Source organism: Callionymus lyra, chromosome 6 (genome assembly GCF_982586985.1).
Source record: "Callionymus lyra chromosome 6, fCalLyr1.hap1.1, whole genome shotgun sequence".
In the NCBI taxonomy this organism is placed as follows: domain Eukaryota; kingdom Metazoa; phylum Chordata; class Actinopteri; order Syngnathiformes; family Callionymidae; genus Callionymus; species Callionymus lyra.
In genome coordinates this window covers 21,745,373-21,887,964 of record NC_141823.1, presented here as the reverse complement: position 1 = coordinate 21,887,964, position 142,592 = coordinate 21,745,373, and the positions used below count along the sequence as shown (strand labels likewise).

The 142,592-nt window shown below is 39.3% G+C and overlaps 9 protein-coding genes across 13 annotated transcripts; 5 read left to right on the top strand and 4 right to left on the bottom strand.

Moving 5' to 3' along the window:
- Positions 1–31,272: 31,272 nt before the first annotated feature.
- sbk1 (SH3 domain binding kinase 1) lies at positions 31,273–48,052 on the bottom strand. Its single transcript, XM_087794238.1, has 4 exons — positions 47,698–48,052; positions 37,143–37,360; positions 36,210–36,412; positions 31,273–35,975 (listed from the first exon to the last, which is right to left on the bottom strand). Exons 1-4 carry the CDS (start codon positions 47,733–47,735, stop codon positions 35,154–35,156), a joined length of 1,281 nt encoding a protein of 426 aa, XP_087650364.1. The 5' UTR covers positions 47,736–48,052; the 3' UTR covers positions 31,273–35,153.
- A 4,820-nt stretch (positions 48,053–52,872) lies between these two features.
- LOC148077569 (retinol dehydrogenase 13-like) lies at positions 52,873–55,791 on the top strand. The gene is made up of 7 exons (XM_087793262.1): positions 52,873–53,007; positions 53,425–53,543; positions 53,614–53,769; positions 53,858–53,962; positions 54,070–54,282; positions 54,385–54,486; positions 55,094–55,791. Exons 1-7 carry the CDS (start codon positions 52,943–52,945, stop codon positions 55,390–55,392), a joined length of 1,059 nt encoding a protein of 352 aa, XP_087649388.1. The 5' UTR covers positions 52,873–52,942; the 3' UTR covers positions 55,393–55,791.
- Positions 55,792–56,439: 648 nt separating this feature from the next.
- tpx2 (TPX2 microtubule nucleation factor) lies at positions 56,440–62,613 on the bottom strand. Of its 2 annotated transcripts, none has more exons than XM_087793259.1 (17): positions 62,521–62,613; positions 62,144–62,284; positions 61,613–61,696; positions 61,466–61,514; positions 61,288–61,347; positions 61,093–61,188; positions 59,230–59,291; positions 59,110–59,144; positions 58,839–58,986; positions 58,626–58,764; positions 58,475–58,526; positions 58,311–58,406; positions 57,598–57,762; positions 57,178–57,324; positions 56,992–57,103; positions 56,722–56,918; positions 56,440–56,645 (listed from the first exon to the last, which is right to left on the bottom strand). In XM_087793259.1, the coding sequence occupies exons 2-17, from the start codon at positions 62,253–62,255 to the stop codon at positions 56,535–56,537; spliced, it is 1,665 nt and encodes a 554-aa protein (XP_087649385.1). In that variant the 5' UTR covers positions 62,256–62,284; positions 62,521–62,613; the 3' UTR covers positions 56,440–56,534. The 2 variants fall into 2 exon arrangements, with proteins under 2 accessions (XP_087649385.1, XP_087649386.1); XM_087793260.1 differs by having other exon boundaries at positions 56,722–56,888; positions 62,521–62,610.
- A 2,175-nt stretch (positions 62,614–64,788) lies between these two features.
- Positions 64,789–68,136, top strand: decr2 (2,4-dienoyl CoA reductase 2, peroxisomal). Of its 3 annotated transcripts, none has more exons than XM_087793256.1 (10): positions 64,789–64,850; positions 65,327–65,431; positions 65,525–65,593; positions 66,058–66,109; positions 66,178–66,313; positions 66,608–66,732; positions 66,940–67,033; positions 67,114–67,218; positions 67,342–67,530; positions 67,722–68,136. In XM_087793256.1, exons 2-10 carry the CDS (start codon positions 65,331–65,333, stop codon positions 67,754–67,756), a joined length of 906 nt encoding a protein of 301 aa, XP_087649382.1. In that variant the 5' UTR covers positions 64,789–64,850; positions 65,327–65,330; the 3' UTR covers positions 67,757–68,136. The 3 variants fall into 3 exon arrangements, with proteins under 3 accessions (XP_087649382.1, XP_087649384.1, XP_087649383.1); XM_087793258.1 differs by having other exon boundaries at positions 67,342–67,593; XM_087793257.1 differs by having other exon boundaries at positions 64,832–64,850; positions 65,330–65,431.
- Positions 68,137–68,658: 522 nt separating this feature from the next.
- On the top strand, positions 68,659–91,821 carry rab11fip3 (RAB11 family interacting protein 3 (class II)). 2 transcript variants are annotated; one of them, XM_087794236.1, is made up of 14 exons: positions 68,660–71,062; positions 75,052–75,145; positions 77,567–77,643; positions 80,633–80,805; positions 83,662–83,862; positions 85,620–85,757; positions 86,201–86,236; positions 86,332–86,425; positions 86,509–86,753; positions 87,118–87,199; positions 87,949–88,086; positions 88,181–88,336; positions 88,944–89,084; positions 89,151–91,821. In XM_087794236.1, the coding sequence occupies exons 1-14, from the start codon at positions 69,590–69,592 to the stop codon at positions 89,262–89,264; spliced, it is 3,162 nt and encodes a 1,053-aa protein (XP_087650362.1). In that variant the 5' UTR covers positions 68,660–69,589; the 3' UTR covers positions 89,265–91,821. The 2 variants fall into 2 exon arrangements, with proteins under 2 accessions (XP_087650363.1, XP_087650362.1); XM_087794237.1 differs by lacking the exon at positions 85,620–85,757 and having other exon boundaries at positions 68,659–71,062.
- A 1,548-nt stretch (positions 91,822–93,369) lies between these two features.
- On the top strand, positions 93,370–98,717 carry telo2 (TEL2, telomere maintenance 2, homolog (S. cerevisiae)). The gene is made up of 21 exons (XM_087793255.1): positions 93,370–93,466; positions 93,671–94,052; positions 94,126–94,403; positions 94,988–95,056; positions 95,192–95,339; positions 95,404–95,506; positions 95,565–95,633; positions 95,706–95,847; positions 95,914–96,050; positions 96,206–96,285; positions 96,422–96,520; positions 96,595–96,683; positions 96,766–96,857; positions 96,941–97,057; positions 97,132–97,203; positions 97,417–97,587; positions 97,652–97,743; positions 97,816–97,915; positions 98,078–98,142; positions 98,207–98,322; positions 98,530–98,717. Exons 2-21 carry the CDS (start codon positions 93,706–93,708, stop codon positions 98,655–98,657), a joined length of 2,514 nt encoding a protein of 837 aa, XP_087649381.1. The 5' UTR covers positions 93,370–93,466; positions 93,671–93,705; the 3' UTR covers positions 98,658–98,717.
- Positions 98,718–99,340: 623 nt separating this feature from the next.
- On the top strand, positions 99,341–118,493 carry ift140 (intraflagellar transport 140 homolog (Chlamydomonas)). The gene is made up of 30 exons (XM_087794235.1): positions 99,341–99,431; positions 100,220–100,370; positions 100,438–100,659; positions 100,791–100,912; positions 100,993–101,123; positions 101,203–101,378; positions 101,474–101,565; positions 102,116–102,222; positions 102,295–102,437; positions 102,511–102,714; positions 102,803–102,875; positions 102,954–103,045; positions 103,122–103,249; positions 103,328–103,445; positions 103,547–103,668; positions 103,751–103,886; positions 103,967–104,098; positions 105,071–105,309; positions 114,107–114,284; positions 114,501–114,691; positions 114,759–114,854; positions 115,433–115,565; positions 115,793–115,936; positions 116,049–116,177; positions 116,267–116,449; positions 116,536–116,739; positions 116,817–117,029; positions 117,657–117,823; positions 117,889–118,030; positions 118,103–118,493. Exons 2-30 carry the CDS (start codon positions 100,224–100,226, stop codon positions 118,280–118,282), a joined length of 4,344 nt encoding a protein of 1,447 aa, XP_087650361.1. The 5' UTR covers positions 99,341–99,431; positions 100,220–100,223; the 3' UTR covers positions 118,283–118,493.
- Positions 106,663–113,127, bottom strand: tmem204 (transmembrane protein 204). Its single transcript, XM_087794234.1, has 3 exons — positions 112,006–113,127; positions 111,523–111,678; positions 106,663–107,631 (listed from the first exon to the last, which is right to left on the bottom strand). The coding sequence occupies exons 1-3, from the start codon at positions 112,430–112,432 to the stop codon at positions 107,387–107,389; spliced, it is 828 nt and encodes a 275-aa protein (XP_087650360.1). The 5' UTR covers positions 112,433–113,127; the 3' UTR covers positions 106,663–107,386.
- Positions 118,494–136,638: 18,145 nt separating the features above from the next.
- On the bottom strand, positions 136,639–141,028 carry metrn (meteorin, glial cell differentiation regulator). The gene is made up of 4 exons (XM_087794221.1): positions 140,790–141,028; positions 139,830–140,269; positions 138,545–138,604; positions 136,639–137,753 (listed from the first exon to the last, which is right to left on the bottom strand). Exons 1-4 carry the CDS (start codon positions 140,897–140,899, stop codon positions 137,440–137,442), a joined length of 924 nt encoding a protein of 307 aa, XP_087650347.1. The 5' UTR covers positions 140,900–141,028; the 3' UTR covers positions 136,639–137,439.
- Positions 141,029–142,592: the final 1,564 nt, after the last annotated feature.

Sequence of the window (142,592 nt, the reverse complement as noted above, 5' to 3'; positions counted from 1 at the left end):
ACACGCACACGCACACGCTCTATGAGGTTGGAGGAGAAATTAACTTTTCACATTTTATTGAATTTCTGCCTGAACACGGCCCACATCCAACAATGAACAGCTCAATGTCAAGACGGATTAAATATATCTGCCGCTCTTTGTTTGGATGACTCACTCCGTGTCTGTCATGGAGTCTGATTCAGAAGCTTAGATGAAGATCCTCATGGAGATCTAAGAGAAATATAGACACAAGACAACAGCTGAACTACTTACAGACTCCTTATAGTCTGGTCCGGTCTGGACGCCTTTTCACACCAGGAAGGAGCAGAAAAGTGAAACACCATCCATCAGGATTGGTATAGAACGTGGGATTCACACATGAGGACAGGGACTGTGGGCTGTCATGTCACCTGTGAGAGGTGTTTTTCGTCGTTTCCAGTCAAAGCGGGTGAGCCTGAAGCGTGAGTTGACCTTCAACAGCAGCATGTGGAGGATAAACTCAGCCGCCAGCAGAGACAAACATGAGAGCTGGAGCTCACTGAACACCTCCCACAGTGTGCTGTACAACACACGTGTACAGTCTCAGCTGAAGATCATTTGAGGAAAATATTGGATTATATATTTCACTTAATCCTTCAGAGTCAAAACACATACCCTGGTGGGATGGTGACGAAAACACCGCATTGGGATTTAAATTCAACGGTACAATCGGCCAAAAATGCTAACCGGTAGCTGTGCCATCGGTATCATCCAAAATAAGTTAAACTTTCATTAAGTGTGTATATGCCTGCACACAGTGAATCAGGATAGTTCTGAGGTTACTTTCTATTTTGCGGGCCACATAAAATGTCTTCAGTTTGACACACTATCCTTTTTTCTTTCCGAGTCAATCTCTTGATTCAGCGTCAATGTTCTTCCCTTCATAAAAAACACATCTGCCTGAGTTCAAGAAACCAAACATTTGTGGGTCAAGTCTCAAACCTTCCAGCGCATGTTGTGGTTTGAAGGTTGAGGACGTTTACTCGTGTCAATTGGACCCAATTCAGGTCCTTGAACTAGTGATGGTCTGATGAAGCTTCATGAAGCAGTGAAATGTTGCTTAGAGGTCAGTAGGTGGCGCCATCAGTTTATAAATGATGTGATGTTTCATTAGAATAGTTGTTCAAAACAAAAGAAAATAATGCAGAGACCGCCATCTAGTGGACTCTGATGACATCATCAGACTGGGCCCACATCTTTGGTTTGAATAAACATTAGCGTTCCAAATATAGGAATTGTTTTTTTTAAGTTAACAGTTCATCACAAGTACAGTTTGTTATCTGGTCTTCATTTCTTTAATGGTTTTTAAGTTCTTTCATTTAGTCTGCAAATGAAAGAATGTTACAAAGATGAAAACCAAATGTTAATGAATTATGTTATTATGTCCTTGATACTATAGTATTTTCAAGATGAATTAATTTCAAAATGATTCACGATGACATCTTCTGGTAATAATAACGTTTTATAAAGTGACAAACACAAACAGTGACAAGATTAAAAATGAATTTATGATAACATCAATTGTTATGATGAAACACAATGAGCCAAGGTCTTAAGCAGGCAGTTTAATTTGAAATCTTAGTGAATTTTTGGAAGCTACAGTAGATCCAGTCGGTAAACTTAACCCTACCATCACCTCACACAGTAAATAGAAAAACTGTGACGTTAATGTTGTAACTCTGTGATGGTAAAGCGATGGAAACGTCAAACTCTTTCAGACATTCTGGGCAGAAAAAAATCTTTAATATTTTGTGATAAATGTATGAAAAATATCTTAAATGGAGTCAGTCTCGACCATTATGGGATAGTAAAACGGTTGTGAAAAATGACCTACATGAATGTCATAATAAAAATATCATAATATTTATGCCTGAGGTAAGAATTTTTTTTTTAATCAAAGTAAAAAGCATGCCAAAGTGTAACATTTTCCGAGTCATAAAACAATGATAACCGAGCAAAGCAAAAAATAATAGTTGTTGATATGAGCTTTGTCAACTGAGAGAGGCTCAGAGTAGAACCTTAGAGGCACAAATATCTAGAGATGGTCAAGATTACGCCTCACAGTCAGGACATTAAAAAAACAGATGCTTTTGTGTTGTTGTTTATATGTGTTTTGAGCTCATTTCCTGACTCACTCCTAGACTCTTCGGATTCTTCATATGTACATAAGTGCAGCCAGACCCGTGTTCATTTATCTCACCCCAAATTGCTCTGCATGCAGTTGATCCTCCGAGCCTCCCCCGGCGAGCCTCAATTCTTCAGCTCATTACCTCGGCCAGACATTGAATCTGGGACACTATGGCGACAAAGAGGGTTGGTGTCCGAACGCAGGGATGGGAGAGTGAAAGCGAGAGTGGGGGGAGAGAGGCGGGGGAGGCGAGGTGGGAGGGTATGTTTGTGTGTGATTCAGATGATGGCTGGGAATGAAATAAGAGCAGGCAGCGATCCATCACTCAACCCAGATACCGAGAAGGATCACAAGTGACTGCAGAGATGATTTGGCATTGATGAAGTGCGTGTTTTCTCTCCTTCTTCCCCGTCCTGCAGGCACAGAGGAAGCTTTTTTCTACCACCCGGAGAAACTCATCAGCATTCAGCTCGCACCAGCATCTCCCTGCATCCAATCACGTGAGCTCGATGCATGTGTGCCGGTAATGATGGAGGGAGCGAGAGAGAATCCCCCTCTGTTGATAGAGAAGCCCCAAGGTCAGGAGTAGAAAAAAGTGGCGAGCCAGATCGTGAGGCTCCGGGAATTCACTTAATGTCAGTGAAGGCATCACTCATATGTTTTCTTCCACAGCAGATGTTTGCTGGATTATTGATCAGAAGGTTTATCTCTCTGAGCTCTTTATGTTAGCAGGACCTGTTCTTGATGAGCGTCCGCCCTCTAATCTGGCCCGAGTAATCCCAAAAGGTTGACCCCTGTGAGGGGATGAGAGGTGTCAAGGCAGAAGCGCCACTGCAAGTCGATTCAGCTGCGAGGCTGCAGTCATGTTTGATGTAGTTCCCATGGCAACCGGCGACGGTGCCGCACCTGACCTACATATGTGCCGTATGTACACAAACAAGCGCCCGCCGTCTGTTACGGCAGCACGAGCGTGACTTTGAGGAACCGCAGCATGAAGATATCTGTGAGTCATGTGGACCGGAGATGCCAGTCACATGTTACTGACTTCTGATCCAACACTTCCCCTGCCACTCACCCTAGAAGAACGCCTGAGTTATGTGCTATGGAGCTGCAACTAGCATATCCATCGTTTCATACGAAGCCTCCTTTGACTTCTTAACTCAACCAACTTGTGTGACCTTGGTTGAGTTTCCAAGATCAGGTTGTTTTTAAGGACTTAGGGGCTTTAAGAAGGAGAGCTAAGAAACGGGTGTTACCCAAACGCCTTCTTTACTTCCTTCTTAGGAGAACATTAAGATCACAAAAAAGAACATTCATAAGAAGCTCTTTGCGTTCAAGTTTCCTTGATATTTGAACTGTTGGAGTGTTTTTACGTATAGTTGTTAGAAACCCATATATTTCATAAGTTTGATTTGGTTTTGGAAGTGGAAGTTTTAGTGTGTTTTCTTGTATCGTATATAAAATTCCTACGCCCTTAAATGCATCGTTCGTAACTGTTGCTGCAGCAAAAGTTGAGGCGTGTTTCTTCCAGTCTCAAAAGCATATTGAAAGCATGAAAAGCATGTTGATGTATTGAATTTGTAGATGCAAACTGATTCGTTTAATGTTGTTTTAAGGATTAATTAAGATGATTTCATGTTTAACTTTTTAGTCATGGTAGTCTTAAAAAAAATTACTAAATAAATGTTGATTTTTTTTCTTCATTGAGCATTGATTAAATATTTATAAAAGTGAAGGATATACATTTCCCGGTTGATCAATGAGTATTTGGTCATATAAATTACATTACTGTTGGAAAAATGTTTAAGTGAAGTATGTTTATCAAATTTTCTTAACCACATATAACAGTATTGTAATTGTATGAACGCTGGTATTGTTTGTCTGCTTCATGTGTGAGAAAGGAATTTGGGGAGATGTCTGTGCCAGGAACTGGACTGTAAACACCACCTCTGACCTGAAGTGTAATAAAACTTGTGAAGAACTGCGCTGGAGATATAACAGCAGTCCCGCCTCTTTATCCTCACGAAAGATTTGGACACGGACCTAAAAACTCTGCTGGCCCTGCTTCCTCATTGTAATGACAATTAAAATGTGTCATTGTTTAAAGCGTTAACTCAGTTTTTAATCTGACAATTTCCTTCTTGATAGAATATCTTCTTTAGCTAAGAGCAACTCTCAGAAACACACCCTTCCTTCCATTTCACTCCTTCTCGACTCACCCTCATGTCGACTTAAGGTAATTTTAAGAGTAATCTGTTCCTTTAAAGGAGTCATAGACAAAAATGTATGTTCATTTTAATGTAGCGACTGGAACTCAGTTGTCTTCTTCTTTATATTCATCCAAAAGTTAAAAACATCCAAATACTTCCATACTGCTCGTCTGTAACATTCATCTTGTATTGAAGCCTTGACATACGGAATTGTTCTGCAAAAAGTCTATATTTTAAGCTTGTTTGTATTTACCCGGAGTACTTCCTGTCTGTATAGCTTGTTATACTTTAAGATTCTGCTTCAAAACAATCTTAAAAGATAGATTTATAAAAGTCTTTCCGGAACAATTCCTCGTGAGCATGAGGTATTTGGAGGGTTTTAAGTGTGTCTTTTTGGACAAAGATGAAGACAAAGACAACTGAGCTCAAGTGGCTACATAAACATGAAAAAACATCTAACTCTAAAAAGTGAAAAGATTATTATTCAAAATAATCCCAACCCTTAGTCGACATGAGGGTGAGTAGAAAGAGTCCAATATTATCAGTTGACAAATGTCAACAAATGTTTTAAGGCACTGCAGAGACAAAGAGGTGCAGAATGATCGTCCACGGGTAAATAAACATGATGTGTTATCATGTTTTTTTATAGTGACCACGTCAATACAGCAGGTGGAAAGTTTCTATTATCTTCATGCATTCATCATCCCTTTCCACATCCCTCTTCTCCTCCATGTTTCATCGATTCTGCACAGACAGGTCAGGAGACCATCTTCCCCCGTGGAACACTTTGGGTAATAAATCTAAATCCTCGCTGTGGCTCATGGGAAAAGTCTGACCCACTTTTCGCACCGGACAAATATATTCACAAAATTGGGAAAAGTGGACCATCAATGTGTGAAAGTACAGCACCAAGAACAGAGCCTTCTTGCAAAATAGTTGTGTAGTTGCATGAGTCTTCCTAGTGTCCTCCAACCCCTAAGGTGTATTTTGAACAGTCATACAATATGTGTACCTGCAGAACTCATCAGAACTGTGACACAACTGTAAGGTTGGTAAACAGAGATGTCCAAAAAATCCCAAAACATAGTTTGACCGAGAAAAATAGAACAGAGCCTATCACAGTACTTAAACAGATTAAAAAAGTATTTTTATTTCCACTTTGAGAACTAAAAACACCAAATTTGTTTGGTACGCATGTGGTCCTAAACTGGTCTGACACCCCCTTTTCAAAAACTGTGGCCAAATCAAGAAAAAATAAATATATATATATAGCAAAAGAGAAATTGATGTTTGAACCTCACATATAAGGCAATAGAATCATTTAAAACCAAATATTTTCCCATAAAATGATCCAATTAACCCTTGTGTCTTCTCTCGGGACAACACAAGGGTTAAAGCAGCTTCACCCACTGTCGAGTCCCGATCCACCAGTTGAACTGAACTAGAATCTACAAAACAGGTATATTTCAGTAGCTATTTAAAGTTCAACTAATGTGAAACTTCAACTCTACTGACTTCAAATGTTTAAAATGTTGAAGTCTTCCTATCCAAGATGCAGTATGTCCCTCATCATGACAATGTTTTAAAGTTATTACTTTAAAGCGTTCTTCCCCGCATGAAGTCTAGCAGAACGAGAGGTTACGAGAGCGGAGTCCATTATGATGTAATAAAAGGCTTTGTTTATACAACGACGACACTGCACTGATAAACCTTGATGCTTGACCAATCACAGCAGAGTGGGTGTGGTTATGGTAAACAAGATTTCATCTCTGGAAAGTGGTTTCAGTGGGCGGGGCTTAAGTACATTTTCTAATGTAAATATTTCAATAAAAAGAGAGTTTTGTACAAACATACTGACGATACAATAGAGTCCAAGATCTATTTAAGACAAACTTAAATCAAAACATTAGTTGCCCTTTAAGCTTAAAATGAAAATGAATCATCACATTTGTGTTATTAACAAGAGTGTGTTACTGTGTGTTAAAAAATAAATAAATACAACTTATACAACAATTAAATAATGTATTAATTCACACCACTCCCTCTTCTCTTTATTATTTTCTAATCTGTTAAGCTAAAATCAATCTCAACCTATCTCAACCGAGGACACCACATGTAAGGGATAAAACTCCTGTGTTGTTCTCTGTGTTATCTTGACCTTTTAAGTATATCTTTTATTGAGCATTGTTTTGATTGTTTAAGCTCTTTATGACCCTGGTCTGGAAAAGCGCTCATAAATATAAATTACTTACTTACTTACTTACATGTGGATCTGCAGCCTTGGGTCAGATTCTACTTCAGATGTATAGTGAGCATCTAACTGTCGCTCATCTTCAACAGATACAGCCGTAGAATATGTTTTCCTGAAACTTGTACCAAGTGAAATGTGGTCCACATGTTTGTATGATTCAGTTCAGGAGAAGACGAATACAGGAGATTTTATTTGTGTAAAACGACAGGCACTATACAGTGGGGGGGGGGGAGGGATTTTGAGCTCCAGAGATCGTGACTTGCCATTGATGAGTTTGGTTTGTTTTTGTTTATTCTTCAACATTTGATCTCATTTTCCATTGTGAATTGAAAAGTGGGAATTTTGTTCAATCAATGCCAGGAAGTGCTCACTCACCAGATGCCCACTGAAAATACTTTGTTTTTCTGGATTGGAAAACTTGTTGACCATAGGTTTGTCACAGCACATCATCAATCCTCCACCTCCAACGGACTCATTGTATAAACAAAGCGGGTGTGATTACAGCTGGCTGGAGGAGTAAAGGCCATAATTACATCATAATGGACTCTGCTTTCATAACCTCTCCTTCGCTGAGATTTCATACGAGGAGAACTTTATAAAGTAATAACTTTAAAACATGGTCATGATGAGAGACTTACTGCATCTTGGAGAGAAAGACTTCAACATTTGTGTATGTGAGTGAGTCAGTAGAGACGGGTTTTCACATTAGCTGCCTTTTAATAAATGCGAATTTAGTGTTTGTTTGAAATGATGATAATTGCTGCATAGTTGATGGACTTTTCATCATGCAACAATATCTTGATCTCAACAGCATTTAACCAACGATCTCAGTACCGGGTTCTAACTAGATCAGCTTTACCTGGACTCTCTCACTGAGTAGGCATTGTGTGTGTGGATGTTTTTAGCTAAATCTATGTGTGGTATAATACAGTAAAATGTAAATATACACCATCTTTTCATAGAGAGACTAAAAATAAAGGTTCTCTCTCCGTGCTTTATCCACCCACGGCCTTACAAGAAAGGCAAGTTAAGAACTCGCACTGACTGACAAATGTTTCTGGATCATTCATGACTAGCAGTCCCCCCGGACACGAGGGGGGGAGTGTGTGTGTGGTATCTACATATACTGAGAAATCCATATTATGAGTCTTACTTAAAACCGATTCACTTACTTACTGAGAACCCCACTTGACATCAGTTCTGAATATATAATTTGATAATGCAGGTGATGTAATATTGAATTGTTATCCAGGTGACCAACGGGGCTTAAACACTCATCTTCAATGACCTTTTGGGAAACACAGGTGGCCATAAAAGCCATAAGATTATACACCACTGAATATGTTTTGGGATTTTAATACTGACTATAAAAAATTCATAGAAGTGAACTTGGATCCAGCTGTCTTAGAATTTTCATTTGAAAGTTCATTTATAATGGTTGTATTTGGCCTTTGACTTTTTGAGCCAGAAGACAAAAAAAGAACTAAAAAATGCTCAATTTGAAATGATTCAGTAAAAGCAAACCGTTATAGGACTTGTTTTTTCCTCTGATACACAGAAACTGACATTGTCTTCTGTCCCCAAGAGGCATAGCATGTGTACCTAGCACTGTATTTTTGGAGATTTCATCTGAATTTTTAAAACAACACCACATTTTTTTTTCTCAATCTGGCAGGTAACAAGATCTGATCGGACAAGCTTTGTCTCCTTGTGGACAAGGCCTCAGTATCTGCCTCTGCCTGACGATGTCTCTGTCTATGCCTGTCTGTGTTAAGGTTGATCTGCATTATTTAGGTGTTCTCTCTCTAGGTTTGACAGAAAAAGAGTAAAATAAAAAGAGGAAAGAGACACTCGTTTTTAATTTGACACAATTTAATTAAAGCTCTTTATGGTTTTGTTATTAGAGGGCTTAACTCAAGCCAAACATAAAATGTCTTTATTACATTTTAAATTCTCTTTTAAAGTATTGGAAAGTTTCCAAACTGAGTAGAGTTACTTTATGAAATTCATGGCTTTTTTAAAAAAAACCCTAAAGGCTCCATTATCAGCAGAATGTAAATTGTATGATTCACTTCCAGTGACTCCTCTGCTCCGTCCTCTCTCCTGCCAAAAGAAGCTTTTTTTCCTTATCATCATTTGGCTTGATGAAAAAATGTGAAAGAACAGGAAACAGAAAAAAAACAAACCATTGATTTATTAGCAGATGTTGCATAACGTCTGGGTCATAATCATTATGTCTGGTCACTGGATTATTGGCAGAACAAAGAGACGACCAAACTAACATCTGTTCTTTTTATAAGTTTTATATGATGCTGTATGATGATGATATATATCATTAAATAAACTGGAAACCTGTTCATCTATACAGTAGTGCATACTACAAAAGTGAATACCCTTTAAAAAAAATATGCAGTACAACAGCAATAGAGGCAGAACAGAAACAAATCAGTTTTCCTTTGCTTAAGTTCATACATACATATTTAAATTTACATTTTTCTCCTCCTCTAGGAACTAGTGGCGTATCTAATGCAGCTTAGCTTTGGGTGCTCCGGGATTCTTCCTGCGTCAGTGCGTGACAATAATTAAAAATGGAAACTTTAGTCTAGAGAGAAAACATGTCTAGTGGTCCATTAGCTTTTAATGTGTGTTTTTTTTTAGAATGGAAATAGAATGATATTACATAAGATGATACATCACATGTGACGTCACTGAGGAAAAGCAACATGAGCGGTCAATGAGTTCAATACGTTTGATCAAATCAAAGCTACTATATTTGCCTTCAAGATGTTTTCAACATAAAATACAGATGCTCACATGAGATGTTAAGTTTTCAACCTCATTTTTCCTTTTTCCTTTTAACCTCCTTTTTCTTTGTCACATTCTGAATACCTAGGGACCCCAGTGTGAGGTGAGAGTCTCAAGCAGACAAAGAAACGGTTATGATTCATATACAATTTTATTTATAAGTCCAAAAACATCATCAATAAGAGTTCACAATCTCATACAATATCTGGAGTCCAATATCTCATAAATAACCAAGGTGACCTATGTCTCACAGAATGTCCAAAAAACATCTAGCAAGTCGGGGAATAAACAGGAAATAAAACTGTAAAAGGGAATAATAAAGGCACCTGGACCAGCAAGGCAAACTAAAAAAAAAGAACGAAAAACATGGAATAGCATAGAAAGATACACAGAAAATCTGGTTCAGAAGCAGGTGACTATATTAGTCTATTGCTGATCAACCCCAGTTGTGTATCATCTGTCAATTCCATGAGTAGAGAGGGAGAGAAATCAGCAAATGACAAGACCAAATTAAACCAGAATAAAGGGAAACTTAACACTTACAGCATAATTCAATAAGTAAATAAGACACTTTCAATATCTGCTAATATCTGACGTTTTGATCGGAGGGCAGGCCGGGTTACTCGATACTTGTCTCCTCTTATTTAACCGGCTCTTGTCAGTTGACGGTGACTCACGCACATCTTCCACAGCTGTCACCAGATATTATAACACAGATTTAAGACAATGGCAACGTCTATTATTACCTCTCGTCTATTTGCAGGGGAGATGATTTAGTCGTCGATCTTGCAGCGTCACAAATCTAAATACATTACATCGACTTTGGCCCTTTGGTCCTAATGTAAAAGCTTTGAGCTGCTGATGTAATAACAGGCTCCGGTTTTATAAGAGGAATCTGAGGCTGACTACTGAAAGACCAGACTTCCTGTAAAAACCCAGGCAAAAATGACATTTGATCCCGAGCTCCATCTCTTGACCGAAATCAAGCTAAACCGGAAGACTGCATTTTAAAGATGGCCGTGACTGTGGATTGACTCCAAGACCGTGGTTTAAAAACAGACGGATGACATCAGATAATGCATTTATTTTTTATGTTTTGTATTGGACTCTCTTTATGTGTGTCTGTTTGAGATCTGGTAGCTGGTGTAGGGAGTGGATGGTGAGAAAAGTATCTTCATAGTGTGTCAAAGCTGGATAATGTGATTATGTGTTTCTGGTGGTTTATCGAGAAGATCATGATTCGTTTTTAAAATGAAACATGATGTCAATCATATTCTGTATCTGAAGAACTTGCGCAGCCATCTTATTATTTTCCATTGTATGTGAAGAGTCAATGCAATCATGACTGAAGTGGCTGCTGTGTCTGTGCCAAGAAAAAAGCTGGTGTTATTCGGCCACAGAGACTTTCACTTTGTATTTACAAACAACGGTTACCTCCGGCCTCATGGCACGACAAAGAACAGGCAGTGTTTTAGTCAATTCTATCCATGATTATGCATTGTCTACTGGCAGCAGCATCTGATAAGAGTACCGACTTCACACTTAAAGACCTAGTGATTACGATTCCTTCCTGCTTCGACAATGCCCGACTGACAAAAGAAAAACACTGTTCGGTGAGATGCTTAATGCTTGGTTCGTTATTTTAGATGCTTCTCTGGATAATGTCATTTGGCTGGGGAGGTAAATGGGCGGAGAGGACTAGACTTCTAGCTGTCTAGCTTCTGCAGCTGGATAATGAGATCTGCTGTAACGTTCAAATGAAAGCTCGCTTGCTTTACGTGTACAAGAAGACCAGAGAAAGATAGTTATCTTTAAGGGTTATGACCCATTTCTATAAAGCTTTTCTCAGGGTCTGAAACAAAAGGTTCACACTGCTCTCTTCCTGGAGAACATCTTGGATTGTTTACCAATAAATAGCTTGTGTTCTTCTTTTTAAGATGGTTTCATCCTGTGAGTCTAAAAATATATGTCAATAAAATCAAAAGAGTCTGCGATCGGAAACTTTCCGAGGTGACGTGAAGTGAGACTTCCTGTTGAACGTTTGTTCCCTGCTGTCTAATGAGTTGTACAAATTGAATCATGTCTGGGGTTATTTAGCTTTTGGAGTGAGAAGGACTGCGGCTTATTTCCCTGCAGTCAGTCACAGGAGTCATGAGTGACTCTGTGCTTGCAGAAACTTAAATACCTAAATAAATTCCTTTTCTGGCCTCTAATGGTTTATTTCTGTGCACAGTTGTGATGAATCAATATCGGTGGCTGTGGCTGTTGTGTATTTATAATCTGCAAAGTAGCTTACATAACTTCTCACTGCATGCTTTTTTATCTCCAGCGTGATTTAACACGCTTTGTTACCAAGTGCTGCTGCTGATTTATTAAACGCCTTCCAATGGAGGTGAGACTCCTCTGCGAATATTCACTGAAGACTGTCTCATGTTTTCTCAATGAGCGAGTTATTTTGGTGGAGCGGGTTCTTCCAGGTCATGATGAAGATTAATGGAATAAAATATTTAGATGGTACGTGTTAGTTTGGACTTTAAAAATTGTATTATACTTCTCTCTTCTTATGTTTTGACGGAGGCTTGGATGTTCAAACTCTGGAAAACATTTCTTTATGTAAAGAAATACTATACTTCATTTTTTGTTCCTGGGTCACAGGGGCTGAACATCAGCAAGCCTCGGCGAGGAAGACTTCCCTATTCCCAGCCACTTTGTCAGGCCCTCCCCGGAGGACCCTTAAGGCATTTTCAGCCCAGCTTAGAGACATCGAGCATGGGCTCTACTCTCTGAGCCTCTATCAGATGGCTATGCTTCTCAATCTATCTTTAAGGGAGATTCCTGCCATCAGGGGAAAAGATATTTCATCTGTCTTTATCTGAAGATCGTGTTATTTCAGTCAATACCCACAGCTAATGTCCAGAGGTGAGGTGAGGTACCTGACCGGATGAAAAGCTTTGCCTTTTGGCTCAACTCTTCACTGACTGGAGCATCAGTGTTGATACTGCAACAACCCACCGGTTCTTCTCAAGCATTTTTCTCCCACCAACTCTCTGATGTGCTCACTCACTATAGATTGGTACTCATTTGATATTTAAAAAGGACTTGTTTTACAAAATTCTTTGCAGTCATAAAAGGTTTGTTTTTCTTCTATCCAACCCTTTCCAACTAGGGCTGTAGCAAAACACTAATCTCAAAATACGATTCAATACGATATATTCAGCTCACGCCAACATACTGTATATCCAGCTTACGATACCATTCGACACAATATTTGATTTAGATACACTTGCATAATTTCCCTAGCGAATTTTAGTGGCATCTTGTAATTGTTACACCCAAAATAAACAAACACGGTGTATTTGCATGTCAATTGAGCAAATATACTGCAGATATTAAGTTAGGAGTATGTACCAAGGCCCTTGTTCGCATCTTGTATTTATAGATAAAACACAGTTTGAACTAGAAAAGAGTCTGTAAAGTCTCCTTAAATGCTCACTAGCTTTCATATGCATGTAAAAGTTAATTTGTAAAAGTTGTCCACCACCCGTGTTAGGGATGTAGTTTTCTGTTGACTTACCATGAAAAGCATTTTTTTATTAAAAAGCTATTAAAAAGCTAATTTAGTTTATAGCCTAATTCACTAGGCAATAGCATGAATGGATTAACGACACTATGTTGTTGACGGTTATGTGGAAAATACTAGATAAATTCAACATGAATTACAACATGAATACTATAAGCATTTCACATAAGATACCTTTAGCCTTTGTTCAGAAAAAGATTAGGCGAAATATAAGCAGTCAAAAGGTAACTTTTTTATCTTCAATAGTGGGTTATCGTTTCAACATAACTTGTAGAAAAAACAAGAATCATCCCTTCCTCCCTGTTCATTTGTATGCAGCGCCTCATTTGCACTCAATATCTAACCAACACATCGTAATGACATGTTTCATGTCGAGGCTGCATCTATTTCATCACTTCAGACGTATGTGTTTCCACCCCATATGTCCTGGAACTATTCATAGTTCAGAAATGGCGCCAAGATAAAATCTGCCAGCAGCAGATGGCACTTCCTTTGTGAGCTCCAGCCTTACGATGATCAACATGACATAATAACTTCATGAAATGTTGCTTCTTCAATGACGTCGCTATATCTGCAGATCATATTTTCGCTCTCCAGATTGCAGCCTCAGTGACACTGATCGTGATGTAAGGCTTTTGGTCGAGCAGTGACAGCGAGGGATCCATCATCGTTTCTCTGCGACAACACTTTACTTGCATTTCAGTGTCACCTTCTGGAATGATAAACCTTTTAAGCTTAACTAAATGACAAGCCAGGCGTCTGAGACAGTTCCAGCTGAGAGAACTTGCTACTACAAATTTTAGCAAGACAAAATAGTTTTTTAAATAATGTGCAGTTAGAATAGTAAGAGTTGTATTTTCCAAGCGATATTATACTTCCTATCTTTCGGCAGTTTGAAAAACTCTTGACTTTCAGTGCATCCATTTCGGGAGTTTCATTGTCCTTTGAAGATAAAAGAGATGGAGAAGCGATTAATGAGATAACTCCCCGAGCGATAATGGTAGTCAATCCTTTCTTGTTAAGGTTGACTTTCTTCTCTGCCCTTTCCTGAGATGCCTTTTGTTTGTTGGCTTTTCTTTTGTACACTATTTAATAGACTCCGAAAAAGGTGAAGCTCAATATTAAGCCAAGTGTTCATTTTTATGAAGAACATTTTTTACTTGTCATGTGTTTATTACAACATCGTTCATTTCACCATCGAAGGAGTCGTTGGTTGGTACGATGGTACTGACTAAACTGATGTGGAGGTGGTTGTGGAGTCAAAAGAAAAAGGGAGGGAGGAGTGGGACGTGGAGGAAGAGATACGTGACGGACAAAGTTGGAGAATCATCTTGCTTCAACTATTACTCAGAGAAAAGGTACAGTATAAACTCACGTATATTTCCGATATAAATAACTTTCTCTTTACCCAATTGAGTCACACACACTGTGTAATGAGCTGTGTACAGGCCATATTTTGAACCGCTTGTTACTATGAAAATGGATTAATATGCCGAAAGACTCTGCACACGGTACACAAAGGTGTGTCTCAGGATGTAGTACACGGAAGTGTATACATAGCCTTTTACACTTATTTAGCATAACTTGTTGATTATATGAGATAATTTCGTACCAAACTTTTATATCTTACTCAACATTGTGTCACAGTCCCTTGAAGGCTTCATTCATTCACCGCCTTGTTTGAGCACTATCCCAGCTACATAGGGCATGTGGCAGGAGACAGACTGGACAGCTTTACAGGATTGGCAATATAGATGGATAGATAAACTTTATTGATCCCTCTGGAGGTCCCCTTTCGGGATTTTTTTTTTTTCAGCATAAAGCAACACAGAAGATAGATTAATAAAAAGTATAGAAAGAAAGAAAAATAACAAAGAAAAAGGATACAAAGACTAACATAGAATAGAATAATCTTTTCACTCCACTCCTGCCCCCAAACTCAGAATTAAACATTCTAATAGCACGAGGAATGAATGAGTCCCTGAGACTATTAGTGTTACATCTGGGAAGTAGTCTGGTGTTGCACAATTTACAGACCACATGACTCTTGAGGAAGTCGTAACTGCTTTTATTTGTTTTGAAAACAAAATATGTCCAAACATCAGTTTAAAAACCTGCCGTCGTACGACTGTATCATCTCGTCCTCAACTATCGCCAGGATTTTCTTGTTCCTTGAGCTACAGAGGATGTAATGAATGCTGCCATCTCATGACCATAAGTTGAATTGCGACACAGAAATGAACATATAACAGGAATATTTGCCTGTTAATTGCAAATAGAGAAACAAATAGTATTTTATTTTCAACACACTTTATTGAACTGTAGATTTTTTTTCCCTATTTAACAAAAAGAAAATAGGTAATCGATACAGTGCTGTTGAATATCGATATAGCATCGTGAAAAAGGTTATCGAGATGTATCGCTGTATCAATATTTACTGTATTTAGACCTTCTACCACTGAACCCCCCCAACCTGTACTTCACCTTTGAAGACATTCAATCATGATTGTCTAACTTTCGCATAGATGTGTTGTCATAAAGGACACACATTGATAAACATTAAATGTAATTTTTCATTGGAGAAAATGCCTTTTGTGAGCTCAACTGGTTCAGAACGTACTGCGCTGTAAACAAAACCCCCTGAAATACTCCATTCATTTTTCTCTGACGATAAATTTAAAATATTCTGTCTCACTTCCTGCCCCACTTCTCATTTGTCACACATCTCTTTCCCTGCAGCTCCTCCTTTCTCCATTTTACATTGAACTGGTCTGGTGGTTGGAATTTGAAAACCCTCTCAACCCTCTCAGGAATACCTACGTAGGATCTGACGTAACAAGCAGATGAGAGTGACGCAGGTACCGTAATGAAAGGAGGTGGTGTCATCATGAGAGAAGAGCAGCAGAGAAGGGGAACAGAGAGAAGAGGGGAGCGTGAAATGAAACAGGACATGACTCTGTGGGACGGGAGGGAGGCGCAGGAGGGGGATCAGTGAAGTGGGGGAATATACCATGAGACAGATTGATGTACGACTGTTGCTGCTGTTGCCGCGTCGAGGTAAATGACAATTAACTACGGTAAGCAAGTGTTTCAAATTGAACCGATGTTGCACTTTAAGTCAGAGAAACACCAAAAAAAATCACTTAACCAGCTAATGGGGTGTGATGAGCCGACACATTTCTTAACATCTGCATTTGTCAAGTGATATCTGGGCGTCCAGCTGTGACCTCTGTCTCCCACCGGAACACTTCACAGAGGATTGAGATGCAGCTGGGACATTTCAGTGACGTGTCCTTTTTTTCCTAGAGTTCATGACAGCTGCTGAGGGTTGGAGCAAAAAATATGGTCATGCTTCGCTCCACTTTATGGATGTGGAAGTGCCAGTTCATAATCATTCTCACAGCTCCAAGACCTTTTTTTTGATCGGGTATTACTCGGTGTGAAACACTAAATACAGGATCAAAATTATTTAAAAAAAGTAACCGCAAAAAAACACAGCGTTGGCGAGAAACCATACATGTGATTGGCAGAACCTTTCTAAAACCAGATGAAACTGAAGAATCACGTCTAAAACCGTTTATATATGGCTTTAAATGTAATTCTGGGCATTGTAAATAGTCCAAGCATTTAGTTACAGGACATACAACGCTATATTGGTCTAGAGAATTCATTGGATTCTGCTTTCCAGCGACTGCTTCTAATTTCAACAACAATATATAAATCACATGAAATCAGGACAAAATAAACCAAATATATAATTACCATATGCATGCACAAATGAATGCGTTGATTGATCAATGAAGGATTTTTTTTTTCATCATTATTATTGTGAACAAAATTCTGAAAAAATAATAGTTGCTAAACTTGGATTTCAAATGCCAATTCAGAAGACAGTCATCTCACAATAGAAAACCTACACTTTACCAAACTTTATTTTGAGCGCTGTAAACACAACACAGTAATTAGTTCTGGTGGCATTACAGAATATAATAATGAAAAAGTACAAATCAAATAAAAAGATATTATAAATTAAAATAAAATAAGAGGAATTGCCAATGAATGGCATATAAATAAATAATTCGTAAAAATCAAATACATTTAATTTAATTAAACGTGTTTATTTTATTTTATTTTTGATGGCATACATACTAAATATATATTTTTCATTAGGTTTTTTGTTTCTTACCTGTGCTGAGAAGAAATATAAAAGCAATCTGATGAATAGTAATGAATGAAACCATATTTTAAATTCTGTGTCTATTAAGTGAGTGTTAACATTGATAAAGAAAACATAAATAATTCAATATATACTTCTCATCTCCTTTCCCCCCCTAACTGTTGAGTTGCCAGCAGCACAGGAGCCTCATTACTACTTTTCTCACGCGTCAAGACGGTAAAAGCTTGTTTTTTTACTGTCGGCACATAAACCTGTTATTTCATGTGTCTGACAACATGATGGAAGTAAAAGATTACCGCCAGCCTTGCTGCTGTGCTCCATTTTTAAAACAACAATTCACTCTGGGGAAGAGCGTTTTGCGTTTTCAACATGACAGGCGCATCACAACCACTTTCCACTCATACGCCAAATATTTCATGTCGGATGAGTCGGACAAACACTGATTAGATTGATGGCTGGAAAACAGTTTTTTCCCCACATTTTATCGTGTGTTTCTGATCAATTGAGTGAGTCTGCACGTCCCCCTCATTATATAGACTCCATCAAGGCTCTTTTGTCCCGTGAGGGCATTTGTACAGACGCTGATCAATATCATGCCAAGAGCCACTGATGGAGCAGTAAAGTGTTTTGTCTGACTTCCAGTGTTCTAGGTCATTTCAAAGTGGCTTAAATACCTTGAAATACCATTTTAATAACATTCATTTAACATTTTCTGGAATAGAAAAGAGTATTTCTGAATTGTCCCAGTATTGACGTTCTGGTCATAGTCACTGGCCCGTTTAAAATGTTCTGAGAAGTGAGATAAAGGACGTGTTATCATAGTGTGGCACTATGGGGTGAGCTATGGAATAATAATTTGATTTAAATGAATTCTGTGACATTTCAGAGGCTTATTCAAAAATACCTCAATGGATGTTTGCTAGAAATTTTAGAAAACATTTTACTTCTTGAGGGTTTACAAGATAATGGATTGTGTTATCTCAGGGTCTGAATAACAAATGTGTTTGTGGTATCCCTTTTGTTGTCTCTGGGTCAAGATGATTGACCTCCACCACTGCATATGTATTTCTGGAAGCCAAGAAGGTGGTTCACCTTGACCCAGAGACAACACAAGGGATACAACAAACATATTTGTTTTTCAGGACACTGGGTCGCCTTGACCCAGAAACAATTCTGACCGGCTCTAGTAGAAGAACTCACATTTCCCCGATCCTTAAAACTTTTCACTGGCTGCCAGTTTCTTTCAGGATCAATTAAAATGTTTTGGTTATTAGCTATTCATGGTCAGACTCCTCCTTACATCAGTGATCTGATCCAGCCTTACACACCAGCTCTGGCTCTGAGGTCTGTGGATCAGAATCTGCTGATGGTTCCTGAACACGCTTCAGGACCAGAGGAGAGAAATCCTTCCAGAAAGTTGCTCCTAAGCTTTGGAAGGAACCTCCTCTACATCTGTGTTTGATGATCTACTGACTCCTTAAAGAAACATCTTAAGACATTTTATTTGTACAGGCGTTTCCCTGATTTTCTGGAACTCCTGTGTTTATCTTATGTATCTTTGCCTAGTATATCTTTTTAACTGTGTATTGTTTTTGATTGTTAAAGCGCTTTGTGACCCTGGTCTAGAAAGGCACTTTACAAATAATTACTTACTTATTACTTACTTACAACAAAAGGGTTAACCTATTGTTCCACATAAAACATTTTCTGCTTGTGTGATTTGATCTTTTAGCCAAAGAAATGTATAAAATAATACATTTAAAAGCATAAAATATATACTTAATAAGTACCTTTTAGATATTTTACAAAGATTACATCTATCAGCAATCCCCTTATAAATGTATGAATATTTTATAATCAAACAAAGATGACGAGGTATCGATGTCCATATCTCAGCCACTATTTCAACACGTCCAATAGCGTTCACATCGTCCTCTGTTATATTCTTCCCTTAAACATCCCCTTGAATGGTCAACATGTCAATTATAACTGAACCCAGTTATGCCCACCAGGCAATCTTGAACATGAACTGTTGTGTTGCTGCTTCCTGAAGATGAGTCCGGAGAAAAGATTTTGGTGAAGCTAAAGAAGATGAATGCATCACACTACAAAGCCGAGCCGAGCTCTCTCCAACAGCCTCAAAACACTATTTCCATAGTTTTGAAGTCCTTCCTTGCTTTGCTTGTCAACTGTGTAATGAGGAAGTTTCTCAGGTTTTGGAAGAGGAGTGTAGACAGCGACACATTAATCACGTCTCTCACTGTGGACAGTGAATGCATAAACGAATAGAAAGTTAACAGACATTGAAGGCAGCATGTGTAGAGAAGTGAAATAATCTTTCAAACAGATAATGAAGAAGCAAAAGATACTTCTTTATGAGCTTCTTATCACAGCTCTGTAAAAACATCAAAATAGGATGTGAATTTCTAGATATTTATTTATTTAATATAACTGCTTGTTATAGTCAGGCCTTGAGTGCAAATCTTTTCCAGTCACTTGTCACCTTCAGCCTTCACTCTTGATCCTGTCTTTCCTCTCTTGAAACATATCTGATCTCATCCAGATTCCCCCGAGTCTTTTTCGGCCTGTCCTTCTTTTTCCTCCCTTGCACTACCTGGACCTTCCACCTTGTCTTTGTGTCCCTCTGGCTCCGTCCTCGTCTTTAGCTTCTTGACGTTGACCAGTTGTCTCAGGTCTGGATACTTTCTGTCGCCCGCAAGCACAAGTGTTTCTTTCTCTGGCCTCACTCTCATCCTTTTTTATGGATTCATCTTACAATTACAAAATATGTTATAAGAACACGTGTCGCCATGAATCATATTCCTTTAATGTTCTTTCAAGCAAACCAGAGAATCTAAAAATCCTCATGTTTTACACTTCTTTTCACCTTAACTTCTCTTTTCTTAAGACCATTTAAACAAACACGGAAAACAGACTAAAAGAAGAAGACAGACAGATAGATAGACAGATGGACAGACAGACAATGAATGGATGGATGGCGCTTTGTGACCCTGGTCTAGAAAGGCGCTATATACTGTAAATAGAGATTATTATTATTATTATTATAGATGGATGGATGGATGGCGGGAGGACGGACGGACGGACGGATGGATGGATGGATGGATGGATGGATGGATGGATGGATGGATGGATGGATGGATGGATGGATGGATGGATGGATGGATGGATGGATGGATGGATGGACGGAGGGAGGGAGGGAGGGATGGATGGATGGATGGATGGATGGATGGATGGATGGATGGATGGATGGACGGACGGACGGATGGATGGATGGATGGATGGACCGACGGACGGATGGACGGACGGACGGACGGATGGATGGATGGATGGATGGATGGATGGATGGATGGATGGATGGATGGATGGATGGATGGATGGATGGATGGATGGATGGATGGATGGATGGATGGATGGATGGATGGATGGATGGATGGATGGATGGATGGATGGATGGATGGATGAATGGACGGACGGACGGATGGATGATGGATGGATGGATTATATAAAAATGTAGGTTCCCTATTAGTTTGTTTCTCTCAGTTTTAATCTCAAGATCTCTATGGGTTTGATTAGGTTGTTTTGTTAGGATTTTCCGAAACAAAGGAAGGAAACTGTTGCTGCTGCTAATCATCTAATCATCAAAGTCAACCGCGAAAGGTTTGATAACATGGGTCGTATGTTCACGAGACAGTGGTCGTCACATAACTCAAGGTCCACATCTTCTCACCTGGACTTTATTGATTAACACTCGACTAATACAAATGTTTACTGATGTACCTGCTGCTTCCATGTCCTTACCATGCTCCGCTCCATCTGTCTTACATACGGTGACTTTCAACAACATCTGCTGGGGTCTTCTTCTCAGTGCAGTCCTTTTCTTACTCCTATAGGCAGTTCTGTGTTCTAGATGAAGCTACAGAATATCTTGATAAAGAGCAAATACAAAACCTGAAGTGAGTGTTTGAATTACTGGTTCTACACATTTACAGAATAGATTCATTATTATCATATTTCAGTTTGTTATTCATCTCAGTGATTCTACATTCAGAATGCCGTGGGTGGAAATGAAGACTCTTTCTTAATGCAAAAGGAACAAGATCCTGCAGAGAAATTCTTCTCTAAACTCAGCAGAAAAGTTCAAATGATGTAACTCGTAGGTGGAGGCCATGATTTTCATTATCTTGTAACACACGAGACGAGCTATGGGGAAGGCTTATATAATATGTCAGAGAATGTAAAAAAGAATACTAACTTCTCTTTAGTGAATCTTTAGTAACTATCGCTGCCCTGCACTTTAGTAGAATACTTTCATCAATCATTGCTGATTTAATTTTTCAGTTAATTAAATAGCAATACAAATGTGTATTTTGTTTATTTCATGATTGATTAGTTTTGTTTTCCCTCATGTCTTCCTGCAGATCTGACAGTTTCATCACTGACACACTTGTTGCGAACAACTGTGGGTGCTAAAGCTGCTGCCCACAGGCCCTAATATTAGAGACTTAGACATTGCAGAAATGGATGAAATAGTTCATTTTTCTCACCCTCTGAGTCTTTTTTTAAGTTATTGGAATGTATTTTTTCATCTTGCTTCAACTTCTGAACCCATCACACTCTGACAAACACATTTGTCTGCGTGTGAGAGAATCATAAGGAACCTTTTCCGATTGAAAGACGGTCACAATTATTAACACCTTGAACAGATGTCCTTGTCAACATCGTGTTTTGTTATGATTGTAGTAACAAAGTTAAATCTCATTTTTTAATCAAGATCAAGGAGTGTCCAGAGAGTTCCAAAGCAAGGTTTGGAACTGGAACTTGGATGACAAACTACTCAGTCTGGTGGCGTCGCTTTGGAACTTGAATAAAAACGACATCGACATCTAAACCAGTAATAAAACCGTGGTATTTACTCACACAGACGGCTTAACGTCATCACAGGAAGTGTGTTTGTTGTGGTCCCAGTTAATGAAAATAAACAAATGAATGACTGAACGTTACTCTTTTCCGGGAGGCATTTAAAACATAAAAGCGACTTCTGGCTTTGAAGGTCTTTATTTTTTAAACTATGTCGTCAGAAACTGAGTATGACTTTGATTCATAAGCAGTTATGCTGCGTCATCCGTGCTCTGATTCTGTTGCTTGTGCATAAACTTCTCTTTGTGTTTCTCCCGCAGACAAGGATTTATAATTTCAGGTGCAGGTGTTTCCACACATGTATTCACCTTCAACCATTTCTGGAAGTGCCATTTAAAGCATCGTTTAAAATCACCATTTCTAGAAGGTCAACTAATGTGTTGATTTAAGTGTCTCTTATGTCTATCTTAGACCTCTATTGTATCATCAGTATGTGCCTGTTTGTATAAACTTTCTTTTCATCTAAATATTTACATTTGAAAATGTGCTAAAGCCCCTGAAAACACTTTTTTTTTTAGATTAAATTACGTTTACCATAACCGCGCCCACTCTGCTGTGATTAGTCAAGCATCAAGGTTTGTCACTGTGCATCATCGATCCCAGTAGTCTCCACCTCTAAGGGACTCGTTGTATAGCAAGGTGGGCGTGATTAGGAGGAGTGAAGGACATTATTACGTTGTAATTGACTTAGCTCTCGTAACCTCTCGTTCGCTGAGATTTCAGATGGGGGAGAACTTTATAAAGTAATACCTTTAAAACATGGTCATGATGAAAGACTTACTGCATCTTGGAGAGAAAGACTTCAACATTTGAAACATGGGAGTGAGTCAGGAGAGTTGGAGTTTCACAGTATTTGCCCTTAAAAGGATATTTAACAAAAAACATTTAATATAAAATCATGAAAATGTTACATTTCTCTGGAATGCTGTGCATATGATGTATGGTCAGAATGCTTCAAGCCGGTTTAAATAAGGTTTTTCTTTCTCTAAGAGAAGTGGATATTTAACAGAAAACTGTGGTGTTCCAGTCCTTGTCCAGAAAACCAATTGGCCAAACAGCAGTCAACTCGTATCGCTGCTGAAGGTTGTGGTTCTCTGGCTCTCGGTGGGATTCCTGTTTGCCTCATAAAAGCAGTTTCTGTCCTTCGCTCTTCTTAATGACAACAACAAGACTCCAGTCATCTCCGCCGTGATGAGAGGAGATTACCTCGGAACGATGGCTGGCGTGTTCGTTTCAGGCGCACAGCAGCCTCGGCAGACTTGGTTGGACGTGTTTTAATCACTTTTAGGAAATCAGTGTGTCGTGGTTTTCAATCAAACTTCGACTGCAGGAACATCGCTGTGACTGGCAGGTTTCCAAAAAACAACCAGAGCAGCATGAAGCTGAGCTGATGAAATCCAACCATGTCATTTTATCCGTCAGACTCTCAAACTGACATCTGTCACAACCTTTCACCGCTTGCTGGAGTCCAGTTCATGCTCGCCTCCAGATAACAGTCATTACGACCTTCATTCAGGGGCACTTCAAAGCACCTCAAATATTGGTCTTCAATAGCAGAGGTCTCACAGTGAGTTGCCAAAACAAACCAACACACAAAATTTATTTTCTTTAAAGCTGAACAATCACGACACAGTAGGTGTAGTCGTGATTAAATCAAATGATGTAGCTCAGAAAACCCCCAACAGATTTTAAAAGACATTAAGGACGATTAAAACCACCTGTGTTTTTGTTAGATTTTTAAGTAAATCTAATTTCAAAAATATTTATCAGGCAGCATCTTGATGCGAGAAACCCATAAGAATATGTATAACCACGACCCAAAATGAATAAACTAAAATCCGGACAATTTCCAGGAATCTCGTCTCTTTCTCTAAATTATTTTTTAAACTGCTTGTAAGCGATACCAGCTTATATGTAAATCCATTCCCAGAGAATGAGCCGCAAGGTTCAACAATGAATTCTGCAAAGAAACAGATAATATATTCTTTAATTAAATTGGTAACTCCATCAAAGACCGTATGCAGGCAGCCGGCTAGACGTGATTTTTAACTTTCTGCAGCACAAACAAGCTGAAGTATCAATACAATACAATCAATGTCGAAGCAGGCGCTTTAAACACATTTTCCCATTGATTCCCTGACCGGTGGGGGGGGTCATTAAGCAGGATGTTGGTGGCTTTGTTTGAAAAAGAAAAACATATTTTTCTACCTCAAATGTAGTTTTCTTCTAATCTTAAAGTTCTATATAATGAATTATTTGTAATTGTGTCTGGAGGTTGTCAGCTCTTGTGCGGAGGAACATTCGCTAAATCTCCTCTGACTCCGGGTTTAATCAGAGAGTCGGTAATCCTCCTCAAACTATAAACATCATGCAAGGCCGAGCAAAAACCATCACACGTGTCCGGCAGGCAGATTCCTTCTCCCGCTGTCTCAGGTTTTTTTGGGGGGCGAACATGAATTATCTTGGTTAAAGCTGTGAGCAATACCGCCTGTCACAGCTGCGCTCTCTCGTTCCCCCTCTTGTTACCGAAAGCCATTAGAAGATAATTGACAGTAACGACGCTGATTATGTGAAGCGCTTGTGCTGCATCCCAGGAGTCTTTTTGCAATTCACAAGCTGGCGTTGACATGCCGTCAGCTTATGTTTAACGCAAGTCTGAGAGGCAAGTTGCTCATAGGCGGCAAGACAAAAAAAAAAGAGAAATACTGAAACGGCATACTTTCATATCATATATTATGAATGTCTTACCAGCAGAACAACATCTCTCGTAGAATATGTCCCATAATCCCATGCAAAAGCTCCTCTTACAGTCAGTAGTCGACGTGGGGTCATTTTTTTTTGTATTCATGTTGTTCTTTTGCTAACTTTGATTACAGTGATGTTAATCCCAGTGGACATCAGTCCCATGATCTCATAATCCACTACTGATTTGGTTTTGGTACATTCTTCCGATGGGATGTCAAATATGATCCATGTTTGAAGCCCGGATAAATCAGGTCTTTTATTTGCTTTATGAAGATTCCTTTTTTCTTCATTACAACTTTGGATCTGCCACAACAGGGATTTGATTTATTTTTAAAAAAGGATATCCTCAGATATTTTTAGGTGAGATTAAAAAATACATTTATTTGGATCTCCAAGAGGTTCAAAAGCGACTAAAAGTGGACTGTGTAGAGTTTCGAGTTCCTTCGAGTTCCTAGAAACTCTACACAGTCCAGTTTTAGTCGCTTTTGAACCTCTTGGATTACCATGACCTGGATGAATGAGAACTTTCACGGACATTTAATTGAACCAATTAATTACAGATCAAAGTGAATTAGACTCTCCCTTATTAAATGTATCTCTATTCTATGTATGGTAAAATAAAGTTGAGCTGGTGAAACAATGATTCTTTGCACTCTTTTCATTACAATATCTACAGCTAAAACATTAAAAAGTGAGTTCTGGGTTACATAAGGCTCCTCTCATTATCTCTTTTTTTTCTCAGTTCTTTAGGCATGTAATCATCTAACTTGTGCATCTGTAACCCCGTGGAAACGCGGCTCGTAAAAATAGAAATGAAAAGCTGGATGAATATTCATGCTGGTTGACAAGGTACTTGATGTTGTCTAGGAGATCGGGGATACAACAAGGTGATGGATTTGTGTGTGACAGGGGAGATTTTTGGAGCTCGAAGAATTAAAGCATTAAGAGATGACAGATGTTGGTGGGCGGTCCACGGACGTCTGTCGTCCACATGCTGCCTTCACATTTTAACAAGAATTGGACTGGAAGATGAATAAAGCAACACGATGGCAGTAGTGACGAGGATACACACATTAAATCAGCAGCAGACTCCAAGATCAATGTGTTGTTTAATAAAAGTGCATATATTAATGAAACATTTATGGTTGTGTAGGCAACTGGATGTTAACGAAGAGACCTTTTGCTTCGAGGTTTCGAAAGAACATGGATGTTTCTGTGTGGAGTTTGTTCTTTCTGAGCTCGAAGGAGAGTTGGTTTAAACATGTTCAGTCAAATATTTATTCAATTTAATGTATCTATAGTTTGTGTACTTTTCAAATGGAGTCAACTTCTAAACTGAACCAATAAAGTCATTACTAAAAGTCAATTTTGCCTCTATGTATGTGAAAAAGTATTAAACTGACTGAGGTTTTTCTGTGTTGTGTCAGTGTTCTTTTTGTTTACTATTTTTAATTTGTTTTTGTCATCTGGAAGCCAGGTACCTGGGACAAGAGGCAGTGGAGACCCTGGACAGATCATTAGTCCAACACCAGATAATTACTCACACACATAAACTGTTCAAATACATTTGAATTATATGGAAAACATTTTGGTTTACTTTCTTGTTTCGACATTTTTGTTATAGCTCCTGCACAATATTGTATATCTTTAAACATAAAATATTACCTCTGAGTTTTGGAAAAATATGACTGGAATGTGGTGCATCTCATTGAATGAGGAAGAGGAAATGAACTGCAACTTAACTGTGATCGTGCATCATGATGTCGCTGCATGATGGTAAATGGAAACGTCTATCAGGGGACTATTGGGCTCTGTCTCAAATAGCATACTTCTCTTAGTATACTAGAAGTTAGTATGCATCAGGATAGTGTACATACTAACTAGTACGCAAATTCTCCACAGATAGTATGTCTCAAATAAAACACTGCTGCTACACACTAACAGGAATTGAGGTGACAGCTTCTTCTTCTACTTCTATTTAACGATGTTGTAACCAGCTGTTTGAACGCTATCACTGACACCTGCTGGCAGCACGTATTGCAACTTTGGAAAAAGAAATAAAGAAAGAATATGAGAATCCAAATATTCGCGAGATATTTAAGCTGGTATCAGCACCGAAGACGTGTCTCCTCCTACTGCTAATGAAAATACACCTGTAAGTATATGCATATATATGCATATATATATATATATGACGTATTTAAGATGGCTGCCCTTTAGGGTGGTTAGTGTCCATCGAACCATGCTCGTGTTAGTACGCCAATTTAGTGTGCATGGTGCACTAAATTTCGCATACTAAGAATTGAGACGCACTAACGCACTAAAAATACTAACGCTAGTATGCGATTTGAGACACAGCACCAGGCTAACAAAATGGCCACCCACTGAAATATACATGAACTTTAATAAGTACATTCTTGGGTGATAAATATAGAGATTGATTTTATTATTATGAGTCGTCAGAATGTCCCACTCTTTACCGTTTTGATTTAGTTTTAAAACGTTAACGAATCACTGCTGATAGTGTTTTACACACAGTGTTCATCAGGAGTTTGATTGTGTGGTAGTATCTGATACGTTTTAACTCAATTAAAAATACACAGATATTATTTTATTGTAGTTTGGATTTAAATTAAATTTATGAAATAATACTTTTTGCCATGTGCTTGAAACATATTTTTTTTTGTCCCCATCCATTAAATACTTGGAATAATCGGACAGTAACAATGGCATATTGTTTTTTTCTGCCACTGACCACTGCGCTCTTCTCGACATTGAATATATGAGTGAAATCAAAGACCCGCATTCGTCACATTGTATTATTGTAGTGACACCAATCGAAATCATACCATGCCCGCTTTAAAAGCGGGGTAGGTAATGTTCAAAACGTTGTGAACAAACTGAACTTTAAAGTTCAAACCCAGACTTTTTTAGGCAGAGGGTAGGAGTGCAGAAAGTGGATGGGAAAAGATGAATTTTCACTCAGTCATTTAGAATGACAAGTGAGAAAATATATTTCATTTTCCTATTTGAAAATTAGTTGTATTTTGGGTAAGAAGGGGTATTTTAAGCAATACAGTTAAAAAGTATTCCAGGAAATGTACACAATGTAATCAGAGGATTATGAGATACGTTCTACACAACTCATGCCAATCTTTTCAAAATATTTTGGAGTAAAAAGCACTGTAAACATTTGTTTTCTGAGTCTGAAACATCACAAGAACAAATGTGTTGTTGTTTGAAAAAATATTTCCGACCAGTTCTAAACCGGGATAATCTCAGTTGCTATAGCGATGGTGGCTGAGCACCACACACAGTCTTAGAGTTAAAGTCTGGGACTGACAAAATTCACCAGCGTCCCCTCGGGCAACACAAGCAGAGCTTATGATGACCTGAAAAACATCTGCAGTGGATTGTGTTAAAAAAAAAGAGCTGCACTGATTCTGCTATATTCGCTCTGATTTTATCTTCTTGTTTATCATGTGATTCAAACCCAAGTGTCCCACTTGACACATCGCATCCGATCCCTCCATCGCTCTCGTCCCTGCAGTGACACGACCGTCTCGGGCAGACTCTGTTGTGATGATCCGCCGGTGCATTCATGGTTCACCCCGGCTGTAAACACGAACCCTGACTATCTCATCTTCGTCTTCATCGTCACGCCTGCAGCTGTTTGCAAACCTCACAGTAAAAATGGGAGGTTATCTCACGGAGCATCTGACAAGTTGGCGGTGAATCATGTGGAGGTTGCAGTGGACGACGAGGTGACGCTGGAGCTCTGATACAGATTTTGACAAGATTGGAGGAACGTGTTTGCATGTGTTAAATTCCTTGTTTACTATCAGAAGAATTGCTTCCTTTACTTGTTTTTCTTCTTACTTGGCATATTTAATGCTCGAGGAACCCACAGAAGGTGGTTTCTGCAAACACACACCAGCTGCAATATTTCACTGTTTACTGTTCTTCTAAAAGATCCAGTAAATACACACTCAGTGTTCTCCATCTGTGAACCAACACATAGTGGGAGACTGTTCACAGCCTGTGTGTTTTCCTACACGGGTCATATTTTGGGAGAGTACATCTACATATAATTCATATTTATGTATTATTCAAAGCAGTGTTTGTAGGTTCATGTTTATTACATTGCATTAAAATTCTATTTAAGTCAGAACCATGGCTTCTGTCTGTGTCCATCTGTTACGTAAAGTCTTGATGATTTGCTATGAGTGCGAAAAAGATTTCGAGTAATATCTTCATAAATAGTTGAATTATAATGATTTAAGTTCGTCTTTTTTTAGTTTTTTTCTCATGATGCAGAGTTTTCTTATAAAGGGTCTTCTTCTTCTTCACAAGGGGCTCACACTTGCGTCCCCTTGGGGTCATACTTTGTGGCCCCCATATTTAGTAAGAGTCCAGGAGAGCAAAAGACTCAGACATAACTTTATCAAGTGCTATCATTTATATAGCTTTTAAAAATGTACTTGAAATAGAATACATTTCTAAAAAAAACTACACAAATTACACAATATAATATTATACAATCATTTTGATTGTGTGCATTATCTGTAAATGTTCATCAATTCAAAGTCAAGAAACAATAAATACACAAAACATAATAGCAGAAAATATGAATAAATGTCAAACAATGGTCTTCAAAAAAACAGGAAAAAGAATAAAATCCGACCGTGACCCAATGTAAACGAGAAATTATCATTCTTTTCTTTGGTAAATTCAAGCAAATACAGGGTCGAGGTCGAGGTAAAAACGAAGAGAGTGAGTTGTGTTGATCAAAAGATCTCCTGTGTAAAGGAGCCAGAAATGTTTTTCTTTTAATCCGGTAAAATATAATTAGAAAAGTGGGATGATGCCCAACCAAAGTGCACACTGTCAAAGTAGCACTAGTAGTAACTGTTCTTTATATAAATTGATGAACTGAAATAATGTTATGCATTGTGATGAATATTCCAAATGGGTTTAAGAAAGAAACACATAATTGATTATATTTTCAAAGAACAAGGAAAAGGTTGGAAAATCTAATGTGTTAAACAAATCTAGTTAAAGATCTGGTTCATGATTTTCCTGAGCAGCAGATTTAGACACAAACTGAGACACATTTTTTCTAAGCATATCATGAAATGTTTGTTCACATGACGGATAAGTCACCATCATTATGTCCTCATCCTCTCTCCCTGTACACTGGTGCAGCTGTCGGGATGTTCTGTGATTTATTAGTGGTCAGACATGCAATTGTCAGCTTTAGCTACAGTGACATTATGAAGGACATTTAATGGTCATCCTGTCACTCAAAGTCCTCTCGGTTGGCAGATTTATTAGTGTTTATGAGACACCATAACAAACGACCACTGTATTCTGCAAAGATCATTCTGAGACTCCTTCATGCAACTATCTTGCAATGTGGCATAAAACCTTTTAACATCCAAAGATTGAGTTAATATTACAGATTATTGGAGACATCTACTGGGATAATTTTCGGGAGAAAAAGACATAAACCCGGGGATCTAGTCCTGGTTCTGTTTTGGAAACTAGAGGTGGAAGTTTTTGACAACAAAATCATTATTTTTAATGGTCCAGATGTGCAGCTGTGACTGGTATTGTCACCGACTCCTTCATTAAACTCTCGTCCTGAACACCAGTGCATGTGCTCCGGCTGATAAGTGGAAGATTCATGTTTTTAATTAAATATGAGGGACGAGGAACATTCACAAAGGGTCTGTCGTTGAGGAAGAGAATTGCTTCTTTAAATAAAAAAATAAAAGAATACGTTAATTAAAAATTATATATAACTGCGAATAGATACGGAGAAAGAAAGAACAAAATAATGAAAGCAGCAATAAAATGAAAAGAGAAATTAACGAGATAAACTATATTTTTAAATAGAGTGAATGAGTCAAAAATGACAAAAAGACTTCTAATACAGATGTACATAATTGTCGTTCCGGCGACTGGATTAAAACAAGGCATTATTCATGGTACATGTTTCTATTTAAGAAGCATGAGGCCACGCAGACGTCCACTCTCGACACCAGCTCTGCTTGTCTTGCTTGACCTTTTGTCTTCTCCGGCACTGTCTGGACTGATTATCTCTCTTCAGCCGCAGATTCACAGCAGTTTACCACCATTGTCCAAACACGGTCGCGTCATCCGTTGACTTTGCTGAGAGGGCTGTTCGCTGACCCCTCAACTCCTTCATGGCAGAAAATCCTATTAGTGTCGTTCTGTGGCAAAAAACACTATTTTAATGCATGCAGAGGTTGCTGGTCAGTCACGTCTCAGCTGACCTTCAACACAAACGTGACGCAACCTTCGCCACTTCAGAAACACCCAAGAGGCATGGATAGTATATTCATAGTTTTATTTCAACATATATTAACATTTTCCTATGCCATCTCTCTTGATTAATTAAAGACACAATACGTTCATTATTTACATATGTTGTTGGACAGGACTTCCATCCGGAACAATGATGGATGGATGATGATGAACGTGGAAGAATGTGATTTAATTTTACACTTAAGATAAGAGTCCAGTGCTGGAAATATAACAAAGGATCTCCAGACTAGTCTTAATGAAAATGTAGTTTTAAAAAGGACAATGTTTAACGTTGATTGAATAATGAATCAGAGCGGAAGGTCTACCAGTGATGGCAGTGGAGAAATATTGCTGACAGTACGTACTTTATGTTCATGGCTGACACTGTAATCTGGGTAATAGAATGGGCAAGAATTATAACTGACTTAAGAATGTCTTCCAAACAGGAAGTAGAATTCAAGTTCCATGATGTTCTAAATTAATATTTTTGTCATATTCCAGAACGTGTGTGATTATTTTTTTTTTTTTTCGATAATTGATAACACAGGCTTTATTTGTAAAAAACAAAAAAAACATTTCAACTTCCTGGCTTCCAGTCCAGGGTGTCCCCCGCCTCATGCCCGAAGAAAACTGGGATAGCCTCCAGCACCCAGAGACCCCATAAGGGATTAAACAGTTAATAAAATGAATTTTCATATGATGGATCATTGAGAAAAAAAAGTATTAATCTTTTCAAATATTCAATATCGTTTTCAGAACATGTTTTACATGCCTTTCTGTTGACAAAATTAAAGACCTGAATTGGTTTACAAAGAGGAGTACAAAATTATATTGACCGGCAAGGGGACAACAGACAAATTCTTCCTTTTGTCAGCAATAAAAATTCCATGTAATTCAAATTCAACATCCAGTTCAAATTAATTGAAGTTTGAACTCTGAATTTTGCACGTGCCTGCACATTAAACAGAAGAAATACTGCACTATAATAATTTTAAAACTATCCACCTACTTATACCGGGCTCTGATACTATAATAAAAAGTACTGGTGATAGAAAAGATTTTATAGGTTTGAATTCAGCAATAAATCCATTTTCCTGTCAAACTACAAATCCGTATGAATCATTTTACTCTCTTACTTACTCAGGTTTACTTGCTAATGTACTCACTAAACATTTCAGCCCAGGGAATAACTGTAGCAACTGCACCCTCGTCGGCCAGGACGCGCACGTGACTGCTGACAAGTGGAACAATTGTCCTCCTCAACAAAGGGTGACTTGTGTCACAGGCTGTGTAGATTGTGTGAATGTACGGTTAATGCGTGGATTGCCTAAAGCAGCGACGCCAGCTTCTTTGGTGTCGCCGTCATTGCAATGTCTTCAAGACGGGGTCGGGCTCATGACTCTCTCCTCCGCGGACAGATTTAAAAAAAATCAAAAGATGATAGAAAAGCGCATGATTGCGGAAGATAATCCAGGACATTCGACGTCTGTGTGATTAGAAAGATGAAGTCCAATCACGCCCGGACCCCCTTCAGCCAGTGACAAACTCATGATTTCAGTGAAAGCCTTTCATTCTCAATCAAGTCCATGAATAGGTAGCAGGAAGTAGAATGATTATGACCAGGGACGCAACATGAGATACATTTTACTCTTGGAGACGTGACTGTCGAGAGAATTTGGTGACCGGGTTGCAATGTTTGGGGTTTAATTGGACTGTATCTTAAAGAAAAGGAGAAGGGAAACCAGTGGAGCACTGACAGCGTCGCCATGGCGACAGAACTGGGAGGACAGTCTGGAGGATAAGCTTGGAAATAACCAAGTGGAGCTTACAGTCTCACACACAAACAGAAGAGGAGGACGAGTCACGGTGAAGTGGACGCGGTGGAGTGAAAACCCGACTTCTCTTTATAATCACTCATTATAGTGAGGTGCTGGTCAGAATCATTCTTTGGCTGACGGGATGACAGAAGCTCACACACACAGGCCACTCCACGGATGCGTGTCAAGAAAAGGTGCATGGCAGGAATGAAATTGAAAGAGGGGGATTGATGGATTCAGCTTATAAAGCTACAAATTACATCCATATAATCAAATGTTAAATCATTTTAAGAAGTGTCACATGGGAGATGATCCTTCAAAGAACGGAAAGGAAAGACTGAGACACTGATGTGTTACCTCAGAAAATATCTGCGTTGAATATAACAATATAACTCTGACATTCTTTGAACTCTTGTCATATATATATATATATATATGTATATATATATATATATATATATATGTGTGTGTGTGCTACATACAGTGAGACAGGAACTGCCTTCTAATCTCTTGTAGAAAATGAGTACAGCTACATCACTGAACTACCTGATAGCAACTTGAAATATACAATAAATAAAAGTATTTACAAAGTGGACGGTGCTCTCCATTCTTTTACAAAACCCTTGTGCTTTAGTGTAACACTCACACAAACACACACACAATCACACACACACAAGCACGCACACAGTAGGCAGAAAGAAAGGATACAAAGACTTCTCTTTGTTTGACACTTTTTTTCCACGATCCCTGTAGTCTGTTGTGTGACGCTGGAGGAAAATGTCATGGAGAACGTTACAAAAAGCTGTTGCGTCGTCTCGCCAAAAAGGGAAGTTGGTCACTGATAAGTCCTGAGGTGACGCCTCGCTCGAAGCAGTCTCTTGGGCGAGAGGCATGAAACAACATGTTTAGTACTATTTGCTACATAAAAGTCTTTATTCTTAATATACAAAAAAAAAAAAAAAAAAACTAGTAGTCCAGCTCAAGTTTTACAAGTATGGGTGGATAATTATCCTCAAGCAGTATTTTACCTCCTTCATAGTTGTTCAAGATCAACCTTGTACTTCTTCTGTGCATTCAAAAGGCGTAATGCTAACAAGAGGCATGACTTAAAACAACTGGCGCTGCTTTTTGAAACCTCTTAACCGTTGTGTTATCTCTGGGTCAAGGTGACCCGGTGGCCCGAAAACAAATGGGTTTGTGGTATCCCTTGTATTGCTTTTGGGTCAGCGACTACACAAGGGTTAACAGATTAGTAGAAAGACTTTTCCTTTGCAACTACCGTAGTTAGTCAGAGCTTAAAAAAGGCCTTAAGGAAACAAAGTAAATAATTTCTGCAATCACTTAAAACAAGTCAATTTTAAATGTGTCTGGTTTTCCAGGGTACCCTTAAAACACTGGCAAAGCCAGTCTTGGTCTAATATTGCCAGTCTTGGCCACAATAGTGGTCTCAAGCATTATTAAACTGGATTATTTTTCCAGTTATTTATGACACAAACATTGACACGTCTCTTTACAGTCCCCTCCATAGAGATCAATCAACTCTAATTTGATCTCTTTTGTGAGGGTCTCTGTCTCTGTCTTGATCTGGTCAAAGTCTAGTTCGTACTTATGGCAGAGTGAGATTTTTTCTCGCTGCGCACATCACCATTTGCAATATTGTCAATTATGTGACATTGCTTTTCACGTCAATAGGCCAATGAGGCAACATTTAGTCCCTAGTTTCAAAGCCTACTGTCCTTGGGTCCAAACACACACCCGACAGTTTCTTACCATAAATATGCCTTATGTCTGCCAAGAAGAAGTTAAGGAGGACATCTACAGTTTTGTTGTGTGGTTCTGCTGCAGATAAGGAGTTACAGTAAAGGATGTGGAGGTTAGCTTGGACTGATAAATCAATAGCACCAAGTGTCTTTAGGCAAGAAAACACATTTTGGATGTGCAGGATGGTGGTGCTGTTCCTCGATCTGATGGACCTCTCTGCTCGAGACAAAGTCTTTGGTCACAAATCGCTGACGTCGCACAGGCCAGGGAGCTGTCCGGGTCAGTGCCTTCTGATTGACATAGATGTGTTTTTAATCTCAACCGAGAGCCAGATCCTGGGATACACTCAGTCCTCTTCTGCGTCTCCAGGGCTTTACATTAACAGCTCATCAGTCACACACAGATCTCTATGGCAGTCGCCATCACCATTTGACTTTTGTTCTTGTCTCGCCCCGGCGACTGGTGCGGCCCAGATTCCTCCCTGGGCGACAACGGGTCCGAGAGGACGCTTCGTTTGAGTGGTGTCGGCCGAAGACAGGCAGTTCCAGGAGGCGTCGAGGGCTCGGGGTGTCTCTGAGAGGATCGCGAGGAAGAAGATGAGGAGGTGCAGTTGCCGGTGCACACCCCCGAGCTGGAGCGCTCGCTTCTCTTGGCCCTGCAAGACGCCCTGCGCCTCAGCTCGCTGACCAGCTCGTACTTCACGAAGCAGAAGACGTCCTTGACGCCGCAGCGTTTTTCCGGGTCGGCGGCTAACAGCCTCTGGAACATGCGCAGGGCATCATCTGTGAAGCGGCGCCACTGTGATGGATAAGTTCCCGCAGGACACCCCGCTTTCTGCCATCGACGAAACTCTTCATAGAAGGCATCCGCTGCCAACGCTGCCTCCCAGGGGAAATTTCCCGTCAGCATGCAGAAGATCAGCACGCCGAACGCCCACACATCCAGACTCGTTGTGACCAGGAAACCCTCCGATCGGCTCGCCCGGCACACCTCCGGCGCCGTGTACGGGATGGTCCCGCTGACCCGCTTCACGCGACAGCCCACGCGTCGGGTCATGCCGAAGTCGGCCAATTTAATGCGGCGACACTCTCGATCGAAGAGGAGTACGTTTTCAGGTTTGACGTCCCTGTGGACCAGGCTTTTGCCGTGCATGAAGTCCAAAGCCAGGCCGAGCTGCTGCATGCAGCGTTTGACCATTTCCTCGGGCAGACCCACCTGCAGGACGAGGAGAGAACCAGATGATTACACTGAAAGTTGATGTAGGTTTAGAGGGGACAAATCATGAAACTATAAACTCCTAAACTATAATTTTAACATCAACATTTATTTACCAGCTCAGAGTTGTGCATGGAAACAAACCCCAAAATAAAGAGTGAGAGAGCTTGTTAAAACTGGTCCATTTGAACGTGATTGGATGCTAAATTGTCGAGTGGACGATATTTACATTACCTGAGGAGGAATTATGTCAAAGAGGTCTCCAGCGGGCGCATACTCCTGTCCAAATACATAGCAGTCCTCGGTCTCAAAGAGCACATCGAGAACTTTGATAATAAAAGGACTGCTGCTGAGTGAGCCGGTGAGACTGAACTCTCGCAGGAAACTCTTCAGCTTCGTCTTGTTCTTGGTCACGAACTTTAGGGCCAATTTGGTACCTTTAGAAAATAGACAAATTACAAAAGACATTGAAGTGTTTGGTAAGAAAACTGTGCCGCATGAACGAGAATGTTTTTAGGGCAGTGTGGAGTTCTGTGTAGTGATGGTCTGATGAAGCTTCATGAAACAGTGTCATGTTGTTTACAGGTCAGTAGGTGGCGCCATCAGTTTCAACATTATGTGATTTTTCATTAGAACAGTTGTTCAAAACAAGGGAAGATAGTGCAGAGACCACCATCTAGTGGACTCTGAAATTAATCACACTGCTTCATGAAGCTTCAACAGACTTGTTCTGTGTGTTTTCTGACTTTGCCAAAACTTGAAAAAACACTTGATCAAATAAAGTACCTCCAATAAACAATTTCCCTTATGTTATTTTTACTTGACCTTTAAAACAAAGTAATTTAAATTAAGCCAGGATTTAAAATATATGAATGATTAAAGTATCAATATGCATGTTTGAAAAAGATGATACACTAATCCTATAATATGATACACAATATTAAGCTCACAATATGATACAGTAAATATAAGGATATCTAGTCAGAAATACAACACTATCATTTCCCATATACTTGCATTGTGATATTGTGACCTTTACAGTGAATTCGATTTAGACACCTATAGTTTATCTGTTCTTTCTGTAACTATAAACCTCAATAACAATATTGACAAAGTTGTTTATTAGTTATTGATGTCTTAACACGTAAAAGTCACAAACCCACTCACCCTGCGTCCTGTGCGCCACCAGATCCACCTTTCCATACGTGCCCTTCCCCAGCTCACGGATATGCTCGTATTGTTTGGCTACGTCTGCCGCTGACAGCGAGGTGATGGCCAGGGCCTGCATGTCCTCCACTGGAACTCCTCCACAGCCGCCGCCGCTGCCAACCCGACCCGGCCCGGTCGGAGACAGTGACAGGCTGGCCTTGACTCCGTGGGGCAGACTGAGGAAGAAGAGGAAATCTGTTGAGAGTTTGTGTCAATATGTATCCATACATTTATCGTCTTGTTTGTTAAGCGTCTCCCTGAGGAAAACTATATCAGGAAAGCTTTCACACACTCATTTCCATACGATAGATTTCAGGGAAGACATGTGGAGTGAGGGAAGTGATCTCAGCAAATGTATTGGACTCTCTGCCGTCACACCAGATCACTTTATCCAGCATTCAGCGGCTCGGATGTCTGGTATCAGACAGCACTTACTGGCAGACGGGGATGGAGAAATCAATAGGTCCAGGTAGTAAACTCAACAAATGGAAAAAGATGACAGCTTTTAGTTCCATGCATGCTCTAATGCAGGTCCATAGATCATCTCTTTCTACTGTTGTTTGACTGCATTAACAATCTGCACTGTTTGGCCTGTGCTGTGATGAATAAACTACATTTGGCTAAAAAAGATACTTTGATGGGATTTTTTTCAAACAGCAGCAAACATTAAGTATTTTCAAGTTCAAATTACTTTTAAAAAGAGAAAAACTATTTTAAAAGAGAAAAACAATTATCTACCTATAGAAAAAATGGATTGGAAAAAAAGCTGCTTTCGCTGTGACCCAAAGTCAGTCGTAAAACCATCATCAAATCCTGTCCTCATATCTGACAAGGAAACAGTCTGATCACAGCCTCCGATCCATGGACTTCATCCCCCTTTCTATCCCCTCAGTCCGTACTGAACTTGGCAAGTAAATGCTTCAGCAGAGAATAAGCTGTTCACCTTTGTTCCTTTAAGGACTTTAAATGACTTATAGGAAGGCTGATGAGGCAGTATGTGGGGGTCTACACATGCACTTACTACTCTGCACAATTCCATGTTATTTTTATGTTCTGTATTGTCTTCTGTTTGTATTTTGTTTGTGTCTCCTATACGTCTTTTGTGTATGAAACAGGTCTCTCTTGAAAATGAGACCCTGGGTCCCAATAAGAAAGGTTAACTGTATAAATGAAGGTTAATAATGAATAAATAAATACATAATGATTAAGAATTTAAAAAACAAAGTGAATGAGGAAACCTTTAAAATCTATGAATAGTTTGTAAGTTATCCCACACTTTTAGGTTTAGTTTCCAGGTGGGTGACCTACTCAGGGTCTCCCCGCCTCCCGCCCTGAGCAGCTGGGATCGGCTCCAGTTCCTTGACACAAATAAGGGGATAAGTGTCAGGAGAGAGAACACCTTCATTAATTTTAAATTTAAGAAAACTCAAAAGGAATGTTTTAAATGGTTAAATAGTTGCGAGTCTAATGTGCAGAGAGATGACTAACCCGACAACGACATCATAACGTGTACGACATAAATGGACCTCGTAATGAAATGAAGATTTCTCCGATAATTGAATACATTTCCACTGTCTCCTTCTTCGTGCCTCCTCTCATCACAGGATGCACACATGAAGAAAAAAAAAGAAAAGAACAAGCCATTCTGCTGCTTCAAGCCTTCATTCACAATTCACCACTTTGATCTGTGCTCTTCTGTCTCCAGGGAAAGGTTCTTAGTTTTTAGAGCCGAAACAACAACTTTGTGACTTACATTGAAACCAGAGCATCAGGAGATGTTCTCTTTCTCTCTCACGCTATTCTCTGGGTGTTTTTGGGGCATCCTGTCTTGTGGGAAGAGCTCGACAAATATAGCCGTTACACGGCAGAAACTAAAATAAGATGTGACCATTCGCAACCTTTTTTTCTTGACTCACCATCTTGGTGAAGGAAATAAATAAGCACACACACTCCGGGTGGACGGTGTGTACATCGCACTTCAGCTTCTTATCATGGAGATGGTTATATAAGACGGTAAGACGGTGCCCACTGTACACAGCCTCCAGCCAGCTGGTCCCTCAGTAGACTATTCTACAGTGGATTCACTTCACTTCTTGTAAATATTCAAGCAGGACTGACTGATGTGGACTGGGATCAACACACTGCCCCCCCCCCCCCAACACTGTTCTAGTCAAGACTGGGCAAAGCAAAGACAGCCTGGTTCATGGCCACCCTCTCCAGTCATCTCCATGAGCTGAATGTGAGGCACTCCAGCACGAATCTTAATCACATTACTCGGCTCCCACTAAGACAAAAGCTCCCCCACTAAACCGAACAGGATGCTGTGCACTCATTTCCTGCCGCTGAAGTGGATTAGGAGCCCTGAAATATGACGAGTGTTGGGGAGACGCTCCATCCAGCTGCAATGAGGTTAGAAATAAGAACCCAAATTGCGGTATCACGGCTGGAAGGTGCTGGCAGCAGCAGATTCTAACTCGCAGGTGCTGTGGAGTCGCTTAAGAGGCGCGAACCGTGGAGTTTTAATTACTGTCACGATGCATTTGGTAAAACAAATTACAAAGATACCTGAGGTCACTCTGCAGGGGAGAAATGCTTAGTATTCTCACTGGTCCTTTTTTTTTAACATAACACATTGATCTTTAGAATCAGAATCAAATCTTTTATTACCAGTGTTGTTAATTTAATAAAATATAATAAATTTAAATACAGTAAAATAAGATTAACTAAAATTGAATGGAATGTAAATATATACTATATAAATAAATAAATATATAACTGTATAAATACATAAATATATATACACAATTAATAATTAATAATAATAAAAGTAAATACATTATATTTAATTAAACATTATTCATGATCCAGACAGCAGACGAGTAGAAAGAGTTTTTGAACCGTGATGTTCTGGTCCGTATCGATCTGAGTCTCTTACTGGACGGGAACTGTTGAAACAAGGGGGTGTCCCGGATGAGAGGGGTATACATGAAGGTCACATCAGATCCAGACCAGCTCTGAACATTAGTTGTAGCTCAGGGGTCTCAAACTCAACTGGCAGGGTCAATTCTTGTTGAGAAGGGGTCACAGGCTGGGTTTTTGTCCAGCAGTTTCTTCTGAACATCTTTTTCAAAAATGTTTGATATTCTGTTGTTTAATGTTTATAGACTTTTGTGTGATTTCCCTGTGAAATCTGGCTATTTTTGTCTAATTTGACTTGTTATTTCCTGTGAGAAATGTGTTCCATCTCAAAGTTATTTCAGTGATTATTTGATTTAATTCCAGAAGGATCTGACGTTGAAAAGAAATGCAGTACCTTGCTCTGCCTTTTGAGGGCAATATTTTAGATTACGCTTCTTTATGCAGATCTTGGCTCAGTGTTTAAATTAAAGCAATGTTCTGATTGGAAAAGATTTACCTAGTGACCTTGAGTAATGCAAAAAACGACCAACGTTTTTTGTTCCTCAAAGCAACATGCTCTTTCACCTGTTGTTGTATGGCAGGGACATGAGGGAGCGAAGTAGCCAGGCGATGGAGTAACGTCATGGGTACATGATGACAGCAGGGGACAATAGTGGATCTGACAGAACACTCTGCTACAGACAGGCTTTACGTCCCCCTGGTGCTGCCTGAGTGAACATGAAGAAAATTCCCTGGCTTATGGTTGAATGTCTTTTGTTGACGAGGCAGCATTAGATAATCTTTGTCTAACACAACAAAAGACATTCTTGTTTGTGACCATTTGTTACACTCGTGAAGTCACAACTGCTCAATACAGGCTTGTGTCTCTGATGCCGACTCATCTCCTCAAACACAGGCCAAGACTTTACACTTTGTACATGCTAATACACACTCTCTGTTGTGTAATACTTCCATACTTACAATAATATTCTGTTTTAGTCATTTGTAAAGTGTTTCTTCATCAAACTTAGTGTATTATTGTGCTAAGGTAGAAGAAACTGAATGTGAAATGAACATTTGAGGTTCTTCAAGTCTGACTTCCTGTCTTTGTGTCTCTCTAAACCAGACCTGGTCAAAGTGTGGCCCCTTTGCTGTGGATTATTCTTTTGCATTACTAGTCCCTAAATATTACTATAATGTTTTTGTTTTAGGACTTTTGTCCTCTTTTTTGGTATTTATTGCCCCTCAAAAAGATCCAAGTGAATACAAAATAATATTTGGAAAAAGTAAAATGTATATAAAATACTTAAATACATATTCACCTTTTTTTTCTTTTTACTTGATTAACTTATCCCTCCTTATTTTCGCTTGACGGTCCCTTAAAACAGCCACTGTATAGAGCCCCCTTTGCTCTAAACCATCAAGGCAGGTCCAACAACTGCCCTATAAACTGTTCAGTCACAGACCCAGCATGACAAACATCTCCACCCACCTCGCCTGCACTCTCCTCTTCACCGCCCATGATTTGTGAGCATCACTCTGTATGCTGATTACAGTTACCGTACATGTTTCCACTACCATCACTAGTCACTTGTTCAGTTTAATCTCACTCACAAACACAACATATCTATTCGTACACAATGTGCATCTCGCTTCTCTGGGGGAAACAAAAAAAGTAGCAAAGTGAGCAGATCACGTCTTGCTACTTATATACCTTCAACGCTGCAGCTTCTTCGCATCATCGTCCTTCCTCTTGCTACAAATCACTACATCAGCAACACTCAAGAACTCAGCAGCGACTGGATCAGTTTTCAGGGACGACACTAAGCCACTTTTTGATGTGGGAGCTAAAGTCTGTAAAGTGCTTCCTCTTGCTGTTAAGCCAGCAGACAATTGCACATAAAGAGGGTTCCCAGAGATGTCGACATATTTTACATGACCGAAGGGTTAAGACTAAGATCTCATCACAAACAAATATACATTTAACGCCTTTACTTCAGGAAATATATATTTTCAACTTTTACCTGGAAGGGTAAGTACTAGGGGTGCGTATTGGCAAGAATCTTGCAATACAATACGTATCACAATACATGGGTGACGATACGACATATTGCAATACTGTAGGAACAACGATATATAGTTTCTTTTAAAGAAATAACACTTTTTCGGGCTTTTACAACAAAGTAATGAGTATATACTTTCTCTAATAAAATGTGAAAGTGCTTGTAGGAAAGTGCTTCTCAAAATATTAACTAAAAATCTCAACTTTGCAATATCCATATGCATATTTCTTAATATCGATAGAATACTATTGAATATACAGTATCAGGAATAAAAATATTACAATATATCGTTGTATCGATATTTTCTTACACCCCTAGTAAGAAGTATAGAGATAGTCACTTGTTAGCAAATAATCACATTAGACTTTTTTTTCAAGGTTGGCGTACTATATCAGAATCAGAAACTTTTGTTGCAAGTGTTGTAAACACAATATAGGATTTTCAAAGTGTCAGGACAGAAAATGATTAATTCATAAGAATGAAATAATACAACACACAAAAGAAATAGAATAACAAAACCAAGCACCAAGATGAGAAAACAACCATATTGAACACTCATTACCTGACCCAGAACCACTAGAAAAACATTGGTTCATTTCACGATAACTATAATGATCAAAATCTAATATTCTGTTCTAGTGTTATAACGACCATAGAATGGCTTTAATGAGCCGTCGCTTAATTATTCACTGCTAAACAAAAAGTAGCAATCTCTTTTTTTCCTCCAGCGCCATATAGAATCCAGACTGTATTATCTCTCTTCTCGTCGCTCCTGACTGTCCCTCTAGCTGTAAACAGTCTCCTAAAGATGGAAAAGAAAAGCCTCTCTTCGGGACTCACTCTAATAGACGTCTCTCTGTCGCAGCCTCTGGTTATTATTAGTAAAGACCTTTTGTGAACGACCTGCTGGTGAAAAAAAAAGAGAGGTGTGACTGAGAAAAACTGATGGCTGCCTCAGAATAAACATAATCCTGGTTTCCATTTCTTTGTGGCGGTCAGAATAAACATGAATCCCTTCAATCCCTTTATTATTTGGTTGTTTTTCCTCTTGGGAATCAGCTAATTCAGGACACTCTGTTCCCAACTCAGCCTGAATGAATCAGCTTAGCACAGTTTACAGTGACAGTGGGTTGTAATGTGTTGAGTTCCTCTATTATAGCTGTGTTAAGATTTATGGATTCTCTTCACGGTGGCCCGACCGCCCATCACTCATGGTCCACACTCCTTTTTAACAAATCATTCTGTCTCAGATCTGCCCGACTGGCCATATGTAGAAGACCTAGAGTGCATTCATCCTTGGCAAGGATCCCTTTCATTTCACATCACGCCCTGCATGTGTTTGATGCCATGTAGTGCTACCACCTGCTGAAACCGTCTACAGTGGAAACTCTGGCAGCTACCTGCCCCCTGCGGTGATGACCAAAGTCACAGAAATGAATGAAGCGAGGTTAAATGGAATCCAAAGAAGAGGCTGAGATTGGATGTGAACGATGATGTCTCTCTCTAGAACCCGAGCCGAGGAAGAAAAGAATAAGACGGTGATTGCACATGGAGAGCTGTTCTTTGTCATCTCTCAGGCGTCTAATCTGACGCTCATTGTTTGCGACTCCGGCCAAACTGCAGCCCACTTCTTCTGATCCGCCGTGACAGTCACACAGGGACGGACACGAAGTACAGCCACACATGTATCATTTAAAACCTGCGACAATGTCAACTCTTGCAGTGCATCGTGGGACTTAAAGTATGAGTGTGATACAGAACTTACAACAGCATCCCTCACATGGTCTGTGTCTTAACCCTATCTATGGGTCAAGGTGACCCATATTAACCAAATTTCTGTACAGAAGATCATGTTTACCAACCAATAACGGCATCCTTAGATCAAAGCCTGACGTTCATATTATTTTCATTATTTTCTAAATGCTTTTCCAGCTCAAACTGAATCATTATTTCAACGCTGTCATGAGCTTAGATCCGCCAGCTTCGGGCCAAAACAAGCAGTAAATAATCTGCTGCTACCATTCTCTAAAAATAGGCCAGAGAGTAATCACTTTGTATGTATATTTGGGATAACGTCAGACATACCTGGCTTTGGCGTAACAACAGCATCTCGGCATGTCTAGTCTCGAGCCGATATTCAGCGAAAATTAAATAAGATTTCATTAGAAAACATGACGTGACAAACAGAGAAGAAGAACCCCTTAACACATGAGCATACTTATAGTCCAGTCAATCTGAAGGTTGGTGTGTGTGTTTGTAAGTGAGACAGACTGGAGGAGAGTGAGGGGGGGGCACAAGTAGGGATTAGTGAAATCCAATGAGACCGAGCTGAAGCACCACATGCTATCATCTCTGTCCCTTTGAAGTCAAATTCATGAGGAAATGTGATTCTTATATCAGCGCAGGAAATTGGTCCAAATGGGGGTAGAACTTAATGAAGTAGCCGCAGCACTAAGAAGGACACCGCAGGGTTTTTTTTTCTCCACTCTCCATTTCATGCTCGCCGTCCACACGACTCATAACTCATGGTGGTGATTTGTACACGACCCCTGAACTCAATCAATCGAGTGACTGTGAGAGCCGGAGCCGCGAGCAACACCACAGCTGCTGCGACTCAGACTGTTCAATTTAAAGTGTGCTCAAGGTGTTATCGGCGTGTGTGTGCGTGTGTGTGTGTGTGTGTATGTGTAAGTGTGTGTGCGTGTGCATGTGCACGGACTCATGAGAAGCAAACACTCGCCACAGTTGAATAGTTCACCCTCATAACCTCTTTCATCCACTTGTTAAAGTCTTTTTATTCACTAGTCTTCATAAGAAAGTAAATATTAACATGAAATATTGGTAAAGGAGTAGAAACTCATATTTCCTTTTTTATAAAAATAAAAAATGTTGTTTACTCAACAGTAGTCCCTTAAGTCTACTTATGTATACTTAAGATAAATAGTGGACAGAATATTAATAAGAAACACCCTCTTATCTGCTTCAGTGTCAAACTGGTCTGACTGGCTGTTACAGCTCAGCTGACTTCTGCAAACATACATAAGATAATTTTAAACTTTTTGATTTCATATGACATGTATTATTTTGGTTTAGTACCATTTTAAACAAGTAGGTTGGAACAATGTACTGTACTCATTACAGGCGAACCACAATTTTTGTACTTTTGGTATATTCTCCGTCCTCATTGTGTGTAGCTTAATACTTGTTTACTTTGTTGTTGTTGATCAACACAACCTGCAGTAAATCATCTCATACTGTTCAATTATTTGCACTTAAGAAACGTGTACAGTAGTGATACCTGTCTCTTAATTGTAGGAATGACTAGGAATCTATCTTTCTCGACTCAATTATCTTGCACATCATGTGATTCTATTCGAGACCACCAGAAAGGTTAATTGTCAAGTGTGAGACCAGAGTTCTGGGAAGGAAAAGTGGGTTTTTACAACAACAAAATCAGAGCCAAAAGCCACAAAGAAAGTCTAGGTAATGGTTTGATGATGGTCTTGAGAAGACAAGCCAGAAGCTCTGTCATCTATGAGAGGTTTTAAGTAAAGTATGCTTACCTTCAACTAGTGATGGTACGATGAAGCTTCATGAAGCTTCGTCATTATTTTCAGAGTCCACTAGATGGCGGTCTCTGCTCTAATTTTCTTTGTTTTGAACAACTGTTCTATTGAAACGTCATTTTTAAAATGATGCGCCACCTTCTGGCCTCTAAACAACATGACACTGCTTCATGAAGCTTCATCAACCCATCACTACCTTCAACTCCCCCTACATTGGATTCATTTCTACAACACATCCAACAGTGTAAGACAGGGATGTCAAACTCAATCACACAAGGGTTCAAAGTCCTTTAACAGAAGAGATGATAGGGCCAAACAAAATGTATATTAATTCAACTATTTGTAACAGGAACTACGAGTCTGTCTACGATAGTGTCTCCAGCTTTTGGGAGGCTCAATCTTAACTATCTCTAAGTTTGTTCTCCTATACCAAACATGTACATCAGTTTTCCTGTCATTTGAAGTCCATTATCTTATCTAAAAAACTTGCATATTTAAAGGTCAACGTCAATAATAATCTACTTTAAGTTTCGGTCAACTATCAAGCAGGCCACAAAAAAGAACTTGGTGGGCCAGATTTGGCCCTCAGCACTGTGTTTGATAATTCATTTAAAACAATCTTAAGCAAGACCTGATCTTGTTGAAACTCTTAGCTGGATAACAACATCAACGTGTCTCTTAAAGGACTGAGAGGATGAGAATGTCAGTTAAGCCGCAAATACGAAGTTCTTTCTGTCTCCGTGACAGCACCCCCACATGGCTTTGATTGACAGCGCTATCATTAGACAGCTGTTTTCATGCTGATAATGTCGGGCTCCATGAGAAAAGGTACTATTATGTTTTTGCTCAGGAAAACAAGTCTTTTTTTTTCACTGTGAGATGACAGCTTCAACTTGGAAATCTCGACATGAGGGGGAATGCAAGTGACCCATTTTCACCATCTAACCTGACGACATCTGCAAGTTTTTAAAAAATATGTCTCTTTTTCAGAATATAGGTCAGTATATTGACACAGATCGTGGACCCAATATATTCTCATTTCTGTGTCTATATGACATCTGACATTGTGGCAGATTTTTTTTCAAACATAGACGTTGATCTGAGTCCATCTTTAATATTCTGAAGGAGTGTGTGGCACATTTTCTGATCGACTCATGATTCGTACTGGACTCAAAGTGAATCAGTGATGATGTGTTCATGAATTTATGAGGAGGAACCCCCTCCTAACACACCAGAAGGTTTTTATACAATCTCGTGACACACTTCAATCACAACACACACTGATCATAGCTTTTTTTTTTTAGTCGTTTTGTCAGGTTTATATTGTCTTATATATATTAACGTGATCCCATTGTTTAACAGACGACTTAACCATTGATGCCAGTATATATATATATATATACATATATATATAAAAATAGTCTATAAATCAATAAAATCTCGTGACACACTTCAATCACAACACACACTGATCATAGCATTTTTTTAGTGGTTTTGTCAGATTTATTTTCTTATATATATTAACGTGATCACATTGTTTAACAGACGACTTAACCATTGATGCCAGTATATATATATATATATACATATATATATATATATATATATAATATAGTCTATACATCAATAAAATCTCGTGACACACTCCAATCACAACACACACTGATCATAGCATTTATTTTTTTAGTCGTTTTGTCAGGTTTATATTTTTGTCAGGTTTATATTTTCTTATATATATTAACAGTTTAATATAAATATATATAGAAATAAAGAAATATATAAAATCTCCACATCCATTTAGTTAAACAATAAGAAAATAAGGTCAAATAAACGTTAAAATCTACCAAAACTCGACACATCTATTTGGTACTGAGGCCGTCAGAAAGTTCCAAATGAAGTAAACAAAAGGCTAAAACTCGTCCAGGACCAACAGATCCCGGGACAGCCCAGGGGTGTTCCTGAGTATCACCTGAGCATCACTCTCACCTGCTGGCGACCTGTCTCTCCGCTCCATGGTCCTGCATCCGCTCAGCGCTGGACAGACCCTGGATCAGGTCTGGAGGAGGAACACTGGAGCAACTTGTCAACGGAAGACGAAATAAAGGAGAAATCCCGCAGTTCTCGCAGGGTTTGTCTTCTTTTTCTTCTCTCTCTCTCTCTGGTGATGATGCGAGATCCTCCACCCAGGAGCACCTTAACCTGCCGAGGACGTGTGCTGGTCTCCCCCGGTGGTCCGCATGACCCAGATCAGTAACACACACACACACACACACACTCACACACACACTCAACTCATGGGCACCTGCCGGGGTGTGTTGTCCATGTGAGTCCAGAGCGCGCTGGGATGTGAGGTTCTGCTGGTCTGGATCCTGGTCTCACCAGTCTCTCCCTCGCTGGTCGCGTCTCCACCCTCCGGCTCACTACGAGCTCGCGTGGTCCTAGTGCCCGCCTTCTCTTCTTCATAGGTTCAAGTTTGATTCATGGCTTCTCTCTCTCTCTCTCTCTCTCTCTCTCTCTCTCTCTCTCTCTCTCTCTCTCGCTCGAACCCAAAAGATTGTGGCCCTCACGAGCCTAAAACGGTGACTTTGCCAGCAGTCTTTATTAGATCATAGTGTGACCTGTGTGTCCACTGACCCTCCACTGGTGAACAACACCATGGCTGACAGGCAAGTTGGTCAACCACAGCTGTCAGAATACATTATAGTCCATGATAATATATCCTGGTGTTTATATTGTGCAGATGGCGTTTTTAAGAGGAACAACACATTGATAATTCACCCCCAAAAAAATCACAATCTCCCTCGATTAAGGGTTAGTATTATTTTTTAGAGTAACATAAATGTTCTTTAGAGTTAAGGGCAAAAATGTACATCCATTTTAATGTAAGTAAGTAAGTAAGTCATTTTTATTTATATATTTATATATTTTCCAGACCAGGGTCACAAAGCGCTTAAACTATCAAAACAATATTCAATAAAGTATATATTTTAAAGATCAAGATAAAACTGATAACACAACAGGAGCTCCATGAAATCAAGGAAAAGCCTGAACAAATAAAAACGTCTTAATATGTTTCTTGAAGGAGTCAGTAGACTCCATCAAGCGCAAAGAGAGAGGAAGATCGTTCCAAAGATTAGGAGCAACAGCCTGGAAGGATTTCTCTCCTCTGGTCCTGAACCGTGTGCGAGGAACCATCATTAGATTCTGATCCACAGACCTCAGAGCCCGAGCTGGGGTGTAAGGCTGGATCAGATCAGTGATGTAAGGAGGAGCCTGACCATGAATAGATCTGAAAGTAAGAACCAGAATTTTAAAGTTAATCCTGAAAGAAACTGGAAGCCAGTGAAGAGTTTTAAGGATCGGAGAAATGTGAGTTCTTCTAGTAATGTAGCATCTTAATGAACAGTTGAAGTTGTCTCCATATTCAAAACATCCGATGGTGCCACTACAATATATACATATATGGGTGTTTTTAAATGTCGTTTTGGACAAAGATGAAGACAACACCAACTGACCTCCAGTCGCTTCATTAAAATGAACAAACATTTTTGTCTAAAAAATAAACTCTAAAAATCAACAGTTTACTTGAATATCATCCCAACCCCTTAATCGACATGAGGTTGAGTAGAAGTAGAGTAGATTAAGTTGACTGAAGGGATGAGCTTGTAATTAAGTAAGTAATTTTTATTTGTATAGCGCTTTTCCAGACCAGGGTCAAAAAGCGCTTAAACAATCAAAACAATATTCAATAAAGTTTACACTTTAAAGATCAAGATAAAACTTATAACACAACAGTAGTTCCAGAAAATCAAGGAAAAGCCTGAACAAATGAAAACACATTATTATTTACTACTCCATATTATTTATTTATGACGTTTTATTCTGAAGCATTGTCCATTTACAGTATATATGAACCCTGAGATACATGTTTGTATAACTTCTTGGAATTGAGTAGCATTCCAGGCAACAATGATAACTCCGATCCTAAAGACAACTACAGGTATATTTAATTACAATGTAATTTGTAAAATGACCCAATATTTAAATCAGTTTAGTTATAATTGTGGTAAAAAAAGAAACCACAATGTTTAAGTCTGTCTCAACAAAAATCAGATACTTTGTCAACGATAAAGTAATTTACTCAAATACGTATCTTCAGATAACTTTATTTATGTATTATTAATATGTGTACCTTGTCATTTTCCACATTTATTAATCATCTTTCAACATCAACATCATCTACTTCTAAGTTTTTTTAGTTTAAAAAATTACTGACGTATCCTCTTCAAATAAAACATTCAGTTCAGTGCAGCACCAATTTATACCTGTTTACCTTAGTCTATAAGTGGTATTTTTCGACGGCCAATAAGATTTTTAACCAAATCCAATATCAACCCCATTGTATGCACTGTACTACTAGCATTATTACCAGGCTAATTCAAATGACATTAATCAGTGGGATGAAGCCAATAGCATTCCAGAACTCTCTTGCACAACTCAGGAGAATCTAAGGGAGAAAGTCAGTCAAGCAAAATGTGGGCAAGACAGTAGTGGCCATATTCAGATTTTAATAAACAGCCCCTAAATTCCTAAGATTTCCTGAAAAGTTGAAATATTTTTTTAAGTGGTTTGCTATAAGACAGACGGATCAACACCGGCAGAAACATAACCTCCTTGGAGAGGTTTAGAAGCAGAAACCAAATAATGATCTCAAAAATAGACTGAGTAGGAGCTTTACGAAATAATCTCTTTTTGGCCCTGAGTGTCTTCTCCGTTATTGAAAAGATGGGTGGATATGAATAAATACATCTTATCCTCTTACAGAGGTGTCTCTCATTGCACATTTGGGCCAACAACCACTGATGGCGAGAATCTCCATGGGGTTTTGGTGGAAACGGAGCAGCTATAAATCACAGGGAAGGTCAAGCACCACCGGCTGACAGCTGGGAGCGGTCAGGGTCAAAACCACCGAGGGGATCCACGCCGGTGAGCAGTGAACAAATCCAGCAGGGCTGATCATCTGCTCCCTCCAACCCTCCTCCTCATTTTCCACACACCAAACTCATGTCCTAGTTTTTACTTTTTTAAACTTTCTTGTAAGGAGGTGGCCTTGTTTTCCCTCTGTCCTCAAAACCAACATCTATTCGAGTCTATCGTGAAAACTACATCATCTCATCATAGGCAATATCAGTGACAAGAATTCCATTTATACATTACAGAAACTATTTAATACCGTTTAATAGTCTTCCCAAACCTAGAAAGCTGCTGAGTACCCTCCTTGAATAATACAGTTCTTAATATAAATCATCCGTTTTTTTCCTTCGTTTTAATCAAAATACATTTAACATTGGGAAAGCAACCTTTCCTCTGCATTCTACCCTGTATTACAGACATGGGCAAGTATGATCATATATAAATGGTTCTAATGCATTAACAAATGTATTTTGTTTTTATTATTAATTTAAATTTTAACATGACACTTATTTACTTTTATTGTGTGTAATTTTTCCAGTATATATTAATCCCTCAAATCTTTTTTTTAAGTTAGTTGAAGAAATGTTTTGAAAAAAATGGATATTGAGAGGAATCCATGCGCCCCTAAACTTTAACAAGATTCCCCGTCCATGCACTGGCCACACAGCCCCACAGCATGATGGAACCACCACCAAATTTTACTGTAGGCAAGTTATTTTCTTGGAATGCTGTTTTTTTCCACCATGCATAACACCCCTGGTTATGCCCAAATAACTATTTTAGTTTCATCAGTCCACAGCACCTAATTCCAAAATTAAGCTGGCTTGTCCAAATGTGCTTTAGCATACCTCAAGCGACCCCGTTTGTGGCGTGTGTAGAGAAAAGGCTTTTTCCGCATTACTCTTCCATAAAGCATCTCCTTGTGTAAAGTGGGCTGAATAGTTGAACGATGCACGGTGACACCATCTGCAGCAAGTTGATGTTGCAGGTCTTTGGAGCTGGTCTGTGGGTTGAATGTGACTGTTCTCACCATCCTGCGCCTCTGTTTATCTGAGATGTTCCTCGGTCTGCCACTCCGGGCCTTAACTAGAACTGTGCCTGTGGTCTTCCATTTCCTCACAAGGTTCGTCACAGTTGAAACTGAGAGCTTAAATATCTGAGATAGCTTTCTATATCCTTCCCCTAAACCATGACGTTGAACAATCATTGTTTTCAGGTCATTTGAGAGTTGTTTTGAGGCTCCCATGTTACCACTCTTCTACAGAAATTTCCCTGAGAGTGTCATCTCAAAGGGATCAATAAAGTGCAGTCTAAGTCTAAGTCTAAGAAGATGCAAAGAAGAGAAACACTTACAATTGGCCTCCCTAAATACCCTTTCTCATGATGATGATGGAGGTTACCGAACCAATTTTGAGTTCCAATAATTAGTGCTAAAGGTATTAATATCAATAAGATATAAGGTTGCCTATGTTATTATGTTTTTGGTTATCAATATTCTATGAATAATTTCAACTTGTTTCTCTTCAAGTCTTCGTGAAGTCTTTTGTTTTTTGTGCATATTCCCTGCTTGAGAGGGATCTGGTCGAGCTACTGAAAAACAGGATGTCACTCAATGACCAAGCACTTCTTTCTATTTGATTCCTCCTTGGCAGTTTCTTAACAAGGTATTGTGAATTTGTAGGTATTTTAGCTGTTATTTCTTAACAGTTGAAAAACCCAGAAACAAGAAAATATACAGAACACTGTGATCAAATACAATAAAATAGATTACACAGCTGTATATTCAAACTCATAGCAACAATTTTATCTTTAAATATTTCCACATATTTTGAAATGAAATAATATGGACCACTGTTATCTATCTTGATACCATGACACTTTAGCTGCTTTTTAACATACAAAATCGTATTTATTAAGCCATTTTAACCCACCTTTTTTTTAATCTGTATTATTCTGTAGAATGTATCGTATTTCAAACATTTTAGTACACACATCTTCTAAACATATATTTTTGTTAAGTGAATTGAACAAAACATTTAAACAAACCTTAAGAAGATGTAAATAGAAAGCTAATTGAGTTGTGTCTCGTACTACATTTCCCACAATGCCATTGACGCGTAACTGTGCGCTGATTGGTCAGATTTCATCCGTGACAATGAAAACATGCGCCAGTGTAACCTTGCGCCCGGCGTGTTGTACAACAAACTGACAGCGAGAAAAAAAATCCCTTTTCAAGATTTAACTACTTTTTAGGAAAATGAGTCATTACGTATTCGCCGCGTCGGTTATGGGATCAGTAGTTGGAGGCGCCGTCCTTCTGAAGTAAGTAAACGTTGATGGAAAATAAAGACTCACTTTGGATTATTATATGAAACTATTCTTAAGTCTTCTTGTATTATTCATCAAAATAAACTGTCTTAACACACAAAATACATTTGTTATACATATGGTTGTCATTATATGTGGGTTTTTTTTTTAACTTGGGGAAGATGAAGTAAGTAAATGTTGTAGTTCAGTTTTTAGTTTCATTTTAAGAGTTTCCTTTACTTTACTGAAAGAATCTTGGCAAAAAGTCCTGTCCAGGCTGAAGAAGGGATGGAGAAATGTATTGATTCTAAAATGTTTCGATTGGTTCTGACATGAAGTAACTATTTGATGGATTAGATTTAGTAAAGCTACTTACTACTAGATACTTTTATTTAGTAGTTGCTGTGTTTTTGATAGAGCTGTATTTTGCAGAAACTATGTGGCTGGAGGCAAATGTCGCAGTAAAGCCACCATCAAAGGCAAAACGGTGGTGGTAACAGGAGCGAACGCTGGAATCGGCAAAGAGACGGCAAGAGAACTGGCCAGGAGGGGTGAGAATAGGATTGAATCATTTATCAACAAGTGTTTTATTTTTTGTCGTGGTCTTTTTGATTCCATCAGGTGGTCGGATCATTATGGGATGTCGGGATATGGAGAAATGTGAAGCTGCTGCCAAGGAAATTCGTGGGAGCACCCTTAATCCACATGTGTATGCACGTCGTCTTGACCTGGCTTCCATCAAGTCTATACGAGAGTTTACGGACGGAATCAATGAACGTGAGTATCCAGAAGAATTAAAGTGCTGATCAAAAAAAACGTTTTTATTTGAAAAGACAAAAAGCTTGTTCATAATCTAATCATTCAGAGGAGGAGCGAGTCGATATTCTGATAAACAACGCCGGGGTGATGAGATGTCCAGCACTGAAGACAGAGGATGGCTTCGAAATGCAGTTGGGAGTGAACCACTTAGGTAGCCCACAGAGATTATAGGATATTTTTTTATAATCTTTGCCAAAGATAGTTAATCTAAATGAGGTTTACTCATCGCTTCTGGAATAATCTCCCTTTTCCCTGCAGGCCACTTCTTGCTGACAAATCTTCTGCTGGATAAGTTGAAAGAGTCCGCCCCCAGCAGAGTGATCAACTTATCTTCGCTCGCCCACATCGTTGGAGAGATCGACTTTGATGACCTGAACTGGGAGAAGAAGAAGTTTAATACCAAGCTAGCATACTGTCAGAGCAAGCTGGCCAATGTTCTGTTTACCAGAGAGCTGGCCAAGCGTTTAGAAGGCAGGTCCAGTGGCTGCTGCGTGTGTGGGAGGATGCACAAGCTGTGCTCTAATAGCAATTGTTGCAGTCTTTTAAGAGAACAACTCTCATTGTAATCTGCAGGTTCTGGGGTCTCCGTCAACGCCGTGCATCCGGGCGTCGTTGCCACACAGCTGGGGAGACACACGGGTCTGCATCAGTCAACTTTCTCCAGTTCTGTTCTCAGTGAGTATCAGCTGCTTCATAAATACAAGTATAGCTTTGATCTTCATCTGACAAATGGCCTCTGAAGCCGTAGCAACTCAAGTAAATATGTCCACAATGTTGTGTTATCTCAGGGTCAAGGTGACCCGAAAGCCCAACAACAAATGTGCTTATGGTATCCCTTGTGTTTCCAATGGGTCAAGGTGAACGACCTCCATGGCTTCCATAAATACATATGCAGTGGTGGAGGTCGTTCACCTTGACCCAGAGACAAAACAAGGGATACCACAAACACATTTGTTTTCAGGCAAAGGTAACACAGGGGTTAAACATTTTACTAGTTTTGCACATTTAACTTCCATAAAGATTCAATGCATTTAGTTCTGGTACTACCTGAATACACCTTTGATCCTTTGCATTAATAACCTTTGCTGGAAAAACTTGTCTTTTACGGCTGTAAACAACTTGTCTGAGTGACAAGTGCATACAAGCATCTAGTGCTACACATACAAAGAAACTTAATTTATAAAATAAACTCATTTCAAAAGCAAATACCGTCCCCTACACAAGAATAAATGTATTTTAAACATTTCTTATCGTCTTAACAAGAGTATCTTTCCCTCTCAAGGCCCCTTCTTCTCCTTGATGGTGAAGAGCCCCACGCTGGGGGCGCAGCCCAGTGTCTACCTGGCTGTAGACGAGGAGCTGGAAGGCGTGACGGGAAGATACTATGACGTGATGACGGAGAAAGAACCAGCGCCACAGGCTCTGGACGACGAGGTTGCCCGTAGACTGTGGGAGGTCAGCAGCACTTTAGTGGGTCTGGAGACCACGGGCTGCAACTTAAGTGAAAAGAGTTCTGTCAAGGTCGAGCAGATCGAGGGACACAAAAGTGGAACCGCTGGGAGCACACAGGAAGGGAAATGAATGCATCAAAGAAAGGAGTTGAAGGACTTAGAGGATACTGTGAAAACGCTTTATAAACTTCAAATCCGTTTCTAAACGTACTCATTATGAACACCAACTTTTCTTCAACAAGACTTTTTTGGAACAAGGTGGAAGAACTAGTGACATCTTGTGGACTGCCTTAGATACACTCACAGACCTCACAGATCTCACTTTCTGCGACGACCTGCTGTGCATAGCACTGATCAGACGATGATTTTTGTTGCATATCGAGTTGACGAGCTTCAGTGAAAATGTGTTGTTCCTCACGTTACCTCTGGGGGTGTTATTGTCAAACATCCCTACTGATCACCATCATCAAACTTCAGTGTCAACCTGCATCTACGGTGCTGAAATAAAGGCATCGAAAACAAAGACGATTTTTTGTATACACATGAACCCTTAAACAACTCGAGATAAATAAACAATGCATCAGCCCATTTTCCATTCAGTTTTCTGAATAACCGTTCGATGTTGTGACGATAGGCTGATACATAGCGCCATCTGGCGGTCGAGAGAATGCTGGGGGAGAGTTGGTTTCATTCATTAAATTATCCATCATATTTTTATACATTTGATATGTGCAAGTACTAGCAGTGTTTTAAAATTTTACACGGTATGTTAAGGTTTTTATAACTAATGTGTCTAGTTTAGCAACCCAAGTACAGCAGCACTCTACGAAACACTTCATTATTCAGTTTGTACCTCAATAGAACTGAAGTCTCTGCATTACATGACAAGTTCTGCTGTTCAAGGCCTCATAAGGTCATCTGGTTTGAATAAAGCTTTTCATTCTGAGCACCAGACACCAAGTCTGGAGACAATCCCTCCCTGGTAAGTGCTGCATATATCCCTCAACAATTGATCAGAGAAAACAAACACCATATCAATGAGTAGAATCCATCCGAGTGGAGAATGTCTGAGGCGGATCTTAATGGAGTTACTCTATGAACTGGTCGACTAGAGATGACCAGAAATAAACGTGCAATTCTTTGAACATAGGCAGGATTGATCAATGAACATCAAATGTAGTGAACCATCTAAAGAACACTTTATTGAATATGTAAAAGGTTAAGACGATAAAAGAATAGGTTAAAACATAAAAGCATTTATAAAAAAGAAAATTAAGAATGGAAGCGAGTGGAGAAATTTGGCGACTTCGGGATGGTGAGGGGAGCTTTACTCTTCTTCACCTCCACAGTCGTGTAGTGTCGCACAGGTCGGGCCTTGTGCACCTGAATTAAACAGAGACAAATGATCAATAAATCCACGTTTAAAATAACCCAATTAAAAGGTCAATATTTTAATCACCTGTTCTTGACGCATCCTGGAAATGTCTTCCTTCTCTTCCTCCTCCTTCCTCCTCCTGTGCTCCTCCTCCACCTGTGCCCTCAGGGACTCCTTCTGACAAGCCAGTTCCTCAAACTCCTGGCGCTCCCGGGCCCGTCGCTCCGTGGCCAGCTCAAAATTGTCTGCGGCTATGGAAGAACCAGTGGCTTTTATGATTGCTGTGATTGAAGGCACGAGGCGAACAGTTACAGACTACATGCTCAGCACCTGCACCATGCCGAGACTGCTTACCAGCTGGGACCCTGTTCTCCTTTTTGGGCTGGAAGGGCTCCTTGTGTATAACAACGTTAGGTTTGGCTTTAAATGATGCAGCATCCTTGACCTTTTTAAGCTCCTCCTTCACCTAAAATAAATCACAAAGGTCAAAGAACTTCAGGCTTTGAGCACAGCTTGAGATTTGTACTGCAGCGTTCCTACCATCTCTTCCAATTGACGGCTTTTCACCGCTCCTCGCTGGTCCACCAACAATTTGAAGGGCTCTGGTTTTGTTGGCTCAAGTTTTTTCTTCTCTGGGAGTAAAACGGTGTCAAAGTCTGGCAGTGGCTGAGCTTTGAATTTTGGTGCCTGGGAATGTCATTCAAAGGGTTCAAATGAATGTTACCATGTAGACACAATGTAATCACAAGAGTTACAGAGGTGTGTTAATTTATGGTCTAATAACATTGATGCCAAATAAAATCTGTATTTTTATTAATGAACAATATTTAGGAGTCTTTTTTAAAGACATTGTTGAGACTGAGAAATGATCCCGCAACAAGTTTTTTGTGAACTAATGTAACTAGATGCGATACATGTATATCTGACAAGTCTGAATAAAAATACATCCACAATACTTACATCATTATGCTTCTCCGTTTTGTCCTTCAGCTTCTTCTTCTCTTGCTCCCGCTGTTCGAACGAGAAGGGGCAGACCTCGATATTGTGGTGGTCAGGCAGCACAGGTTGGAAAGGCAAGCCAAAGTGAGGGACAGGCGGAGCTTTGAACGGTGAGGCGGGTTTCACCTAAAAAGACAAAAACAAAAAAACGACTTTTATACATGAACATTTTTTGAGAAAGATTAAATGCTTCTGTGGGAAACCAAAGCTCCCCAACATTGATGAAAAACGATGACCCCGTTAATAGAAAACAATAACAGCTGGAAAATGTCTGCCCAATTCTTTATCAGCTTGCTAAACCAATGCATGATTGGATAAGAACAACAAGCCAATTTAAAATTAGATGCAATAAAAAAAAAAAGAAGAAATAGTTAACTAGTTATAAACATGTATTAACGTTAAGGTAAGACTCCTAGAATACCACATTTTAATTTATATTGCACTTTTTTACGTGAAATCCAGAGGTTAGTTTGATATTTAATACTACATTTTATCCTATTAGAAGTCTATATTCGTATTCTTTTTTTTAAATAACATAATCTGAATTTTTAACCCTGCTTTTGTCAACTTGACTAAATGTGATTCATTTAATTTTTTTGTTATGTTCATCTGGGTATTGTTGAGATAACAGAGCAATATATGAATTCAAAGGTTGGCTGAAGGCATTTACTTACATCTTTGACTTTGGGATCAACACGCACTCTCTTGCTGAGGATAAAAGCTGGAGATTCTGGGACGGTAAAACGAGCCTCTTTTTTATCTGGAACGCCCTGTCATCAAAACGGAGTTCAAGAAACACGGAAAGATGGTTTTGTAGCATTATAAAGATTTTACTAACCACAACACCATCCATTATCTTCTTAGGCAGTTCTTGGGCTTTAAACTGATTCCTGTGAATTCATAAAACATGTTTTTAAAAAAAGATCAAAACATTGAAACCAGGCCTGTTTCCAAAGATTATACATTTAAAAGAAATCATAAACAATCACTTTTTAAGTTCATCCATCTGTTCAGCCTCCAGCTCTGCTGAACTCTTGATTGTGGTTGGTCGACTTCTCTTGCTGGTTGTCAAGTTTGGAGACTGAGGCTGTGTAATTTTGAGGTTGGAACGTTTTGCTGGAGCTGGCCCTACACAAAAAGAGAAACTGTGACCTTGCAGAACACTGGCAGATCATTTTTCATAAATCAACGTCAGTACAAACCCCCACACTGAGCCTGGCGACTGCGCAGTCTGAATCTCTCGGGTGTTCGTGTCTGGAACTGCAGTATGCGCTGAGCCATGGGCACGTAGGCCTCCTGCTGGACAGTTTTCTTATTGGCAGAAGCTTTCGGCGCATGAAAACCCTTAAACTTTTAAACAAAAATCAAGAGTCAAACAATAACAAGCATTTGGGTTGAGATTTAAAAAATAAATAATCACATTGTTGTGATTAGTTTCCACATGCGCGTGTAAGAAATGACTTGTGTACTTACAGAGGTCTCCCCACCATGGTTGCCAACATCACGCCCTATGGTTCAGAGTTAAATATTAGGTCTTTGTGAAAAACATGTTTAAGAATTTACTTGTTTTCGACATCACAAGAACAAATTTACCATTTGTAGTTGAATTCAATTTTTTTTCCTTCTGTAATGCTCTTGTACGGGCCAGACCAGACCTAAAAGGAAAGAAAAAAAAATGTACTTCTTTTTCACTTACTTCCGACTTAAAGAAACAGGAAATTCTATTAAACTAAAAGCAGCAGGCAACTGCTATACTTGAGTGCAGGTATCCATCATAATTTCAATGGTACGAGGAGAAAAAAAAAATCCTGAAATGATTAGCAATGACCTCCAATCACAACTGGGTAAACTTGCTCAGAAGGGTGGGCTGGGGCAGGGAAAGAGAAGTTCAGCAAGTTATCCTGGAATCCACGTTTGCATATTTACCAGAGACTTGTTACTTTTTAAAGTATTCTACACCTCTGGTTGGTCTGACATTCATGCAAAAGGAAGATAAGCTTTATAGTAACTTTTCATTTAATGTTTATACCAGGCATGTTCTGCAGTGTTCGCTCTCCGAGTTAACGAAAGGGTTGAATACCAAGGTTTTACATTGCTTGCTGCAAGGATGCACGGATCTGATAATGGTATGGCTCTGATTGAGCCTCGCAAAGCAGCGGATCAGCTGCAATGTGGATGTTTGGAGGATGAGGTCCCACCACAAGATTCAACAACACCCACTTAATTAAACATAAAAAGAAACATCGCGCCAAAGAATATAAGCAGTTAGAAACAAGAAAGGCAGAAATGAAGCAGTTATCTTTTCCGGCTTTTCTGCAGAGACAAGAGAAACTTCCAGAGTGGCAGTTGACACTTCAAATTACTTTAGTGCAATAAATAATGAATAATACATGACAAACGCCAAAGGCTTTACTAACCAACTTGTAACTCATGGCGAATCGTCACAACACAGTATCCGTCAATACTAATGTAATTATGAGTGCATCGTGCATTAAAAGTGGTTTAAAACCTCATGAATGAAAATCATCCAAACTTCCTTTGTGCTCTGAACTGGTGTCTACATTGGTATGCAACAGGTTTCCATCACAGGCTTCAAACTAGTTAATTTGCGTTTTATTTATTTTTCAATACATTTTTGTCCCAGCATATGGCTTTTCCTTGATTCTCTGAGACACCCGTGTTTGTCTCGGTGGTGTCTTGACCTCGCGCTTTGTGACCCTGGCCTGGAAAAGTGCTCTACAAATATTACTTAGTTACATTTGAGTAGATTTCTTTCAATAACATTCATTTGCAGACCTAATTTGCATTGAAGCAGGGAAGACACGTTTTGCAGCCGTTTGGATCGACACAATTTTCAATGTCATCTCAAAGTAGAGTAACAAAGTTAATATTCCAACACTGCTATTGGATCAATATCAGTCAATACTCGAAGCCCTGGTTTCTGTATCAGGACCATTACAGTCTGAAGTCTGTAACCCAAGATTTAAGACAATAGTCAACTGTTGACTATTAAATAACGTAAAATCTCCCTTTCTGTATTTCCCCATTGTTAGTGCAAATCAGCAAGTTAGTCAACTTTATAATCCTATCCAGCCATATGAATCTGCTTTATTATTATGCACCTCATTGTTGGTCTTCATCTTCTCTGGCACATCCATTTTAAACATTCCCAATTCTAGTCGCTCCTTCATACACAACTCAAAACCATCAGAGTGTAACCCCAAAGTCAAAATACTTGGTTAAGTCCTCCAGAGCTACTTTTAACAAAGTTATATGATTTTTACATTTAAAACATTCCATAATGAAAATCTTGCATTATATTGAGTTTGAAATTTACCAAGAACAAAATAAACATATCAACGTATGCATCATGATGGTTATTGTTTATTTAGACTAATATGAAAAACACACAGCATAGTATTCATAATTGATGACTAGAAAGAACAATTGTCTTACTTTGATCCTGCGGCATCTGTCTCGGTCTTTCCTTTCTGACGCACACTTCGTCGCAGTTCAGTCGTTGGTCTTCTTGCAGGTTTTGAAATTGGACTCCTGCAACAAAAAATTCTGTTAATAGTTGTATGAAAATGTACATTTAAAAAAAACACAAAAGGGTTTGCACGCACACACAGGAAAATGTAATTTCCTTACGTTTTGCTTCTTTTGACTGGAGGTTGTTGTGGACTGTTGAGTTTTTTACGTTTTGGAACCCTGTGAGAGGATTAGTGAGTGAAACCTTGAGCACATTTATTGCCATGTAATCTCATGTTAAAAAAATGTTAATTGAAAATTCAAGGATTTGGATAATGTGTGGGATAGGTTGAAATACCTGACTGGTTGCGTCATTGTCTTTGGTATGACTGCAGCTGGGCTTGAAACTGGAACAACGACTGATCAGTCCAAATGTAATGGATACACACACACACATATATATATATATATATATATATATATATATAATAATAATTAAACTTACCATCCTTCGTCCGTTCGTTTTTCAGCGGTGTCACAATGGCTTTGGGCTTACAACCGTCTTCAACTTGGTTATTGCCTAGTTTATCTGAAGGGGATGATAAAAAGCCAACATTTGGGTTAGTTTAAAGCCGAGCTAAAATACAAAATAATAATGTGCAAAAACAATCTCGACAATTCTGATTCGTTTTCAATTACAGTGACAGACTTCTTCAGTTTTTGGTTTGTGATGTGCGTCCATCAAAAATATATTTGTCACTTGTGCCCCGCTTATAAACCACAAAATAACAATTTGCTCATTATGTTCTTTCCGCAAAGGATTTTGACAATAACAACAGCTTCAGTACATTATGGGATGCACTGAAGGATCAGGAGTATCAGCCCAAGGGAACCAAAAGGGAGGGCCAACGGAACCAAAACAACAAACCTCTCGAACGAAAAGTAAGTAATTTGTATTTATATAGCGCTCAGACATGTATTTGATATATTACTCATTAAAATAGTAATACTATTTCATTGTGTACGTGCTACTTACCGAACCATGTGTCGTCGTTTTCAACAGCCTGCAACTCTCCGAAGTCGACGACGTGAGATGGCGCATCAAACTCGTACAGTTCCGCCGCGTCCCCACAGTCTCCGTCAGCCATGATACTCCGATAATAGTTCCCAAATCCTCCTAATGATATAGAACGAGGTACACTTTTAAAATGGTGTCAATAGTTAAGACAAACGAAAATTGTATCATTGATCTCAAAACGAGAGGCGGAGACAGCAGAGAAGCTAATAAAAGAAAAGTGTGGAAAAGCAAAAATATCACTGGCTCAACGACTTGAAAAAAATACAACACATGATGAAATATTGTTAGTAAGTTAGTGCACTAACTAAATTAAAAGATTGTATTCGTTTACTTACGTCGAGTTGTCGAGCAAGCTTCACCGCAGACGTTATTGGTCTGCAGTTTGAATTCCCTCCTTTTTAAATCTTCTTCCTCTTCCGCTACTTCCGCTGTTTGAAAATAGGTAGATAAACACGCATGTGCACATCAGCGCCACCTATCGTTGCAACTCAATCATAATATTGTTTTTACAAAAGGGCAATGGTTGCTAAATCAAAAGATTAAAAATGTTTATTCTTTCATTTTATATAAAACTCTTAAAAAAATAATTGGAACTACTTTATTGATTAGAATAGTATTGGGTCAGCTCTCTGATGTAAATTAACTTCTTTTTTTTAATGGAATATGCGGACTATTCATGCCTTTTAAGTAATCAACAGCATTCACAGGGAAATACAAACTTTACTGTGTTCTCCCCCTCTCATGTTGTTTGTGTTGTTTTTATTTTATTTTATTCTATTGTATTTTGTTAATAGTGTTAAATTTCTAATTTTGTAAATAATTGTATATTTTTAAGAATTTTTTTATTTTATTTTGTATTATCTCTTTTATTTTTATTTTTTTCCTTGCACTTTATTTTTTTAAACTGCGCTGTTGTAAAAGTGTGTTTCCCCTCTGGGGATGAATAAAGCTTTTCTATTCTATTCTATTCTATTTGTGTGGATCTGTCTGTCCTTAAGCAAAAATGACTCAATAAATAAAAAAAATGGATAGATAGATAAAACTGGTCCGTACATATTTCAATTCAATTTTAGGAATTTAAAATGACGATATAGATTGCAAACAACACCACTCTGATCTGGATCTAGACAAAGAAGAGTCCATGAGTGCAGATCAGAGTTGGATCGTCTGGTAACCTGGTTCAGTGAAAACAACCTGGAGCACAACACTAACAAGACACTGGGGATGATTGTGGACTTTCGGATAGTTCCAGCCACCCCCAACTATCTCATCCTCAAACGCGGTTGACATTGTGGAGTTCATCCGTCAGCTGCGTACCATCTTGAGTGGACATATGAAGTGTGGGATGAACATCGGTCTCACCGTAAAGAAGGCTCAGAAGCGGATGTACTTCCTGCTTCAGTTAAGGAAATGGTACAGTTTTACTCTGCCATTGTGGCTTCCATCATCACTTCCTCCATCACCATGTGGTACTCTGCTGAAACAGCTACAGACAAGAACAGACGGCAGAAAATGATCCATTCTGCTGAGAAGGTTGCCCTCTTCTAACTGCAGGAACTGTACGTCACCATGATATTGATGTGTGCAGGCAGGATCGTAGCTGACCCTCTCACCCGGTACACCCCCTGTTCCAACTGCTACCATCAGGCAGGAGAATGAGATCATGAATATTTTGAAATTACATTTAATGTTGTTGTTATGTTTTTTACTGTGCTTGGTTCTGTTTTTAAATTTTATTTTGTGTGTTATCTTATTTCATTCTTTTATTCTGTACTAACACAACAATTCCTATGTTTTATTTACAACAATGGCAATACAAGCTTTTGGTTCTGATTCTTTTTATTATTATTATTTTTTATTATTTTATTTCAATGTATTGTGTTTTATTTTATTGATCTCTTTTTATTTAATTCTTATTATTTAATTTGTGTATTCTGTAATGTCACCACAAAGCTGTGGAAGCTTTGGAACAATCTTCCTCTCTCTTTGCGCTTGATGGAGTCTACTGACTCCTTTAAGAAACATCTTAAGACGTTTCTATTTGTTCAGGCTTTTTCTTGATTTTCTGGAACTCCTGTTGTGTTATCAGTTTTATCTTGATCTTTAAAAAATATACTTTATTGAATATTGTTTTGATTGTTTAAGCGCTTTGTGACCCTGGTCTAGAAAAGCGCTATACAAATAAGAATTACTTACTTACTTACAACTAGAATTTGATGTGGTGACATAGATGTCTGATTCTAGTTAATTGAAAAGATGATTACGTTTGGTTTGGATTATTATTTTTTTTAAAATATTTTGTTAGTCAAAGTTTAAATTTAGTGCTACAGCTTGTATGTTTTATTTGTTCAGTAAAGAAAATACATATTATTTAGTAGTTAAGGAGTATTTATCACATATTTGGGATACATGTAGTCTATTCATTGCAAGGCATATATTGAACATAAATATACTCAAAATTACATGAAAGCAAGAGTGGGAAATGTAATTTGACAGATACAAATGAATAAAAAATGTGATTACAATGAACAATGTATGCACATTTTTTAAACGGCGTTAATGAAAATGATTCTTATTGGTTGTTTTACGTCACGTGGATTTAAGAGGGCCAGGAAGTGAAGCGCAGGAGCTGGATAAAGTCCATTCCATGAAATTCCAGAGGCATGTAAGTTAACGCGTTGCTTTTTTCATTTCCGTTTGTTTGCACTGTTACCTACTACAAAACTTAATGTTATTCAATTAATATTTCGTATGAAGGACAGTAGCACTCCGCTTTTCCGATTCATGTAGATATGCAAACTTTGTTTGTTTAAAGCAACGAACTCTTGCTATTGACAATAACTGTCCTCTCGTGTAACAAACCATTTTCTTATGATGGAGTTAAGTAATCCTGTCTGTTTGGCCCTCTGTCTTCTACATGCTGCTGCAGCACAAAGATGTCAATAACAATAAAGTTGACAGCGTTTATGTCTTAGTTTTTTTTCAGTTTTTTTTTTAATCTCTTTTTCATTTAATATGTATTTGCAATGTAGTTCAGACACGAAACGAACTAAACTATCATCTATATTTCATATAAACATCTTGAAAAAAAACCTATCTGCAATACTGAATGCTCATTATTTATGTTTTACTTGTTTCTAGCAGAATGGCTGAAACACTGGTGAAAGCAGAGCTGCAGCCCGAGGATGTTGGCTCAGACGACTGCCTGACGTCATACACTCACATCTATAGTCCTGAATTACTGAAGTACGTCAATGTCTTATGGATTATATATTATTCATCTGATTCAAAATTTTGATTAAAGTCATGTTTATCACATATTTATTTTTCTTTTAACAGAGGTCAAGTTGCATTTGTCACAGGAGGTGGATCTGGGATTGGTTTGAGAATTGCAGAAATCTTCATGAGGTGTGTGAAAGTGAACATGGCACCTGTCTCTCTTTTTTTGGTTGTTACAATCAGTGACTTTAGTATCCACCATGATTGTACTTGAAACCTCTCAAAATGAGTATTCTTCATATTTTATAGCTGTATTTCACATTTCTTTGTTAAAGTGAACTCCATTCATTTTTTATCAATGATGTTTTTCTTTCTCTCAGAAATCTTCTAATCGTTTAATTAGTCCACCCCTATAATATTAGTAGTACAAAAAGTAAGATATAGATTGTGTAATAACTCACACTTCCATAGAATGCTTAATTGTGTTTTAGATGCTTCACTTGCATTAAAAAGGCTATTAAAATTGCACTAGAATAAAGGTTTCCCCTTTCTTTCAGCTTCTTCTTGCTTCACGCAAAAGCAGTTTCTTACATATTATATTACATGTGTTTGACTCGTTCTTCTCCTGACATAACAGTATTGCTTATTTTCAGGCATGGGTGTGACACGGTAATTGCTAGTAGGAATATGGAGAAGCTGACAGAGGTGAGTGTTTGATTGGTAAACACCCCTGGAGGGAGAACTTCAAAAATTATGAATTTGCTTACTCGCAGGCAGCAAAGAAGTTGTCTGCCGTTTCTGGACGAAAATGCCTACCTTTGTGTATCGATGTGAGAAAGCCAGAGACTATTGCAGAAGCTGTGGACGAGACGCTGAAAGAATTTGGCCGTCTGGACATACTTATCAATAGTATGTGTTCTCTGATATTCAATCAATAAACTTAAAACATATAATGTTGTTGTTGGCTTTGAAAGTTAAGTTAAATATTTATATAGTTAATATTGAATTAATGTTCTGTTGGCTTTATTTTTAATGTTATTTACTATATAATTTGCCTACTTTACTTTTGTTTCCACGTTACAGCTGCATGTACATTGGTTTTTGTAGTTCAATTTAGTTTTTTAGTAGATTGCTAAACTAAAAAATTAAATTAAACATGATGAATCTAATGGTAGTCTTCCTTTCTTCTTCTGATGTACACAGATGCCGCTGGTAACTTCCTGTGTCCGGCCTCTGCGCTCTCCTTCAATGCCTTCAAGACTGTTCTCGAGATTGACACGATGGGAACTTTCAACGCCAGCAAGGTGGTGTTTGATAAGTGGTTCAAGGTACGTTGTCGGTGCTGCTCATCTCCTGCTAACATTTTGCAATCATTTACTCGACTTGGTTATTTTACCATCAAAAGCTGTACTGTTTGTTATGCTGTTTTATAGTTCTATACACCCGACGGATATCAATCCATTTTTAAGTGAATGGAATGACCTGTTTAAATGTTGAAAAAGTGTGTGTTTTTAACGTTGCCATCATTTGCGCAGGACCATGGAGGCAACATTGTAAACATCTCTGCCACACTTCCATACAAGGGTCAAGCTCTCCAGGTGCATGCTGGGTCTGCTAAGGCAGCAAATGGTAGGAGTTTATTTATTTTCTTTTGTGGGTGGGTGGGTTAAATTTGCAAATGTAAATTTGAAATGCTGTTTATCTTAAAGATGCAATGACAAAGCACTTGGCTGTGGAGTGGGGACCCAGTGGAGTGAGGGTCAATGCTGTAGCACCAGGGCCAATATCTGGAACAGAAGGCTATCGTCGACTTGGTATGGAAATTAATACCTTTATTTTTTGTACTGTAAATGTGAGTTTTGGGTTTTTCTGAATGCATTAGGGTGTAATATGCAAGAAGCCACTCAGTTACTCTAATTTGTTTTTCTATCCACAAGGTGGCACAAGGGCAGAGACCACTCATATGTTCCAGTCCATTCCACTACAGCGAGCAGGCAACAAAACCGAAATGGCCCACTGCACTCTTTTCTTGGCAAGTCGGGCCTCGTCATATGTCACTGGGGCAATCCTGGTGGCGGATGGAGGATCATGGCTGACTTCCTCCAACGACTTCTCCTCGATGTTGGGTACACTATCCTCTAAATCTGCTAAACTGTGAAAATGGGTCACCTGTCCTCCTGCTTACCCAGGTGTGTTTGAGGAGGTTTAGATTGAATCATACAAATTGAAAGGGGGGATACAAGTTTATTAAAGTGAATATTAAAGTGAATATTTATGCAAAATCATCAAATTAATGAGCTGCTTTCTTCTTTTTTAGGGATTTGGTCAGCAGAAAAGAAAAGGGACAAGTGATTGGTGTAAATGAAAGATTAATTTGCAGGCTAGCCAAGAAAGTATTTTTGCATTTCACAGTGTAAGAAGGCAATTAATTAAAACTAATTTTTAAGAGATTATCAAACTTTTATAAATGTATAAAGTTATTATTCTTCACATTTATCAGCATGTATTTTGCAGGGTTTAAATCCTGCCAAGGAGAATGTGCCGCTTTAATAAAATAAATAAATAAAAGAGTTCATGGTTGTACCGAGTTGTAGTTTTTCTTTAATTGTTGGAATGTTATGTATTTCCAAGATTATGTTGTATTCCTCAGTAAACTCAATTATGATGTGTTTTGTTGTACATGTCAAATTACACAATAATTGTGCCTAAAAAAATAAAATGATGGCCCACTCGACTGAATTTGTTTTTTAGAAATCAGTATGACTTGTAATAGTAAATTATTTGTCAATCCTGTCAAAAAATAACAAGATGTGTATGATTATAATGTGTATGCTTTTATAAAAACTAAACACCGTTGAAAAGGACTAGAGAAGATTGATATTGGCGACAATTTAGCTAACGTGCATTATGATAATGTGCACGGGAGGGCGCCAATATGCAAGCAACGTAAAATATTATTTGAATGTACCTGGGAATGACTTCTCAACGTGTTGAAATGTGGTCTTTAGAACAGAAGAGGTCGCTCTTTACACAGATTTCGCGCATTTTTTATTTATCTTGAGAAGAAGCCAATCCCAGCTATCTGGGGCGAGGGACGAATGCCACCGTGGTCGGGATATCAAATTTAAATGAATATTTTTTCTTAAGTGAAATAAGGAATACTTTTGTTTTTGATATGGGGAGGTGACTGCGGGGTGCTGCTTGTGCGCATGCGTGAGACGTCATCGGCGTGTATGCGGCTAGAGAGGAGGAGGAGGGGGAGGATGGGACACTGCTGATGCTGATGATGCTGTCCCTGTATATGATCAACATCGCTTCTGCCAAATTATGGGATGTCTCCGACCTCCTCACTGACCCGTTCCAGCTACATTAAGGACCAGGACTTCAGCCGCGGGTCTGTTCGTGTCACCGGAGCAGACATTTCACGAGGAGAACGCTGGGTTTCGGCTCGTCCCTCGACTGGCCTGTCCTGTGACTGACACAGGTGGATTTCAGCTGGAAAAACTGGGAACGCGGATATAATCTTGGACCTTCTCCCCCAGCGAATATGGCAACAAGTACATCTTTTACGTCGTTTATTTAACGGGAAACAACACCTATTCTTTGACTCGCCAGCGTAGAATGCGAAGTGTTTTTCGCGGCGTTTGGCTAATAGGCTAATTTGGCTAGCTAGGCCAGTGACAGGGAGCGAGATGCTCGGGAGAGGACTTAGTTTCGTGTAAAAGATCTGTGTTATCGAGCCAGAAAAACACTTCGAATCCAAACCTTGTCGCTCGTATGGTAAGTCAGCTGGCTTCGGGTCTAAGAATACCTACTGAAGAGGCTAATGTTGACAAACATAACGCACGGAATTGGACTAACGTTTGAACAACTGCCCAAGTTATGTCCTTCATATCGACTTTAACTTCATAAACTTCACGTTTTTCACGTTGTAATTTATTCTGTTTCGATACAATTGAGGATCTTATTGAGAATATGATTGGTCATTATGTTGACATCAATGAATTGGTTTAATCAAAAGAAACAAACATTCATATAAGAATTATTATCCTTACATTGGTGAACTGGTTCTTTGTCCTCAAAAGTTAAGAAAATAGATATGCAAGTTCTTCAGGGGAAAAGCCTAGTTTAAAACCATGCCATTGGATAAGAGGACGAGAGTTTAGTCCTTGTGTAGACTTCTAAATGGAGCCAGCACTCCTGTCTGGCCCTCTGGGGCACACACAGTGGGAGCCAGAACAGCCATTTCCTTTTGGATTTCTAGCTCTGGATTCCGACAATGGAGGTGTGCTCTGTCAAAACAAGAGTGGTCAGACGGGTTTGGATTTCAGACCTGGCGACCTGGATCTAAATTTGCAACAAAAGACAGAGAGCCAGCTTGTGGAGCTGGAAAACCACATGGACATCTCTAGTTACTCTTGTGAGGATGTGTTGTTTGAAGAGGATCAGCCTCCTTCTCTTCTCGATACTCATGTTGAAAAAATATCTGACACTGAAAGAGTGGATGAAAGCGGTGACTTAACTCTGTCGTGGTTGTTTTACCCTGAGTCGGGTGACAAGTCGAACTTCGCTTTCAATGAGCTGACATCATCCAAAATGGACTTACTCAGCAAAAAGTTGTCACCATCAAAAATCAATTCAGAGGAATGCTTAGAAGATCCTCATTTGTTGGTGAAGGTCCCTTCAGATGAGCAATCTCTCCCCACCACAGAGATGGCAGGTATTTTGAATCCACTGGGTGTCAGCGAGGAGCCGATGGACCCGTCACATGACGAGAGGGAAGGCCTACCTCCCACACATGACTGTGAAACTTTGTCACCTGAAACTGGAGACTGCAGTTTGTTCCACGATCAAGTGACTCTGCCTGTAACCAATCGCCTTGCCCTACCAGGTTTACAAGAAGGCAGCCTCCAACACAATCATATCAGCACGCAACAGGACCGCTGTGAACTATCTGTGCCTTTGTTGGATTTGGACTTTACGGATTGTGAGAGTCTAGTAAGTTTGTGCCCGGATCGTCCTCTAAACATTTCAGACGCACCCTTGGATTTTTCAACGGAGGTGGAGCACACAGATTCTGTCTTCACAAATCAGACTTTGCAGCAACAAGGTGCCAATGATTCAACACTTTTATATCAACAAGCTGAACCTCCATCACTGACGGAAGATGCCTTTACTCAGCCTGAAGCCACCGGTTCCGCTGTCGAGCAAAAGGCCACAGCATTGATGGAAAACAAAGAAGGAATTCAGGAGGATGAGGTAATGGCTTTTGATCAGTGCTCGGCCAGTGATGAGCTCCATGACGAAGGCACTTGGGACTTGAAATCTTTAGGAGGGGCTCACAACGATGGTGTTTCTGACACGGAGGCAGAACAGTGGGAAGACAGTAGTTTAACAAAAGTTGATCTCCTCAATGAGGGGACTTCCTTAGATTCCTCAGGTCAGGAGTTAAACGCCTCGTCTTACGAGGAGAGATGGACCAAAGACGAGACGAGCTCCCAGATAGTGGGAGAGGATTCACTGCCAATGGTTTCATCTGCGAGCCCAGCAGAAGTCTCACCTTTGAAACCCGTGTTCGATGCCTTGGACCAAGATGGGGACGGATTTGTTCGCATCGAGGAGTTCATGAAGTTTGCCGCTGCTTACGGAGCTGATCAGGTGAGACATTTTGTCTTATTGTCTACGCCTTGAAGTCCCACTTCCTGCTATCTTTCAAAGTGCTTATTCAGTTAACGGTCCATATCTCTAAATTGCTTATCATCGATCTGAACTGAAACTCTAGGAGCTTCCCCTCAATGCAATTATCTCACTGCTGAAACGTGTCGATCTCAGAGGCATGTGCAGATCATTCTGTACCCATGAGAAGACGTTTTCTTCAATCCCATTGTTTTCCTGGAGTGTAATTATATACACAGTAATTTTTGTTTAGTTAATTTAAATGGTGTTCCTCTCTAATTACAATCCAAAGCATTTAAAAAAAAATTAACAAATCCATATCCTGGTGTGATATTGGTCTATACGACTGCTGAATGAACATCAAAGAAGACAGGATTTGGTTGATGGTAGAGATTAGTCTGTTCAGCATATTGACAATGATAAAATTATCCCATGGCCAGCCTTACTCCATATGTCAAATCCAGAACATTAGCTTGCCATTTAGAAGGCAGCCTGTTGTGTCGGGATTATCTCCAGCGGCACGATTGAGAGATTCCTCGCCTCATTTGATCCCCTGGAACATATGAATTTGATCTGAGCTTTGCAAACCATTAAGTCGGGAAAATAAACTATACTATCCTGTTTTCCTTCATTTCAAATCAACTCGCATCCTCTTGAAGAAAGTGTGACTCATTCTTTCAACATACAGTTGATTTAACATGCAGGCTGGTAAACATTGAGCAATGAAAAATACCCGGACATTTGATTTGGATGTAACCTGGACAATTTTATTAGTTGATATTAGGATGTTTTGTTGCCGACAAAAATCTCATTGCCATCTATGATTATAATCTTATTTTACCAAAACATTTTATAGATTTTTCTTCTAGGTGGACATAAACCAGTTTTGGTATAATAATTTAAGATATTATTTAGTTTAGTTATAAGTAACTGTAGGAATAAGATAAACTAGTGGCAGAGGATAATCACGTTATTGGTTGTGTGTTTTCTGCTGGCGGCAAACGTTTAGAATCTTTGTTTTTACACACAATCCAAACAACAGGTCCTATTTGTTGTTAAATAAAACTGGTTGTGAGTTGTGGTTTATTTAGACCTTCAGGAGCCAGAGTGTGTCCTTCCTGGAACTACGTCCTTGTCACTGTTGGAGACGCACCAAGCGTGGGTGTTTTTCGCCTCACATGGAAACCGTTTTTAAAGATAACATTCTAAAATAATGGAGCAGGAATGAGGTCGGTTTCTTCAACATAATGTTAGCTTGATGCCTTATTCTGCAAAAAAATCTTGGCTTACAAGAACTTTTACATTTTAGTTAAAGTATGAAAATCTAGCGTATTTGTCTTTAATTTAGCAGACAGACTGGTCCATTAATTCAACAAGTGATTTCTTAATACATAAACACATACTTGTCTTCACTTTGGAAAGCTGTGAAAATTAACTAAATAACTAATAACAAAATGATTGAAAACACAAAATAAGTTATTATTATGATTCAGTCTGTTGGCATCTTTGGTCAGATATGCTCACAGTAGTTGAACACAACCTATTTTTCCTGAATGGGTTTTGACCCAAATTCTGTACAAAAGCGTCCATGAACCACATTGTGGTGTCTGCTCTCTTGTCGGGCTACTTTGTCCCCCCTCAACCCACCCCACCCACTGCTTTAGTGTGCAGTCCTCTAATCCACAATGGAATGTCCCATGCCCAAAATCGTCTTGTTGTACATGTTTTTTTGTGTTCACATTGTTTCAGTTGGCTTTATGTTGCTATGCTGACATTTTTCTTTTGTGCCGACAACTTTTAATACATTTACTTTTCCATCAAATGGGCTTCTACATGTCACCTCAGATCTGTGTCAGGGCGGTCAGGCGTGTCGTGACAGTGATTGCACAAACATAAAGGAACAAGAAAAGCTAATATGGGCTTTCTGTTCTGTTAAATGAGGGTCTGATGATGGTGCGTCTGTGCTCGGATCTCATCATGGTCAGAGGTTTCCTTTAAATCTACAAAATGCTTTTCATGTTTGCTTTTGCTGTAGTTTGTGGGATCTTCTGCTGCTCTAGACTTAACTGTGATAATCATTATATAAGACTTTATTGCCATTTACAGACAAATTGTGAGTCAGAAAATGAAATTGCTTCTTTTACTGATTATTTGACACAAATTAGTAACCATGGTGGTTACATTTGGGGGTGTGAGATAATATTGATACATTTACCAGCATATTTCAGGTTTTTATTACTATTCCATTCTTTCATAATGGTTGTTTCTTTTTTATTTCTAATTTTATTTTCATACAATATCTTTTATGGTGTACATTTCAGTAAAGTTTGTATAAAAAAAAGTTGATTTCTTAATTTTACAGATAACATGCAAATAGTCCCCGGTGTTTGTTCATCTTTGTTTCAACCTTAAAATATTGCTGACAAATAAAAAAATAGTAGGATGAAATGAATGTGAAGTACTATGACTAAAATTTTCTCTGGTTTCTGAGACCACTGTTGGTAACAAAAGGGCACTGAAACCCTCATCCGGGTGTCATTTTCATTTCTAAAAACCACGCGTCATTACATATTGTTTTTCTCAGCTTACGCCGAAGAGTGTTTCTGAATCTCTGAGTGTAAAGAAAACCATTTCCTGTGACACTAGATGCTTCTTTCTGCAGTGGAAAATTGAATAATCAAACACCCCCGAGTAAACCTTCCTTGCCGTTATTCTTGAAAACGGTAACCAACCCACACTGTGGAAAGGTTGTTAAAGCAAAGTTAAAACTGTACTTTACTTTGTCAAAATGAACGCAGCTGTCTTCTCCCTTCATAAATAAACTCAGCTACTTTGGTCTCTCTCTAAATAAACCTTGAGTCATCAAACTCGGATCAAAAGATGTATGAGCCGCCTTAACTTAAGGCTTTCTAAGTAGATTACATTGTGTTTAAGACAGACGTATACAATGAAAAGTCTGGTTTTGTCAAGGACAAGCGACCTGAAACTCAAAAACCTTAAATGACACGAGCACAGACTCCCGCCCGTCTACTATCCGTCCATCAAGCGTGTCTGAAAGTGAAACAGTGTAATGTTGTCATAGGGGTTTTGACCTCAAGTTATAGTTGTGTGGTAGGTTGCAACATAATTAACTATTTTATTGTATTTTGTTGCCTTTAAGACTGCTTTTTTTGGGTTTTTTTTTTAAAAGAAAGATGGTCATGATGCCAGATCATTTTATCCAATATAATCATAAACAATATTTCATTTTTTTTGGATTAATATCATCAATAGAATTGTCTTTTTTGTGTGTATTTTTAAATAAAAAACAGTTGCTGCAGTGCAGAATTATCATGTTGTGGTAACCAAGAAAATAATTAATAACATTATTGACTTTACTGGCAATGATTTCTAAAATGAATTGTAAAGGAGGAATAAAAGTACAAGTAAAACTTAATAATAAAATATATCAATATGAAATAAAATAAATAAAAAGGTGAGTCAGCCAAAAAAGATTTGTTAAGTAAGAAGTTCCTTTAAAAGAACAACGTTTTTTAAAAACATTTTTGCTGAGTTCAATTAAATATTGAAGGACACATATTTTTTTACCTTTTTACAAATCCAGCTCCTATTGTGGGGTGGTTATTGTTGAGGTGCAGTTATTGTTTCTGTGGAATATGTTGCTTCCTTTTCCCCTTCAGCTCAGATTTCATTTTTTTCCTGAAGCTGACATCATCTTGTTTCCATGGTTACTGACTGTGGAAATATATAGAATGTGATGCACTTATGTAAGAAGAACAAATACAGATCTACCAGAGCAAACCTAGCTTACAGATTGGACATTTGACACAAATTATACATGTATGTGCAAAACAACATTTGTATGTTACTCTCATCATCATATTCATTACTCTGAGCATAAATACATGCTTTTATGGACTATTCTACTCAATATACTTCACTGATATTGTTATGTGTTTTTTGTCAACCAGGTGAAGGATCTGACCAAGTTCTTGGATCCAAGTGGTCTTGGTGTCATCAGTTTTGAAGACTTCAACAGAGGAATCTCTGCTATCAGCAACGGAGGTTAGTCACTTTTCCTTCTCCTCCAAAAGCTGGTATGTCAGTAAACCTTCATTTGGTTGTATCCGACCTCTCTTGACCTCTCGACTCCCTCAATTGTTGGACTTAATTGTCTTGTTTTGAAACCCCTGCTAACATTCCTTTCTTAGTGATATTGAGGCTTTTAGAAGGTCATGTTTTATTGTGTGGTTGTGTTTTTTTCTCTCTCTCCAAGTCATTTGTTAGAAGTTTTTTTACTCAACTTTTTGATGTATTATGTTACATGAGAAATTAAGAAAGTTGAATTCAAATGGAATAAGATCCTTTTTCCTGAGCAATTTGGATTCATAAATGAAAATCTGAGCTTTTTTATGATGCCAGGTCGATTAATAAAGTAATGCTAAAACATCAACATATCTTTTAAAACACACGCCTAAACTTATAGTGAGTTTAGAAACTTCCTAAATTTTTCCAAAAATGTGAAAACCATAAGTGTCCCATGTGTTTGAAAGGGTGTTACCCTCTGTTGATGTCACATTCGATTTTGAAGAATTTTATTCCAACTTGTTTGATGGCAGAGAGGGTACTAATATGAATATAATACATGGAGGTAACTTCAGATTTTGGGTGCCATCGTTTTACAATTTAACCCGACCTTAAAACAAAAACACAATCTGTGAAGATATACACAAGCTATTATTTCAGTTGGAATATAAAATCAGGTCAAATTGACAAAGAGCAAAAGTAACTGAATATAACAAATTAATGAATACAGTGCTCACTTTTTGTGTAAAACTTGAATCAAATTAAAAGAAAATTCCATATTTTCTTGTTTTTTTCTTTTACAAGTTCACCTGACATCTGAGCTTTGACGCACAAAAATGTAAAGCCAACGTTATTACAGACTAAGATGTCACGTCTGCTTGATTTTAACCACTCTCATTATTTAATACACACCATAACAAGATAATGATATATTTCAGCACTAATAAAGTCTCATATATTCATTCTCCTGCTCATATGGCGTCACCTTGAGTCACTTTCCTATACTTTATCGATACGTCAGCGGGCTCTTTCTGGAAGCTTGATGGGTTGAACAGCTCTGATTACTCACATCATTAATAATGAATACGTCGGGAGGCAAAAGAAGCACAAACACATGCGATGATTGGCCACTAGTGAGAGAAGCCGTTTGGGTGCACGGAGTATATTTCACCTAAATTATTCACTGTCCTCTCTCTCACTGTCATGTGCCAGTTGTGTCCCGTTACTCTCTGCGCCACAACATTTATCGTAAATCTCAGAGATGTCCGTGTGTTTCCTGACTTGATTGGTCTTCACTTTCACAAGAATCAAACTACAATCCAGTTTTCTTTCTATTTTAGTGAGTGCACCTAAATTGACCTCTGGTCACAAATTAAGTTTAGTTAGTTTAGTTGAACTCAGTAGTGGCTATATGATCTAAAACAAAAACAATGATCTTTACTTCTTGGCTTATTTGCTTACTGAAGCATGTTACAAGCATGACATTTAAAGGATATTTAGGTTCCTAAATACTTTGTTTTGGGTTGATTGACTGAGTGAAACAACTCGCATAGGTGAACAAAAGCTCTTGGCGGGAAAGGGGGAAAATAGCTTTTCAATGGGTCTTCTCCTCTCAGTAGGGTTCTATTCTCTGGTTAGTTTAATAGAAGCAAGAGCAGCAGTGGCTAATGGGAGTCCAGCGTGTCCGTCTCGGGTTACGTTGCTTATCTGCAGGAGCGTTTACACAGAGGACTGCATTGACTTGAGTTTTATTGTTGGTTGGGGTTTTATTTTACGTCATGTTTACGTGCAAACCCTGCTCAATGTCAGCTGTTTTATACAGCAACAAACTCAAAATCTGCTGAATTACTTTGTTAATCATGGACTTGTATAGCAGTCTATTCCACATGAGGTCATCTGACTGTTTATGTGGCCCTTGTGACGACATTTATGATTCATTTCATAAAAGCTTTTTTTTTATCCATGTTTTATTATTTTTATATACACATTTTAATCAACTGTTCAATTCAGTGAAATTGCCTTTAATTCGCCAATTCAATAATTTTACCTGTGGATATCCTAATTTTATTTATCGTCCTTCAAGTTTTCTGAACACATTTCATTTCATACTCTGTGTACAGTATGTCAGTCTGCATGATTATGTACCGTAACTTATCTGTTCTGAATCTTTTTATGCTTTACATTCTACTCTTAACTGCTTTTTTGCACATTTCGTTCTTCATCATTATCTTTTCACTTATTAGTGTCAGTGTGTTCGGAAAGAGTAAAAACATTCTAAGTAAATCCTTACGGTTTAGCACATTTTCTTATGAAGTTTATCAGTGATATGTTGACAGTAATTGTCTAACTAGTTCTTTCAACATTCTGTACGACTGTACAACATGTTCTCTGCTCTTCTAGGCCTGGAGCCACAACTGTACAGTGTCAGCTACTCGCCAGGTGACGGAGCGGTCAGCTGTCCGGAGGAATACGATGAGGTGAGGAACCACACACTGGCGACTCTGGGTGGGCGTGCGATCCAGTTGATCCCTTCCCAGTTCCCACTGGTGAGCCTGCACCACAAGATGTGAAGGACGGCTTGAACTGCTGCTGCCCTCGTTTCTCCTGCTGCAATAGGGCAATGCTATCATTACCAGAGAATGAACCGCCTGGTTTGGCTGACAGACAACAACATCTGGCCGTCTATCTAGTGTTCTTTGACAAATATTGAATTTGAAGCGATGCGAAGGCGTTAGTGCATGTGTGTGGATGAGTGTTTTTACAGTTGCGGTGGACATATTTGGAATTCCTGCCTCCTTTCTTGCTTTAGACTTGTATATTTAACCATGGTCGAGCTGCTGGCTTCTGCAGAATGGAAATGTTCTGCCATTGTTTGCACTTTGAGCCTTGAACCAGGATCACTTGTTGTGTTAGCCCCCTCAGTTGGCGTGGTGAAGAACTGCAGTCAGATGTAGATGTCTCTTTACTTTTACGTGTTTACGAGTTTACGTGACTCTTCAGCTGATTAAGAATTTCAAGTCTACAAGTGAGTACAGACATTAGAAGGTGAATAAACAGTGATCGAAAAATTGGATAAAAAAACATGATCCATATCAATTAGCAACTTTTTTAGTTTTGTTTCCAAGCCTAAAATACATGTCTGCCCTGGTGCTGTGAAGCAAGGGCCTTTATTGAGCCAACAACTGCTTATTTTATCATTCTTTAACTTTTCACTGAGAACATTAACCTTAAGGGCAAACATTTATCTACATAGTAATATATTAGCCACAGATTAACCACAACTCAAGGCAGAAAAAACACAATTTGATTATTTGTAATTCATCTTAATGTCTAAGTATTTAAGTTCAAAATAATTTATATCAGATACTTTAAATCGGGTATTCTTTCCTTAAATTCTTTCAATCTACCACAGGACTATACCAATGGTAATTAACATTTTGAGATACAGTACTTGGATAAAATATGAAACTAGTTTAATTAAATAACCTCGTCTGATCTTTCTTAGTAAAGGTGTATCCTTGTATTTCTTTTACTCCTTGTTTATTTGAACTGCAATCCACTATTTCTCAGGATGTTTTTGCATCTTGAGAGTCAACATCCCACCTGTGCCGCCTCAGCCTTGCTTTTACTCGCCAATCTTGGCAGAAAGCTTCCACTTTTCTCAATAGCTGCACTGTTAATGTTCTGTTTGCTTTTAAAACAAGAAAGGTGAGGCTGTTCAGCTAATGCCTGGCATATGTGCAATGTAAGACCCAATCTATTCCGCTTTTGCTCACAAAAATGTACGACCACTGCAGTTTTACCACCCTCTGCCCTTATATTAACTGGATGTATGAACTGGAGCGAACTGCTTGACTGGCTTTGTTTTGCTTGCAAACCTGTGTTATCCCTTATTTTGACTTGCAAGCTGTAGACAGGATATTGTTGTTCGGCTGTTAAATGATTAGCAGGTCACCGCTCTGACTTCCAGATAAATGTCCTCACCTCACTGCTTCAGACCAGGATCATTTCTGCAGTCAGACTAAACAAAGAGTGACATCTCAACCACAGGGGAAAAGATTAATACGTCCTCCTTTGAATTTTTTTTTTTTTCCTCTCCTACGAGGAAAATGCTGGTCAACAAATTGTCACAGCAGCTGACTGCTGCTTCTGTGGACTTTGTCACTGTCTCCGCCCCCCTCTGACCACCCTGCAGAGTTGAAGTAAATAGTTTTTCATTCCCAATTATGCTGCTGCACTGAATGTGACCGTAAGGCAACAGTAGCGGGGCTGCTGTGAGAATGTGCTAAATGTCAGGAACGGTTTCCTGTCACAGTCGTCAGAGAAAGAATGGTTTTGAGCACTTCGGAAATCCCTCTAGGCCAGACTGCACCTGATGCTTCATATGAACTGGTATGTTGTGCTTTTTTTTCCAGCAATCTTCTTGACTTTATCGTTTCAGACAGATCACTGTGTTGATGAGTGTCTCGGGGCTTTATCTCTTACTACTTGGTTTTATTGCTCCGAGTTGTTGACACAGCAGGTTTGAAACCATTTCTTGTTGCGTGGTTGTCCTTGGTGACCGTCTGTGATCGCTTTGAACTACTGGTTTTTTTTTTGTACCTTTTTTATTTGAACACAAAAATGATAATGACTTTCACAAGGTTTTTTTGTACTTACAAACAGAAATCCTTCTCACACTTGAATAGTAACATTTCAAACCTCGGGTTGGTTTGTTTGAATCCGTTTTTATCAAACCTCCTTGTCAGAGTTTGTATATTATTAAATTAAAGTTATGAAGGAACTTTAATACCACTAACTCCAACGTATACGACTTCTAGCATGCCCTCATGATTGGTATTATTGGTGATTCTTATTCTAGAAAGGATCTGGACCTGAGAGCCACATACCAAAATTAGATTCTATTTATGCACAATGTACTAACGAGTAAAAAATATATATTTTTGATGTTGCTAAATTAAAATTTAAACGAATAACAAAAAGTTTAGGCCCTTTTCGTTTGTCTCTTTTATTTGAGTATTTATTGCATTTAAATATTAAACCATGGGGTAATAAAAAAAAGATTTAAAGTACCTGTAAACTAATTTAGTTTTTTCATGAATTATATGTAGAAAAAAAGGATTTTAAAATCAAATTATAAGCTTTTAGTTGTTCTTTAGCTGCTATGCGTTTGTATTTATATATTAGTTATTGTATTAGTTTTCCCATAATATTAATCCACTTTTTATTCGTCAGTCTGTTTTTGTTACGGGCTGGACTTGCCTTTATATCAGTCACAATATATTTTCTGGCCTCGCACTGATCTAGATGAAGCTGCTTTGATAATAATTGTCTATGAATTTTGCACAGGAAAAGTTTCGAATGTCTATGATACAAAAGGTGTCGCATCTATCCTAACTATATTTCCCTTTCTTAAGGTATTTTTGTTTTCTTCCATGTTAACTTTTTCGTTCTTCTCTCCCACAGCAGAATGAGGTGACAGACAGTGCCTACCTGGGCTCTGAGAGCACCTACAGCGAATGTGAGACCTTCACCGATGAAGACACCGGCGCTCTCGTCGCTCCAGAGATGCACGAAGATGTGGACGCCGACAGTGGCATTGAGGCGACACTTCATGACCCTGAAGACAGCATGAACAGGTTAGTCAAAAAAGCAACAAGCAACATTGATGCGACCTGTTAAATGCAGCTGTTATGAGGGATGTATTTTCAGTGTCAACAGGACACTTTCAAACAAGGTCAGGAGTTTTGACCTTTTCTGTCCATAAATACATGTTTATAGATGCGGGATCAGTCAACACTCTCGTTCTATTTGGGTCAACAGACAAGGAGATTAAACGGCAATAAATAGACAGCGGCACTCTATTTAACCCAGCTTCTGTGATGCAACAGGTGAAAGGAAAAGGACTAGTGTTTGCTGCGAAACAGCCACTCACTGTAAAACACTAACAAAAAAGAATTGAGTCTTGCTTTGTTTAGTCAAGACTTGTTTTTTATACAAGCAGCTTAGTTTTCTTGTTCTATGACAAACTCAACTGTATTTTTTATTGCATAAAAATGTGATATATTTAGATGTAGTGTATATGTGTTGTTTTAAATTAATGTTAAAAATTAGCAGGTGAATGACAAACATTGTATTAGCTGTGGTATTTGCTCCAATTATCCGATTTCTTACACATCCTGAATTATTTCTTGGATAACCTTGAGGTGCGTTAATTAAAAAATTCTGACTCCATACAGTTGCAGTTATATACCGATGCTACACACCCTTGTACAGCCCTACTTTGATTTATTCTTAAAACACAATTAAATTCCCTTATAAATTAATTCTATTATCTTTGGAGGACGGCTGGTGCTGTTTCAAATTGAAAAGATTTTGAAGCAGAGAGCAGACAAACTCAACACGTTTGCTAAAGGTTAGTTTGGGGAGCTCTGTCTTGCATCAGGACTTCCTGTTTTAGGCTTGAACACCAGAAAGTGCTGACTTTAGCACCTCCAGGTTTTTGTTTTTTTTTCGTAGCAAAGTCTGTCGTGACTTTCCAAAAAAGGAACCTTCTAGTACTCGACATCCTAAGGAAAATGACCAGACAGCTAATGGGACAACACACAGTTTTTCAACCCATTTAATCAAGAAATGTATGAAGATGTGAGGGCCTAGTAATTATGTTACAGCTTTTAAAAAAATTAGAATTGACTCCTAACTCATGGGGATTAAAGAGTGGAGTCTTAAAAGACACAAAGGGTGCTCTCACGTGGTCCACATCAGACAGTGGCTAAAAGACAAAGTCTCAGAGTGCGTTCTGAGCAGGGGATTAAGAGTCTAACAGGATTACCTCCACCCCCATCCCCCTGGTACTCCTGCATCACCACACGCATTCAACAAGTGGATAGTCAGCAGGACAGTCCGTTTGCGTCGCTCATTAAATCTGATTAGCTTCTTTCGGGAACTTGTTGTACCAATTGGCACCATCTTTGGGTTGTTAGCAACTGTAGCTAGAGAGCTAATTTATCATCAAGGCTTCGGAACATCTTAAAACGACAAAGTTTCCATTGTCCCCAACCTGGACGCCGGTCGTTTTGAATAGCCGTAACCTGTTAAAACTCCAGGATTCCGCTCTGGTTGTCTGGGGTTTTAACTCCAGTTGCTCCGAGGCATTCACGCCAGAGCAGCGGAGGGCGTTTAAGGATGCGTTCTCTTTCTTCACCGGCCATCTGTGTAAAAGACCTCGGTATGGGGCCCAGACCTAAAAGCAAGAAAAAGGGGTGAGTGGCTTGTAATTTGAGGCTCCATGGTTTGTCCTTAACTTGTCATTTGGTCCCATGGTAGAATCTCTTGAGAACTTACATTTGTCTGTGTTTGTTGTTCTCATGATGTTTCTGAGGATGTTACATAATGTTTGTCTCTAAATAAGCTTCTTATAGATAGTTCAGTTACTTTTTTCTAACAAGAAAAACATGCTTGTTTTAATGCTGCCTTCACTGCCTTATTTAAATTATGCATTACCTTTTAAAAAAAAAAAAAAAAAACACTGATAGAAATGCAACAGTTTAATTATAGGCTTTTGTTTCACTCAAAATAAACCTCCCGTGAACGACTTTCTGATTTAACATGGTTACGTAATCATGGTTCATGTTTGCAGGTTTGTTTTGGTTTGTCTGCAACACAGTTTTAATTGTGTGAGATTCCATTAGTCAGATTAACACCGAACAACAAAAATAGTTTTCATAAATAATTCCACTCCTAATGCTACAGAAGGAATACCTCAAACACATTTGCTTTTGGGCTACCATGTTAAACCCAAGGTTAAATCCAGAAGCATTATGTATTCATTTTCTTCATGTATTCATTGTTTTACTTCTCTCCTACTTTTCATTGTTGTTTCATAAAATAAAGTGAAAATATAATCCAGAAATATTTTAGGAATATTTTAAAACCTTTTTTTGTTTATTGACATCTTTTATGGTTTATACTCGAATAAAATGTGTATAAAATCAATAATCAGATTAAATAACCTTTATTTTTTCACTTTTTGTGACATTGCATAATTGTGCTTTACACGTGTATTTAAGTCATAGAATAATATATTAAGAATTATGTTCTGACACATTTTTACTGACCATTTTTAACTGCTGTCCGTGAAGAGTTGTGGTAATGGTCTGTGACATTGGAGCCTATAAAAACATGGTTTTTGCTGATGCTTGCATCCTTTTCCGGTTTGTGCTAAAGTCATGTTGTGTTTCCTGGTGTACGAGGTTGGAAAGACCCATTTTTTAGCTTTCCTGTTGAACAAAGATCAAGAGAAAAACTTGCCAAGTTGTCATCTAGACTGTGCTCTTTACCCCACTGACAAATTAAGAAAGTCAGTTTACAAGGTGAACAGAGGAGTAGAACTTGATTTTTAGATCATAAACATGATGTAATTCAAAGCATCCAAACCAAGTGACTTTAAGCTGCAGTGTCATTCAGAGATGTTCTAACAACCTGTATTCCTACAGGTTCTCCCTCAACTCTGAGCTCCATAACCACTCCGTGGTGACGGTGATCGGTGGGGAAGAGGAGCATTTTGAAGATTTCGGGGAGAGCAACACGTCTGAGCTGCTGCTGGAGAGCAGTGTGGATGTGACGGATGGCGTCGATGACTCTGCTCTGTCAACACCCCCCACGAAGGTCAACGGCTCCTCACTACTCTCCCCGAGGTACAAGCATTACACTTCATTACACTCTTAAAACGTTTATGAAAAATATCTGAGTGGGAGTTATCAGAAGTGTGTGTTGAGTAGTCACATGACTCAACAGATGGGAATGTGACTCATCCGTAACATGCTGTCAAATAGCACATTTTCTTCCTCATCTAAATGATAAGAGAGGCAACACTTCTCAGCTTTGTCATCCTGCTTCAAATGCTCGCAATGCAGTTAAGAGACAATGTTATTCCTCAAGTAGAGACTCCGAGGTCAAAACCTAGATAAGACCAATCTCAATGTGTCCTTTCTCTTCAGTGAGATAACTGAAGACAAAGTCCATTCCTTCACTCTTACTTTTGTATACTTTCTGCTCTCTGACCTTTTTTATTTCAACCTTGGATTACTAATCAAAATAATGTCTTTTTTTCATTCGCAAACTAGCACCAGAATGTGGCACAACTATACAGTATATCACACTTTTATTTTTATAACTAAACACAATATGGATTACTTACTTTATCTTAAGGTTAAGGTTAAGGTCTGTGTCTGTTCAGATATGAATTGGTTATTCTGATCTAAACTTGAGTTATTCATCATATTCATTTATTTATTTATCCTTTGCACTTTCATCCATCAAAATTCAAGTATCGTGGTTCAGTCTTAACCCAAAATATAATGATTTTTTTTTTATGTGAAACACCTTCCCTGGGACACTGGAAGTATTTAACCCATATGTTATCTCAGGGTTAAAGTAACCCGGAGGCCCAAAGGCAAACGTGTTTGTGGTATTTGGCTCGAGGTGAATTACCTCCCTGGCTCCCAGAAATACATACGCATTGGTGGAAGTCGATCACCTTGAGCCAAATGCTACAGAAGGAATACCTCAAACACATTTGCTTTTGAGACTCCGGGTCAAACCCAAACATTATGTCTTCATTTTGTTTGGAAGGAAACGTCAGATAAATGTTTTAAATACATAAAATTAACATTTTAATGTCAATTGTGAGTTTTAAATTTGGGTTATGTATCATTGGAGAGATTTTCTTTTAAAGCAAATAGACTTTATAGCCAATTCTGATGCCGTTCTATCGTCACTTTTTTGTTAATATCAACCCAAAACAAAAATCTGCATTACACCCACAGAATGTGAATGCATCACCGTGCACTGAGGGTATTTACTGCTGCAGGCACATCAATCACCCACTCAAACACTCTAAATCTTTTCAAACATCAGAGATTCTTAAAACGCAAACTGCTGCTCTGCCTCTTTGCTCCACAAATGAAGGTAGTAAATAAAACCCCACAGCACCTGACTGTCAAGTGACACTTAAAGAGTCTGTCATGTAACACAACTATTCTGCCGACATAAGCACAAACTGTAGCTATTTTGTTGCATAATACAGACCAACTCCCTCCCTAAATGAACAATCATATTTTTCTGATGATGTAAGGAGAAACCGGTGGCGTTTCTTGTGTGTGCAAGAATATGTTTCTTTATCTAAGCTGTTGTTACCTCTAGACACGAGAGACTATTATCACCTGAAAGTGTCACATTCCTTCTACCAGAATGTTTGGTTTCTGTTACTTTCTCCTGATAGTCAATCACAGTTTCACTGCACAGCCTGTTTTATGTCTGCCTTGCACTGTCCTTGAAGTCTACAACTTCTCCTGCACTCAGAAATGTTACCACCTATTTGCATCTGTGCCGGTCTGTCACTCACCGCTTCCCTCTTTCCCCTCATTTTCCTCCTTTTTCTTCCTCTCTCCAGTGCACCTGCTCCTCTCCCCGATTGTTTTCAGAGCTTCCTCAGGGAGGAGGCCCTGGACTTTTTCTGTAGCCAGTGTCACAAACAAATAAGCCGTCTGGAGGATCTCTCCACCCGTCTCAATTTCCTAGAGATGACTAGGTAACACGTCATTCACGACTCCTGTGTGTGAGTGTGTTTGCAGTGTTGATTTAGACTGGATTTGTCATGATTTTTCCAGTCAGCGCACAAGGGCCGATTGACAATTTCAATGGGGGTTATTACCTCTGCCAAGGAGGTTACGTTCTTGCTGCGGTTTATTTTTCTGTTAGATTGATACTTGGGTCTAAAACATGCTGAATTTATATTGAAGTTAACTTTATGGCTTTCAAAAAACACTTTGGTGTTCCTCTTGTGTGGGCCTTAGAGTGATTGTAAAGCAAATGTTTGTTTTCTTTGTGTGTCTGTGTGTGCCTTACAAGTGGGGGTACTGTGTTAGAAAAGGGCTTTAGAGGTTGGTGACATAAGCAACATCACACGGTGTTATCTCTTCCCCTCTTTTCCTTTTCTCTTCCTGACCATTTTCCTGTTCTCTTCTCCAATAGTGCGGGCAAGAGGCTGTCCAGCAAAAAAGTAGCAAGGTCAGCAAACACACTTCTCTGAATTGACTTGTTAGTAGCTCATTGTAGAGAGTTTGAAGAGTGGGATTCATGAGATGTTTACTTCTCGTGTGCAGACATCTTCTTCAGAACAGCTCAATGACACTGGACACGATGAGTGACCTGACGCGGGACATCTTGGAGCTCGCAGACAACGACATCACAGATAAGGTGAGGGCAACGCACCATGTTTTTTAGAGGTTATCGTTGCTCTATCTTGGCGATGCTCAGCTTTAAACTATGGCCACCGACAGGTGCTTCTCCTGGAGCGCCGCGTGGCCGAGCTGGAGAAGGAGTCGGAAGCATCGGGGGAGCAGCACGCGCGGTTGCGGCAGGAGAACCTTCAACTGGTCCACCGGGCCAATGCCTTCGAGGAGCAGCTGAAGGAGCAAGAGCTGAGCGCCGATGAGCTGCTCCAGCAGGAGACGCGGCGACACAAAGACGCCCTGAACAAGATGGAGAGGGACACGGGGATGGAGATGGAAAACATGCAGGCCAGGTACTGAACTGTGACAATAAATATACATATTCACTATTTACAGTTTAAGTATCATTTAAAGTCTAATTTAAATTGACTGCCTTTTTTTTTAATGCTTTTATTTTTCACGTTGGCGTAATACTCCCACCTAGTGGCTACTATGTCTATTGCAACCTGCTTAAAACGCGTTTTATAACGTTAAATATAATAAGCTGTCCACCATAGTACTCTAGTTGAGCTGACTCATAATGACATTACCAGAAAATCATACAAAAAAAATTGATAATGATAATAAAGAGGTGTAATATTCTTAATAACTGAACTAACCATGAAGAAGTTTTTGCTCTTTTAAGTGTACATTTCTAAAAAGATTTTTTTATCACAGGCTGCAACAGTTGGAGGAGGAGAACAGTGAGCTCAGATCGTGTGTCCCTTGTCTACGAGCAAACATCGAGAGACTGGAGGAGGTATTTGCTACTTTTTAGTTGTGTTTCTTGAACAACAGAACTGCTAATGCAATCTTATTGGATCACACTCAAGTACAATATTCTCCATCATCTACATGATCTTAAGTTTTAATGATGCAACTAGACCCTAACACTCTAACACAGAGCTGTATTATATAACATGAGAACATTTTGGAAAAATACAGAGGCCAAGAAGTCCAAGAAGTGTTTTTCAAAAGATATTAAATAAAAATGTTTGTCATTGGATATTTTATTTGAACAATAATATCAAATAATTATGCCAAAACATGTGCAAGTGATGAGTGAACAAAAACGATTTTTTTTTGAGGGACAAAAAGCAATCACAAATTTTTGCTGCGGAAAGAAGACACGAATGGAAGAAGAAACAGCTGGAAAAGGGAGAACGCTATGTCCTAAAAAAGTTTCTAACTGGATTTTAAAGTATCAAATTAAAAAAATCAAAATCAAATCAAATAATATATGCTTTTTTTGATTTGAAACATTCATACTAGATAAAATGTATGGTTTCACTCTGAACATCAGCCCTAATGGAACTAAGTTTAAAAATGTGAAGTGCCCATTACTTGTCTGAATCCTCTGTATCTTTCATTATTTGTAGATAGATAGATAGATACTTTATTCATCTCCTTAGAGAAATTCACGGTTCAGCAGCTCCAGAAAATGTTACAAAGAGATAGAACACAGAGACATGCAAGTATTCCTCTAAATATTTCTTGCGGATGTTTTAGGAGAAAAGAAAGCTGCAGGATGAGGTGGAGACCGTGGATGAGAGGTTGACTGAGGAGATGGAGTCCCGGCAAAAGATGGCTGACAAGCTAAGCCATGAACACAACAAGAATCACAAAGAGAAAGAAAGCACGCAAGAGGTCAGTGATCACTATCAGATAAGATCACAGTAGTTTGAGTGTTCGGTGTGGTGCTTTTTCCTGACGGCTTTTTCTTCTTATGACTCCATCACAGCTTATTGAAGACCTACGCAAACAGCTGGAGCAGCTGCAGTTGTACAAGCTGGAGGCTGAAGCAAAGCGAGGACGCTTTCCCGGAGCAGGACTGCAGGAATACCAAACACGCACACGAGAGGCAGAGCTGGAGCAAGAAATCAAACGATTAAAACAGGTAACACTTATCTTTACAAGGCCTTCTTTCATTTGAGTATTTATACTTGGATGCTGGGAAGGCCTAACTAAGATATTGTTCTTTTTGGGCTATATTTCCATCTGTTACTGAGTTCCAAAGAACATTTAACACAAATGTCAGTCCAAGATATCCTAGGTTTGTACGCATCATGATCTCTTTGTAAAATTGCAGCTGCCTTATTTTAAAGTTCTGTGTGTTTGCTGATACAGATGCTGTTGTTCTCTGACGTAACACAGAGAGGCACTGCTAATTTATTAACTATTTCCATAGCCATTACTTTACATTATTTTTGTATGGGTCGACCAACTTGTATTTACTTAAATGACTATTAATGATCAATTCTCAGGTTCAATTATACAGAAAACCAATAATAACAATATTTCAGGACTTTAAAACATTTTTTAATATATACAGTTGATATAATTGAACAAACCACGGGTAATGTAAAAATTGCAATTCAATCATTTCTTTTTATTCATTTCTCTTCTTCAAATTTAAATACTATACCTTTCTCAACATTCTTTGCCTGTTTAAAAAACCCTCCTTCAGTTGGGAACTTTAACCGACTGTGCATCTCTTTCTCCAGGACAATCGCAGCTTAAAAGAGCAAAATGACGAGTTGAACGGGCAGATCATCAACTTGAGCATCCAGGGAGCGAAGAACCTGATGTCTGCCTCCTTCTCAGACTCACTGGCCGCCGAGATCAGTTCAGTTTCTCGGACAGAGGTTTGTTGTGTAAAATCTGTGCTTTGCACTTTTTTCCACAGCTGACGTGTGACTCTCTTGTTGCAGTTGATGGAAACCGTTCATAAGCAGGAGGAGATCAACTACAGGCTCCAGGACTACATTGACAAAATCATCGTGGCCATCATGGAGTGCGACCCCTCCATCTTAGAGGTCAAGTAGAGGTGGAGGTGGAGGCAGAGACTTTGCTACCTATAACCAATCTCAACAATGCACTCGAGCTGTCCCCCTTCCCAAAAGAAGAGCAGTTTCCCATTTATGACAAATAAGCTATTTTATTTACAATTCCCCATATGTGTGCTTATTAGAGAGTGAATGTTGTTATCCTGCTGGGTGCTTCTGGGTTCTGGTGACCTCCATGTTTTTGGCTAGAGGGACCCAAGTTTGTATGTAAATGAATGAAGGAATGGTAGGTCTGTAAAAACAAAAAAAACATCACTTCTTAAAGAAAAGTCAATTTGAGTTTGTATCCAAAATTCTTAATTTCCAAGCTGTCCTCAAAGTTCCTCAGTTATCAAGTGTAGTGTTTATCCTAGTGTCTCCACGTGCTGAATTTAAATGATACAAATATATGAAGCACTGGTCATAAAATTGAGCTCCTTTCTCAGATGTTTCATGTTTGAAGTGCTGCCTAAAATAAGTATTCCCAGTGGACCCAAGTGAGGGGCATTTAAGTGGAGGCCTGGATAAGAAATGCCCAGAGGGTTATGTGTGTGTGTGAGTGTGTGCGTCGTACTCGTACAATGCTTTAAAGTGTGTTCTTACTTTGCTGCGTCACATTTATTTTACAATGAAACAGGATTTGTTGGGTCAGCTGGGCCGGATCGAACAAGCCCATCAAGTGAGAATCAACTTGAATTCCTCTGGTGCATATGGGAGATGAAGGGAACGTTTTGTTATTCTCAAATACGGCCCATCTGATCCAAACGCTCTCCTGCTGAGTGAAAGTGATCCCAGGCAAATTAAAAAAAACTTGTGTGACTTAACCCAGGCGGCATTTGACCAATAAGATGTGAAGTACTGAGCTGTTGTTTTTTTGCACATGTGTTTGCTTGGTTTTTGTGGACAATTATTTTGTATGAAAGAATCGAATGTTTTACATTATGAAGGGAAAATACTCAACTTGTTAAACTGTTATCTATAGATGACGTCACTCGATCTGTGTATGAAAGGACGAGGTTTGAAGATCCCTCAACAAAGAAAAGACAATGCTCTGAACTGTTCAACTGCTTCTTCACCATTTCTAAAACTCACAAACTGATGTTGGAATGCTGCCCCGCGTCTTTCATTGGACATTCTTCTACGGTTAAAGGTAGCCGACGTCACATCTCAATCGATGGCGTCGAGCACTTGCCCTGTCCACCTCTCACCCCACGGAGAATGGCCTTGGATGTAAATGACTTGTACATGGGAAGCCTTTTCTATTCTCACTCTAGATTCTAGGTATTTTTATAGTGTGAAGGAGAAAAGAATTGTTTTCGCTCACTGCAAAGCAATGATCTGTATCTTTCTCTAGCATGTAGCGTGTACAGTATGAGTTTTTTTTTTTCTTATTTTGGATCTCCTGCAGATATTTATTAATGACACAACTTGTGATCCACTTTGTGAGGGATATACTTGCTTAGGTTCATGGAGGGAGCATTAACAGTGAATCACCTGGAATCCAATTTTCTGTTCTTTCTTCTGCTTTTATAAGTTGTATCTCGGTGTTGTGCACAAACGCTTGAATATGACCTTTGTTGAGGTAGTTGCACTCTTCCATGATGCTAACGTCGCACTGACCTCTGCGGGGTTGTAATCGAAGTTAGAGCGCTGCAGTTGCTACTGTTGTCTTCCTAGATGAGGTCGGGTACTGCATGAAAACACTGTTTTTGTTCAATATCTGATTCACTTGCGTTAATACTGACAAGCTGTATGCTATGACACGACATAGTGGTGGAGTAGTTTGTCAGAAAGTCAACAATTGACACCTCATATATCTTAGTTTTAGGATTTGAACGAAGTGTTTTCTGTTGGTATTAATTAATCATTTAACATGGAGGATATTGAAGGCTGTAAAATAAAACTGGTACTGATATTTATCTACAAAGGCTTACAGGCACTAAGCAACAATAAGAGGCCAGAGATAAAGAAAAATATTCCCTCTAAGCAAAGTTGAAGTTGATCGCACTTTATCGAAATCAGTTCTACTTAATCTCCCTGTTTTTTGTTTTTTTTTAAACCAAAGACTCAATAGTTCTATAATGATTTCTTATTTTCCACTGATTCTGTAAAACGCTAAAGTTTACCCTGAGAAAGGAATCAACTGACCTGCTAGTCGAAACACTGTGTGTCTCTTACAGTGACAGAAGTTACCTGACCTTGAGCCCTGACACTACTGTCTTATTAATTACATACATTTTAATCTTAACTGTAAATGTGAACTTTATTCGGTGTTCCCAACTTGTCAATCTATTTTCCACTGTCCAAAGAAGAATAGATCCCCGGTGTGTTCAAAGACTTGTGAGACATGGAAAAAGGAATATTGTAGAAAACTGAAATTGTAAAACAGATATGTATAACTATTTTCAAAGATATATGTATAAAGTATAACAGTGTGGTTACAGCTGTACAATATTTTTGAAGATCCTCACATGACTTACTCGTAAATGTCCAGGAGATGAAATGTATTTCACTCATTGTAAAAAGGAAACTATAAAAGGATAAGTGAAAAATAAAGATTAAATGAAATAAAATTGCACTGTATTGTTGTCTTTTTTTATATTTCTTTGTAGGAGGACACTGCCAGTGCATCAGCGATTTCCAATACATTGACCTCCTCACATCCTCTGCTAAATGTTATGTTTCATTTACATTATCAGATCAGAGCGACATCCATTAGAAGTTTCAGTCTGGCTTCCGTAAACATCACTCAACGCAGACGGCCTTACTGAAAGTGTCCAGTGACATCATGATGTGATTCCGGTCAATACGCTGTTCTGGTTCTCTTGGATCTGTTCTCAGCCTTTGACACAGTTGATCACCAGCTCCTGACGAGAAGACTGAGAGATTAAGTGTTTGATGAAGTCTGTGTTACAGTGGTTCTCGTCATACCTTTTTCGGTGCAGTTTCAGTGTATCTGCCAATCAAATGAGGTCGAATGGGCGGATCTGTTGTGTGGGGTCCCTCAAGGTTCTGTTCTGAGTCATTTATTGTTTTTGTTGTACTTGATTCCCCTGGATAAAATCATTCAGAGATTTTCACAAGTTTCTTATAACATTTTTACTGATGACATCCAGCTCTACTGCTCTTTTGATCCAACTGAGCCCCGGAGGCTGAACAGCTTAGTCAGTACTTGGGTGACTAAGGTCAGTCTGTCAAACTGAGCCTGAGAAACCTGGGTGTTGTATTGGACAAAGACATGTTTCTAGTTCAACACTGCAGAAAACTGACCAGAAACTGTTTCCTTCAACTGAGAAAAATCTCTAAACTTAGCGAAAATGTTGTCACAATACGATCTTATATAATCCATGCGTTTGTGTCTTCTCGTCTGGACTATTGCAACAGTTTGTTTTCATGTCTTAACAAGAAGGTGTTGTCTTGCCTGCAGTTGATACAAAACTCTGCAGCGAGAATTCTGACCCGCTCTAGTAGAAGAACTCACATTTCTCCGATCCTTAAAACTCTTCACTGGCTTCCACTTTCTTTCAGGATCAAATTTAACTTCATGGTCAGGCCCCTCTTTACATCACTGATCTTATCCAGCCTTACACCCCAGCTCGGGCTCTGAGGTCTGTGGATCAGAAGCTACTGATGGTTCCTGAACACACTTCAGGACCAGAGGAGAGAAATCCTTCCAGGCTGTTGCTCCTAAGCTTTAGAACGAACCTCCTCTCTCTCTTTGCGCTTGATGGATCTACTGACTCCTTCAAGAAACATCTTAAGACTTTCTTATTTTGCCTTGGACTCCTGTTTTTTTCTTGGCGTTATCTTGATCTTTTTAGTATAATTGCTTTGTGACCCTGGTCTAGAAAGCGCTCTATAAATATAAATTACTTACTTACTAACATAATTTATTATAGCTCAATTCTATATGTTCATAATAAATTACCACTCATAAGATCCTATTTCCGCTAGTGACTATTTTAATACATAAATGGCTCTATTAAACTATGTACTTTTACGCTGATTGTTTAAGCGCTTTACAAATAATAAAGACTTACTGTTAAGCAGGTTGGTGGAACCAGGAACCTTTCTCTTACCCCTACGAACATATTTTGATGTGGCACATGGCTCACCGCGGAGACAGTCATGGAGATGATGTTCGTTCACTGAAAAATATATTTGATCTAAATCAGTATAACCCGAAACAACTCGACGTTCAGGTAACATTCTTAATTTATGTAATCGTGCATTCTTTTTTTAAGTTTAGTTCTCAAAGCATCAGGAAGTTAGTAGTTAACATACAAGCAAAACATGTGTCGAAAACTAGATTCGATTAACAATAAAAACGCCATGTTATGTCCACGTCGTTGTGCTTCTGCGTTCATTCACAAATACGTTCGGATTTGTTTTTCCTTTTGCAACAGGAAGTGCATCAATGTAATTGAGACACCGTTTGAAAATGGATCACATGTCACCTAATGTCGAGGTTCATCAAGTGGTGTCCAGTTGTTATCGGACCATCACCTCACCCACGGATAATAAGGACATCATAACTACTCTCCAACGTTTCCATACATTCCTGGATGAGGAATCACAGGACACAACCAAACCACCATCTATACAACGAGCGGAGTTTAAAAAGTCCCATTATACAAGAACACTCCTGCTCCTGGTCGACAACATTCATGCAGACTGGCTGCATCGTCTCCCAGCAGGGCAGCGTGCAGAGCTATGGGAGGGCCTCTTCCTTCGAGGACCTCCAGACCAAAGCCTTCTTGTATTGATGGAGGGAATAGGGAGACTAAGGTAGATGTTTCAGATGAAGATTCATAAAAGTTGTTTTTTTTTTTACAAATATTTAAACCCCTTCTTTCCACAGCCCAAGTTCCAATCTGGATCTCTTAGTCAGCGTAACAGAGCAATTTCTTCAGAAAGGTCGTCTCTCTGAGCTGCTGTGGGACTACTGTTTAGAGACGGGTCCCTCTGGATCTCCACAGTTCAGGGAGACTCTTCTTGGACGTATTGTGGCTTTGCCGGACCTCACTGCCAATAAGTTACAGCACAACAATAAGCTGCTGTTTCTGCCGCAGCAGTATTACCCTCTGTTGGCTGTGTCTATTCTGTCCTGCCTGGAGAAAACTTGCAGAGCACTGAAAGGTAAGTAACTAAGTAATTAGTATTTATAGAGCACTTTTAAAGACCAGGGCCACAGAGCGCCTAAACAATCAAAAAATACACAATAAAATAAATACTTAAAAGGTCAAGTCAACACAGAGACAAACACAAGAGTCTCAGAAAATCCAGGAAAAGTCTGCACGAATAAAAGTGTCTTAAGATGTTTCTTTTGAGAACCTTTTCATTGTTGGACTCTACAACAACATAAAACCAAATAAACAATTAAACAACTTCCATGATTTAAGAGTTGCGTTGGCTCGTGGCATAAAAGTAAAAAAGAAATGTGACTTCTGATAACTGTAATTTAAATTTCAGTAAAATTGTGACAAATGTATACATATGTATTTATGTATTTAAGGGATATATCTACTTATAAGGTATTTCCGCTCCTTTGCTGTACATAAACACATTATTAATAATGTTTTTTTAAATATATGTCATCATTCAGTATTATTAAACACATTTCAAATTAAATTATAGCTCATAAAATGGATGTTGCTTCAGTTGTTACTGAAGAAATTGTTTTAATCCTAATTTAAGTGTTTATCTTCTTATATTTCACACAGATGGGACAAACTGCAACCTGACATTCGTTGCTCAAGTATTAGGGAAACTGTGTGTTCAAGGTCATAGTGGTGAGTTCATAATAAGTTGAACTTCAATTAAAACAATTAAGACAACATGCAGTGTAAAGGAATAATGCACTTATGTTTATCTTTCCCTAAAGAAAAGTTTTTAATCTTCTTTATTTACCTTTAAACTTTATCCAGGTGCTATAATGAAAGTGATGGTTCCTAAACTTTCTTCCCATACCCGCTCTGACATGGTTTGGCGGAGGATTTGTTGTAAGCTTTTGCAGAATGTGCCACAGAGTTGGTCGGAAAGTGTGCTCACGGGGCTGGTGCAGAACGTCATTGGGTAAGTTCTCCATTGAGCATGAGCTGTGATGAATTTATTGTGATGGTATGGTCCTCTGTTTCAGGCCCGATGCTTTGGGTCGGATCATGGGTAATCTAGTTTTAGATAATAAAAAGGCCCAGTTTGTCATCACTCACAAGTTGCTTTTACTCCAGTTCAAGTTGGAGGTAAAAATAATAACATTTTGAATACTCGATTATCAATTAATTGATTTATTTTTTACAGAATCAAATGTTAAGGACCGTTTTGGGGTATCTTGCAGCAGACAAGGATCGAAGGCCTCTTCTCATCCAGGTAATTACTTGCTGTGTCACTTTATTAGTCTCTACAGGCTGTTGAAAAACTATTCTTGCTTCTTACGTTCAGGTGTTGCGGTCTTTGTGCCAGGCCTGGGCAAATCCCAGTGCTGTGAAACACACACCAGTGGAGCAGCAGCTCTATGTCAGCAAGGCTCTATTGTTGTGTGTGAGTCTGCTGAAGGACTCGGAGCTGCAGGAATTACGCTCGGGTACCAATCACACAAGATGCTTTCAATGATATGAGATTGGATTAATTTTCATTTGTTCTGTCACAGAGCTGCTTCAGTGTTTGTTGGGTGGCATGCAAAGCCACTTGGATAGCAACGTTGTTCGCATCCGACACATGGGGATGATTGTTGGCGAGTGCCTCACCTCCCGGATGGATGTCAGCGGAACCAGACTGAAATTTCAGGTTATTGGTTTTATAAACAACTAGTAAACACTTTCAGGGTTACAATTACAGAGCCATTAATATTGTAAATACTTTCTGTTTTAATCTTGCTTAAAATCTTATTTATATAAATGTAACCATAACTTCCACTGACCTTTTGTGTTTGTGTCACACAGTATGAACAGGATGATGAGACCAAAGAGCTGCTTTCTATGATGAATCCTGTTTCTGAAAACGAATCAGACCAAGAAACAAGGTTAATGTCATTTGACCAGTCAGTGATACAGAGCACAGTGAAACTACTTTGATTCAAAATAGAATCATAGTCAAAAGAGTATCAAGAAGTTTCCTGATTTTATTTGAAATAACCTTTTTTGTTTCTTTGTCCATAGTAATGATGTCCCTGTAGAAGCTGAATGTCCACCTGCTGAGAAAGTTTTCCAGTCCAAACCAGAATCAACGAACAACAAACCAGACTCAGACCTGGACAGGTAAGTTTTCCTGGTCATAAATCTGTGTTCTCAACATGTTCTACATGTTTTAAAGTTTTAAACTGTCTTCCCAGTGATGACGAATTGACTCCGTATGATATGTCTGATGATAAACAAATGGATCAAGCGTCCCCACCTCGCTACTTAAGGGACTGCCTGGAAAGTAAGCCCCGAAAATCTAAATATGATGGTCATTATGTTATATATCTGATCTCTGATGCTCTTGTATCTCTGAACGCTTCTAGCCTTGATGTCGTCTGAGGAGCCAGAACGTGTGCATCTGAGTTTGAAAGTGTCTGAAGTCCTTGTGAGAAAGAATGTGTTTGCAGCTAAAGAGGTACAGAACATTTCTAAACTCTTTGACGACTAATGTGTTGCTCACCGATGACTTCACCTTTCGTGATGTATTTTTTTTTCTAGATCAGTGTCAAGCTCACCAAAGTTCTGCTTCACATGGAAGATAAATACAACTTCAACGACTTCCTGGCGCTGAGGATGGCAACCATGGTGGCGATCACTGTGACGGACCCTGTCCCTGTACGACCGTATCACCTTCTTCTCTGGGCATTTTCTGAGGATTGTTCTAAACCTGTGTGTGTCTTTTGTTGAAGGTGACTCAGTATTTGACCACGGAGTTCTATTCTTTGAATTACAGTCTTCGACAGCGACTGGACATTTTGGAGGTAAAAACATTTGCTAAATCTAAAAAAATAAATTTGATGCAAAAGTGTAATTATTTGTTTGGATGATTATTTTATTTTAGTCTCTTCCTTTAATTGTCTGCTCAATGGTTGTTTGAATTATTCCCAATGTATTATTGCCTTCCCTAATATTTTGCAGTTTTATATAAATCCTCTTCATATATGAATTAAATGCATCCTTCTATTATGTCATAGGTTCTGTCTCTGGCAGCCCAGGAACTCTCTAAGCCAATCACAGACCACAGAGAGCCTCTGATGGTGCAGGCTGCCCCCACAGACCTCACTCTGTCCTCTGATAACAACATTGTACCCTGGCAACAAATAGTTGACAAGCGACTTCAGAGCAAAACAAGGTACCTCAAGAAGGTACGTGTCATCATTGGCCATGGTCGTCAGCGAAGGTCACAGCAATTCTTTTATCTTCTCTCAGGGAGCCACACGCCCTCCAGCAATAGCCTCCCCGAACAGATACGCTCCAGTCGCTGGAAACTTCTTCTTCCCTCTCCTCAGGAATTATGACAAGTGAGTATCTTTTTGAGGACCCAAAGAGGTACTTTTTAGTTTTAAAGTAAAGTGTAATACTTTTTCTAATAGACCTCAAATGACCTTTGACCTGCTGGGCAACGACCACTTGGTTCTTGGGCGACTGATCCATACATTAGGTCACCTCATGCATCTTGCACTCAATGCACCGGTAAGTTCAAGGAAATACATGCAGGTTTGCACAGTCCAGTACATTTAAATAACAACGTAGTAAGCTGAACATTAAACTCAAATATAGAAGATGAGTTTTCATTAAAGTCTGTTAAGCCATTAAACATCTTGTAAGAATCCTTTAGATGCATTTCTCTTCCAGATTGCCACACAGATGGGACGCGCTCTGTTGGACTTCGTGTGGGTGGTTCGCTATCATGTTGACCAGTGAGTGAGCTTGTCGACTAATAAAGAAAACATGTTGCTATAATCTAACGTGTGGCGTTCGCAGGATGGTGAGGCGAGGCGTCTTGTTTGCTGTGTTTTCCGTGCTCTTAAGCATGCCGACTGAAAACCTCCTGGTGGACCTCGGAGAGTTATTGTTTGAAACCAGAACCTGGTTAGCAGGTACATGAAGCATTTTGTTTTTACATATTTTTAAAGTAACCAAATTTGCTCGGATAAATGGGATTTGAGGAGAGGATTACAAGTCCAATAGTATTATTTTAATACTAAATTCATAACACAAACAAGGAATGTTTCATGTGTTAATGCTGTATATAACCTATCAAGAGCCAAAGGTGCCACTAACCAAAAATAATGTACTGTTCACAGATGTGGCGGAGGGAGATGTCGATGCGGAATGCAGGAGTTTGGCCGTCCAGAGTCTTGTGCTTTTAGAGAAGAACCTGAAGAAGCAGCTCCTTGATCCACAGGCGCTGAATTTGGATAATTCAAAATAAGATGCGATCCTTCGTTGATTATTGTAAACATGTTAAATATATGTAAATTATTTTAATTGATGTATAAAATGTTTAAAACATGAAAAGTGACATTTTTTCTTCTACTTTAGGGTAAAGCTTCTTACCCCCTCGATAAGCCCAGATAAATTCAACTGCTTGTATCTCTTGTATTCCCATCAGTATGTGTGAATGGCTGTCAAAGCGCTTTGTGACCCCGGTCTAGAAAGGCGCTATATAAATAGAGATTATTATTATTATTATTATTATTATTGTATGGGTGAGAATTGGAACATGCAGGAATGTTATATAGAGCTTTGCCTTTTCACTCAACTCCCTCTTCAGTGTGACACATTGGTGCATAACTTTTATATTATATACTATTTATATCCGCTGCTTCATTCTTCACTCACTGGTGAACCAGACATTCACATCACTTGTTCTATCTGCCAATTGACTTATCAATACTAACTTCTTTTTTTTTCTCTGAACTAACGGAAAGCATTTAAATAATTATATTGTCTTGAAAGACCCTTAATGAAAATCAAACATGGCTATATATTTTAGAAAACATATGTTTGTTTTTATAATGAGTCCTTAACGCACTCGGACAAGCTCGTCATTTTCCGTGACTCCTCCTCCAATCCCGCCTGAAGGTTGTCAGGGGCAACTGGCAGAGACGCTTACACACGGTAGCTGAAGTACAAACACTGCAACTCAATGTTTTTGTCGTTTATTCGACTACGTGTGGGGCAGCTTCCCTAGTGTCGCATAACGGTAGGTACGAAAAAAGTAAAAATTGTATAGTATTTGCCCGGACACGCGTATTACTTGAAACTTTTGCAGGGTTATCCCGGCTAGCTAATGTGTTAGCAGCTAAAGCTAACTTATCATCGCTTGAACACACGGTAACATGGCACTGCCTATATTATAGAAATATATGAAATATCATCCCATTTTAATGCTTTTCAGTTTTTGGATGTAAGCGTGGTAGCACCTTTTTATCCTTTTTATCCTGTAATTATTGGGCGAACTGTTTTTGTATGGCTTAAATGACATATTTGTTATTAATGTTAACCTAAAAGTGACACTGCAAAGAAACGACTCAAATAGAACAAGTTTCTAATAATTGTTTTCATTGTAAGAGCGTAATAATGGTGAGATCAGCTACACATGCTGTCACAGGGATTTTGAAATAGATGGTAATAATAGGGTTTCTGTTCAAAATGCAGTCACTGCTCCAGTTTGTTGTTGTCAATAAAGTAACTCAACAAAAGCACAAATGTGTTGTATAGATCCATGTTGCCAACATAATCTAAACTTCTCACCTGCATATACAAGTAATAATGCTTATGGGTATTACAAAGTTTGCACTAAAGTATGATTGATCTCTAAAAAGATTGAATACAAAAATAGTTCTACACTAGAACACATGTGTTTATCAAACGACGCTTTTTCTTACCAGAAGAATGAAACAATTGTAACCATTGTCGTAGATTCTTGTTAAATCAATCCTGTGATTTATTGTGATTGTTTTAATTGTTGATTTTTTTTTTATTTGTCAGGGCTATGGCGGTATATTTTGATCACCGTATTGAAGCCCACAAAAATACTGCCTCTCCATCCCAGCTAACTTGGCACTCAGTACTGCCTGTACTAGCTGTTGCCTCAAGCAGCTTCACTGTTGGAGGAAATGTAGATGTTTACTTACAACAGGTAGCTATTACAAATAAACTCCAAAATGTTTCGACCTAATAACGCAAGTTTGAACATTCATATCTAGGGTGAGCATGTAGAGTCCTGTCACATTGAGCGGCCTCATCATGCGAAGGTTCTTCGCTGGCATCCCACAAAGCCAGTGTTGGCTGTAGGGTGGGAAAATGGCGAGGTCCTGCTGCTGACGTATCCTTCTGGAGATCAAACCATCTTACCAAACACTCACACGGCGTGCATCACGCTGTTGGAATGGAGCAGTTCTGGCAGCCGCTTGGTTACTGGCGATCAGGTGACAGACACACTTGTTTGATTATTTTAAGTGATATTGGTTTGGATGGTAAACTTTAACACCATTTTTTCAAGCACAATTCTTTTGTTTAACAACAAATTTACTTTCCCTTGTTCATCATTTGTTATCAGACGGGTACTTTGGCAGTGTGGAAACTTGATGCCAGAGGAAAACTTCAAGGAAATCATCAAGTTAAGCATGAATACAAAGAACCATTATCATGCTGTATCTTCAAACCAACTCTGCCTGGAGAGTAAGTTGTATTTATTCATTTAAATTCAGCTGTATTTTAAGTTGAAATCTCTTTAAAACAATGATACTATTCTACTGTAGCGATGTGGCCATGCTTGCCCGTGCATCAGTAAGTGGAGACGAAAAAGCCTTGGATATGTTCAGTTGGAAAGGAGCACCTCTGAAGTTGGGACCTCAAGAATGTCTGGCATTCTATGTTAGCACCTCAAATGGCAAGTTCATTTAACTAAACTGGATTATATTTAATGATCTGGGAAAGTAACTGATTTTAATGACATTCCTTACATGCAGGTAAGGTCCATAGTGTGGACGAGAATGGTAAAACCTCAGTCTTTCTCAGTGTGGAAGGTGCCATCCAAAAGCTCTTCTACCTTGACAAGAGAGATGCTCTTGTTGTGATCACAGAGAGTCTGATGCTATCACAGTACAGTGTGGCCTCGGATGGTGGAGCCCACGAATTCAGGAAGGTATGAGCGGTAACACATTTGACTTTTTTGCTCATTTGTGTTATTCTTTTAAAGCGTATATTAATATATAAACTGTGTACTATTATAAACCATAGGTGAAGTTGAGCAGCAAAGGTGGACAGAGCGTTGATATGGTATGGGCAGGCAATGGCCTCCTCATCACAGCAACAGGAGAGCAGCTTGTCAGGTAGGCACCATTCTACGAATGTACAAATGTTAGATGTTCACTGAGCTACAATAATAGTTGTATAATAATAGTAAGAGTTGAGTGACTTTCTGGAACAGTCTGTTGATGGAAATAATACAATTTACAAATATAAATCTAATACATCTAATATAATAAAAGGTACTTACAATATATCTAAAATAAATAACTGATTATGATGATGGGATCAATCTAGAAAAAGAATAGTGTTGATGGTTGTATTGCAATGAAACGAGTACCGTATATGGTAAATATGTATTGGGATAATAATTATAATGTATTCTTTATGTGAATATATTATGTAGTTATATAGAAATCTTCTTTGTATATGCATATATATTACACTATATCACATTAGTAGAAATATTAGCTACAAACTAAAGAATACCGGTAATTAAATCTTCAGTAAAGTTTATTTTTTGTTTTGCTTTATTTTAAATTCTTTATTTTGTATTTACAAATAATTATACATGATAATAAATAATTTATAAATGTTCAAAATAAATGTGTTAATTCATTTGTTCTTCTGCAGGTTGTGGGATCTAGACCGAGATAACAACCATGTTCTGTCCCTTGATGAGACTCTTGGTTTTGAAAAGGGAGAGTTGATCAGCTGCGTTGCTTATTGTGCGGGGAAAGGTAACAACATTGTTGTACGATCTAAACATTTGAGAGGGAACTATTGATTAACATTTTTTTTTTTTTTTTAAGACATTCTGGCAGCCGGAACCAGTAATGGACGCATAGCAATTTGGCGGATGATGGGTCAGTCTGATAACAACAGAGGTGATGCTCACACTTTTTGGAAGCTTCAACCTCCCACTGAAATTGAAGGAAGTGTCACTCAACTACAGGTAAAGTCAATATCCAATTAAAAAAAGAGCATAATAACAATCGATTATGTCACTTCCCTTGTGGACATTTCAGTGGGGTTCGAGTTTGAATCTCCTAGCAGCAAACAACTCCAAAACGGTGTTGATTCTCTGTGAGCATGTGATGTCAACCGACTTCAGCCAGCAGGTGGCAGCAGTCCAACTCTCCCCAACACAGCTCAGCATTACTCAGTTCCACACAGGAGTGCATTTTGCTCTCCAGTCTGACATGCACATAAAGGGAGTGTGCTTAACCAAGGTGCGTCCAGATATGCAGCTGTAATGCTGACTGTATTTCTAGATGAATATTGAAATTTGATTCTAAAATAAAATGTGTTTTTTAACAGGACACTGCGACAGTGTGGAGTGGAAAACATATTACAGTGTATGAGCTCTCAGGGTCTTCACTACGCAACGCAGGTAAAATTACATCTGAAGATGGATTTTACAAAAAAAAATCACAACTTTTTACAACTTTTTTATTTCCTCATATTCAAGGATCCTTCCCTTGTGAGTCCTCGATAGTTGCTGTACATGGTGAAAATTTATATACAGTGGAACCAAACAGGGTCCAGATCAGAACACCTCAGGTCTGTTTATTTAATAAAGAAATTGCTTAATTCAAATTTGTACTATGCATTAAAATGTATTTTCCGCCTACCCTAGGGCACAGTGAAGCAGTTGCTGACATTTTCCAAGGCAGAGGGAAACCCGGTGCTGCTCAGTGTGTGTCAGTCCTACCTGGTCGTGGGTACAGACACGGCTCATGTCAGGGTTTTTGATCTTTCAAGAAGGTATTGCCTCTACAAGCAAGGCAATATAACTTACACAGGATTTATCTTAAAATGACTGTTCCATTCTGTGTTTTTAAGAGATGCCAAAGCTCACTGCAGTGCTAAAAACCTGGCTAACCACATTGCCAATTTAGGAGCTCTGAGGTCAGTGAAATGTAATGCCAACGGAAGCCAAGTCAGCGTTTTAATCTCCCAGGTACATCCTTCTCTCCTTGGTTAAAAATATTTTCTGTTCCATTCTTAAACCGATAATATATTTTAAAGAACGTATACATAAGATGACTTTTCCCCCCACAGGTGAATGGACGTCCAGATCAGAAAGTCTACTTTTATGACGTTGAGATGGACACTGTGACTCACTTCGATTTCTTCATTGGACGGCCTTCAAGTGGCTTATCCCAGGCTGAAGACAGCGAGAGGTAAAAAAAAAAAAAAAAAACTTTTTGGTGATGTGTTCCTAGTATCATGTTTTTTAATGCATGTTTCATTTTGATGTTTCAGGCAGCAGTTTGAAGGCGGTGAGCTCGGTGGACGCTGTCCTGTTTCACATTACTGGGACGAGGGTGAGCCTCGGCTGTTTGTCTGTGAAACTATGCCTGTAAGCTTGGAGTCATCAATCACCAATTTAGCAGACACGGTAAAAGCAGCTTTTAAATACTAATTATACACTTTAGCAAATCGTTCAGTCTCGTCAAAATGACACCTTTGTGTTTTTAGGTTGAAGTGTCTGTGGTCACTCTCTTCTGTACTCAAGAGCACGGCCTTCTCTTGCAAGATTGCTTCCCGAAACCTGCTGGCCTTCAAGCCCTCATAGCTCTTGATGTACCCTACTATTTTTTCAGCTGCAAGGTGAGGTTACTGCCCACATCTCTGCCCCACAGATACACATTTGTACATTTGCTTTAAACTCTTTACTTTGTACAAACATTTTTTTGGTCTCAAACACCACAAGCTATTTTTTCGGAGGGGTGGTGTCTTTCGATCAGAAGTAAGTTTTTGTACTGAAATTGTACCTTCTTCAGGCCAACAGTAGTCGTGACCTTGGATGTACCAAACTAGATCTTTTTGTTCCTCGTCCCTGCAGGTCTTGTGGCTAGATCAGATCTCTGTCATTTTCACTCTAATGCCCAATTATCAGTCACAAATGATGCTGCATAACAGCTCAACTTGTAGATAGATGCGAGTCTCACTATCCATTTAAGCCAGTGTTGCCAATTATATCAACATTGTCAGAAATATGAACAAGTCTGACATTTGCAGAGAACTGTGTGTGTTCTTCTTTGGAAACTGCCTCATAACTCCCCGAACCTTTACCCTTAACTAGAGGGAATGAAATGACGCAGACTTCTGCCGAATACGATTCAAAGTAAAGAGTCATTTTGTTTCTTGTTTTTGTTCCTTAAGCGTTAAGGGAGGATCTTTGTTTTCACTCTGTTATAAGGTTTATGTTACTTCAATAGGGAATGCAGTCACAAAACTGAGCAACGCTATGAGAATGATGTTAGGCCTTCTTCTGGCAAATATTGTTCGATTTTAAAAGAGGACGGCTACCACACATTTTCTTTGACATTCTTGTGTGCTTAGTTACATGAGAAAAAAGAGATCTGGAGCCTTCATTCTCTCTGCACAAAAACTCCTCAATATCGACGTGTCCCGATTAACTTTGGTTGACCCCTTGTTGTCTTTTAGCTTTGCTACCTTTTTGCTTTTAAATTGATGTATAGTCAAGCTTTTGCCCATCCTCCTACATTCTTGAGCCTTATTTCCAGACATGTGCATCTTGTCAAAACATAACATGTATTTCTTTGTTTCTTCTTGTAGCCTGGACAAAGGGATCAGCATACTTCTGAAATTCCAACATCAGCTCCCCCAAATGAGAACCAGCTGATTCAGGGGGCAGTTGGCCAGCTCCCCAACATGGTATCCAGGCGACCTCTCAGGGACTTTGTGGGACTGGAGGACTGTGAGAAGTCCACCAGAGATGCCATGCTAAACTTCAGCTTCTATTTGACTATCGGTGACATGGATGAAGCCTTCAAGTCCATTAAGTTGATAAAAAGGTAAGTTCAAAAAGTCATTGTGACTTTTCTTGGTTGCAGACTGTTTCAAAGTTAAAACATTCCTTCTGTATGATTTCTGTCATCACCATCCTCGCTGGGCTTTTCCTCATCGGTGTATTTGTAAAGCATAGAAAAGACCACTGGGAAAGTATTGTTACTTCAGCCTTGACTCTTCTACCACTGGGATTGTTTCTTTCCTTTTCCACCCTCCATTGATTGATTTATTGATTATAAAATGAGGATTATTAGAAAACTTCTTTACGCCTTCATCTTTCTGACCATTCTGGTGAAGTGAGCGGAATCTTCTTCTCCACACGTAACCACAGACACGAGGCATATACTTGAAACACTTGTGAACTGAACCAAGTGTGGAAAGACATCAATCTTCCACAGGATATTCAGGATATACAGAAATTCATAGTCTGATGACAGCTTTACTCAGTTCCTCTTGGAAAGCTATTTTTACCTCAAACCTTTTTTGTCATGATGGTATTGTGCTCAATTCCCGAAAATCTCCACCCTCATATCCTGCTACAGCAACCTGTATCATCGGGGACACCCAACTGTAGTTCAACAAATTCACAAAGGTTCTCGATCCTATCAGGCTCCTTTGTTTTTCCTCAGATAGTTCTAGTTGGAAATACATTTTGAAAGCTTATTATAGAGGTTCATTCATCTAATGAGTAATCTTATTCCTTCCTTTTCCTGTTTTAAATCCAGATTAAAATGTTTATTCTGCCACTTTTGTTAGTGTATTAACAATATTAAGGGTGATTAACCTTTTTTGACCACTATATTATCACGTATTATTATATAATTTTGTTTGTTTTCCAATAATTGCAAGGGATTATTATTATCTATAAAGTCCCTTTTGTTCAGTTTATTTAGTTCCTAATTAAACATGTCAAACATGATAAACAAAAAAAACTAATGACGTTTTAAAGTGTTCAGTGAGTTTCTCAGCCAGGGCAAAGACAGCAGTGATAATAATAATAATAATTTGAATAGAGAATATTGAATTAGTTCCTTGAAGGAGGTAACACCCCCTAAACCTTGCTTGCAGAAACTGTCCTCTTCATGTCATCGTTCACAGCATCAATAAACCTCATTATTTCATGGACACCTTCTCCTTTTACAAAGATGTCTAGTATACCGTGTCACTCTTAAGTCCAAACCATCAGTTTCTGGCATCCCTAACTTTGTCTCCAACTACAATCTCGACTCCCTGCATCTTCCCCGTTCCTCCTGCCTCTTTTGTTTGTTTCCTTTTGTGACTGAGCTTTGCATACACAGAAAACAAGACTGAAGGAATGAAGCAAATCGACTTTATAGATTTGACCAATAATTTTTTTATTATATATTATTATTTCACAAACCCATATGTTTAATGTAAATAACTAAATAAAAAGATTGTAAAGATCAATCAAACAACAAAAATATAAGTGTAATAACGTGTTTTCAAAAAATGATAGAATTAACATTAATATCAAATACAGTCTGTACCACAAGCCAGCGAAAGTTACAAAATCAAATCCAATGAAACCTCAAAAAGTGAAATAAGGTAAACATAGTCTTATTCTTAACTCATAGTTTATGTGTTTTATTTGAAATAATGCATAGCTTATATTGTATCTTTTTCCCTTAAAATAAAAAAGAAAGTGGTTGCTTTTCTACCCCATCACTGGCATACCATAACATGTATAGTGAAAAACAATAATAATTATGATTACTTATTTTATTAAAGACAGGAAGGGTTTAATGTAGGACAGTTCTACCAATTTTATTTTAACTCTACGTATTGTATTATATTTATTCCAAAATTCACATCACAATCGGAGTCTTTTGCGTAAAGTATTTAATAATTCCAAATTTAATTTTAAGGTATCTTTAAAAAGTACAGATACAATATTTAAGTTCAAGATCCAGCTTGATCCTCTCTCCTCACACAACATATACTTTCCACATTCAAAGAAAAATTTGGGGTTAAATAAAAAGTCCCCAAGTCTTGTTGCAATTTGATCAGTTAGACATTTCTGCTGGTTTTACAATGGAGAATGAAGGTCAGTGCTGGCCTCTCTCAACAAGGTGATTCAACATAGTCGTTGTTCAGTCGAAAACGTAAAGGTGAGGCTAGTGAGCCGCCGATTAAGATGTGAGGCTCCGTTGCAAAGTCATCCCGGCGGTGTAAAATGTTCCAGATGAGCATGGCTGCTGCTATGGTGGCTAACAGGCACGCAGCTATGTCCAAGTAGCAGGAGTAGGACAAGAGTGTATAGGGTCCAATCCTGTAGAACGTCACGAGTCCAATCACCAGTACGAAACCTGCAAGAAAAATGATTGTATTGGTTTAATAAGTCAACACATTTTCTTATCTATCTGCAACCAAATCAAATATATTACTAAGACCGAAGACCAAGACAGAGCAAAAATGAACACGTTATTTATGGCAACTCAGCAAACTCTTGGCCCTTTTCCTCCAAACCGTGACTGGAATTAGAATCACCTCATGTCATTTGGTTCATGGAACCAGTAATGGACTTGTGCATTATTCTTTTGTTCGTTCCCTGCATGGGACTTTTGAAATTTGGAGATCTGGTTCCTCTTGGAAACATGTTCTGCTTTGTCAAGATCAAGCATCTCGCTAGAATTAAAAAATATCAAAGAGCATTTATAAACTCGGGGAAAGCCTTGTTTCATCTCCGCGTTACTTTGATTTACACTCAGGCGATGAGGAAGGCCGGTGTGATTGTAAATGTCTAGAGACATGCTGTTCCTTTCATCCTTGTAACATCAACACTGGCTATGCTGGAAAGAGATGCATCTACAGAAGTCTGGAGACATGTTGTTTCGTACCCAGTTCACCGTCTTACTTCCCTGACAATATTTGTGAATGGAATTTTTAGTAACTTGCTCCACGAGTTTTCCTTTGATCCCGTCCTCACAATAGCCCTTCGCACGATATCATTCTTAAGCCCTGACCTGCTCCACCCACAGACATTATCTGAGCTCTTGCGTTATTCCAATGAATCCCACCCTATTTCATTTGAGCTTCAACGGCAATGAAACTATTCTTTGACAGGATATATCCAGACCGGAAACAGAGATGTTGTTACTTTGGGACATGAATCATAGATTTTCCTGCGATGACCACCTGAGCTTCAAGTCCGTTTGAGTTTCATTGTTTTATACGAGGATGTGGATAATTATTTCTGTGTAATGTTGACTCATTTTGAACCTGCCTGCCTCCTTATCCAAGAAAATGAATAATCTCCTGTCCAGGGTCCAGCCAGGGTGGGCTGTGTGAACCTCATATATTGGCACAGACTTATCTGTCAAGCTTCCTTCCCCCTTTTCCTCTTTCCATCCTTCCTTCCTCTCCACACCCTAATCTTCAGTGTTAATATATTTTCTGGAAACTTCTCATGATCTGTCTCTGAGAAAATATACAGATCAATTGAAGAGACTAGTCCTGCCTGAGTATATTTTCACAATACCATCTTTTTTCTCTTACACTAGTGGATCAGTGAAAGATATTTGAAAGACATTTGTGAATGGATTTTAATCTGAGGTCAAAGTCAAGATTCTATTATCAGGAAGCTTGATTTCGAAGACTATTTCTAGTAACAGTAACATTTTCCAAAGTGTTTTATGACATATTCCTTTCTATGAGCGAAAAGGAAAAGACTTAATAATGTGATGTGTCACATTTCTATTAGAACTAGAATAGTATGCTTAATCTTGATCTTAACAAGGTGCTCATCATTTTAAAGACTCTCAGAGAATACATTTGTCAAGGTAAGAAGACATGCATTCTTCTTCCTGAGTATGTTCTCGGCTTTCACTGAATGTAAAGCTTCTTATCGTGTTTTCTATCAGGAACTTTCCTGCAGCAGAGCGTTCATTCAATTGAATGGGATATTGTTATTCCTGGGTGTACTTGCAGAAACGAGAACATTCTGGCAGGTCTCAAAAGAAAAACATTCCTGCGAAAAAAGGATGATGTGTAAAAACATTTCCATTCATGCAGAGCTGAAACTCATTCAGTGGTATCGGCAAGAGGCTGTAGTAAAATTAAACCTGTATCATGAATCAGTACTGGCCCTAACGTTGACCATCTTTACTGTCACGTTTGTTTAATCTGCATATATTTTTTACATACCCATCTTCACAGAAGTTACCACTCAATATTCCTGTATTGTCTTTTCCCTTTGACATTGATCTCCCTTTAATTATTTAAAATCGTGTTTATAGGTGATGTATTATAAGGCTTAATGTTTCTGTTAACCTGATCAATCCGTTCTTTTTATTTCATCTCTGTCATTGAATTTCATCCTTCATAAATATAGGTTGGAATCGCATGTATTTACAAGGCATATGTGCATCAGAATCCAATAATCTGATAATTGATATAGGAAATGGGTTTTGATTACTCTTTTGTCTTTCGATAACCAAGCATTTAATGTGTATCCTAAACTAATTATTTGGCTTGTACTCAAATAGTTTGGTTTGTGCTCGACGGTCTTGACTCAGAGTCGGATTTATAGAAAGCGTTGGCTAGAGATTGCTGCATCTGTACTGGTAAAGTTCCACTTGAAGGTTTTTCGATTCTTTTTTTCTACTTTTTTGCGCATACTGTGCTTTTTCTAAGAGACTAAATGATGATTCTTCGTATGTTACTCGCAGCATCTTAAATAATGGTAATGTAAGTGACCATTCTCCTGAACTCTTTCACTTGAGCCTCCCTTAATTGTCTTCCGATGAAATCCGCTCATTGTTAAATGACTGTCTCTCGAAATATAATGATAAACTGTGATCCGTGATTGGTTGTCAGAAACATAAAAGTCAGTTTATCTTGGGCAATCCCCGCCCTGCAGAACGAAGTACGACTAGACCAACAAAACACACACAACTACAGCAGACATAAACACTCATATATAAGCTGCGTAGCCACTGTTGCCAACACATACACAAACATACACTCCCTGTTGAAATAGTCCATCCCGTCTATCCCCCCCTCCTCCTTTCTTTTTCCTTCTTCAGCTAGGGGGTTTGCATAACAGGTAGTCACAGACATTTCCCCGTCCTGAGCAGGGATATCCTGGCGCCCGACTGTCGCTGCCTGAGCAGCCGCTGCTCTTTCTATTGGATTCTGGTCTAAGATTAAATTTAGAACGAGAGCAGACCCCCCACTGTGCCCTCTTGTCATTCTGACGCTCAACCAAGGGACCAAGCGACAGCTTTACAAAACCTACTTCCCCAACTGAAGTACTGGGAAATTCTTCATCCCATTGTAACACATCTGTAGATTGTTGCAAACATTACAACGTTCATTCCAATCATGTTGGGATTTTAAAACTAAAATAGAAAAAAGTTAAAATGTTGTTTCTTGTTCTCTAAACGGTACTCTAGTTGTTAGTTTCTCCTCATTGATTCCCTGACAACCTATAGTTTTTTTTAGGTAACTGAAGCATTTCAAGTTGTTCCTTTCTTTCCAAAGAAGCCCTTTGTCTATTTATAGCCTCGGGCAGATGAAGGAAGTTGATTGTTGTTGAAATGTTGGATCAGATGCAATGAAGACAAAGACAATTAATCATGTCACGCTAAATTATATGTAAGCTTTGGAAAATGAATTTTTGCGACAATACTCTTCTGAGAGGATTATCTTCTGTTATGTATTAGATTATATTAATTTATGTCATTTTTGCTTGAATAGCACAAAGACATACCAAGCAGGTAATTTTCCCCTAATATTATTTTTCTACATTTAAAGCTTTTTCTTGATTGGCTTAAGTTCTATCATAGATTGTCAGGCACGGCAAGCTAGGAAAAAACATTTCTGTGGTGGTGTCTGAGTTACCGGGTTGGCTTCCTCTAACGCTATCGCCAACGCAATCACAGCCATGTAGAAGTTGTTTAATTATTTTTTTATTCTGTGTTTTATTATGTTATGTTTTAGTTTTTGTCATTAATTAATAAAAGAGAAACAAGTTCAGACTCCTTCAAAATATACTCGGATCCAGATGGTTATCTGGAACATCAGCAACATTTAATCAACAGTTATTTGTTCAATTATCAACCTTTCCTGATAGTTCCTTTGACATTTGTTAGTATTTATTTTTCCTGTCATCACCATTAAAATCTGAGAGAAGGACACTTTATTTGAATGTGCCAGTAAATATTTCTCTTTATACATGAAATGGATTTTGTACTTACTGGCGAGCTGGAACAGTGCTGCGATGGCTTCTTCCCACCACTGAGAGTCCTGGGTGATGAACGGCAGCCCGATCAGTCCGAGGAGGAAGATCAGTTGACCAGCAGTCAGGGCCACAGTGGCCAACAGGTTACAGGCCCGCATCATGTCAAACTGCACTGTTTGGACCAAAAGAAAGAGTTTATCCATGAAGGCACTTAGTTCTCAAACTGAAACAAATCAATATTGTTGTCTATATTTTGTTTAGACTGAACTAGCTCTACGTCCAGGACGATAATGAGCAAGATATGGGATTTGACCATTTAATTTACCTTGTTACACAAGTCTATTACTCTTGAACTAAAAATTAGCAGTTTAAAAATATCCTTGTTGGATGTAAATTAAAAATACCAAGGGCCGTGATGGCCATCCATAACTGGTTTTTATATGTCCTCAGATTTGTGGTGCAGATAATTTCAAAATGAAGAGAAAAAGTTCAATCTTACATCGGACAGTGCTGCGGTATTCCTGGTAACCTGCGTACTCCGATCCCCATCCCAGGCTTTCACACTGCCTCTGTGACCCTTGACCTTTCCTGTCATACCGATCCCGGTCCCCCCCTGCGGGGCACATCTTCCACAGTCCCACGCTTCTCTTGCGTCCGTCTTCAAGTGCCTGCAAAACCCAACTTGGGGTGAACGCCGCAACATTATTGAGGACCAGGGAAAGCAGGGCAACTGTCACTGCCGCTGCCACCAGCCTCTGCACGGCCATACGACGCCCAGCGCCTGCCACCTCACCCTCGTGTCCCTGCACCAAATCCTGCCCCTCCTGAGTCTCTCGCCGCTCACCTGCCCTAGTACTGTCCCGGGCAGCGTGGCTCCTCTCCACCACCTGTTGATCCAGCTGATAGTGGGTGCCGTTCTGGCTCATGCAGAGCAAGAACTGGTGAGGGGCTTTTCGTCTTGAGGTTCAGCTAAAGAACATCTCCATTCATCCTCGATCATGAGTTGATAGCCGTCGCAGCAGATTCCTAGCCTTCCTCTTCGGACAAGACTCTGGGAGCGCAGGGATTAATCCAGCAGAAACTTTGGTCCATTCCCGTGACCCCAACCAGTTGCAGCTTCACTCTGGCAGTTCTTTGAGGCTCCTCTTCTTCAGCTCTATGACGATTTCTACGCAGTCCTTATCCTCTAACTTATCACTCCAAAATGCATCACAGGCAAAAGATAAGACGGTTTTTAAAATGTGCTGCTGGGAACTTGTCAGAAGTGAAAATATCTTGCTGTTCACGCTCACCTCCCCCAGCCTCCCTCTGTCTTGGCCCCTCTCTCTCTCTCTGCCTGCAGTCTTAAGCAATTCCTTAAAGTCACGTCCACTGAATGGGAGTTTCTTTCCCTCTTAGTTCCACTTCAGATATATCTGCTGGAGAGGACAGTGTTTCCTCCCTTATGGTCGCATGTGTGTGCATGTCGGTGTGTTTTTGTGACAGAATGACCAATAGAAACCTTCTCAGACGTCACTGCTGTGTATTCTTTTGTCTGGAGCCCAGGGGGCGTTCACTGAAGTCTCGTCTCTCGTGTGCAACAAACACAGTTGCCACTACAGTCGGCCAGCAACAGGATGTGTTTCCTGAGAGGAAAGGAGACTGGGATGAGGGGCCAAATGTGTTCTTCTCTTGTCTTTCCTCCTACATGTCTTTCTAAATCCATATCATTTTGGGCTATTTTTTTCATTGCAATTCTTTGCTTTGTCTTGTCAAATGCAATGTGAAGCATCATGTGAGCCAGAAGTAAATATAGAACTCAGCACTTTTCTTTCAGGGTCTTTCATTTAGCTGCTGAGCCCCTAAAGGTTTGGGGTATTTCCTGTTGCCTAACTTTAATAAACAGCTCACATCTGTATCGCTTGGAGCATGGAGGAGGGAGAGCACACAAATAGAGACCAGATGGCTGAGGAATTTTATTTCGGGGCCCACAGTGTGATTTACGTCAGCAAGACCAAATTATTGGAAAAAAACTCAGACCTTTAAATCTTTTCTCCTAATCTTTGCAGATTCCTGAAATATCATGCATTTTTGAAGGTTGAGAGCAGGATGTTTTTTGGTTAAACCCTTTTGAATCATCATTACTGCAAAAACATCAAAACATATTCACTCTATTTGTATTAATGTTAAACAACAGGAAGTAAAATATTTATTCTTGGAATTGATCACCTAAAACTTGGGAGTTATTCTTCTGAACATTTCATTCAACAATTTTACTCAAATACAATTGTGTGTGTAACTTAATATCAGTAATAAACCTTTCAAGCTATGTTATAAAATATGCTAGAAATATCACAAGTTTGAGTTCAATTCAGTGAAAATGTAAGTATAATAATCATGATGTAAAAAACAAACGTGAGTTTTGAAAGAGTCTATAATTGGAAGAGATTCAGATTTGATCAAACTATAGATAAATATAATAAAGGATGCTGATTGTAGGAACATTGAAAGTATTATAAAGCTTTATGAAGTTTCTCCATTGATTGAATTATTCTCCATGTATTATTACGCCCAAGGTCTTGTTATTTAGAACTGATTGAACCCTCATTCTTTCTTTACAGTAAGCTGGTGTGGGAGAGCATGGCACGCATGTGTGTCAAGACCAGACGGCTGGATGTGGCACGCGTGTGTCTCGGGAATATGGGAAACGCCAGAGCGGTGAAAGCTCTGAAGGAGGCAGAGTTGGAGCCAGAACCAGAGGCCCAGGTGGCCATGTTGGCCATTCAACTCGGCATGCTGGTATGATGAAGTTAATCTTAGAAACATGATAAAGTGAATATTATCAGTTGATGCAGACAGAAGACTGTCATTTTAGTAAGGTTTTATTATAATTTATTCATGCAAACTCTTCAATGCTGTTCTTTTGCTGCTCTGAGAATTTCCCGTTAACATCATGGGACTTTCCTGACTTGAAAAAAAAGGCCATTTCCACCATCTTTTCCTGTCATCCCACAGGAAGATGCAGAGAAGCTGTACAAGTCATCTCAACGCTATGACCTTCTCAATACTTTCTATCAAGCCTCAGGCCAGTGGCAGCAGGCCTTAGAAACGGCGGAGAATCATGACCGCATTCATCTTCGCACAACCTACTACAACCATGCAAAGTACCTGGAATCCATGGGAAATAAAACTTTGGCTCTGGTCTAGTAAGAAATACGAAAATAATAATGTTTTATTGTTAAAAATCTGCTTAAATTCCCATTTTTCTTGCAGTTATGAAAAATCTGACACCCATCGAGTGGAGGTACCTAGAATGCTGCAGGAAGACACATCGTCCTTAGAAATCTATGTAAATAAGATGAAAGACAAGTAAGTTTACTGTTCATATCAGGGTCAACTCAAACCCATTTTGGTATTTTGTGTATTTGGTATTTTATTTAAGTGTTTTTCTGCTCAAATGTGATATTTGTTATATTCAAATCTTTAAACAAGTCATCCATCCTTTTGGAGAATTTTTTTTCTCTTATATATCATATTCTATAATATATTCCCTAATAATAGAAACACGTTTTGTAATAGAAAACCTTTATATAATATTTTTTCACAGCTTTTGTACTTGGTATGTAGGAAAACGTTTGACAAATTCAATAAATAATCATAAAAGGTATATATGATAATATATTTCAATAAATAAATTGCATATCATGTTTTGTCCTGGTTACTTAAAAAAAAAATATAAATAATTATTTCGTCATGCCTAAGCAATGGCTCAGTGGGAACTCGGTCTATGATGTTCCGCCTCAGAAAATTTGTATAGTCCAGCCCTGTTAAAGTTACTGTTTTTTTCCTGTAAATAATTTTGGTGTTTAAAGAGAGAATGTGAGCTGTGGATACTTATCTTTTTACCTTTATAGACTGAGATCCTCTGCATGCTTCTGTTAACACAGGAACATCTATAAATGGTGGGCCAAGTACTTGGAGAGCCAGTCGGATCTGGATTCAGCCCTTCGCTTCTATGAACTGGCGCAGGATTACCTTTCTCTGGTTAGAGTTCACTGTTACATGGGAGACATTGAGCAGGTGAGATAGAAAAAATAGAAAATTAAAAAATGGTTAACTTAAACTATTTTATCTTCTGTTGCAAATAATTCATTGTTTAATTAGGTCCACGAGAGCTTTAAATAGTTATAGCAACTGAATATCACTAGAACGGTTTACATTGTTTTCTTGATTCAATTTACAAGAGGATGTAAAGCCCAAGTTTGGATTTTAAGATTCATTTGTGTAAGAATACAATCTTTTTCCAGGCATCTGAGATAGCCAACAATACTGGGGACAGAGCAGCATCCTATCACCTGGCTCGACATTACGAGGGTCACGACGATGTTAAACAGGCGGTCCACTTTTACACTCGAGCTCAGGCCTACAACAACGCTATCAGACTCTGCAAGGTACGTCCAGGCCAATAGAAGCAAACAGAATACACTGTTTCCAATTTAAAACAAGTACAAACATAATTTTACATTTTTAAAAATAACGACCTTCTCTTCTTCTTTTGATCAGGAGAACAATCTTGATGACCAACTGACTAACCTGGCTCTTCTCAGTAATCCAGAGGACATGATGGAGGCTGCTCGCTACTATGAAGAGAGAGACACTCATATGGATCGAGCTGTGTTACTCTATCACAAGGTTCATAAAAACATTTCATAGTTCCATCCACACGAGGGCGCTCCTGGCCTTTTATTTCATTACTTAAAGTTGGACGCTTGTCGTTTCAGGCTGGTTATGTTTCCAAAGCTCTGGAGCTGGCCTTCGCAACAGAGCAGTTTTCTGCTCTTCAGCTCATTGCTGAAGACCTGAATGAGAACTCAGACCCAGCCCTCCTGGAACGCTGCTCCGACTTCTTCATCAAACATTCCCAATATGAGAAAGCAGTGGAGTTACTAGTAGCTGCAAAAAAGGTTATTTGAACGTCATTACGGTTACTCTATTTTATGGCTTTTTTTCATTTAAAAAATATATAATATGTATATGTTTCTGTGTCCAGTTCCCACAAGCGTTGGAGCTCTGTGTGACCCAGAACTTGACCATCACAGAAGATCTGGCAGAGAAAATGACCACGATGGATAGCAAAGATTTACCCGAAGAGGCTCGTAAGGAACTACTGGAGAGGATAGCCGACTGCTGCATGCGTCAGGGGAACTACCACCTGGCTACCAAGAAGTACACTCAGGCGGGGAACAAACTAAAGGTAAGAGAGTCGGGAACAGATTACGTATCTGGTGTCATCTGAGCGCTCGGTTAAACCAAACTTTCTGTTTTTCACAGGCAATGAAGGCGCTGCTCAAGTCGGGGGACACAAAGAAAATTATATTCTACGCCAATGTTTGTCATCAGAAAGATCTTTTCATCATGGCGGCCAACTACCTGCAGTCTCTGGACTGGCGGAAAGACCCGGACATCTTGAAGACCATCATTGGTTTTTACACCAAAGGAAGAGCTCCAAACTTACTGGCTGGCTTTTATGAAGCTTGTGCGCAGGTATGTTATCAGAACACACTTTCATTTAGTCTTTTTTTAACGTGAGTTAAATGTCAATATCTTGTTCCATAATAAATATAAAGCTTTAAAAAATTATATATTATTATGAGGGTATTAAGAATGTTGTAAGATTTTTTTAATATATTTTATAATTAATATAATTTGAGAGTTGTCAAACAAATATTTTGTTTTAAGGGAACTATATTTATGGGGTCAAGATGACCCAGAGACTGCTGAAGGGTTAGCAGAGAAACCATAATTGCCATGAATACTTTAATGCTCAAGTTTGAGAGCATTATTTCTGTCTATGACAACCGTTTTAAGGTAGATAACTTGGGTTATACAAAAAAAAAATTAAACTGTAAATTATATACTAGAAATTAAGGAAATATATTCATATAATTCGACTTACAAATGCATTCATTAAAATGACACTCAGAACGGGTTGATAACTGTGCTGAGCGTTAAAAAAGTCCTCTCCAGTCTTCTTAACAATTAACTGCCTAAACAATTGAATGATTATAATTGTACAGTATTTTGTCTGATTAACTAGTATTTGATAATAAAGTTGACTATATTTTCGTCATATTGTATCTAAATAAGACAACATCTCCATCTATTTTAAAGGTGGAAATCGACGACTACCAGAACTATGAAAAGGGCTTGGATGCTCTGACCGAAGCCTTCAAGTGGCTTTCAAAGTCAAAGGATTCCTCAGCTGGACAGCAAGGAGTCCGTCTGTCTGACCTGCAGCACAAAATCACGCTCATCAAAAAGTTCGTCAACATTCGCAGGTACGACCATCGATGTTGAAAACTATCATTTGCAGAAGGACGAACACTTTCTCTTGTGTATGCAGGTTGTACCCAGAAGACGCCGGTGAAGCTGTAGCTCAATGTGAAGCTCTGCTGGAGGAGCCGGATTTGGATCCAGCCGTCAGGGTCGGAGATGTTTTTGGTTTTCTAGTCGAGCATCATTGTCAACAAGGAGACTTCACCACGGTAACTATCCATTTGAATGAACAAAGATTGAAATAAATAAATGAAACAAATAACCTTTTCTCTTTCCTCCAGGCTTACCGCCGGTTTGAAGAGCTTCAAAAGCTTTTGCCATCCCAAAATGTCAGGTACTTCATCAGCCAGTCCAGTTTGGCGGCCCTGCAGAGAGAGATAGGACTCCCCGTGGACAACAGAGTGAGCAGGAACAGTGTGAAGGAGGAGGACGAGGTGGAGGAGGATCTGAACTTGTCCTGAGGTCCCACTGAAGCCAATATTGTTCTGTATCCACATATGAAGGCCACATGTCTGCACTCTCTGAAACCACATTAACTGTTTACAATAATGTACACACAAATTTACATATTTTGTTTTGGAAAATGTATCTTTGAAATGCTTTTTATACAAACAACGACTGATCGACTGATGAACACCAACTGTTGGCTTATTAAACATTTTACCTGCAGAGAACTCAACGCCATTGTTGACTTTAATGAAGCAACATCCTGGGACCATTGCATCAGTCTGTGGTTTCAATTGTCTGATTTTTAAACCCATTGTACAATTGTATATATTTGTATTCAGTGTCCAAGATATTTAAGATATTTTTGATACGTATGCTGAATGATTTTGTGACCTTTTGCCTTCTTTATGAATAAAACATTTATAAACATGTTTTTAACCTTTGATCTGCTGCATTTGAACTTTTTGTTGATGGTTTCTGTTTTATTTGCCTCATTGAAGATGGTATTTTGTTAAGTACTATTTGTTTGTTGATGTGTGTCCATGCCAACGTACCGTTGCTGGTTACGGTCAAACACTTAAATCACACGAAACAACGATGGACACGTCGCACCGTGAAACATCATCAGATCCACTTCAGAAGGAAGCTCAAGCTCTCGATGGAGAAAATGTAGGTTGAACTGTTTATATAATAACACTATATCTATAAGTTACATCGTTGTTTCTGTTGTGCTTCCGAAAGTTAAAGCTGCGAGACCAAAATGAGCAACTTTCCAGTCAAATCATCTACCTGCAGAACCGACTGAGTCACGTGTCCAACTCCAACGACGACCTGTCAGCGAAGCTCATCAGGAGCGAAGAAGAAAAACTGAAGGTAGAACTCATACTCACTAGTTCTATAAACCTCGAGAACAACTTGCAAATGAAATGATCTTACAAATGAAGGTGTCCAAGGAGCTGTTAGAGGACAAAATCCAGCTCAATGGAGTGACGATGAAGCTGGAAAAAGAGATGTTTGACCTCAGGGAAAAAGTGAGTAGTTAACACTTGTGGTATATCAGGGTCAAGATGAATGACCTCCTGCATATGTATTTCTGGAAGCCAGTGAGGTCCAGAGACAACATAAGGGATACCACAAACACATTTGTTTTCGAGCCACCGGGTCACCTTGACCCTGAGATAACAAGGGTTAAGTTGGCAGATGTGCATGAAGATTAGTAACTGTATACTTCTCTTTTAACAACTGGCTGTATAACAGACTAATTCATTGTAAAAGGAAGTCTAAAATATTGAATTAAATACATTACGAAATAAATAAAAAGAAGAATGTATTATATGTAACATTTGTAAAGTTTGATAATGTATTCAAAATATTAAAAAAGTAAAAAAATAAGGGGGTTTGAGAGCTTGTTGAGTTTGTTGCAATATGCTATAACAACGCTAGAGGGCACCATATAAACACGCAACATATTATGTTCCCGTCGATTTAAAAGCTTCAACCTCATGTCTCTCCATTTTCCGTTTGTTAGCTGCTAAACCAATCCAGAATGACGTCAGACCTGGAGATGGAGAAAGATAAAATCCTCCAGGAACTTAAGTCAGCCGAAGCTTGTATGAACGTTGGAGAAGAGGAGCTGAAGGATGAGGTCTGCAGCCTCAACCATGGACATGTGATCTTCTCTGAGGCTCCTGACACAGAAGTGAGGCTCAGTGAGGACCCCAGTGCTGAGCTGCTCATCCTGGCCTCAGCTCTGCGCAGGCAGTTGGAGGAACAGCATCAGCAAGTCTACAAGACCACCCTGGACTTGCATGAAGAGTTGAAGACGGTCCAGGCCCTGATCCGCAGAATGACACACAATATGGTCGAGATAAGATTCTGATATAAAATGATATTATGACATGCACACAAATCACTTCTGTTGAGAATAAATAATGTTTTAAAATAAGGAAATATTTTTAAATATTGACCTTTTGTGTTACTTTTGCAGCCAGAGGACATGGCAGCTTTAAGGTGTGAGCAGAAGAAGATGGAAATAACAGTAAGGCCTTCGAGTTTTAATGTATAACCACTCTTTAATTAATTTGTGTCTGTCGTTCCTTGTTTAAGATTCTTGGAAACCAAGATGAAATAAGAAGCATGTTGAAGGAAATCAAGAGCAGATCTGAGGAGCAAAAAGCTCTTGTGGAGAAAGTGTGAGGGTGTTTGCATTGATTCGTATTCATGTGGTGTAGTTATGGTGATTTTCCTCATGGGTTTCTGTGTTGGTTCGTCAGTGTGGCTTTATGTGAAGAACATAAGGACGAGCAGAGAGAGCTCCACAACAGGCAGGAGAATCTTATAGAACAGAGTCATGTGAGTATGATCAGTCTTCTCTTCGTAAACCAAGAAACACATTCAGCCTTCACCACATGTGTTGCACCTTACAAGCCATCCATTGTATATGGTCATAAAAGAGTAAAATAAATAGTAAAGATTGTTTAATTTGGCTATTCTGAATGATCATGTACATATTGACGTTGATGCTGCTGTACTAAGGAACTATCTCTAGACTGATTTTATATGACCATATCATTAGAAGAAAAGGGACAGTGATATATTTGATCTTTCTCTCTCTACCAAGACTCTTCTGTACACTCAGAGCACCGTGAAAGAGTTGGAAGTGGAAAACTCGAACCTTCATCTTCAAATCAAACACCTGAATGAAGAGTATCGTACAAGACTGGTGTGTTACCTTCATAAAGTGACGGTAAGTGAGGACCTTCATACACAGATACACTGTAAAAAGTGACAAAGTCTGCCTTTGAATAGGAATTTATTGACCAGCGGGAGAAAAACATATCTGGGACGATGTCAATGAAGAAGTTTGTGGACAGAGTTCTGCAGGATATTCGCTCAACCTACCGGGTCAGAGAGGAGCAGTTAGCATCTGCTGCCAGCCTCTACAAGAAGAAACTAAGAAGGGTCACTAAGACGCATCAGGAGCTTCTTGTAGCTCACAGGTCTGCTTGAATTCTCTTTTCTGGCTTCAGCTCTTGCCATCCTTTCTTTTTTTTAATGACCTTTTCAGGACGAAGCATGTGGGAAGAAAAGTTGTTCGGAGACAAATGTGGCGTTTATATCACACTTTTCTTTTAACTACCTTTAAACTTTGTCAACTTTGTCATCTGGATCTCAGGGCGCTGAAGGACACGTTCAAACCAGACAGAGGTCAACAACATCATGGAGTAGATTCTCAGCTGCCGCTCACTGGAGAAGTTGACCAGGACAAGGTTCAGGAGGTACAGAAGTTCTTGTCCTTCTATTGGTCGCTTCAAATTGACACTTTAACGGTTTTTGTCTCCTTTTTTCTTTGCATCCACACTTTCTTTGTTATTTTCTCCTTGAGAGGACAGTGGCCACCAAAATGATGTCTGCGGTGTGATCGCACTGATGATCGTATAACAATGCAGACTTTGAAATATCATCCCGCCGACTGATGTTACTGCTTTGTTTAACTCCCGTACATGATAGTTAATAGCACCGTTTCACGCCCCAAATATTCATTGAATTCTTAATACGATCTTTGTTTGTTTTCATACCTGGCATAAATCTAGCTATATAAACATTTAAACCTTATTGTAAAACTTAATACACAAACACAATGCTAAAAAGTGCTGAAATGTCATAATGAATAAAACCCAACTCTGCTGATTCACATGTTTAAAATGTTGTCCTCTCCAAGATGCAGTAAGTCTCTCATCATGACCATGTTTTAAAGTAATTACTTAATAAAGTTCTCCCCCGTCTGAAATTTTGGCGAACAAGAGGTTACGAGATCGGAGTCCATTATGACGTAATAATGGCTTCAGTGGGCGGGGCTTAAGCCCATTTTCTAATATAAATATTTCAATGAAAATAGAGTTTTGTACAAACAGACACATACTGATTATACAATAGAGGTCCAACATCTATTTAGAGACACTTAAAACAACACAAAAGTTGCAGAGTCCTGCTAATCAATGTCTTTCATAGTAACCTTCATTACATTTTAAAAATATGTATTTTTATATCAAGGTAAACGTATTTATGTCATTGGTTTGGTTTTCTTGCTTTAATTTTTAATTTCAATCATTTTAATTTCATTTATTTTCTGCCGCTCTTATGTCGAAGCAACTAGGGAGCAAGTTGTCCCCCCTAAGCTGGAAGTGAATCTGCAAACTTCTGCAAGAACTACTTAATACTTGATCTATTAAGTAGTTCTTCTCTAAGAACCTAGCTTGGCTTGTTCCTCCTCACCACCATCTTTTTAAATTTCAACATGAGCTTTTCTCTTTCTATTCTCATTGATTATTGTGTTTCTTAAGCTTCTCTCATTTTTGAGCTCCACATATTTCAGGATTCTCTGGACTGAATGTCTGACTGCTTGATTCCAGGTGGCTCTTCTCACAGTGAAGCGTCCAGAGTGAGTAACATATGCGAAGCTTGACAAATCTCGTCAGCTGGAGCTTTTTTTTTTTTCCAGGAGAAACTCATGAAATCTGTAATTTCATCAGGCCAACAAAACCGGCTCAGAAATGTCAAGAATCCTGCGAGGACTTAGAGAGGCAGCTGAGCTCGGAGGTGAGTTGAAACGTTTCTTTTCAAGTGTTGCTGTTGGCACATTAACAGTTTTCCACGTCTTTCGCTCAGGAGACCTTTGAGACGGAGCGACCGGCTCTCATCAAGAGAGCGACAGAAGTTTCTGAGCCGCAGGAGATCAATCGACCGGCCAGGTCAGCCACATGCCAGATATTTTAGTCATATATTTATATAAAGAAGCTCGGTCACTGAACTCTTCTAAAACTGCTTTAGACTAATAAATTAAACTGAAAACATTAGATGATTTATTCTACTATAAAAAACAACAACTTCCAATTTACCTATAAGCTTTAAATTAGCAATATTGAAGAGAAGCTGACTTTACATTATTGCATTCATTATATGCATTTTGTGAGTGAGAAATCTCGTCTGACAGCTCAATCTTTTACTCATAACTAAATACTCTTCAGTGCTTAATAGAAATAAAAGCTGTCAGAGATAACTGGACATCACTAGGGGGCGCTGTTCAGAGTGAAATCCCCCTCTGAAAGGCCCTGAAAGAAATCTGGCCTTGAGAAAAAAATGCCTGGAATGTTTGTCAAGCTTATGTCAATTTCACGAGCTCGGGAGAAGAAAGCGCGGTGACAATGAGGGGTCACCCTGGTGAGAATAATGTCATTACATGTTACCCAGACGCGTACACGCCTGTGAACACTTTCCCTCGATGCCACGCTGTGAGCTATACCCGACAAACAAGACCCTGTGAGGTCATGTTTAATACCTGAGAGTGGATGAGAACTTCTGTTCTTTTCTTTGAATCAATCAGTTCCGTGTGCTCTGAGATTACATGACGTATACGTGACATATGAAGGTAAATAAAGAGTCTCCATGTTTTGCTGGACATAGTAGTGGAAACAGAGGTTGTGGGAAATGATGGGAAAAAGTGCAGGAGTCATGCGCATGTCACCCAAATCCCCCTTCGAGGGGGCATGCCAGCCATGAAGAGGGGGTGTGAAAGTTTCGGAGGAATGGGAAGTGGGATTTTGTTGGTAATGTATTACACTCTCGGGCCCTGGGAAAGGGGGCGTGGAGGGGGGTGTTGAGCTTGGGTCCGTGCCAACATAGTCAGTGTGCCAAAGTGCTGGGCGCTCAGGAGCTCTCCTCTCACCGGCAGGTCTGTGGGAAAATCACGAGCAGGTTGATCTCTGTGGTCCTGCCAAGAGAGAGGACGGGCGAGTGAGCAGGACAGCGGGGATGAAGAGGTGCTCGGAGCGAGCCTGTCGTGGAACAAATGTTGAGCCCAACCCTCTCTGGTTGTGAAGAACCTTTGGAACGATGAAACGTGTTTCCAAACAACTTGAAAATTAAGATTTATTTACTGTAGTTAACTATAGTTTAATTAAGATGGATTCAAACTTGCTGAGTTACAATTGTAAATGGTGCTTTTATGCTTGATGATCTTCTTGTGCTTGAGTTGTCGGGGAAAAAAAAGAAGTTTGTCACACCCTGAAGTGGACATTGTTTGGTCTGGTGAATCATTTAATATTTGCTTTTGATGTGTTGATGTACAACACTTTATAAAGACCTGATGTTTTTATTTGCTTATTTATTTATTCAGACAAAACAACAAAACTATATTCACCCCTGGTGGAGGAAACTGAAAGTTTACTCTCAAATACAACATGACAAATAACAAGTCAACTGCTTCTGTTGAAAACAATAAAATACTTTATGAAGATACTTTATTCTTATTTATCAATATTTTGATCTGAAACAATAATTGATTTTAATTTTAAAAGTTAGTAAGTCATTTTTATTTGTATAGCGCTTTTCCAGACCAGGGTCACAAAGCGCTTAAACAATCAAAACAATATTCAATAAAGTATATACTTTGAAGAGCAAGATAACGCATAAGAGCTTTTCTATGCATTTAAGTGATATTAAAAATAAATTGATTAGATCAATTAATTACAGATTATTGTTAAGTAATCCCTTCTTTTTTTATAAATCTCTTCGCTGCGCTACTGAAAATGCAGAGATTTATTTTGTGGATGCTGGTGAAGACTGTTTAGTGCAGACAGGGCAAGATGGAACCACAGGTTCTGACTTGTCCCGTAATGTTTTTCTAACTCGCTCAGGTGTGAAACCAACGAAACAACCACCAGCAGTTGCAGTTTTACCTGTTGGTTCACTTCAACTGACATCTCAAGCCCCCCTTAAGATCTCAGAGGGCTTGTTTCTGAGGTTTCTCAATCGTTTGGCATTCATCTGAGTAGCTCGTATATCCTTCATTTTGGATATAAAGTGAAACGTATTGCATTTGTTTCCGAGCACTGACCCTCCCAATTTTTTAAAGAATCACTGAAGGCTTCACCACAGGAAACTTCCTGAGCGATGAGTTGGTTGCGAGAGGTTGAATTTGGCAAAAACACACCCTGAAGTACGCCGCTTTTTATGTTTTTTTGTTTCCTCCAGCCATGTTTCAAATCAATGTTTTTAGCCGCTGAAGCAGCAGATGAATAAGCACACACGCATCTTGCTTTTTTTCTATTGCTCTGCAGAAAGTGTCTTTATTGGACACAAGTGCAGCCTTTACCGGGCCTTCTTTGTTTAAACATGAGATACATGTAGTCTCAAGTTTTTCTTGCGATTTTGAAGAAGTATTGTGATCTATTTATGATGAAATAGTAGTTATTTAAAGCCGCATTATTTACCATAATTTATGTATTTCAATGTCTCTTTATATGATTTCTTAATTTTAACTCCTTAAGTGTTTCGAATGTAATTCTCACATATCTACTATTACACAAAAAAATTATTATCATACATTCATATCTTTTTAATTAATGTTTGCCTTTAATCATAACGATTAAAAATTCATGTCTCTTTATTATTTGAATCCTTTGAAGCAAGTGTCTGCTCATGTGGTTGTTTATTGATTATGTCAATTGAAAGGTTATTAAAAGTTATATATTGGAGCGTAGCCATGTGACAATGCTTGGCAACCAATTACCAAAACCCCACAAAACCCCCACATATAAGCCGCTATTGAACATCTCAATGACTCAGCAAAGGCTGGGTTGTGGATGTTTGGCATCAACTTGTTGTGTCTGGAGAAAAAATGTGATTGGTTTTTCTGGTAAATCTTCACCAGATTGACGAGCTAATGGACACTATGATGTATGTTAAGTCTCGGTTTGAACAGCAAGGGAACTGACTATGGGTCACGGTCGGGTCGTCCAGCATGACAAAGCATATACTGCCGGGGCAACAATAGCGTTGTTCAACGAGGAGCATATGTAGGTCATATGCTGACCTCGTCAACCTCCAGACTTCTACCCAGGTTTCTTGTAGTTGGTCAGCAGGTAATGTGTCAAGTAATAATAAGTCTGATAAATGTACATTGGTTTGCTAAATCCTGATCTGAATAAAACATTTTGATTGAAATGTTGAACAGAAATGATGATATATAATATAATCGGTGTTCAAATGAAACGGTTGGATAACGGGACGTCCTGTTATTAACTTGTTATAATGATAGAAGCAAACCAATGACCGAACATTCACATCAACAGATGTAGCAACAGTAGCAGCTCATAGTGATGGTCGTTTTCTTTTGTTGCTCGGTTCAAAACATCTAATAACACTAATAAATATAAAGTAAGTTGCTCCTCTAAATAGTGTTTTGTTGAATGGCCATGACAGTGGGAAAATGCTGTTTCTTCCCGAGGATGGGAAGCAGCGTAGATTCATGCAGAGGAAGTACCTTCCATGCTCAGTCATGGCTGCTTGTCAAGAGCTCCTTTGTTTTAGGAGGTTAATGCCTAATTGATACAGGCTTAATGAGAGCGAGCTGTGCCGGAGCTGGAGCTGGGGGGCTGGACAACCCACTCGTAATTGGAACAGACAAGCGGCGTGGAGGAGAGCACAGGGGTGGAGATCCATGGGAAACACAAGGAAGAGCGAGGGAGAGGAAGGAAAGGTAACAATGTAGATTCGGTGGGATAGGAACGAGAGAGTGTTGCAGCGTCATGTGAAAGAAGAGCGCTGACAATGGGGGAAAAAACGTGAGTTTGAAGTTCAACCGGGGTGCATTCCCATGGGAGCTCACCCAGTAACACGGTGCTCTCATGAGATGTTCTGACCTTGAGCCGGCAATCAGTCATCCGTGACGTTCCATGGATTGTCTGTACTCTCGGTGAACATGACACTCCACGTTTCAATGGATCACAAGTTCAACTAATGCCTGATAAATAAATCAGGACTTTTGTATGTAGCTCCCCCAATATCTGGACTCCCTCTAGTCCCATGACATCCCTTACATTCTTGTTCTCATTTGAAAATGAAGGCTTTTTATCATAAACTTCTTTGAATGATTCACTTTCATGGTTGGTTTGATTGATTAATGGCTTAACATACCTGCCAGGTTAACGTTGTTGTTCAAGAAGAACCTCATGGAACTCTGACTTGGTTTATTTATATATCATTTTTGGAAGTGAGATTATGTTGGTAATATATTCCAACTTCTGATTAAAGTTTAAGATGTTATCATCCAATCTATATTCTTGATTAAACACTTAAGCTATTCATCTTTGTGACTGAGGTTTTTGCTGATCTTGGGTGGAGGCCACAGTGCACACCCATTAATAGATTGATTAGAAACATTGGAATTATTTTATAATAATATTCATAATATAAATATGGAAGGAAAATGATGACAGCAGCTAGTTCATTTTAAAACCCTTCACTCGCATCATCGATTTCACTTCTTGATTTTCCCATAAATATTCTGTACATGCATCGTATATAATAATACAAGAGATTCCTTATATAATGAAACAAGATATTCCTTCTTTGAAACAGGCATGTCGTTCCTGTAATTATTGTAACAGAACTTGCAACATTTAATAAACTAAACATCCATCCACGGATAAACGCTGCATCTATCAGTGCAGATGTTGACGATCCTTCATTTCTGAAATAAAAAACCTCATAGAATTGAAATATGTCCCACAGAGATTTTCCCCAATGGACCTAAATGCGACGTTGTCAAAAGTTGTAAATGTCTTTGACACCTGTCTCTTCTCCTCTGATGCATCGTCTTCTCGCCCCCTCCGACTGTCTGACACCATTCAAGCCCCCAAAGCTTCTCTCCAGACAAGCTTTCAGAATGGAGGGCTTGAGCGAGGGAGGGGCGGCCGGGCGAGAGTGGGCGACCCACAGAAGAACTATGCGCTTCAAAAAACCTTGAAGAATCAGGACTGAAAGCTCTGGAGTTCCTGGGTGGCTGTGAGAGAGGAGGAACATAATGGAAGGAATAAAACTGGAAAAAAGAAGGCGGTGTGTGATTGTGGGGGACGTGAGAGGGAATTTACAGGGGAAACAATCAAATGTTTTTTTTTAAAGAAAGGGAATGAAGAGAGAAAGTGTGTGAAGGAAAGGCAGAAAATAGGGTGAGAAGAGAAAGACGACGGAGGTACAGTAAGGGTGAGAAAGGCAGGGGAGGGAGGAAGCCTGATGAGCCGGAGCGAGTGAGAATGAGGCTGAGTGAAGGAGAGAGGGACAGACCCTCTGCTTTCCCACACTCGGCTTGTTCCCACACTGGAACTGGCTAATCCCTGTCTTAATTGGGGGAGAATTCCAGCGCATATGTTAGCTTGGAATGAGCCGGAGCGAAGGGAGAGAGGAAAGATTGGGAGTATCTGACGCATCGGACGGAACACTGTGGCTGGACCCACGCACTGAACAGTTGTCCGAGTGTAAACATGCTTACCTTCCTGTCAACACGACACCAACATAAACACACGCATGATGCACAACCTCAATCCTCTCTGGAACATGACCTGAGCTCACACCTTATCTGCTTTAAAACCTTTTTATTTTAGCCAACAGTTGGTGAAATACAATCATCCCTTCAATAAGTCACTATGAAAAATAATCAATGCATATAAAAATAAAAAAAGATTAAATGTAGGAGTCAAACATCAGTTAAAAATCAACCATTTTGTTCTAGAATCTAGACACTGTTGTTTAATTTGATTATATTTTAAATTGTTATAGATTAACATTTGAATCAGTTTACATTTTCTTATTAAAATGAAGAATAAACAGTTGTATAAACATTTACTTCAATTTGTTATCATGTGATTTCAAGACTCCTTCTCCTCCCACCACTTGAGTTAGCCTTGAGTGACGAATCCAAAGAAGTTCTTAACCAGGTTAGCGATTGATCAATATCTGGTCCAAAATCTGGTTATTGTATGTTGCCAGTCAGATTACTTACTTTTCTTATCTTACTGGCATAGGGCAGCAACTAGGTCCCTCCTCTGGACATCTTCTCGATGGTTCCCCAACTGTAGAAATGTAGTTGTTCCTTATCCATCGTCCTTCATCACCTCATTTTACCCCCACCCCCCCCCATTCTTTCTTTTGCCTTCTGAGGTCCAACTCAAAGCTACTTTTAGTGTTAGTTTCCATCCTGAAGACATGGCCAATCCAGGACCAACTACGCCTAGTTGTGCATGTGTATTGTTTCAGATGGTGTCAGGAGCCGAATCTAGACATTTTATGTAGCAGATGGTGATATCAACATCCATATATATCAATATTGAGACAGAAATTGGTGTGGAAATGAGCAAATCTAATGAAATGTGTTGTATGTTTGTAATGCAAGAAGATGCATTTTGTTTTCTGAGGTAGGTTGTTTGTTGAAGCAGGAAAAACATATGGATAAAAATGCTTGATGGACATTCCATGAAAAGTTTTTTTGCTATTTGTAAAATATTAATCAAAAGGCCCCAATATCATTGAGTATTATCTGCTTTTCCACTTTATCCTAAATATTATTAAAACGTCCCCAAAACTGAACCATATCATCCACGAATTGCTAAACTATTATCATAGCTAGCTAAAGTTATCTTGCATCTATCTGGTTGGAAAACATAGAGGACTTCCTGCTAAGAAAGCATCAGTCTAACGTGGATTGTCATTAACTTGTCTATGCTAAGGAAATGACTATAAATAACTAAAACTCTATCAAAATGCTTTTGTGAATGTTAGCATCTATCTGTCTATGAGCATAACTCATTCAGTGACAATTTCAGGACAGTGGGACCAGGAAGAGACGACTAAATGTTGATATCAACAATATTTCAAATGCTAAAAAAAGCATCAAATGCTGTAGATAAGTACATTAAGGACAAAGTTAAAAACACAATGTTGGTTGAAATGCGGACGTTTTTCGCTTATTTGAACGCTAAACTCAAAAGTGTAATGAGTTATAAAAAAAATACTACCATTTTAATCTTTCATCTCTATGTGGTCTACAACTTATTTGGGGCAGAAATGTCAGGGGGTCCCCAGACCTCCTCTAGCTCATCTGGAGACATACTGAGGCGTTCCCAGGACAACTGGCCTCAAAGTCTAATCTCCTCATCTCAGTTGGAGATTCCCGGAACACCTGATTAGAAGTCTAATCTAAATCACCGAAACCAGCTTCTCTCACAGAGATTTACCAATATATTGGTATGTTGGTTATCACCCAAAATTGTACGACTATATATTTATATAAACTGCTCATCACTTGTTTGAATTACCCTGCTTTTGTTCTTCCTCGTCAGTGCCGGCCCTGATTTAGTTTTTATTGCCGTCATTAAATCCAACACACTGTTCCTGCGGTGAGGTAATGGTTCTTTCATGACAAGAGGTAGTTATGAAGGTGGGATTAAATGTCAGCACCTTCACACAGGCTCCGCTGAACTGTGCGCCGGGGTGTATCCGTCGAAAGATCTCGCCCTGAGGCAAGAAGATACTAGTAGAATAACAAAACAACCGTGAGTGGCAGTTTCGTTCCTGCCTTCTTTTTCCCTTAATAAACAAGGTAGACAATGAGAGCCATCCAATGAGTTCCTAGAGAGGTAACCCAACACAACCTCTGAGTTAAAAAACAAGCCGGACTGGTAGAGTCGGAGGCCTGTCACTCTTCTCTGTCGCAGGATTAGACGCTAGAGAAGTGGGTAAAACAGAAAAGAAACCAGCTGATCTGCAGACTTTTTTCTCTCTTGATGAAAATCCGAGTGCTATTACCCAAACATCATAATCCCTGCGGTTAGTCTGCAGGCTCAACAAAAACAGGTGCAAGCGCCGGACCAGCCCGGGACACGACGTCCACCAACACAAGTCTTGAGTCTTGAGTTGTGAAACTTAGACAGATGTTGGGTCCAGCTTAGAGGACTTTGGAGGGAAATCCTCATATGAATCGTATCGTGTGGTCATAATGATTTGTTGGCTTGTTTTTGTCGAATTTGTCTGTTGGTGGCGTCTGAGGAACTGCTTGAGTTATGGTTGAGACCAACGCAGAGGCAGGAGCCCTGGTCTTGAGGTCATCTGAGGTTTTTCTGCAGGACCTTTTGCAACCTTAACAAAAGTACTCATTTTTAAATAGGAGTATAACATTTTTTTTACATTTTTATTTATGATGTAGCTTGTGCTACAGTTTTACATACCAAACTGTAACACTTGACCATTACAAAGAAGCTGTTTCTGAAGATATCACTCAAGCCATTGCAAGAGCCAAGGTCTCAAGCAGACAGCTGATCGCTAAATAGAACCTGTTGAAATATAACTTTTCACACTGTCACATTCAATAGATCATTAAACAATATTGCTATAAAACATAATTAACAACCATTTTTTAATTGAAAAGTTAAAAAAGAATTGCTAGCTTAGCTAGCTAATAGCGGGGCTAGCTGTAGTCATCCTTGGGTTAAATCTCCAATAAAATAATAAACCCACAAATTATTAAACCATATTAGGAGATTGAACCCTGAGTAATACATGCCTTTATGTATTATCTCATGCGTTCCAGAGTGTTTAAGAAGAATCTGTTCAAACTAAACAAGATAATATTATTTATTGCTTTGGTTTAAAAATATTGTTTTTCTTTTTCTCAAAGAATGTGACGCTGTGTTCAGTTCAGGGGTCGCAGGGATTCTCTAGTGTCAGACCACCATTCTCTTTCAATTCTCTTATTTTGGCGGGAAGACACCAAAGTGCACTTGCTTGTCCCAGCCTGTGTTTTTCTTTGCCGGACCCCCTCCCAGAGCCGAGTGTTGCCCACCTCCTCAGTCGGTCCGTCCAACCCTGCCTTGATTGATTTTCAGTGCACATTTTGGACAGGATTACAGCCATCTGCATGCTCTTGAGGAACAAAAGCGGCTCCTGGTCCTCCTCCTGTCGGCTCTTCACAGGGATAACATGGTCACATAAACATGCTCTTACACGTCTTCCATTCGGCGTCACCTCTCGACCCCCCCGAACTGCCCACTTCACTTTAATGCTGACCACCATGTTCGTCACATGTAGTGTGTGTCGTAAGATGTTTAAATATATCTCATCCCAGCACAGGAAATAATCAAATCAATTATAGTAAAGTTAGTGAAATTTCAAGCATTTCCTATGAAAAGAATAGAATCATTTGTGTTGGTTTTACAGATACAATCAAATCTTGAGACACTTTGTCTTCATTTTCTTCATTTCATGGACATAATAATTAAGATTAATATGTCTTTTAGTCGTCACACGAGGGGAAATTTGTCAAAACATTCCATTACTTTTTAGGAAATCAAAAGTGCTACGAGGTTTAAATTATACTAATTTACAATTTGTTAGTACTCTGTCATCCACCCAGATCTATTGGTTTGTTTAGTGCAGTTTTTGTCTGAAGGCAGCAGGAAACTCAATTGGAAACTTAAGACATCAAAAACGATGTGTGACTATCTTTTTCATCGTTTGCTTGTAGCCACAACTTTGGTAGATAATAATAATTCTGGTTAGTCAATTTGTCAAGAACTGTTATTTTATCTCATTTGAAAGTCTTTTTGCTTTGTATCAGTTCTTTACGCTGCCGTCTCCGATGTCTCACCAGAGATTCACTTAAAAGCTGCATCATATGCATTCCTCTGTGGGTTTTCCATCATTATGTGCAGAATTCATGTGTAGAAAACAAAGTCAAACTTTAAGTTTCTTCTTTTTCTTGTGACAACAGTTGGCATTTGACTGTTGGTGCATTATTGCCACCTCTAAGTACAATATACTATAACATTCTACATTCTATATCTCTTAATAGTTATATGTTTGTTGGTTATCTATTAGGTATGCATATTATTTTCAACTTCATCGCAGTAAATCAAATGAAGATGAGTCAGCATATGACAACATGGTTGTATTTAACTGTTACCTATAAAACTAAGAAGATGGTATGATTAGGTTTTGTCAGAATTAACTCTTGATTCTGGTTTAAAAATAATTTCCTCAATAACTTCAAACAGTTTTGTTGAATAATACTATATTTGTCTGCTCAGGATCATGAATAATGAAGGTGTTTGGTGGTTAGTTTAGTCTCACAGCAAGAAGCTCCATAGGTTAGTGTATTTGAAGGTTTGGTTTTCCCAGTGCTTCCGTTCGTTTTCTAATTTGTATCCTCAAAGGTTCCTCTTGACTCAGCTGCCTTTACAGAACTTGATGATCTGTGATGTTGTTAGTGATGTCGTCAGCACATTTCTGAGCGATACGTTCATGGAACTGCTGCTCTATCTCTCTGGCACTGAGACTCCTCAGTCGAAACATTTATGATATTTTCCTGGTCTCACAGTGGGAACTGGCAGACATGCAGGTTGAGTCAGTTTTGCAGAATTTCCATCTCCGAGTGATCTCTTCCAGCTGTCCGAGGGCGTTGTGGGAACAAGAAACCGTCAGCTGTGATGGCACGGACTTCACCTTCAGCTGGTGTGGGAGGTTGAAGGGTTCTGATGATAATCACTGAGTCACAGGATGACTTAGTTTAAAGGTGGGTCGCTTTGATTCAGCTGTTCCTTCAAGTATCAAATGTCTGTGGTGGAAGAAAAGCCCTCGGATGAACAGCATAGATTTTTTTTTACTTTTTTCTTTCCTTTAATTGTATTTTTTCAACATTTTCCCAACTGGCCGTCTCTCCAGAACCTTTCAGAAACAATTATGTTATATAAGGCGTGGGTTTCCAAAGAATAGAAGTGTTTAAGTGCCATCAGAATATCGAATAGTTCAATTTGGTAAATTTAAAATCTGATGGGTTTTATTTGGCATTGGATAATTCTTTTGAATAATTGAATACAATTGTTTTTGTATTCAAAGGTTGCATTTGTTTTTAATAATTAATAATCTAACAATTAATAATTGCATTGAAAAATTAACACATTGACAGTTTCAATTTGTTTTAGTTTGTTAATAATTTAATTCAATAAATAACTTATTAAAAGGTAATATTTGTATATGTTTTATTTTTTTCTTGGATTTATTTAAAATGTAAAAGAATTAAATAAAAATGATATTCAATAAACACAATATTATATAACATTCCTCATAAAAAAAATGCAATATTTTATTGCAAATGTTTTAAAGTTTCCACATTAAATTAAACCCTATGGCACGGATCTACTTCCATACTAAACAGCAGCTTTCATTAAAATAAGAAAAGTCGCTGAGTCGACTCTGGCTGCAAATCCTTCATGGATGTGATAAATTTGAAACAGAATAAGAAAAATTATTTAGAAAAATCATTTCTATCAAAGCTCAGGCGTATTGGAGCTGAATTGTGAGGCAAGCATGTGCCTTAAGACTCTAGACCAGTCAGATCAACCTCTTTGAAAATTATATGTTTGAGGACAAAGTTCAGAAAATGGCTGATGTTTCGTAAAAAACTGAATACAGGAAATGAACAAAACTAGTTAGCACTCCAAGAGGTCTTTGGTTCAAGTCCAGAAAGTGGCAACACCATAGGTGACCAGGGTCGGTTGATGAGTCTACGATGAGTGGTGAGAGTTGAAACAGACTCAGGGTGGAAGTGACCACTCGTCTCTCTTGGCACTTATCTATTCCCCCTGCGGCTGCTGGAAGTCAACACCCGACATGTATTTAAGATTCTTCCTCTTCCTGACGTCTTCGCCCCTTGCTGTGTCTACTCGACTCCAGCGGCACCACAGACATAACACAAGAGTGGAGGAGGGTTCCGGTGTGTAAACGTCTGATAAAACACCATAAAAAGATATGAAACTAGACTGATGTTGATGACTACACAGCAACACGGCTGAAGAGACAACAGTATTTTGGTCGAGGGGTTCGTGTCGGGGTCACAAACAAGTGAAAACAATGTAGGAAGTTGATCTTTGTAAAAGTGTCACATGATATATTAGTTGGGGGTGAACTTTTTGAGTGCTCTTTGTTTTGGCTTATCTGTCTTTGCAACAATAACCTCAGATGGACTCCAGGGGAAAGTGCAGAGTGTGTGAGACAGAATGTGTGTTTATATATGTGTGTGTGTGTGTGTGTGTGTGTGTAGGGGCCCCCATCAAGGGGATATTTTGAAGGAGCAGTGAGGCAGTAAATATCAGGAGGAGGTCAGAGGTTCACGCCGACACTGGCTGTAGTGACAACATTGTCTGTGAGAGACTTCACTTCCACACAAGACGCCGACAGGTCGTTCCCACCTCACCTGAGGTTCAGTCTGCAGCTGCTCATGCCGACACACAGCTCACTTTTCATCAGAGGTGTGTCTGTAGCAATGTGTGTGTGTGTGTGTGCGTCAACGACTTGACATGGATGGTGTCAGTTTCGGCTGCACTGTATTTGACTTTTTTCATATTTTTTGTAACAAAATAGGAACTCTAGAGCTATTGTTTGAACGTTTCTATACACAACTTTAATTATTCAACTTGCACTGTGACCACATGAACACCAAACTGCTTTACATCTGTAGGCCGGGAACGTCGTTTGCCTTCATTTCCATATTAAGAAGTTTTTGTGGAAAAAAAACCTGACCAAGCATAGGGCATGAACTTTTTTTAAAACAATCTTTCTGGTGTATTTCTCACATCTCAATGCTAGTCATCAATCCTCAACCCTTGGGTTGTCTCTGGGTCAGGGTGACCCGGAGGCCCAAAAACAAATATGTTTGTGGTATTCCTTGTCTGGGTCAAGGTGAATGATCTCCCTGGCTTCCATAAATACATACGCAGTGTTCACCCCGATCCAGACAAGCAAACAAATATATTTGTTTTCAGGCCTCCGGGTCACCTTGACCCAGAAACCGCACAAGGGTTAATTAGAGGAAAATGAAAAGTACTTGAGGTCTTTCTTGAAATATTCTTCCTACGTTTTACATACCTTTATTTTTAGCAGGTTTAATAAAGCTCTTAACTGGATTATCTTGGGTAGCTCAGGTCGTCACATTCTGACTCTCTGAACAATAATTGCTTTTTTTTTTCCATGTAACGATTTTCCTGCCAGAACTTGTCGACTTTTAAACTTCCTCGTCGCCACAAAACGGTATCCGAGAGTCTAAAAACAAGACTTGAAGATCATGGACCTCAATTGACTCCATCAGGACAAAGAGCGCGACTGTGTGGCACCTCAGCCGAGCCTCGTCCTCCAGCACTCGCCCTCAATTCTAATTTATTGCTTCCTGAGCTCCTGTGAACGGGAGGACCCGGGACAAGAGAATTCCAGGCCGTCACGTCTGCCTGCGTCTTCCCTTCAAGCAGCCTCGGGGTCCCAAACACTCCTTAAATCTTGGTGGGCCCCTCGTCCCCCCCGTGTTTGTTGTGAGTTTCCACTCTCTGATTCATGGGGTGCTTTCACTGACTTTTGTCTGCGGTAATGGACCGTCTTTTAAGATCAGACGGGAAACCGCTCGAGAGTTTCAAGACGAAACGCTTCTTTTCAATAAATTAAAACGGTTTCCCATGTTTTAAGTGATCCAGAGACTTCAGACACAAACAGGTTGATTCTTTAGATTTGTATTTTAGAAACACAGACAAGGATATAAACATCAATACTGAGACAATCTCACATAAGAATCTTATTCACACATTTACAGTCATATTTACACTCATCAAATGGCAGTGCATGCTCCAATCACTTTTGGTATGATTTTAGTTTTTCTCGTTGAAGTAGTGCATGATATGGACCAGCTGGTGTTAACCGCTGGTTCATAGATAAACATATATATATTTTATTATATACATCTTATACACTCTGTCAGGGGAGAGAGAGAGCAGGGGGTGAAGACAAGTTGGCAAACGGTGGTCCAGGATTCTTCAGAGGGAAATCTCAGAAGTGAAAGTGCTCTCAGCACCAGAGGTCCGATGTGCTGACATATATTAGACTCTCTCTCTCTTTTTCTCTCTCTCTCTCTCTGCTGTGCTACATAGATTTGCTCATTTGGTTCTCAGTGATGACATCATCATCACTCTTCTTCAGATGTCCAACAGAAGTTCTGGTGCGACCTCTCCGTCGGCCAGTTTTTCCACCACATCGCTACACTTCGGGCAAGTCCGAACCTTCCTGAGTTATAACCAGCGACTCCAGATGAACTCTGTAGCGCCCCCCCACACACACCAGTGTTGAGGACCTGCTGTATTGCACTGAGGTGGAGTCCAGACCGGGTTCACTCCGCGGATCTTTGGGACCACCGGGCCGCCGAGACCACTCCACCCGTGGCTCAGAGTCGAGGAAGACTCGCCCCGGCTGTCGGTCCAGCCTCGGTTCTGTTGTGACGGAACTCGCTGCCGTGAGTCCAGCCTCAGTCCACGGGCAGCTCGCAGGGGATCTGCTGGGTGGCTTTGGCCGCCATGTAGGCGCGGTGGAAGTCCTTGTAGCGCGGCGCGCAGCCCAGCCAGGCCTCGCCGAAGTGGACCCGGCCGGTGAAGAGGAAGCTGCCGGGCCCCGGCTTGACCCCGCACTGCAGCAGGGTCCGGATCTCGCCCCGGCTGCTGAGTCGGCTGTTTTTGGTGAAGAGCGTGTATTTCTGGCGGAACACTCTGGTGGCGCTGACTTTTATCACCGCCGCCCGCAGGTTGTCGTCCTCGTCCACCGACTTGATGTTTCCTCGCACGACTGTTGGGCACAATCACGGTTAATTCATCGTCCTCCATAACTATCTAACATCACTTCTTTAGTCCTCTGAACTACTGTTGCTGCTTCAGGCACGTCGTCTAAGGATTAGTCTTTGCCCGAGGAGGCTTTTTACTCTGTGGTGGGGGGTGCACGGGGCTGCTGTTTCACCTTTAACCTTTGCACTCTTGGGGAGAGGATTTGGAGGCAAACAAAAGCTAAACCAATTTGACTCAATCAATGTAAAAGTCCTGCCCTAATACTGAGGCTACATTTATCTGTCATTTAGTCACGACAGCTTTCATTGACGGGGCCAGAACTCATCCCGTCCAAAGTCCAGATGCTAACTGTGAGATCTTGAGGGGACCAAGTACTGATCCTGTGGGGGGCTGTAGGAATGTTTCTAACAAACTTTTTTCAATGTTTAAACTATTTATTACTTGATTAAATCTTAATATAATACTTGCTAAAGTTTGTTTAAGCAGTTTTTCTCTTTTGTCCTTTCTGTCATTTGAGTATATCTTGCCTGAAAATCGAATAAATGTAGAATTACATTATAAGTTATATTACAAGTTAAGGTTGGTTTTATAATGATTATATATTAAGTTATAAAATTGTATTTTTTTTTTTTTTGCTATGATGTCTGAAGTTTCACGTTATGGCTAAAATCCTATACTAGTTTGAACCAGAGGCTCCTCTCAAAAGATACATTTGTAATAAAGTACAGTATAACTGATCTTTTCGCACTTCAACAAATAGTTTCACTTCTCCTGTCAGAGCAAACAACTACTCACCAAAGTCACTGGTGCACACGGCCATCAGGATCTCGGTGTTGTTGCAGGGTCTGCAGGCATCTGAGGGACCACCAGAGAGGAAGAATCCGTTAGTGAACTTGTGCGACACTCGGGGAACACCTATATGCTAATGCCGGCCGGAGGAAATCCGGGACTTCAAACACAGGAATGTGAGATTCCGTCTTAAATCCCAACAAAGACGGGACCAACCGCGGCGCTCTGACGGACAGCTGCTACTTTTACAGTCGGCGCTGGAGGAACCCGGTCGGAGCTTTTAAAAAAAAGGTGCAAGATTCTTCCAGGCCGGACCACTTAAGGGCCAAATGAAACTTCCCCCCTAAAGCCTTCCTGGGTGTCTACGGTCACACCTCATCAAAGCCTGCGGGGATCAGGACGAGGAGGAGGAGGAGGGGGCGGCAGGGGGGACTTCAAAGATTTTATTTTTGGGGGGGACACCACCTCAGCTCTTGTAAAACCACGACCTGTGCTGGGGTCAGTCAACTTCAACGAAAATAGTTGAGAAGACATATTTAAAAGTTTTTCAAGGACGACCTAATTCCGATGCAACTTCCCGTCTATCAATTAATAAATCAATGATGGTTTGATACATTAGATTTAGGATCTTAAGTATGTTCCACTGATCAAACAGAGGTTATCCTGACATTTGCTGAAGTCCTGATTGGAGGCCTCCAGACCACCCCTCACATTCCTCCTCATAATGAAACTCTCTTGATAAATGGGATGCCTTCCACTCCAGCCCTGAGCAAACCCCCTTCCCAGCTCTCATCCGTGTGTGTGTGTGGGAGAGAGAGGGGTGTGTGAGTGTGTGTGTGTGTGTGTGTGTGTGTGGGGGGGGGTCCTCTACAGACAAGTCTCCCCACAGCGTAGCAGCTCAACAAAAGAGGGGAGCATCTCAGCTGGGTACTGGCCTCCCTGTCGCCTAGGCGACGCCAGTAATCCCAGAATGCTCATGCGGCATCCATTGAAAAGGGCTCTGGACTCTGGAGAAAGACTTGCACACTGTGCTTTTGTCCCCCCCACGTAACCCCCCTCCCTCCCTTCGCCTCCCCTGCTCCCGATCCGGCCCGGACTGCAGGGAAAGTTTGGCCACTTCCTCCTCCAGTCTGCCCACAGAGCCTGGGATCCATTAAGATTCCAGCCCACAGAGGATTTCATGGTGTCACGGATCAGAAGTTCCATAAAAGTTTAGGGGGTTTTGCTCATTCTCTGACAGCTCAGAGGGTCTAACTGGGGAACATAGACTCACAACGACCGACTTACTCACCAACATTGCTCAGGTGTTGAGAGTCCACGGACAGCCGGGCGGTCCAGTCCCCCCTCAGCTCGTACCGGAACGAAGCGGTCCGCCTGCTGATGTCCTGGTGCGGCGTGGCCTGCAGAAACAGGGCCACCTTCTCCCCCGGGGCCCGGCTGAAGCAGCGCACCCGGGGCGGCGGGGACGACTCCAGTCGGTCGCCCACCAGCAGCTCCAGGATCCCGTCCCTCTCCAGGTAGAGCTGGGCTCCGTGGAACTCCTCGGAGGGTTTGACGCAGGCCGTGATGAGGCCCGAGCCGCCGCCGCCTCCCCCGGGGCCGATCGCCACGGAGGGCAGGCGGGGTGACAGGGAGAGGCGCAGGGCACCTTTGGGGTACAGCCAGTCGAGGGTGCCCTCGGAGCAGTGCAGGGAGATCTGCTCCACGCTGCCCTGCTGCTGCGACAACCCACTGGAGGAGAGAAACAAGACATGTTACTTGGATGTGCATGGAAAGTGTCGGGTTCTGGTCCACCCTGGGGGTCCATTAAATGCAAATAAATGATGCAACATATTGCAATATGTATTATGAATATAAGGATAAAATGGCATGTTTTGTTGATTTAAATTCAGAACTAAAGCATCTTTGCGTCCCAAACTCAATTGAAATGATCACTGATTTAAGACAAAAATAAAAGTGCAGCCTGTTGCTGTTGGTTTAACAGATGCATGAGTCACATGCAAAATTATTGGACAAATACACGTAATTCGGGGGGTTCATCTCAAGTCCTGGGGTCTCTCTGGACCCGCCTGACCTCCTGCAGAAAGCCCTGCAGGCGCAACCCCCCCTACAGAGCTGCAGCAACATTTAGGTTGACCCCCGATGACAAGTCTCAACAAGTCCGTGTCCCCCCCATTGTCCTGCGACCTCCGGTCACTCTCCCCCAGCCATGCATCACCCCAAGAGTGTTCTTCTCGTGAAGGCATCTCACCTTCCTCTCCAGCTGCACTGGTCCTCAGAGTAGCTGCAGAGCGCAGCTTCAAACAGAAGCACCAGTAGAATCCAACTCGAGTACATTTCCAGAGACATCTTCAAAAACATGACGCAGATCGACGACGACAAGAAGTTTGTCTTTAGTTCCAAACGTGCACGGCTATGATGACGCGCGCGCGTCCATGGTTTCCAATCGGTGGCGACGGGAGTTGAACCGACAACCTCTTGTGTCGCTGCAGAGAGTCAGACTGTGAGTCTGGGAGGCAGAAACTCCTCAAGTTATTCCCTCGATGGAGGAACTTCAGGAACCAATCACAGCTCGAGCTCTGAAACTTTAAACCTCTCCCAGAAAGAGGGGGAGGATGATGGAGGGAGGAGAGGAGGGAGGGATGAGGGAGGAAGGGGGGTCACCAGTGGCTTCAGTCAAGTAGAGGAATTCATGGCTCCTGCTGCTTTAGATGCAACGACACAAATAAATCTCATTCTTGCTTTAAAAAAAGCGAATTGATTCAAACTTCAAGCTTATTATTTTTGTTGGGGTTTGTTTGTTATATTTTTTATTTTACTCACTAATTATTTTCTATATATTTTGACACAGAATTGTTTAGAAGAATATTTTTTACCGGTTTTGTTTCAAAATATGTGTTCAAATGTAGCATCTTAATGTTGACACTTTATACAATTTTCTTAAAGCAGTATATATTAATTACAATTTTATCGCAGATTAAAATATATATATATATATATGGTTACATGAACTACACATTTTTTTTCTATTATTTGATTTTGATTTTTCGGAGAACAAGACAAAACACACAAACAAGAAAAAAACTAAACAACATCACCCCACCCCCCTCAAAAAAAAATGAAAATGAAAAGAAACAGCACTTACAAAACAAAATTTGGCAATCCAGTCAAACACTTAGATATTGTACACAAAATAAAAATTTAGAAAACATTTAGGAGTCAATTCAAGGCTGCCATATCCGTCGAAACTTGTTCGCTTTTCCTGTCCGTTCATGGCGCATTGCCTCCATACAAAGCAAACATGAACTACACATTTTATATCCGTATTATACTTTAATTAACAAGTTATAAACAAGTTTAAAATCACTTGAGTGAGTTAATATACGTAGTTATAAGTCATGTCTGACGTACTTATTATATGTATATATGAAAATAGTTTTCCAAATAAATAAATAAAATAAAAAATAAAAATTGATCATCAGATTTCCATGATGAGTAGAATCTAGGAAAGAACCAATAACTTTATGAACACTGGCTCTATGTAGTGTAAGATGGATGAGAGGAGTTGAACCGTCAACATAAACACGAGTGAACTCTCCTGTCAACATGAAATAGAGAAAACACCTTGAACGCCTCATTTAAAACATCTCTTTTTATGCAGTGGTCAGTGTCAAAGTAAGTGGTCCATGATGACTGCAACACAGTTAACAGTTAATTGTTGTTTTGTCACCTTCAGTGTAATTTAGACAATAGAAAAACACTGATTAAAAGAAAGTGTTTTGATGATTTTTCACAAACAATAACCTTAAGATCCCAAACTCTTTTATCTTTGTGTAAATTAATGGAGCCAAACGCCATGAAAAGGTGATTAAAATGATGAGCTGAGGTCAGAAGGAACACAGACTCTAAGACCATGATGACTTGCGGTGGTTTTGAGAGCAAAGTGATACAAGATGAATTATCGTAGGTTTAACCCCATAATAGAAAAGTTCCTTTCTATGAATCGTGTCTATAAATGTTTTGGAAGCATGTCAAAGATGGTATCATATTTATG

Bases quoted from the DNA above. Each gene is read 5' to 3' on its own strand.
- rab11fip3 (XM_087794236.1), top strand. From the start codon at position 69,590: ATGGAGCCAGCACTCCTGTCTGGCCCTCTGGGGCACACACAGTGGGAG. The intron at 71,063-75,051 runs GTGAGACATTTT...TTTGTCAACCAG, and splicing joins CTGCTTACGGAGCTGATCAG to GTGAAGGATCTGACCAAGTT. The intron at 77,644-80,632 runs GTGAGGAACCAC...TCTCTCCCACAG, and splicing joins GTCCGGAGGAATACGATGAG to CAGAATGAGGTGACAGACAG.
- tmem204 (XM_087794234.1), bottom strand. From the start codon at position 112,432: ATGAGCCAGAACGGCACCCACTATCAGCTGGATCAACAGGTGGTGGAG. The intron at 111,679-112,005 runs GTAAGATTGAAC...TGGTCCAAACAG, and splicing joins ATACCGCAGCACTGTCCGAT to TGCAGTTTGACATGATGCGG. The intron at 107,632-111,522 runs GTAAGTACAAAA...TTTTTCTTGCAG, and splicing joins AGCACTGTTCCAGCTCGCCA to GTTTCGTACTGGTGATTGGA.
- sbk1 (XM_087794238.1), bottom strand. From the start codon at position 47,735: ATGCAGGACCATGGAGCGGAGAGACAGGTCGCCAGCAG. The intron at 37,361-47,697 runs GTGAGAGTGATG...CTTCTTCCTCAG, and splicing joins GAGAGACAGGTCGCCAGCAG to TCTGCCCCACGGAGTCAAGG. The intron at 35,976-36,209 runs GTAATGTAAATA...CTCGTCCTGCAG, and splicing joins TTGACATAATTCCTCCTCAG to GTGGGTCTGCCCGAGGAAAT.
- telo2 (XM_087793255.1), top strand. From the start codon at position 93,706: ATGGATCACATGTCACCTAATGTCGAGGTTCATCAAGTGGTGTCCAGT. The intron at 96,858-96,940 runs GTACAGAACATT...TTTTTTTTCTAG, and splicing joins ATGTGTTTGCAGCTAAAGAG to ATCAGTGTCAAGCTCACCAA. The intron at 97,058-97,131 runs GTACGACCGTAT...CTTTTGTTGAAG, and splicing joins CTGTGACGGACCCTGTCCCT to GTGACTCAGTATTTGACCAC.
- ift140 (XM_087794235.1), top strand. From the start codon at position 100,224: ATGGCGGTATATTTTGATCACCGTATTGAAGCCCACAAAAATACTGCC. The intron at 101,379-101,473 runs GTATGAGCGGTA...TATAAACCATAG, and splicing joins GAGCCCACGAATTCAGGAAG to GTGAAGTTGAGCAGCAAAGG. The intron at 102,715-102,802 runs GTGCGTCCAGAT...GTTTTTTAACAG, and splicing joins AGGGAGTGTGCTTAACCAAG to GACACTGCGACAGTGTGGAG.
- metrn (XM_087794221.1), bottom strand. From the start codon at position 140,899: ATGTTTTTGAAGATGTCTCTGGAAATGTACTCGAGTTGGATTCTACTG. The intron at 140,270-140,789 runs GTGAGATGCCTT...TCTCTCCTCCAG, and splicing joins CAGTGCAGCTGGAGAGGAAG to TGGGTTGTCGCAGCAGCAGG. The intron at 137,754-138,544 runs GTGAGTAGTTGT...TGTGCCCAACAG, and splicing joins CGTGTGCACCAGTGACTTTG to TCGTGCGAGGAAACATCAAG.
- LOC148077569 (XM_087793262.1), top strand. From the start codon at position 52,943: ATGAGTCATTACGTATTCGCCGCGTCGGTTATGGGATCAGTAGTTGGA. The intron at 53,544-53,613 runs GTGAGAATAGGA...TGATTCCATCAG, and splicing joins AAGAGAACTGGCCAGGAGGG to GTGGTCGGATCATTATGGGA. The intron at 53,770-53,857 runs GTGAGTATCCAG...CTAATCATTCAG, and splicing joins TACGGACGGAATCAATGAAC to AGGAGGAGCGAGTCGATATT.
- decr2 (XM_087793256.1), top strand. From the start codon at position 65,331: ATGGCTGAAACACTGGTGAAAGCAGAGCTGCAGCCCGAGGATGTTGGC. The intron at 65,594-66,057 runs GTGTGTGAAAGT...GCTTATTTTCAG, and splicing joins ATTGCAGAAATCTTCATGAG to GCATGGGTGTGACACGGTAA. The intron at 67,034-67,113 runs GTAGGAGTTTAT...TTTATCTTAAAG, and splicing joins GTCTGCTAAGGCAGCAAATG to ATGCAATGACAAAGCACTTG.
- tpx2 (XM_087793259.1), bottom strand. From the start codon at position 62,255: ATGGCTGACGGAGACTGTGGGGACGCGGCGGAACTGTACGAGTTTGAT. The intron at 61,189-61,287 runs GTAAGGAAATTA...TTTTTGTTGCAG, and splicing joins CCAGTCAAAAGAAGCAAAAC to GAGTCCAATTTCAAAACCTG. The intron at 58,407-58,474 runs GTTAGTAAAATC...TTTTGATGACAG, and splicing joins AGATAATGGATGGTGTTGTG to GGCGTTCCAGATAAAAAAGA.